Source organism: Prionailurus bengalensis, chromosome C2, assembly GCF_016509475.1.
Source record: "Prionailurus bengalensis isolate Pbe53 chromosome C2, Fcat_Pben_1.1_paternal_pri, whole genome shotgun sequence".
Lineage (NCBI taxonomy): Eukaryota > Metazoa > Chordata > Mammalia > Carnivora > Felidae > Prionailurus > Prionailurus bengalensis.
This window is the reverse complement of record NC_057350.1, coordinates 80923222-81067023: the sequence shown is the minus strand read 5'-3', so window position 1 is coordinate 81067023 and position 143802 is coordinate 80923222. Positions and strand designations below refer to the sequence as shown.

At 44.9% G+C, this 143802-nt stretch overlaps 2 protein-coding genes and 2 long non-coding RNA genes across 6 annotated transcripts in view; 2 read left to right on the top strand and 2 right to left on the bottom strand.

Moving 5' to 3' along the window:
- LOC122491625 overlaps nucleotides 1–15262 on the bottom strand; it is a 16694-nt gene extending 1432 nt beyond the window's left edge. The window contains exons 1-3 of the long non-coding RNA XR_006299398.1: nucleotides 15174–15262; nucleotides 2139–8572; nucleotides 1–1653 (exon numbers count right to left, since the gene is read on the bottom strand). The exon at nucleotides 1–1653 is cut by the window's left edge and continues 1432 nt beyond it. This is a non-coding gene — a long non-coding RNA (uncharacterized LOC122491625). The remainder of the gene's footprint in view (nucleotides 1654–2138; nucleotides 8573–15173) is intronic.
- Nucleotides 15263–57052: 41790 nt separating this feature from the next.
- On the top strand, nucleotides 57053–60987 carry RTP1 (receptor transporter protein 1). The gene is made up of 2 exons (XM_043594631.1): nucleotides 57053–57876; nucleotides 59078–60987. The coding sequence occupies exons 1-2, from the start codon at nucleotides 57605–57607 to the stop codon at nucleotides 59595–59597; spliced, it is 792 nt and encodes a 263-aa protein (XP_043450566.1). The 5' UTR covers nucleotides 57053–57604; the 3' UTR covers nucleotides 59598–60987.
- Nucleotides 60988–72298: 11311 nt separating this feature from the next.
- Nucleotides 72299–133199, bottom strand: MASP1 (MBL associated serine protease 1). Of its 3 annotated transcripts, XM_043594628.1 has the most exons (16): nucleotides 132787–132970; nucleotides 125945–126176; nucleotides 106121–106298; nucleotides 104151–104282; nucleotides 101781–101977; nucleotides 100146–100293; nucleotides 98700–98818; nucleotides 97643–97721; nucleotides 91288–91425; nucleotides 90406–90480; nucleotides 79984–80121; nucleotides 78460–78573; nucleotides 77390–77575; nucleotides 75553–75620; nucleotides 73508–73607; nucleotides 72299–73078 (listed from the first exon to the last, which is right to left on the bottom strand). In XM_043594628.1, exons 1-16 carry the CDS (start codon nucleotides 132789–132791, stop codon nucleotides 72888–72890), a joined length of 2100 nt encoding a protein of 699 aa, XP_043450563.1. In that variant the 5' UTR covers nucleotides 132792–132970; the 3' UTR covers nucleotides 72299–72887. The 3 variants fall into 3 exon arrangements, with proteins under 3 accessions (XP_043450563.1, XP_043450562.1, XP_043450564.1); XM_043594627.1 differs by lacking the exons at nucleotides 72299–73078; nucleotides 73508–73607; nucleotides 75553–75620; ... (1 more) ...; nucleotides 78460–78573; nucleotides 79984–80121 and adding an exon at nucleotides 83968–86455 and having other exon boundaries at nucleotides 132787–133199; XM_043594629.1 differs by lacking the exons at nucleotides 72299–73078; nucleotides 73508–73607; nucleotides 75553–75620; ... (3 more) ...; nucleotides 90406–90480; nucleotides 91288–91425 and adding an exon at nucleotides 94441–95180 and having other exon boundaries at nucleotides 132787–132963.
- LOC122491623 lies at nucleotides 133107–135543 on the top strand. Its single transcript, XR_006299397.1, has 2 exons — nucleotides 133107–133223; nucleotides 133392–135543. It is a non-coding gene; the product is annotated as an uncharacterized LOC122491623 (long non-coding RNA).
- The last annotated feature ends 8259 nt before the right edge of the window (nucleotides 135544–143802 follow it).

Genomic DNA, 143802 nt, shown 5'->3' with positions numbered 1-143802 from the left:
CAGACAATGTAGTTTTTTTTTTTTTTTCTGTTCATAAGAAGAATGACTAGAGTGGTAGGTAACTAGCAGTCTCTATGCATAATTTTGGAAAAGATGGCTTAGGAAGACTTCTGGGAATTTCAGCTCCCCAAATAACCAAAAGAAAATGGGTGGGGGGATATAAAAAAGAGAAAAAAAGAGGTTCTCCGTGGAAAGACCGGTTGGTCTGGCTATTAAAAGACAGGCCAAAAGAGGCCCAAATTGATGGGCAACCTTTACTGTCATGGTAAGGAAATACCAAGAGAAATAATAAGATTGTTAACCATACTGTCTGCCCTTCAACCCTGTGTTCAAAATTCAGACAGTTCCAAGACAACTGCCCCTAGAGGGAAGCCAGTGACCCCAAATTAGGCCACCTCCTCCACTGGGAACATTTGGGAACAGAGGCTTTATGTGCAAGTAACAGACGCGCGGCTATGGAAGGTGGGGTCTAGTGTGGGGTGTGGTTGAGACGCAAATGTTTCAGGAACAGCAAGTCACAAGTACCCTTGCAGGAGTCTACAGGCTAACAGAGAGAACAGGCCTGAAAACACTGAATAGGTAATACAAATAGGGAAGAGACAATACTATCTCTGCCCCATCCTCTCCTTTTCTCCCCACACAGAAAAGAACCTTTAGCTGCCTATCACAGTTCATCCTAGTTTGACTAAATGATGTTTAGCTACCTATAGAAAGCATCTAGCTGACCCCATTCTGCTCTTTGTATTTGACTTCACCATTCCTTCTATAACAAAGTCTACGAGTGGTTATTTGGCTCCAACCACTACAGAAACAAGCTTGGAAAGTTGCAGGGGAAAAACTGGCCTGGGCTGCTGCCAAACCAATGAGTCTGCCATCTCCTCCCTTGAGAACACTGGTTGTCCTGGCCATGTTCTTAAAGTCATCCTCACTGAAGAGTCTTCTTAAAGAAAACTTTATTTTAGTAAGACAAAGAAGCTCAGTATGACAAAGATGTGTATGGTACTATTCCAGGTATTAGTTCCCAGTGAGGAAGGTGAGTAGAGTGCTCTCTTCGGGGGACTCTTTGGCTTGGAGCTCTGACCAGTCATTGCCCCAAAGTTCAATGCCTATGACATATTGCTGTAGCTGGAGCTAACTCTGCATGGAAACTTTCTGAAAGAAACACAAAGAGGATTCTGCTACCTGCACTGAAGACAGTGAAGATTAATTATGGAAGGGCTAGCTATAATACCAATTTAAATAAGGTTACAGCCAGCAAGCAAATAGTCCTCATTCTAGTGTGTGTGTGTGTGTGTGTGTGTGTGTGTGTGTGTGTGTGTACATTTAAAAAAAAACACTGATTATATGAGTTTTACCTTGAATGATCACAGTCATTGCCCTAGACATCTCAGGTGATTCAGAGCACCTGTAGTAATTGAATTTCCTCAAGAAGATACTAAATCACTTGTTTGGCTATATACCAAGTTATCTAATTAGCCTAGAGGCTGCAGATACAGAATAATACATAGCCCAACTGCTGGAGATACATACTTTATTCTATAACAATTGAGGGATGGTAAATCATGGTACTGAATAAAAAACCAGGCAAAGTCCAGAAGCTGGATAGCCTACACAAAGGCTACGTTTAAAAGGGATGATAAATGGAAGGCTCTCCTGCAGTTAAGAGAGAAAATATATGTGGGGATAGGGCATATTAGACTTACCAAATCTCTATCAGCTGGAACAGGGCTGATTGTACCTAGTCATTTAACTGGACCCATGAGAGGGAAGATCTATTCCCCAACCCCTGACATTCCCGGCTCCTGCCATCCTAAGGCATAGTCCCAACCCTATATAAATATGCTTTCTCTGAGTCTGAGATAAAGGGACTAGGCACCAGCATTTGTAACATCAAGGATGCTCATAAAAGTCCTATATTATAACATCCATATTAAGTACCAAAAATTGGGACTCTGGGTTTTGTCAATAACTGTAGGTCTACTCCCAATTCTCCCACTTACTGGATATGAGGACCCCATGTATACCCATGACTGCCTGAGGAATATAGAGGGAGATGCTATTTGGAACTAAGTAGACCAGCACTGGGAGCCACTAAATGGTTCCCCCCAATCCCTGCTGGGCTCAGGAACAGAACTTACTATATAATTTCCAAAGTTCAGATTGATAGGGCTACTTCAGAGATCAGTGATAGAGCTATAGATGACCAGCTATGCAACAGTAATGCTGAAGAAATGGTAACCATAAGATATATGGTGGTCTATATCCACATGTCCTTAAGATTATATTTTAGCTGGGGAGGGAGAAGGGGCATGTATTATTAAACAGGGAAAATGCCTACATCCCAGACCACTGCCCAAACACTTGGGATTCAATAAAATACGTCCATAAGTAAATGGTTAAACTGAGCGGACTTCCATGTGGTCCTAGTTCTCCATACCATTTAGTAAAGTAGGGAATTTATAATAAGGAAGTTTATTATTTGTGAAAGCAATATTTCTATTTTAAGGGACGAGTTATGTGAAAATAATGAATGATGGCATCATGTTGGTCTGTAGATCAATGTGCTGGTCCACACAAAAGTCATGAGCTAAGGGGTGGATTGTGGCGGGTCATGACTTTTTTTTAAGTATTGTAACTTAAGAAATCCCCTGGTTGGAAAGCCCCGTGTTATATACAAAGCACCCTTTCCCCAACCATTATTTGTACCTCTGAACTATAAAGTTCCTGCATCCTATGGTATAGTTTGAAAGTCTGTACTCAAAACATGAACTTTAGGTTCAGCAACAAGGTAGCTAGAACATCATCTTCTATGAACTGATAAAGAAAAACACAGATTCAGGAGACTCAGTGTCCCTCTGACCTGGTGGGACACCCATCCTGCACTCGTGCCATAAGCCCATAGATTTTGGGCACATCTTAGGGAAGGAAAAGAAAGGCACTGGGGAGCAGCATGTGCTCTACTGCCTTAAGGCATTCTCTGCTCTAACTAGTTGCGTTATAGCCTTTATCTGAGATGAGCTAATGCTTGCTACCATGAAGATTAAAATCTGGCATTTATCCTGACCCACAACTTACAGGGGTCATGGGCTCCACTGCAAGCAAGCCTTACCACCTTCAGGGGATCCTGACGCTCATCAAATGACCGTCAAGTATCTTTAAAGGACTCTACAAATAGCTCTCAGAGTTTGTTGATTCCTACCTCAAGCCTAGCCTACACAGATTGCTACACATCCTAATTGTCAACCCCAGTGAGAGTGTTCAAAATAAAGTATCTCACCAAATTCCCAACAATCTCTTGACATCTGGAAAGCCTGCCAGTTTCCTTCCCAAATTAGTGTATTTCCATCTCCAATCCCCTTCAAAATATATCTAAAGATAACTATAAAAGATTCAGCTCTACCCAGAAAGAATGTATTCTGATTCATCAGCAATGGGTTGAGATGGGGTACTTTCTCCATGAGAATCTTGCCTATCTTAAGGGATCAACATGACATTGGAGTCAATCAGGGGGGAAAAAGATGATATAACCTACTTTTTGTGGGGGAGAGAGAGGTGGTTAAAATTCATCAAGTGCTTAGAACTTGCCGATAAAAATTTGGGGCATTCCACATGCTATCCCAGACAGAAACTGTCATAGGGATAAATGTGTAAGCCATCTATGTTTCCTAAATTTGGTGTGTCCAGACTGGTTAAAGCTAAGGGTAAAATTAAACCTCCTAGAAAGTGCCATAAACTGCAAAATGGAGCCTGCACTAGGCACATCTCTGCATTTTGGAAGGCTCTGCATTTGTGGGAAGCATTCCTCGGAACCCACCAGAAATATCAGAGCCTTTAGGAGTGGTTAAAAGTTGTAAATATGCAAGTTTTCATATTGAAAGTTTTGTACCCAAACCATCTTGTGTGTCCCATGTCTGGGTGAAGTTGTCAGCTAAAGATAAAAGTTTTTTTTAAGGATATAAGTACCCATAGATTCTTAATGTTTTGAAAAACCACAGTATTTTGAAAAAATACTGTGTATTAATAATGTATTTTCCAGATTTACCTTCTGGTAAAGGTTTGGTTCAGGTTGTTCACATCAGTCCTACAGCTGAATACAACTAAAAAGGCTGGATAAAATATATTTAAATAATCTTTTCAAAGGCATCAAAGAGATTATAAAATAGCAAGGAATCATCAGGCTGAAAGTAAAGAGAAGTCAAGGATCTAGAGAAGGGCTGAAGCCACTTTTGTCCTGATAGCACTAGCTAATCCCAGAAAACTAGAACCTCCCATTTTATGGCCTTTCAGGGTAAAGAAGAGGACTAACTCTAGATCCATACAAGTTGGGGGACCTGACAGGAGGCCTTCCCCTACAACCTGGGTTCCAGGATCTCAGAATGAAGGGACCAAGAATTGGAATAATCTAAAGAGAATTAAAACATGGTAAATATCCCTTGCATTGTCCAGGATATATCAAACTCTGAACAGGCGATCCCAGATTGATGGCGCCCCCAGGTGCCTGGCAGAAGCAAATGCAAATACTCTTTGGGGTAAAGTACCTTCTTTATAGGCCTCACAGTTAGTTATTCCTGCAAAATAACACGTCAAGTGCAATGACTAGCACAGAGTCAAAGATACCCAGCACATAAGAAAATTAGAATCAGGGAATAAAACCACCATAAAGAGATCATCAAAAACTGTCGGTGTAGGCCCCAGCATCTCTGTTTTAATGGGCCATCCAAGTCATTCTGATACATGCTAAAGCTTGAGAATTACTGCTTTATACTTTAATTCACATAAATATGCATCCTACACACAAAAATGTGTACATGTGTTAGGTCTAGGGGAGGGCCCAAGAATTTGCATTTCTAACAAGTTCCCAGATGATGCTTATGCCAGACCATGCTTTGAGGAACATGGGTATAAAAAAAAGGAATTACTCTGCAGGTCACAATAGTGGTTACCTGTGGGGATAAGGGCCATAACTTGGAACCAACATGTTGAAGGCTGGCAGTCTTTTCTTTCTTGACCTCAGTGGTGGTTACACAGTGCCATCATTAAATTATATGCTTATATTTTAATGCATAATGAGATCAGTGGTCCCTTTTCCATTCCCTTTTCCATTCGGTCATATAAGTCAAATACTACTGCACTGGTCCTGCCCACCATCATCCACCACCCTCATTTATAACCAACTACCAAAGTAGAAAGTGTAAAAGGTTGTGAAGTTCCAAGACATAATTTCCTTTGCGTTAGTTCCTAATGTAATTAGCTCACAAAATAGCTGTAAAACTCAAGACAAGAAAAGTTTAGTCTAAGTTTCTAAAAACCCTGTTAAAAAGTTGCTTAAAACCCAGAGATAGGATACTGTTTATAGTCTTAACTCTTTGTCCCCAGCGTAAAAATACCTGCAAAAATAAGCAACAGCTATCTTAAAATTTTGCCAAGAAAACATTCCCAATGTAAAAAGGTACTTTATTTTTTTCTCCCAAGTTAAAAGAAAGGAGGGGAAATCCTAACTTTTACCAGTCTGAACTTTCTACTCCAAAGAGACAAAGCTGCTTGCTTCTCTCCCAACTGCAAAATGAAAATAAAATACCTAGTACTGGCTGCAGTAACAGTAAAATCCTACACTCTTCATTAATCCTTACCTATGGGGAAAAGCAATATTCATCAACTGGCCATAAATCTGTGAACACTTTAAGAGAAAATTTAGAAAGTCTCTTTGTGGGAAGGGGAACAACAAAAAAAGGCTGAAAAGCACCATATTAAATTGATCAGTGCAGATTGTACTTTTAAGTTCCCACTCATAAACCCTCAAACAGCGTTAGTGAAATCTGGGATGGGGACACAAGTTTCTTATATTTATACAAAACACTTTTTCTGGAGGCCACATTCTTCCGTAAACATCAACAAAGAGTTAATATTTGCCATGTCTGCTTCTAAACCAACATATCCTATGACACAAACGCTGGCTATTACTCTGTGAGTAAACCATTGTAACAATTACCACTGGTTCTGACTCTGGCAGCTAGTCAGTAGCTGCCTATGCCTTGTGATGTCCCAGACAGATATCTGAACAACCAAATGGTTTCCACAGCCAGGTCTGGGCGTAATAATTTATCTTTGGCAAAAACATATGCGGTTGGGTTTTGTTATGCCCATAAGCACCATGAGTGTGGTCACAAACACCTTCAACACCCAGACATACCTTCCCATATATGTGGTAGGAACTGACTGCAGTGCTTTGCTTAGCTCCCACTATACCTTTGACCATTGCAGACCTGAATTCTTATGCCCCTCACAGCTTCTTCTTTCTTTACAACATCACAATATGACTGTGTAAGATGCCTAATCATTATTTGTATCAACTATAGGCAATGTAGCAAGACGGTGTTGGTCGCTTAGCAAGGATCATTCCTGGATCCTGAAGGTTAGATCCAGACGACCTGGCTTGTGAAAGGCAGTTTTTGTCTAGAATTTCAGACTAATGTAATTGGGGATATAAGAGCCTTATAAAGCTCCTCCATCCTGGGCAGGCAGAACCTGAGTATCACCAGCCTAAACACCTGTCTTAGGAGGAGTTGGAGAGACCGGAGAAGCCACATTCATCAAACACTCCAGTCCAATGCCCTCTGTGTCCATTAGGTACAAGGTTATTCTTCACCAAGCTTCAAGCCAAGTCTTTTGTGAGATCATTTCAATTTAGAAAGTAATACTTAAAAAAAAAAAAAAGGCATAGCCATAGTTTCGGAGTAGAGCTGATCCTAGCAGAGGAATGCTCCCTTTCCTACTCATTGTTGACAATGCCTTAAATACTGAACTGGCCCTTCAAAAGTACATCCTCATTCAATTCTTTTGAGTAGAAAACTCCAGATTATCATAATGTAGCTGAGCTGGTTATATTAAATTCTTTCACTTATCTTGAGTATAAGTATTATGGTAATGCAAATATAGCATCCATTTATTATGGGCTACAAGCTATACTAGATTACCAGCACTCCGGACATTTTAGACCATGGTCAAAATTAACGTTAAGAAAACATCTACAGAGCTTCTGCATTATTATACCTTTCAGCACAATCTGAGTACTCTCTCTCCTTGCTCACAGTTTGTTGTAGCCTTTGTGAGAATATCAGATTCATATGCAGATGAGCACCACTTATGAGCTGTATGAAGTCATGCAGCTCATCCAGTAGGTGCAGAGAGGACTTCAGTGATTACTCTCAGGTTAGGTTAAAGATTTCACCCCATCTACAGTTATATACAATACTCTCTTATAACCACTTGACTTGAAAAACCAATCACAAGCCCACAAAGCGTCCCACTCTTTCAAGAAAGCCAGAATCCCTGCCAACAACACACTCAACCCAAGTTGTGGGTACACCTATTGATTGTCCTGCTCCCCTATGAGTCCTCTGGATTACAAGGATTGGTCTGGAGGATTGTGGAATCTTCCAGTCATTTGTAAATCTCACTGTGCTTCATGTGAGTTAATAATGTTCATGTTGTCACCTTTAAACCAAAGTTCTTTTACATACCATTCATTGGTTTTATTCTCAATTGGTTAATAATAAATGGAACTGATAAAACTTTTCAGCCTCTATTTCTTCTATGTGGCAAGTAGTATCTAAGTAATTTTCCATTTTGAAACTGAAAGTATTCAAGTATTTCATGTAGAGAAGTGGAGGTCTTCCTGCAAGTTGGTTTTGCAGCATTTCTGCCATTACCGGGTTATCTGTATTACATGAAGTTTACATGAAATATATGAGCATACTCATCAGTGTAATTCACACTTTCTGTTTACTTGCAGTGAGTACAAAACATAACTTGATCATTTTTTGAATCTTATTCCTTAGCATGTCTTTGTCTAGCTTTCTGTACATCTCTATTTGGTATACAACCTAAAATCAGTGTTATTTGAAAGTCTTTTTCTTTTCCCCACAGATACACAGCTCCCACTACTATATACCCTCCTGAAAGTTGAAATCTTTATCTCTTCTTTGTCTTTGATCATTTTCAGTGGTTAAAAGAACTCTGGAAACAGACCACATGGGCTTAAGTCATCATTTGTTCATTGTGATCTTGAACACATTACCAAACCTCTTTGTTCCTCTTTTCCTAATACGTAATATGTGGATAATAATACCTAAAGTCATAGGATTGTTATGAAGTTTCTACATGTGATGACACAATATGTTTATAGATGTAAACCTCTATGACAACGCTTGACACATGATAAACACTGTACATCGCAGCTATTATCATATCTACAGCCATATAAACCCCACAGCTGTTGAGGTTACACATGCTCCTAGTCTTACGATTTCTGTGCTGTGTTTATTATGTCTTATGGTTTCTGTGCTGTTTTTATTATACTAATCAAACTATTGACATATTAAGATATCCTATATACAGCCTACAAGTTTATCTAGTGGCCATAAATATTTCTCTTGGATACTCAGAGGAGTAACTGAGCAAATGACAGAGCCTTCACCATCACACAAAATATAGAGCATGGCTTTGAGGTTCCCTACCATAATCATTAGTGCTGGCTGTAGGGGTCACACACACTCCTGGGCTCCCATGATATCTGAAATAAAAACCACAAGACGAGATGTACCACCAATGGCAACATAAATCAGGTATGTTCCCAGACAGTTGATAGCAAGATTATACACACATGTATACATATACATACACATTTACCCAGAGGTGGTTAACATTCTTGATAAAAGCCTATTCAGCCTTCTTCCTGCTCCTCCACAAAAGGGCATAAAGATTTTTTTTTTATAGTGTCACTAAAATATCTATGGGAGATACTCACCTGCTGGAAGTAAAGTTCAAATCTGGTGCTAGCTGAATGTTGAGTAGAGTTATAAAGAAAAATAGTATGTGTGAATCTACCTCTTCAGCTAGAGTTTATTTAGGTTATCAGATAATTTGTTGTCAACAGACAAAATAATGACAGAGACTAAACTAATTTTGTTTATTCTCTATTTTAGGGAAGATTTCACAAAAACCCTTCTGCCTTAGTAAGAAACAGATGTTTACCCATATGGCTTTTTACTATCTCAAGAACCATTTTTGTTCAGATTCAACATGCATAAGCATTTCACTAATTCGTCTTCTACCTAGGATGTAGAAATCTAGAAAGAAGGGAGCGCTTGGGTGGCTTAGTCAGTTAAGCATCCAACTCTTGAATTTGGCTCAGGTCATGATCTTAGGGTCATGGGATTGATGGGATCCATGCTGGGTGTGGAGCCTGCTTAAGATTCTCTCGCTCTCTCTCTCTGCCCTTCCCACTGCTCTCATGCATAGGCATGCACATTCTGTCTAAAATAAATCCAGAAAGAACATCATTCTTACCTAAACACCTAGAAAAACTATAGAAAAGCTTTTCTTGAACCTGTTGGGAAGCTGAAGTTAGGGTGACCAACTGGACTTTTCCTGGTTTTAGTACTGTAAGTCCTATTCTTGGAAAACTCTCAGTACCACACAAATTGGGATGATGTGACACCCTAGCAAGTGTTGCAGACCAAGCAAGTAGCCTGAGAGCCAAGAAAAGACTGGCCTCACCAAAGAGAGATAGGATGTGAGCACTGAAGAAGAGATATCAACTACTATACAGGGTGGTAAGAATTCAGCTAAAATTGTTAACACATTGCTAAAGGCCAAGTGAGGACAAGCAATAATGTTTAGAAACCCCTCAGACAAAAAGGAGCTTGTTTGCATTTCCACTTAAAGCCTCTTGTCACTGGATGCTGATGAGAAAAACTGGGGACAAGGCAGGAGACCATATACAGCCTCCCTTGGAGGTGAAGGCCTTGCTGGAGCAGAGTAAGCTCCCACTATGGGAAGGACAAAAGTCCTGCCATACCCTTCCTATGAATGATAGCTGCAAGCCGCTGGGAAAGGGGAAGCAAACTGTTGTCTCTGGGCTCAGGTAGAGGACCCTTGATATTGGGTAAGGGCAAGAGTAAGAGAAGACAAAGAGCTTCTATACCTGGATAAGGAGGGATAGGAAATGGTCTTGGGCTCAAGATCTCATGCCAATACAATTACAGGAATCAGGAGACTCTTAAGACTCATCAAAGATGTAGGGGTGCCTGGGTGGCTCAGTTGGTTGTGCGTCCGACTTGGGCTCAGGTCATGATCTCGCAGTTTGTGGGTTCAAACCCTGCGTCGGACTCTGTGCTGACAACTCGGAGCCTGGAGCCTGCTTCAGATTCTGTGTCTCCCTCTCTCTCTGCCCCTCCCCCGCTTGTGCTCTGTCTTTCTCTGTCTCTCAAAAATGAATAAATGTACAAAAAAAAAAAAAGACTCATCAAAGATGCAAAGTAGAATTCTGTCTGCCATGGGGAGACTGAGGAGTTGAGGAAGCCCCACCTGCAAGGCCTAAACATATAAGACTTGCCTAAGAGAGGCTGGACCAGGATGATTGGTCCTCTGGCTCCCACTACCAAGCTATCAAGCAGCAGGTTACAAGAAGGCAGAAAGGCAAAAGCATGGAGGCAGGCCTTTTTTTTTTTTTTTTTTTTTTTTGCAGGTTAAAAGGAAGGCTAGAAGCTGAGAGTGGAAAAGGAATGTTGAGAAACTCCCTTTAGCCTTCCATCCCACATCTTAAGTATAAGGTAACACTAGAGGAAATTGAAACCAATGGTGCACTGAAGGTACAACAAGAAAACCCAAACCCAGGTCAACCACTGACTGATTCAACACCCCACATGACTGATTGAGCAGAAGAAGAAACATACTTACTTGAGTCATCACTATCTTAATTTCTACTGTTCTATACAAGATGCCTACCATTGGATAGAAAATTATGAGACACATAAGGAAAACAACCCATTGTCAAGAGAGAAGAGTCAACAGAATAAGGCTCAGAGATAACCTAAGTGTTGGAACTATGAGAGGGATTTGACATAACTTAAATATATTAATCATATATATTGAAGAGTCTAGTGGATAAAGTAGATAACAGGAATGATCATACAGAAAATTTCAGTAGAGATAAAAACTATGTATGTCAAATGGTAATGCTAATAGAAAACACAGTAACAGAGATGAAAAATACCTTCAAAAGCCCATCAGTACACTTGATACAACATGAACTTGGAAAGCATGAACTTGAAGCTGTGTAATAGAAATTACCCAAACTAAAATACAAAGAGAAAAAAGTGTGAAGAAAACACAAAAGAGTGTTCAAGTGTTGTAGGGTAATACCAAACAGTCTAATAAAAGTATATTTGGAATTCCAGGAGAGAGAGAGAGCAGAAGAAACATTTGAAGAAAGAATGGCTGAATCTTCCAAAAATAATAAAATATACCAAACCACAGATACAAAAAGCTCACTGAGTCCCAAGTAGGATAAATACCAAAAAATACACACCCCGATACATTTTTTTCAAACTGCTGAAAAGTCAAGAGAAAATCTTGAAGGTAGCCAGAGAAAAAGACACATTACAGAGAAACAAAGAATTACAGCTGGCTTAGAAACTATGCAACTCAGAATATAGTGGAGTTAATACCTGTAAAACATTAATGAAAAATACTGTTAGTCCAGAATACTGTGCCCAGGGAAAATATCTTTCAGATACGATGGAAAAATAGACTTTAAAAGGCAGACAGAACAACAAAACAAACAAACAAAAAAACAACAAGAAAATTTATTATCAATAGACCTGCACTAAAATAAAGGTCAAAACAACCTTCTCCAGGGGCACCTGGATGGCTCAGTCTGTTAAGCCTCCAACTCTTGATTTTGGCTCAGGTCATGATCTCATAGTTCATGGGTTTAAGCCTCTCATCACAGTGGAGAGCCTGCTTGGGATTCTCTCTCCTCTCTGTCCCTTCCCCACACCCCTCCCCTGCTTCTAAGCTCTCTCAAAATAAACTTAAAAAAAAAAAAAAGAAAGAAAACAAAACAAAAAAAACCTCCAACAGAAAGAATATGATACCAAACAGAACTTGCATCTACACAGATGAAGATCTCCAGAAATAGTTAAAATTAAAGTAAAATATAAAAGATACATTTTATCATATTTTTAATTGTTCCAAAAGATAATTGGTAGCCTAAAGCAGTGGTTCTCAACCTCAGGCAATTTTGCCTCTCAGGAGACATTGGGCAATGCTGAGACTTTTTTTTTTATATAAATTTTTTTTTAATGTTTATTTATTTTTGAGACAGAGAGAGACAGAGCATGAATGGGGGAGAGCCAGAGAGAGAGGGAGACACAGAATCCGAAGCAGGCTCCAGGCTCTGAGCTGTCGGCACAGAGCCCGACGTGGGGCTCAAACTCACAGACCGTGAGATCATGACCTGAGCCGAAGTCGGACGCTTAACCGACTGAGCCACCCAGGCGCCCAAGACATTTTTGATTGTTACAATGGGGGTGGGGGTAGGGACGGGGATGTAGTGCTACTACTGGCATCTAGGGGGTATAGAGGCCAGGAATGTTGCTAGACATCCTACATCCTTAAAAGGTGTCCTCAAAATGTCAACAGTACCAGACTGAGAGATTGTTGTAGCCTGACTGATAAAAAGACATAAAGTACCAGTGCGTGAAATGAAAAAGGGGCCATCACTATAGGTCTTGAACATTAAAAGAATACTACAGTATCACAAACAACCATATGCCCCCAAACTTGGCTGAAATAGACCAATTCTTTATAAGACACAAATGACTAAGACTCACTTAAGTACATCGTCTGAATAGTCCTATGTCTATGAAAGATATTGAATTTGTAGTTAAAACACTTCCACCAGGGAAGCCTACAGGCCAAGATGCCCCTCTGCCAAAAGTGAAGATCAGGACAAGACCAAGCTAGCTCTCGGTGTACATCTATTGGACATATGTCTTGTTAGGTGTCAGGAGAAACACTTGCGCTTCAACCTACTGGAAACTGCAGAAAGTCCAGAATTCCAAGTTATTTCCTCCAAGAAACCAGTCCTCCCCTCTCCCACCAACTCCCACACTAGGACCACTTTTCAGAAAACTAGAGGCTCTAGGAGCACTGGGTCAGGACTAGTATCCAACACACACTGAGTTAGAACTAACCTCTTCACTTACCACATTGCTTTCAAGAGACATTCAAAACACTGGATTAAGATATTGGAGTCCACCCATTGTATTTTCCGTAACTAAAGGAGGATGCCCAAGTGAGAGCCTGCATATGCAGATAATTTTCTGCTCCTTTTTATATTTCAGATCAATGCATGAGGCAATTTCATCACTAAAGCTAATTACTTTTTAAGGTAGCATGGCTGACAAAAAGGAGTCAGGTGCTGCTGTAATCCCATAATTTGTAGCAATATAATAATTTAGAGCAAAGATTGGTGAGGTGAGCTTCCCTTGCTTATTTCTTCCTTCCCTTCTTTGCATACTCTATCATTTATTTTGCAAAACTAGACAAATAGCCAAATCAGTAGAAACAGCTGCCAGCATCTGAATTGGTTCCAGGGGCAAGAACTGACACAAGTTTGAGACTCTCCTGTACAAGTGATGGTAATTCTGCAGTTCTAGACCACACAGGGGTACTTTCTGGAAGAGGAAGGGCAATGTGAGTTTTTTGGGGAGAGGCAGTTTTTCTGAACATTTTAAGTTCCTAAGTTTCATAAAGTTTGCAGTACTCTGAAATCTTTAGAACAGTGCTCTCCAAAAGAAATATGTGAACGTGTAGTTCAAAATTTTCTAGTAGTTATATTAAAGAGTAAAAATAGGTGAATTTTAATATATTTTATTTAACCCAATATATCCAAAATATCATTTCAATATGCCGTCATAATAAAAATAGAAAATTTTATATTAAAAAGTGAGACATTGAAATCTGGTGTGCATTTTACACTTATAGCACATCTTATTTTATTTTTATTTATTTTTTTAAGTTTATTCATTTTGAGAGGGAGAGTGTGAGCAGGGGAGGGGGAGGGGGGAGGGAGGGAGGGAGTGGGGGGAGAGAGAGAGAGAGAGAGAGAGAGAGAGAGAGAGAGAGAATCCTAAGCAAGCTCCATGCTGTCAGTGCAGAGCCCTATGTGGGGCACGAACCCACAAACTGTGAGATCATGACCTGAGCCAAAATCAAGAGTCGGATGCTTAACAAACTGAGCCACCCTGGTGCCCCTATTTTCTTTTCTTTTTAAGATGCCTACTAACATCTATTTTTAAAGTTTTTATTTAAATTCCAGTTAGTTAATATACAGTGTAGTATTAGTTTCGGGTGTACAATCTCATGATTCCACACTCCATACATCACCTAGTACTCATCATAAGTGCACTCCTTACTCTCCTTCATCTGTGTCACCCATCTGCCCACCCACATCCCCTCTGGTGACCATCACCTTGTTCTCTAAGTCTAGAGTTAAGAGTCTGTTTCTTGTTTTGCCTCTCTTTTTCCCCCCTTTGCTCATTTGTTTTGTTTTTTAAATTTCACATGTAAGTGAAATCATGATTTTGTTTTTCTCTGACTTTGGTTTAACATAACACTGTCTAGCTCCATCCATGTTGCTGCAAATGGCAAAATTTCATTCTTTTTTATGGTTAATGTTCCATTATATATATATGCCATATCTTCTTTATCCATTCATCAGTCGATGGACACCTGGGCTGTTTCCATAATTTAGCTACTGTAGATAATGCTGTTGTAAACATCGGGATGCAGGTATCCCTCTGAATTAATATTTTTGTATTCTTTGGGTAAATACTTACTAGTGCAGTTGCTGGATCATAGGGAAATTCTATTTTTAACTTTGTAAGGAACCTCCATACCGTTTTCCAGAGTGGCTGCACCAGTTTGCCTCCCCAGCAGCAGTGAGAGAAGCTTCCTCCTCCCCACATCCTCGCCAACACCTGTTGTTTCTTGTGTGTTGTTGATTTTAGCCATTCTGACAGGTGTGAGGTGATACCTCATTGTAGTTTTGATGTGCATTTCCCTGATGATGAATAAAGCGCATCTTGCTGTAGACGCCTCATTTTGAGTGCACGATAACCACTTGCAGGTTGTGGCTACAGTATTGGACAGCACAGCTGTCCAGCCTCTCAGCTTCCTTCTGGAAGCCTCTTAGTTCTTCCACATGGTGTCAAACAAGGCAGCCTCCTCTCTCTGCCCTCCCTGCCCCCTACACCTGCACCAGCACTTCTGGGGCATCTGTGAAAGTAGTCCCAGAACACCCATTAATAGAGCTGATTTCTCACCTGCCTCTATCCTTAGGCAAGGAGCCAAACATTGTTGCCTTCAAAAGTGTGGCACTTACACATTCTGCATATTCTCCGAAGGCCCTGAAATATAATGAGGGGTGGGGGTGAGCACTGGATCAGAAAGATCTCATGATTCCAACAACTGTGAGTTCAGGCAATAGAATCATCCCCCCCTCTGTCTCTTGATGCTCTTAGTAGCTACTGAGAGGTCTAGAGAAGACTCCCTTGTAACTATTTTTATATAATTGAATTTTATCAAAGAAGGCCTTCAGGAAAAGATGAGAGTTGGGACCAGTAACAGGTTCATAATTTGCTGGGTCCAGTGGAAAAGGGAAAATATGGAGCCCTCTGTTCAAAAATTAAGAATTTTTCATTGTTGAGGGCGGAGCATTAAAACAAGCAGGAGGCCCCCTTTCTGAGCGTGGAGCCCTGCGCCACTGCACAGGTTGGACCTCCGTGAAGCTGGGGCTAGGTGGGGCGTAGGTCTCTGGAAGAAGCAAGGAAGTGGTGAGATTACCTGGACGATCCTTGAGGAATGGAACCTTAAAGGACGCTCCAAAATCAAGTCTACTAGAATTCACTGAGGAAGAGGTTTTGAAGCCAGTGAGAACCATTTGGGAGGAAAGCAGTGAGGGGAAGAAGCAGGTGGGTAAGGCACTTGCCTTTGCTGATGAGACCACGGATTATCCCGGGTATTCATAGGGTCAAGCTTCTGTGGCCCCAAGTTGGGTAACGACAGACTGACACCCGCAACGGTGACTTGCAGGCCTGGGCAGGAGTGACTCCGAGGCTACTTCATAGTCAACTTTCCTCCTCTCCAAGCCACACACAGGCGCTGCCGGCGAGGGACCTCCGGGAGCTCCGGCGGGGGGAACGGGTGCGAGCTGCGGCCAGGCTTCCGGCCGCTGAACCTGCATGGGGCGACCGGGTCACGGCCCGGGAAGCGGACTTGGCTCACCCTCGCCCAGCAGCGGCCCCTCCCGCGCCCGCACTCCCGCCGCTCCCCCACTGGGGGACGCACGCCTCCAGGTGCAGGAGACTGGGGCAGGCAACGGCCGGCCGGACACCCGCACCCGAGACCTACCAGGGCGGATCGCGAACCCGAACCCTGTCTCCTGTCGCAAGGGGCGGCCACTGCCCCCCGTCTGGCCTAGCCGCGGCCGCCGAGTCGCAGGGGCCTCGGTACCCCAGTCTCAGAGGCCCCTCTACCCGCAACTGGCGGCCGGCGGTGGCAACGGTTCAGGGCGTCTAACAGCCTCCGCTCAACCGAAACCCGGGGCTGGCGTCGCGCATTGGCCCGAGGGTGGTTTCCCGGGAAACAGGCCCCGCCCCCGGCCGCGCGCCCGGCCAAGCCGTTGTGGGTGCTGCAGGCCGGCTGGCGGATTCCAGGGTGGCTTGTGCCTGGGCCCGCTTTGGGGTCCCCGTCCATCCTTCGTTCTCCGTCTTGCTGCAGTGCGTGATCTGGCGCTGGGCACACGGCGTGGTGTCATCCTCATTTTGGATAAACAAGAAAAAGATTTGCTAGCTCTGGCGGCTTGCGGGCCAACACCCATAGCTTGGGCTCCAGTGGGCCAACGAGCGAGGAACGGCCAAGACCTCCAGGGGGCGCCCTCTCCACGAACAACCGCCGGGCTCTCCGGGAGCTTGGCAACTCTCTTGAGCTGTTTTTTCCGGGCTCCCAACTTACTTAACCTCCCAGCCCAGTGAAGATCTCATATCTCCTATCGCAGATTTCTTACGCAACTAAACGTTAAATAACTTACTTTATTTAAAAATAATATTAACAAAGTATAAGATTCCTGTTAATGCAACATCTGTGCTAATTTAGTTCTAAATTGAAAGGAAAGTCAAATCTCCCACGCAGTTTACCTCTTGTTCACCTTTGCAGTAACTGCGATTGAAACCTGTTTCAAAACAAGCATGTAGTTGGAGATACTATTATAAAAGTATCTTCTTTCCAAATAAGTGGCTATAAAAGTTTGAATTAGATCTAAAACGTTTCCTATTTACACCGATTAAATCATGCAACAGTGAAACGTGTATCTTACCTACCTACATTATCCTGTGAATATCTTACCTACCTGTTTTCCTGATGCTATTTTACAGTCACACAGATCTTTAAATCTAATCATCATAATCAATGTCAGTATATATTCAAATCTATCTTTAAGCCTATGTTATTTAACACGCAAAGATGGACATTTTGAAAGGTGTTGGTAAATGGGGTTAACAATATAAATTTGTTGATAAATAGCATCGTAATTTCCTTCATTTTAGGGAGATTGATTTTATTTTCTTGCAGTTTAAGAAGGACTTAAACTTTCAAAGGTATTTGAAATATATGTCAATTTCACCGTAGTTACACTTTTTACTTCCTTGATGGAAACAAAGCATTCCCTAGTCATTTCAAATAGTGAACATATTCAAATAGTGAATATTTTAAAAACATTTTTCTTTATAGACCTATATGATTTCTGTGTGCAGGCTAAAACATCCAAACTTTACTTGTTAGTGTAAGATTTACAAATATCATTTACGGAAATTCATATTACTGGATTCTATGAGGCTCATTAGTTATGATTTTTCAAGTCTTGGTTACTTAGTGTTGTTGAAGAATAATGCAACCGATTGATGGTACACATTACTACCCCAAAGCAGCTCACACTCCAATAATGGTATCGCAATAGGGTTTTTAAAATTGTTTTCTTGAAATAATGTGTGCATCAAACATGAACAACCCCACTATATCCATTGTCAGTAGTTATCAAGGGGAAAAACACTCTATCAGATTTTTAAAAATTAAGTTTTGGATTTTGAGATAATTGTACATTCACGAGCATTTATAAGAAATAATACAGAGAGATCTGTGCCCTTTACCCAGTTTTTCCCAAAGGTAACATTTTACAAAACTATACTACAATATTAAGACATGGATAGTGAGATTGATACAGTCAAGATGACAGAACATTCTATTGCCAGAAGAACCTCACGTTGCCCCTTAGTATATACCCACTTTCTACCTTTCCCCACCCCATCCTTAATCCATGATAACTATTCATCTGTTCTCTATTTCTATCATCTTGAAATTCTCATTTCAGGTTTGTAACATAAGTGGAAGCACTCAGTAAGTAACCTTTAAAACTGGCATTTTTCTACTCTGCGTAATTCTCTGAAGATTCATTCCAGTTGTTTCCTACATCAGTAGCTTGTGTCTTTTTGTTGCTCAGTAGTATTTCATGATGGATATTTCACCGTTGAACTATTCACCCATTGAAGGAATCTGGGCAGATTCCAGTTTTTGGCTTTTATGAATGAAACTGCTGTAGACTTTTGTGAATAGGTTCATGTGTGATCACAAATCTTCATTTCGCTGGGATAAATGCCCAGAGATGTAATTTGCTGGATTGCATGGCAGTTGCATGTTCAGTTTTTCAGGAACTGCTCAACTGGTTCCTAGTGGCCGTACCACTTTTTATGCCCATCAGCAAGTAAGGAGTGAACCGATCTCTCCAAATCCTCATCAGCATTTGGTGTTGTCACTATTTTTTATTTTAGTTATTCTGATAGGTATGTACTGATATCTCATTGTGGTTCTAATTTGCATTTCCCAGTTGACTGATGATGTTGAACATCTTTTCATGTGCTGATTTTCAATCTACATATCCGCTTCAGTGAAATGTCTCTTCATTGAGCGACGCTTTTTCTGGGCTCCCAATTTACTTACCTCCCAGCTGGTAACTATTGGATTGTGTGGGGTTTTTAACTGTTTTGTACTGCCACACCCTGCTTTACTGTGTTATAATTGACAAATAAAATTGTAAGATAAAGTGTACAGTGTGATGATTTAATATATGTTTACACTGTGAAAGATTCCCACCCCCCCCTCCAGTTAGCACATTCCTCACATACTTACCTTTTGTGTGTGTGAGAACATCTAAGTTCTGCTCTCTTAGCAAATGTCAATGATACAACATACAACACAGGGTTATCAACTAGAGATACATGTTATACATGAGATTCTCAGACCTTATATGTACTTGGAGTTTGTATCCTTTTACCGAACTCTCCCTGTTTTACTGTGTTGGTGTTTGTTTATACATTCTAAATACTAGCTCTTTGCCAGGTATGTGCTTTGTAAATATTTTCTCCCATTCTGTAGCTTGTCTTTTCCTCTTCTTAACAGTCTTCCAGAGAGCAAAGGTTTTTAACTTTGTTAATGTCCAATTTATCAATTTTTCCTTTTATGGTGATGTTTTGTGTTAAGTCTAAGAACTTTTTGCCCAGCCTAGATCTTGAAGATTTTCTCCTATTTTTTTCTAAAAGTCTTACGGTTTCATTTAAGTTTTTGACCTGTTTGAGTTTTATTTTTTGTTTAAGGTGTGAGACTTAGGCCAGGATTCATTTTTGTTTGTTTGTTTATGGATGTGCGATTACTCCAGCAGCAATTAAACTTCTATCATCTTTTTTAAAAAACTTGTTTAAAACGAAAAACTGTAAGTTTGGAAAAACTACAAAATTAGTGGAAAATTTGGAAATTAAATTTTATTAAGAATACAGTATGTTAGCTATGGAAGAAGCAATACTCCTTTTGCATTAAGTATGACCATAGAAAAAGAGGTATTTTCTTCAATAAAAATCAAGATATCTTCTGAGCCACTTACAAAGTATCCTATGTAAATAATCCAAAAGGAGGAGAATGTTCTTTCTAGCATTATTTATACTAATGAATCTATATATTCTTATTCTTATCCCCAAAGTGTAACATTTTAGGTATCTTCTCTGAATGCTATTTTATGCAGTAATCAAAAAGGGATGTATATGGAATTATTATAGCAACATGAGTCAGATAATCTATCATCTTTTAACCCCTTAAATGCTTAAATAGGTGAACAGCAAAGCTTCATTATCGTGCATTGTCATTCAGGATGCATTCATGCATAGTAATGAAAATTAGTTTGACTACAGTTTATTTTCGGACATCTCTCACCCTGTCATTGGTTCTTTTCAAAAAATAGAATTACTCAAGACAATACAATAAAATACCTGTATTTCTTTCCATTGTTATTCTAATATACTGTTGTACAGTTTGTAAGATGAAGTTTCATCCGGTACTATGGAATTTACATTTATATCTTATTGATTTTAATGGTGATGATCTTGATCTATCTTCTTTTAGCATAAATATTGGTTTGGAGACAGATAAATACGTTTCATCATGTTAAGGATGTATCTTCTGCTTACAGTCTAAACATTTTTGTCCAGAACAGGTATTGAATTTAATCTAACACTTCTTAGTGTCTAAGGGAATGATCATGTATTTATATATTGAAATCTGACATGGCAATTTATTTAAACAAATTTTCTGATATGGCAATTTATTTAAATGAACCAGTCTTTTATTCCTAGAATAAACCACGTTTGATCATGTTGTATTAGCCTCTTAATATGCTACTTTGTTTTCTACCATTTTATTTAGAATTTATGTCTGTATTCATGCGTGAGATTATTCTATAGTTTTTTTTTCTCTATGGTGTCTTTTTTTGGGGGGGGGAATAGTTCCAAAATGGAAACCCCCTCTTTTTTTTTTTTTAATACTCTAGAACAGTACAAATAACATTGGGATCACCTGCTTTTTCAAGTTATAGAGTCCTATGTGAAACTGTCTGGACATAGTGTTTTTGGGAATATAGGTCTTTGACAAATTTTAAGCATATAGTTAGTAACTGATCTATTTAAGACCAATTTTGGTGAGTTATGTTTTAATAAAATTAATTTTATTAGAACATTATCGATTTCATCCAGGTTTTCAAATTTAGTTGCCCACAATTTATCAAAGTAGTCTCTTATGTGTCAGGTTCACAATGTCTGCAATGATTTCCTCTTTTATATCTCGTATAATTGCATTTTTCCTTTTTTAAAAGTTTTCATTTTAATTCCAGTTAATTAACATACAGTGTTATATTAGTTTCAGGTGTACAATATAGTAATTCAACACTTCCATACATCACCTGGTGCTCATCACAACAGGTGCCTTCCTAAATCCCCATCACTCACCTCCCCCCCTCGCTCTGATAACCATGAGTGTGTTCTCTATAGTTAAGAGTCTGAGGGCACCCAGTCAGGTAAGCGTCTGACTTTGGCTCAGGCCATGATCTCATGGTTCATGAGCTGGGTTCCAGCCCCTCATTGGGCTCTGCATTGGCAGTGCAGATCCTGCTTGGGATTCTCTACCTGTCTCTGCCCCTCCATAGCTCATGCATTCTCCTCTCTCTCAAAATACACAAATTAACTTAAAAAAAAGGTCTGTTTCTTGCTTCCTCTCTCTTTTATTGTTTTCCCTTTGCTTGTTCATTTTTTTTTTTAATTCCACATATGAATGAAATGTGGTATTTTATTGCTTCCTATTTGCCCTGCAGAAACCAGCTCTGGTACCTTTAAAAAATATTATGACTTAAAAAAAATTTTTTTTAAATGTTAGTTTGTTTATTTATTTATTTATTTATTTATTTAAATGTTTGTTTATTTTTGAGAAAGAGAGAGAGAGAGAGACAGAGTGCGAGTGGGGGTGGGGCAGAGAGAGAGAGAGAGAGGAAGACACAGAATCGGAAACAGGCTCTAGGCTCTGAGCTGTCAGCAGGGAGTCCGACGTGGGGCTTGAACTCAGTAGCAGTGAGATCATGACCTGACCTGAAGTCAAATGCTTAACCAAGTCACCCAGGTGACTTTTTTTTTTTCTGATCTTGAATTTATAATTCATAATTCAAAATATTTACCTTTTCTTTTATTAATTGTTATGTCTTTTATTATTTCCTTCCTCTACCTTCCTTCTATTTACTTTTATTCTTTTTCTAGCTTCTAAAGTTGGATGATTACTTCAACTATTTTAATTCTTTTTTGTTTGTTAATGTAATAATATAGTGTGTACAATTTCTTCTGAACACTGCCATAGTTATATACAGTGGATTCTGAATATGAAATGTGATAATTATTATTTGTCTTAATACATTCTGCAAGTTCAGTTTTGAGTTCCTGCTTGACTCAAGAATTGTTTAAAAATTATAAAAATAATATTCCCAGATATAAGAGAATTTTGTTTTTAAATTTGGTTATAAATATATGGTTTTTAAACTTTGTCATCAAAGAACTTGTCTGCAGTATTAAAAATTTTTCTTGATGTTTTCTTGTGGCCTAATATGTAATCAATTTTAATGACTCCTTTTGTGGTTTCTTGGAAAGAAGGTGAGGTGTATTTTTTTCCAAGAACTTGAATTTGATAAAAAATATACCAATACATTATTATGCTAATAAGTCTTGTGCATCCTTCTTTTTATTCACTTGGAATTTCTAGGCTGGGAATAATAATGTGTCTTTTTACTAATGCATTTTTAAATCTGTTTCCTCACATAATTCCTGTAGTTTTTATTTATTGATATTGATGTAATGTTAGTGCCAATGTTTATAGTTATTATCTTTTCATTGTTATCTGTATGCCTTGTCATTATAAATCACTCTTTGAGACATCATTTGATACTATTTTCTTTATTTAAAAAATGTTTGTTTATTTATTTTGAGTGGGGTAGGGGCAGAGAGAGAGACAGAGGGAGAGAGAGAAACCCAAGCAGGCTCCGTGCTGTCAGTGCAGAGCTCGATGCAGGGCTGGATCTTACAAACTGTGTGATCATCACCTGAGCTAAAATCAAGAGTTGGATGCCACCCAGGCATTCTGATACTGTTTTCTTTAAATTTATTTTATATAAGATCGGGATCTCTCTCCTCATCATTTCTTTTTTTGTCTCTGCCTAGAATACAGTTCCCATTATTTTATTTTCAGTTTTAAACCCCTTTGTTTTTAAGATGTCTTGTATACAGTATTAAGTTGGTGCTGCTTTGTAATCCAAAATGAAAGTTTTCTCCTTAGCTGATTTAAATTTATCACTGTCAGCCACGGTGTGCTGGAGCCTCTCATAAGTTCTCAGTCCCCATTTAGTGATATCAGATCCGTAGCTTGAAATTGGCCAAGGTAGAGTTAGGTAGAACCTAGAAGTGAGCAGTGCAGTGGAAGGACCGCCCTGAGGCAGAGTCCCAAATCCTTGAAGGGGAATGATAAGAGACTTGAGCTGGAGGCAAGGGCAGTGTTAAATAGGTTACACAATAGAAGCCCAGGGCACAACATCCTGACCTTGTGGCTTCCAAAACTCTGGGGACAACAGCTCCAGAGCCACAGGTGCTGAGCCTGCACTTTCCTCCTCCACCTCTTCCCCAGGGTAACCCCTAGATTCATTACACTGTATTTGCCCTGCAGGTATGATATACCCCCTCCCTCCATGGAGAAAGACTGCCATGATGGTTCTGGTAACAAACCTTGTAGAGTCAAAAACTCTCCCTCTGAACCTGTGGGAAGAGTCCCCCACATGATTGGAAGCAACCTCCATTAGAGACCACCCCAGTGAATGTCACAGCTCCTCTCAGCCCAGAGAGAAGCAACAAATACCCAATCCCAAAACAACCTAGGGGCCATTCTACCTCTGGGAACCTGCCTGCTCTCCCACCTTGAGAGTGTACTTTTCACTATAATAAACTTTGCTTGCTACTCTCCTTCTGTCTGTCTTTATTTGAGTGTGGATCCCCAGTAAGTCTCCTCATGAGAGGAATCCAAGGAAGGAGACCTCCATTCACACAAGCCAGACTCTCCCACTGGTAACAGTAGGGGTATGGGCAACACGGAAATCAGCAAAAGCTACAAGTTAACGTGTTTTGTTATGTTTTCCCAAGGACGGTTGTTAAACATTTGCTAGCACACCACTGGCTATCAGTGATATGTTTAGCTTAATTCTGTCATACTGTTTTATCTTACGTTTTTGTGTTTTAGTATCTATTATGCAATATGTTTTGCACTTTTTTTGAGCTTGCGTATTTATTCTAATACTTTGTAAAGTATTTCTTTGATCTAGAGATTACTGTTATAAACATAATTTAGGATAAAACCTTTAATCCGCTGTTTATTCGGAATCTATTAACTCCCCACTGTGAGCAGCCACAAATTAATATATTTCCTTTTTCTTTCCTTTCACCCCTCCATTCAATTTTAATTGCTATTGTTCTTAGCATTTATCTTTGTATTGCTAAATAAATCTCCATTATTTCCACTTGATTTCTCAGCTTCCAATGATATCTTTTGGCCCCGTATCATAGAGGATGAGTGAATTCAGTATTCACTACTAGCTACTTACTCTCCAAATTCTTTCTCAAATCTGTTAGATATGTCTGTTCCATATGGTAAGAATTATTGGATGGAAATTTAGAGGGACGCATTAGTGCTTCAGCAAGGCTTGATTTCCAACTGAATACATTTTTATCTTCCTCATTCTTGAGGTCTCCCCTTCCCCTTCACTTGTTTTTCTGTAGAATCTTTTGTCCAGGGACTCGTTATGGATATTGATCTCACTGACCTCAGTGCATACTTGGTGAATGGGCACCAGTGCTAGTCATGAGACCGCCTTGAAGACAGGAGGGACTCGGCTGGCAGCATGTACCAGATTCCAATGGAAACTACTCAGATCCTGCATTTTCCTTTAAAACCCCACAGGTTTTTACCCCAGGTGGCCTTGCAGTCTTGGTGGCCTGCTGCAGTCTCCTTTGCCTGGCAAAGCAATAAGTGATCTTCCTTTTTATACCCAGACTCTGTCTTTACATTATGTATTTCAGCTCCAGAGAACAGAGATCAGCTTTTGATATTACTACGTTTTCTTTCTTCATCGCTACCATAATCCCTACATTTGCTTTAATCTTTATTTTACAGCAAAGTAGATTCAATCTCAATGCCAAGCCTGCGGTTTTTTCATTTATCTCTTGGCTGAGTGAACTTCATCTTCTAGTGTTTTCTACAAGAAGGGCTCATCAGATATTCAAAATGTTCATTTCTTGCCTTTATACTTGAATGAAATTTTGAGTGAGTAAAATAGTCCTTGGTCTTATCTTGTTGAGATTATAAACATTGGTCTACTATTTCCTGCTATGGGAATTCGCTCTGGGGGAATCGGAGGTCAGCCTTATTTTTTTTCCGCTGTAAATGAATTAATATTTTTGCATGGCTCCCCAAAGGACTCTTTGTCTTTGAAGTTTAGTAGCTTTGTGACAGTATGTCTTTGTGTTACTTTGTCCTGGGTCACTGTGTGTCCTTCCAATTTTGCAAATCAAATATTCTTTTATTTTTAAAAATTACATAATTTTCAAGTTGTTCAAAGCAACTTTTTTGCTTGAAAATTGTTTTTTATATTCTGTTTATTTTTCTTTTCCTCATTTGTTTTTATGGGAACTTTGCACAGATCTTTTGCAGTTCCTATTTGTGACCTCATTTTTGAGTCAGTGGGGAGTTTTTCCTGTGTCAGATATTTGCAGAAGGTTCACATGGAGGTGGGGCCACACCTGTGTTTTAAGTGTGCAGAAATTTCCTTTTGAATCTGAGTTTTATTTTTATTTTTAATTACTTGTTAAAGATTTTCTTTTTAGATAGAAAGAGAGCGAGTGTGAGTGGGGGAGCGGCATAGCGGGAGGGAGAGAGAGAGGGAAAGAGAGAGAACCCCAGGCAGGCTCCATGCTCAGCACAGAGCCCCACTTGGGGCTCGATCCCACGACTTTGAGATCAAGACCTGAGCAGAAATCAAGAGTTTGGACGCTTAACTGACTGAGCCACCCAGGGAGCCCCTAAGATTTTAGTTTTAAGTGACCTATACACCCAATGTGGAGCTCAAACTCACTACTCTAAGAGTTGAATGCCCCAATGACTGAGCCAGCCAGGTACCCCTTGAATCTGAGTTTTAGATATGGGTTTTGACAGCCTGTCATTCATCTCAGTGATGGAAAAAGGCTGCTACGGTGCTTGTTGCTGTGCAAGTGTCTCTTCTCCCCCAACCACATGGGTAGACTCTTGCCTGAAATTATGTCTTGTCTGTGTAATTCAACCTTGCCTGCTCCACTCTTCACATCAAAGCCAAGGCCAGGGAACCTGCCATTTTGTGACCGCTATATCCCTCAGTCACAAACAAAAGATTTTGGTATTGCACTCAGAGTGTGCTCCTGTCCTTAGACAATGTACTCTATGATCTCTTTCTGAACTCTGTAGTCTCCTTTCCACTTCCTTCCATACTCTTCATGCACTTCCAGCACCTGTCCTACCCTTCGTGCTTCTTCCAGTTTTGTGCCTAGAGGTTTCAGCAATCTTGTTTCTTTGAAGGAAGACTTCGCATTTCTGCTTCTCATTCTGCTGGTGGCTTTAGGATGATTGCCAAGAAAAGGAAGAAATGGAAACCTCGAGCCTCACCTTCATTGTATTGTAGTGTATTGTATTCTTTGTATTTGTTTGTTTGTTTGTTTATTTATTTATTTAGAGAGACTGAAATAGCGTGAGCTGGGGAGGGGCAGAGAGAGAAAGAGAGGGAGAGAAAAAGAGAGGGAATCCCAAACAGGCTCTGCTGCACTGTCAGCACAGAGCCCGATGTGGGGCTCGAACTCATGAAACTGTGAGATCATGAGCTGAGCAGAAATCAAGAGTCGGGCGCTTAACCGACTGAACCACCCAGGTGCCCCTCAAGCACCATCTTCAAAAGAGAGATCCTGTAACTGAATTCTGACCTCACTGGAGTTTTGTCAATTGCAGTTTCCAACTTCCCACCATGAGAACTTGCTGGAGCCTCTTTTTGATGCATGTGGAGACAGGAGTATGTGGGAGAAATGTGGCCAGTGAGAATTTCCAGTGGTGGATTTATTTATCTCACTCCTTTTGAATATTTAGTATGGTAACTCTTCCTTGACCTTTGTCCTAGTAATGAGCCCTTCTAGCCAGATAAATGGTCCCAGTTTGTAGCCTAAATAGATAAAGGATGATGTTTTCCCAGGTCCCCGTTTCCTGTGTGATACATGTTATCCCAACCTTTGTTGTCTCCCTAGTTCCCATCTCCTTTGTGAGCCCCCTAAATATTCCTCGTTCTCAGAAATGAACTTGATGCACCCCAAATCTCCTTCCAATAATGGACTTCAACATTTCCTACCTCCTGAAACACCTGAAATGAAATGACACAAAGACACTTTAGATCGTGGCAGGGGAAGCAAAGCCCAGCAATGTGCTTGTCGTGAAGAGATGTCTCCTCTTCAGCATCCATCCTCAGCTGCTTTTTAGGGCAACGGATTTGCCTGCATCATCAAACTAAGAATTCTCTTCCTCTTTCTCCTGTGTCAGGTCCTCTGTTTACTATGTGCACAGACCTTCCTCTTTCATTTCTTCTTATTTATTTCTTCTTGATTTATTCTCTTCTTTCGGGGTAACCCCACCTCCTCTAGTGGCTTGCTAAGAATGTGTGCAGAAGAGGAAAATATTTTGAGACATCTTATGTCTGAAAACATCTCTGTTCATCCCTCATTTTAATCAGAATATTGGCTGAGTATAGACTTCTAGGTTGGAAATCACGTGATCTCAGAATATTGACGGTCTTACTCCATGTGCTAGCTTTGAGAAATTCAATGCCTATCTGATTCTTGAACTTGCATCCATAACCTTACTTTCCCCATGGCTGGGAAGTCTTATTACCTTTTATTTATTATGGCTATTCTGAAATTTCACAATAATGTCTATTGTGGTTCCTTTTATAAATAAACGAGCCACAATTTGGTGGGTCGCTTAAATTAAGAAATTCATGTTTTTCAGTTCTGGGAAACTCTTTTTATAGCTTTCTCTTTCTGGAACAGCTACTAATTGAATATTTAATATCTTAGATTGAATTTATTTTACTGTGGTAAGAACACTTAACATCAGAACACTAGAGATTATTCATCTTGCTTAACTGAAACTTTATGCCTGTTGATTAGTAACTCCCTACTTCCTCCTCCCCAGCTCCTGGTAAACACCATTGCAGTCTTTGATTCCATGAATTTAACTACTTGAGATACCTCAGGTAAGTAGAACCATGCACTATTTGTTTTTCTGTAACTGGTTTATTTCACTCGGCACAATGTTCTCAAGGTTCATCCGTGTTGTCCCATATTGCATATTTTCCATCTTTTTAAGCCCAAGTGGTATTTCATTGTGCGTGTATACCACATTTTCTTTACTCATTCATCCATCAGTGGACCGTAAGGTTGTTTTCACTTCTTGGCTATTGTGAGTAGTGTGGCAGTGAACGTAGGGGTGCTAATATGCCTTTGAGATCCTGATTTCAATTCTTTTGGATAAATACTCAGCAGTGGAACTGGTGGATCATATGGTGGTTAAGAGGTTAATAATATTCAAAATATATAAGGAACGCCTATAGCCCAGTTAGCATAATGCCCCTAATAATCTGATTAAAAATAGGCTGAGGGCTTGAACAGATATTTTGCCAAGGAAGACATAAGTTGGCCAACAAATACATTTTTTTTAAAAAAAACTTAACATCATTAATCTCCAGGGAAATGCAAATTAAAATTACAGTGTGATATCATCTTAAACCTGTCACGATGGCTGTTATTAAAAGCAAAACACAAAAGGCAATAAGCGTTGGTGAGAAATTAGAGCCCTTGCATACTGTTGGTGGAAATGCAAAATGGTAGAGCCAGTGTGAAAAGCAGTGTTGAGGTTCCTCAAGAAATTGAATCTTTGTGGGGCACCTGGGTGGCTCAGTCGGTTAAGTATCCGGCTTTGGCTCAGGTCATGATCTTGTGGTCTGTGGGTTCCAGCCCAGCCTTGGGGTGGACAGCTCAGAGCCTGGAGCCTGCTTCAGATTCTGTATCTCCCTCTCTGTCTCTCTGCCCCTCCCTCACTTGTTCTCTCTCTCTCAAAAATTGGTAAATGTTAAAGAATATATATTAAAAAAAAGAAATTGAATCTTTTGGATTTGTCCTCTGATTTCTTGGTCTTTTCTCTTCTATGTTCTCTTTGCCTTTTTGTTGTTGTTGTGATTTCATAGCATTCTCCTCAACTTTACCATTCAATTCTTTTCTCGCAATTTTAATTTCTCCTAAGGACTCTTACAATTTCTAAGACCTCTTCTCTTTCTGCTGGGTACTCTTTTCTACAGTTTTCTTGTTACATGTATGCTCTTAGCTTTCAGAGAGCATTGACTGTGGGGTGGAAGCCGGTGGCACGGGAGGTGAAAGAATTCACCCAAGGCAGGACAAAGGAGAGAGAGGTTTGTTGAATACACTGCAAGGGGGCAGCGGGCAGGACAGCAAAGGAGAGACTGTCTACCACGAGGTGGTGGTGGTGGTGGGGGGGGCTGCTATGGTTAAGTGAGGGAGTGAGGAGGTATGGGGATGTATGGCATTTTCCTTTTTTGGTACCTGTGCCCGGATGTAAGTAGCCCATTGATCAGCTAAGGCTGGCTATTTCGAGGTGGGTGGCCTAATGAGCCTGTTGGCATTCAGGTCGGTGGTCACTGTGGGCCCTTTTGTCTTCTTCAGGTTTCCATTGCTCAAGCCTGTTGCCTAAAAGGGGCCTGTACATTAATTATAGTTTCCTGTTTCCTGCATAATCTCTCTTTCCTTAGAGTTCCTTTTTTTTTTTTTTTTTTGGTCTGCTTTTGTGTCTTTTGCATTATGTCCCTCCACCTTTTTAAAATGTTTTTATTTGGTTTTGAGACAATGCAAGAGACAGAGTGCAAGCGGTACAAGGACAGACAGAGGGAGACACAGAATCCGAAGCAGGCTCCGGGCTCTGAGCTGTCAGCAGAGAGCCTGATGCGGGGCTTGAACTCACGAATCGTGAGATCATGACCTGAGCCGAAGTTGGACGCTTAACCTACTGAGCCACTCAAGTGCCCGCCCCCCCCCCCCTTTTTTAAATTGAAGCGTAGTTGACATACAATGTTACATTATCATTATAGTCTTTCTCCGGATGTCCTGTGGTCTTTGGCTGCCTCTTCACATTTAAGAGAGCACTACAATAGCAATTGTAAGTGCATCTGTGGGGCTCGTAGGGTGGTGGGCTTCACTGCAGGGTAGATGGGCAGCAAGAGACACAGCCATTTTTAAGGGGAGGGGGTTACCCCGTCATGTCACTGTCTGTAGGCTACTCCGTCCACCTACATAGGAATTCTCCCATTTCCTGCGTGGGCAGGGAGATCATGATAATCTCGATGCCCAACAGTTTGGAAGCCAAGAGGCCGAAGAAGTCACAAGTAGGTTTTGCTACAACCTCCCTGTTTTGTGTATATGGACTCTTTCTTACTCCCCGCCATTTCTGGTCCATCTGCTTCGAGTCTACCCCCAACATCGTCTTCGGAAAGCACATCTCTTGTTCGTACAGTCATCTGGCTGCTCGAACCGAAAAGAAGGTATCTGGGGTTCTCACCTCTCTTCAAGCAAATTTTGAGGTAGTTCTGTTGAGGGTTAGCCTCTCAACCCTTATCCTCAGAGAGAGCAGATGCTTGCAGTTCCTCAGACTCTGGGTCTTAACGCCCTACGTACTGCAGTGCTTTTAAGACTCAGCGTGTATACAAGTTACCTGAAAAACTTGGTGAATCCCAGGGATCTGGGTCCCACCTCCAGAGACTCTTAGGTGGGGCCAAAGCATCTGCGTTTCCGAACACTTCCAGGCGGCGTTGATGCCGCAGGTGAGTGACTCATTCTTTTTACCTGCAGGCATTTTACCTCAGGTTTTCTGACTAGTGACAATTTAATTTCTTTTAAGATTTATCCCACTAATTCCATTTCCCAAGATTGTATTAAATTCTCCTGACATCCTCAGTCTCACTTCCCGTTCCGTCCGTCTTTATGGATTTACATATTTCAAAAAGTTGTTTTGTCTTGTCTTTATGTGGTGTGGGAAGGGACTGGAAATAAAAGCAAGTATTCAGACTGCTGCCATTTCTAACCAGAAGTCTAATTTGATTATCCGTAAGCTTGGGGCAAATCCTGTTGGTGGCCTCCTCACCCTTTCAAACAGCTACTCCTCCCTTCCCGACAAAGGTCTTTCCAAACATCATTACTTCACCCCAAATCTCCGTCCTACCTTTTTGTGCACAAGTCCCACTCAGTAGAACCTTCGCTTCCACTTGACCTCTTTAATGTCCTGCCCGCATATCTGAAACTTTATTTAGTGATCACCTCCCTTTTTTTCTGGGAAAAAGAACTTGTTCTCCTGTTCAAAAAGAAAAAAAAAATCCCTTTATCTTACACCATCATTCACTGTCTTGGAATTCTGTATTTTCAACTGCTCCCTCTCTATGGCTGGTGGAAATTTGTGCATGTCTCTCAAATAAATTAAAAAATCCTGGGGCGCCTGGCTGGCTCCATCGGTTACGCATCCGACTTTGGCTCAGGTCATGATCTCACAGTTCATGAGTTCAAGGCTCTGTGCTGACAGCTCAGAGCTTGGAGCCTGCTTCGGATTTTGTGTTTCCCTCTTTCCCTGCCCCTCTCCCATTCATGCTCGGTCTCCCTCTCTCTCAAAAATAAATGTAAAATAAACATGTAAAAATTCATAAGGTAAATTAAAAACCTAGTATCCCCCTCTCCTACCCCAAACAAATGGTCCCTGGAATGTAGGTCTACTTCTCTTTTATTTTAGCTCTTTCTCTCACAGGTCTAAACGCTAAGGAGTCTTATGCTTAAGGTATTTTGGGGGTAATGGATAATAGATGGCTACTGGCACCAATAATTTCAGTAGCTGACAGAGGACCCAGTAAAAAGAAGCATGGGGGGGGGGCACCTGGGTGGTTCAGTCAGTTAAGTGTCCGACTCTTGATTTTGGCTCAGGTCATGATGTCAGGGTTCGTGAGTTGGAGCCCCACGTGGAGCTCTGTGCTGACATTGTGGAGCCTGCTTGGGATTCTCTCCCTCTCTCTGTGCCCCTCCCTTGCTTGCTTCCTATCTCTCTCAAAATAAATACAAATAAATTAAAAAAAAAAAGAAGCATGGAAATGGGTTGGGGTGTGTGGGCTCTGAGAGGGGGTACATATAGTAGTTATATGTTCCAAAGTATAAACCAGTTATTTTCAAGGGTGCGAATAGCATGCTTTTAATTGTGACATTAACTAGTCTGGCACTGGCTTAAAGAAGCCGGAGTTAATACTCTCATGTAAGTCTGGAAGGAAGCCATGACTCAGTCATGTCAGGGGAAGCAGCCTTTCCCTCATGGTTGCAAGTTGCCTGCCAGTTCCTGGTCAACACAGTGGGTGGAGAACCATAGATAGAATCTGCTATGTCTCCCAACTAGCAGAGTCCCTTCCCACCCCTGGCAGTTTTGGGGATCGCAGCAGTGTCTTAATAAAGGAACCACTTCCCGACAACCATCTCTAGGAGTTGTCAGGGCAGCTGTGTTTTCCTACTTCTGTCCTGGTTTTCTACTGCGGGACGTTGCTCCGTCTGCTGACCGCAAGCTCTGCTGACACTCACTCTAGTTGTGTTCATTTCATTAAATTTGTGATTCCGCATTGCCACTTTTTGGCTGCACACTATCCTCATTTCTGGATACCTTTGCTACTTACTTTCTTCTGAATTCTACTACCTTCTCTCAGGAACCATCATCTGCCATTAGGTACCACTTTGACCCACTGGGCGTTGCTGCTGTTCTCCTGGGTACCGTAACTCCCACTGGGACTGGTGATTAGGATGCAGTGGAGATCTCACGTGCCAAAGTTCTGTGGCGTTCCATGGGGAAGAACGTCCCCCCCTCTTTCTTATATTTGGTCATTTGCCACCATGACTGTGGTGCCGTGCCTCAGTATTGCACATGACGATTAGTGAAGGCATGTTCTTATTTTCATGCCACCTTTCTCTCTACCCCATTCCCCAGGACACATGACGAGCAGTTGTACTCAGCAACTGTTGAGTCGCTCCCCATCTCCTGTCACTAGGTCATCAAGTTGTTTTCCATGCTCACTGCTTTTAATGGGATAGTTTAGTCAATTCATCATGTGCCCGAATACCTACTAATCCAAGGTATAGGTTCTGACATCAAGCCGCATGTTTAGTTGTTCATCAAGGCAGTGGGCTCCCAAGGCTTCCCTTGGTGTGGCCAGGTGTGTAGCAGGCAGGGTATGAAAGGGACTGGTTGGTTGATATATCAATTAATCCATCCTACCTGCTTACACTGTACCTTGAGGCGAACTTCTTTATCCAATGGGATGGTTACTGAGCCTTCACTAACCTTGTATTTCATAATCTGCTGAAGGGAGCCAGGGGCTGAGATCTCTGGTGCCCTAGCAGTATGATGGTGTGGTGGTGGCAGCAGAGTTTATTGCCCAGGAATAAGATGCTGAAATTAGATAAAGCTCAAAGGAGTTAGGCTGGGCTCTGGAGGGTTTCTATTAAGTCCCCAAAGGTGATCGATGGTCACGAGCTCTTCAGATCACAAAGTTGGCTCCTGCCCCATCACTCACTGTAGCACCATGTCTCAGCCAGGAGCATCCGCCTGGCAGCTTACGCCTTCTGAGCTGGAACTCAGAACTGCTGGGCCTACTGCTGGGTGGCAGCTTCTGGCCTGAGCTGCCTGGTTGTCACCAGTGTAAGTTTGCTTTCTCTTTCTCCTTCCTCCACATTGATCTTCTTCCTCCATTTAAAAAAAAAATTAATGTTTATTTTTGAGAGAGAGAGAGAGAGAGAGAATGAATGGAGGAGGGGCAGAGAGAGAGGGAGACACAGAATCCAAAGCAGGCTCCAGGCTCTGAGCTGTCAGCACAGAGCCCAATGCGGGGCTGGAACTCATGAACCGTGAGATCATGGCCTGAGCTGAAGTTGGACGCTCAACCGACTGAGCCCCCCAGGCGCCCCTCCATTTTTTCTTTGTAGTTTCATTTCCTTACTTTTGTTTCTTTCTTGTCTCCATTTCTGTTTTCCTATGTCTGTCTTCTTTGCTTCAAAGAATTAATTCCATATCTTCCTTTCTCTGACCGTTTGTTCAGTTCATTCGAACACACACGACAAGTGTGTTATGTGCTAGGGCATGTGTTAGGTGACAAAGGTATAAAGGTGAATAAAAGAAAGCAAGTTTTTCTGACACTTAGTTCATTGTCAGCATCGGAACTGTGATCCACAAAACAAAAGAAAATCATTAAGTGACTACAGTATTTCAGGCGCTTTACCCACATCACTGTATTTAATTCTCATAAAAATTAGTGAAGTAAGCATTCCATTTTACAGTTGAGAAAACTGGGACAGTTTCTGTCCTGTTTCTGACCCAACCTTTTCTTTTTGCGTCTGTCTTTCTTCTATTTATGTTACCCCATTCACTTCCTTCTTCTGCTTCTCGCCCTCTTAGCTGTACTTTGCCTCCCTCCCCAACTCTTTCTCTCTGTGCTATTGCTCTCCCTCAGCCTTTTCTCTTCCTGGTCCAATTTCCCTCTTCCCAGTTTATGCTCCCTAATCTCCCGCCCTTATCCCTTTCTCCCTGCCTGCTTTCTGGCCGTTCTGATGCAGTCTCCCTCACTCTAGGCTTCCTTCATCTCATCTCAGCATCTCAGGCCCTCCCCCTTCCTCTTGCCTCTCTGTCTGTCAGTCTCTGTCTCTGTGTGCTTTTCTTACCTCTGCTACCCTAGTTTCCTTCTCCTTGTTGTTCTGCCTCTTCGCCTTTCTTGCCTCGTCTCTGTGTTCTTTTTGTTCTCTCTCCTGTGATTTCTCCTGTTGTTCTTGTGTATGACTCTGTTCCCTTGCTTCTCTTCCTCATCTTCTATGTTTATTGCTATCCCATCTTCTATCTTTCCCTCTAGTCTCTGCTTAACTCTTTCTAAAGATTCTTTTTTCTCTCCTACTTTCTTTGTCCTCCCTCTCTCTGCTCTCCCTCATCCATCCCTCTTCCTTCCTCCCTGCTGCCCATTTATCCCCACTACATTTTTTCTTCCTCTCTGTCCACTCTTGGCTCTTCATTTTCTTTTCTTACTCTCTCCCCTGCTATGGCCCCTTTTCTCCCCCAGTCGTCCTAGCCCAGGAGGAGAGGGAAGCTCTGTGGCTGATCCCTCCCTCTCTCTGGCTGTGGGTTGGTGAATCTGGGTCTTCTTCCTGCCCTGGAACCTCTCATTCCTGCTGCTCCCTCTGAGCAGTGTTGAGAGGTCTCTGGCCAGCAGAGGCGTGACCTTGGCCACCACATACACAATGCTAAGAGAGGCCAAAGAAGTCAGAATGCCATCCCTGGGGAGATCAGTTGTTTTTCTGAGCATCTAGAGTAGGGCCTGCATGCTGTGTGAGCTCACAGTGTTAGCATGGAGCAGAAAGCCACTTTTCCTTGACCGCTCCCCCCTTGTCCTGTCCATGTGTTCAGGACCCTCATGAGCAGTGACATCCTGGGGCATGTCCTTTGAGGGGCAGCTGCCCTGGTCATGTCCTTTGAGGGCTCTGGAACTTTGGGTTACCTGGGACTGGCATAGATAGGGCAGCCTCTAAGCACCCTGTAGTCTGGTTTTATGAAGGCAACAAGATTTGAGCCTGCCTGCCAGCCTGCAGTGGTCCCCGAATACCCTTGTTTGCACCTCCATCTGGAGAATGGACCACGCATGTGGCCAGGGGGTGTCCCACATTCAGAATGCACCCTCAGCTGAGGCTGAGCAGAGGCTCTGCGCTGGGTGGGTCCTCTTCTGTGCGTCCCACATGGCCCATGTCTCAGCTGAGAGGTCTCCCTGGGATATTCTGCTTCTTGGGTCAGGTGCACACAACGAGCCAGGGAACATGTGTTATGATAATTAATGTGAGCCCATTAGGGTGGGCACAGCGGCGAGGTCTGGGCCAGAGGAATTGACACACCAAGGGCTGAGCCTGTACCTAGATCCAGCTTTCCCCAGTAGGCTCTGTGCATGCTGCTGGTATCATGGGATGCTGTGCCTCTCACTATCAATGAGGGCTACAGGAGAAAAGCGTGAAGTGACCGTTGGGGTCACAGGAGAGAGAAATTGTGACTGGGAGAATCAAGGAAAGCTTCCAGAGAAGGTGGCATTTGAGGTAGGCCCTGCGGGATGGATTTGTTTTGGAAGATGAAGATAGACAAAGTAGCAGTTCTTTCAGAGATAACTTTAAAGCTCCTCAGGAGACTCTAGGCTTTGGAATCAAGTGTGTCCGTGAGTAGAAGAATCCAGATCCCTGAGATGAAGCAGGTGTGCAGAATGAGGTGGGAATGAAGTACCAGCGGGTTCTCAGGGCTTACCTGTGACTTGGCTTGAGCAGTTTGTAGGGTTTGGGGCTCACTGGTGAGGCTGTGTCTTGTCCATAAGCCTCTGAGCCGCCAGCTGCCTCCTAGCCTCGAGCACACAGCCCTGGGGCTGGCCTGGGGCACTCTGAGGACCGTGCCAGTCCTGGGGTGGAGAGCTGCCAGTCACCTGACTTGTCACCTGACTCTCATCATATCCCTGCCTCTTCCCTTTGACTGAGACACCAGGGAGATACCACCACAGAGCTGGACCTTTATCTGGAACTGTCAAATATGGGAGTAAATGTACTTGTGTCCTGGCCCTGAAAGGCCCAGAATGGAAAACACCGAAGCGAGAATTATCTGTGGCCAGGACCTCACGGCACTTTCTCATTTGCCGTCATCCATCAAACGCGAACTTTTGAAAAAGCAACCAAGCAAAACAAAACCCCGCAGTATCACTCCTGAAAGCGTCTCCAGGGGGGTCAGCTTCACAAATCGTTTGAGCTGGAAGGGATTTTAAAGAACGTGTGCTCTAACCACACTACGTTTTCATGTGGGAAAACCAAGAACATCACGCGGTGCGTTTGAGTCAGGGCAGTTTATAAAACACAGGTTTCACAGCATGTAGCTCTGCCCATGTCATGTGCTCTTGAGTTTTGTTGGGATTGCATGAGAAGAAATATTCTGTAGTTACTTACAGCCGGGGCTTCAGGGTCAGACCAGCCCGAGTAACATTTTGGTGCCGTCTAGTTTTAGTCAAGTTCTCTTTGAGCCTTGTTTTTTGTTTTTGTTTTTTTTAAATCTTTTAAATGGATAGAAGTATGGGATCCGCTATATTGGAATTATATCAGGATTGAATGAGATGATTCACGTACTACACCTGGTGTAGTACTGAACATGGCTACTCACTAAAGCTCATCTAGCACCGTTAAGTTATACAGGTTATTCATGCTGAGAGAGACAGAGACAGCTCTGGTGGGGAAGGGGCAGAGAGAGAGAGAGAGAGGGAGAGAATCCCAAGCAGGCTCCGTGCTCACAGCCCAGAGCCCGACAGGGGACTCCAACTCTGGAAACCGTGAGATCGTGATGCAAGCGGAAACCAAGAGTCAGACATTTAACCCACTGCGCCATTTAGGTGCCCCCATTTTTTTTGCATGGTGTAGCGTATCTCTCAAGAATTATTGTAGAATCTTACAGTGTGTAATAACTGCATCTGCAGTGAGTAGTTTATTGCTTGCCACGGACTTCCTTTCTATTTCGTCTTTTCTTGCCAGACCCCCAGCTGTCCGGGGCCTGCCCTTGCCCCCAGCTGTTCCGCTCTACTTGGTGGCTTTGCAGGTGCTAGCAGGGCTCCTACTCACTCAGTTGTCTCTGGCGTTTACATACCAGCCCTCTTTTCACATATGACTAGTTGGTCAGGATGTTGGTCAACCTCATCCTATCCATGTCATTCCCTGAAAAACTGTCTTCAAATTTCTGCTCCACTAATGACACCATTCCTTGTGGCCCAGGGCTGTTACAGATGAAGACTCTCTCTCTCTCTCTCTCTCTCTCTCACTCACTCTCACTCTCTCTCCTGTGTACACACACACACACACACACACACACACATACACACACCTTTCTGTGTTTCTATGAAGTCTGATTGGAAAGGGTGATACAAGTGTGGACTCCAAGGAGCATCTCAGCCAGGTGCAGGCCCCAGCGGGTTCAAGTAGGGTTCAAGTTTCTCACAATCCTGTTCCCAGCAGAAGCCCCACTTCGTGCTCAGGACAGCACATCCTCCTGTGGCACCTCACAAAGCTTCAGATGGCCCCAGAGAGCACGTCAGCTGTCTCCTTCTGGGAGCACTTAGGCTCTCACTCCTTGGCCAATCTGTTCTTTCATGACTGAAGCCAAGGTTTGAATTTAAGCTAGATTTATGATTAGATTCCTCCAGGAGAAAGGCCTCTCAACACAAGTCAGAGTTGGGATTTGGGTCCCCAGAGTTGTGCCTCTAGACAAATTCCCTGTGTGGGGAAAGCACGGTTTGGCTAAGAGGAGGAGGCAGGGCTAGATAACAAGTACAAGTGGCATTTTTAGACTCCAATTCCTGAAAACACTGGGAATTTTTTTCAAACCATAGACGTCTTTGTTGCTGAGAAAGCAAGTCGTGATAAGGTGCTGAGCAGGGGAGCTGAAGCTCCTGTTTAACTCATCGATTTACCTACTCATGGTATAATTTTGAGTGCACATCTTTCTCTGAGCTGTAGGATGGAATGTGGCCTGACCTGTCCCACCTGTTTCCCCAACATGGAGGCCATGGGTGTCTCTAGGGTATCCAGAATATCTTCAACATGTTAGAGTACCAGCAGAAATTCCCCGGCAAGAAGGGCACTTGTGAAGTCTTGAGTCTGTACTTTTGATGGCTGTTGGGGATCATCATCCCTGCTTGGGCCCCGGTCCCACCTTTCACAGCCCTGTATCAGACAGATGAAAACCCTTCCTGAGACCCTCCGTGTTAGGGTCTCCTGGCATCTTTCTTGGCCTTCATCCTATCCTAGTTGCTGTCTACTGCAAGATGGAGCCTCCCTGAGGTCCTGGGTTGACTGCCAAGCCCTGACCTTGCCATATTGCGTGTCCCCTATCCTTCTGGATTTTCTGTTTGAATTATCCTCCCGATAGCTGTTTCTGCATCTTTCCCTTTTTTTTTTCTGTCTGTAACCCTCTTCACCATCTCTGTTGCTCTCTCATCTTTGATCTCTTCTTTTTCTTTATTTTTCTCTCTCCTCCTGATTTTTGTTACTCTCCCTCACACTGTTTTCCTTTAAACATTTCTTTCTGGGCTCTCTTGGTCCTTTCTCTTTCTTCTCACCTGTCCCCCCCTCTCTCTTTTACTCCCTTCTCAGTATATCTCTTCTCTTCTTATCTAACCAAGTGTCTCTTTGCTACTTTATCTCTTTATATCCCTGACCCATCTCTGTGCATCTGTCTGTTCTCCCTCACTTTCCTTCCCTTTCCTTTTCCTGAAAATACCTTAAAAAATTTTTTTTAATGTTTTATTTTATTTTTGAGACAGAGAGAGACCGAGCATGAACAGGGGAAGGTCAGAGAGAGAGAGAGGGAGAGAGAGGGAGAGAGAGAGAGAGAGAGAGAGAGAGAGAGAATCCGAAGCACGCTCCAGGCTCCAAGCTCCGAGCTGTCAGCACAGAACCCGATACAGGGCTCAAACTCACAGACCCTGAGATCATGACCTGAGCCAAAGTCGGACACCCAACCAACCGACTGAGCCACCCAGGCGCCCCTGAAAATACCTTTAATGTAAAATATAAGCATACATATGAGGAAGGCACAAAACATGAATATAAAGCTTAGCAAATAATTATGAACTGGACACCTATGTAACTCCTGCAAAGGTGAAAATAGATCATCTCTAGGATCCATGGCCTCTGTTATGTGCTGTTCTGACCACAGGCACATATGTCCTTGGAGTCTCACTTTTGTGACTATCATTTCCTTGTTTTATTTATAGCTGGACCACCCATGTACTCTTCTGAAACAATATAGTGTAGTTTTGCCTATTTTTGAACGTTAAGTACATGGAATCACACCATATATATTCTTCTGAGTCTTGCTTCTTTCACTGAGTATCACGTGTGTCAGATTCCCCCGTGTTACTGCTTGTAGTTATAGTTCATTCATTGCCAGTGCTTCCTAGTACTCATCATAGGGACGTACTTAACCATGGACGTACTTAACCATTTATCCTATTCGTTAAACAAGTTGTGGTTTTCAGAACACCTGTTCCACCTTTAAAAATAGCTGGTTTTGCTGCCCCCTGGTGTCTTACTGTCACCATAACAACATCACTGGGTGTATCTTTTCTTACTCCTTACAAGCCAAAGAAGGGCTCCAAAAACCAGCTGGAGTTTCATCAGTCCAGCTTGCTTAAATTACACCTGGCGGCCGAGGAGACCACACCTCTCAGCTGCAAAGGGCTCTGAAGAGGGAGAGGGTTTTCTTACCTGCACCAGGGTGAGCTCTGACTTGAGGTTTGAGTCACCAGGACAGAAAGGAATTCTGTGTGAATAGATTCGTCAGGATAGAGTTGGGAGGGTCTCAGAAGCCTAAAAGACTGTTTTTAAAAAGAATATCTTTTACAATATTATTATTCAGACATCAAGTCCTCCTGTAAAAGCAGGCTGGAGTAATTCATTTCAGTGCGTATTTCTTTTATCCACCCGATGTTTACTGAGTCCGAGATTGTTCGAGGCACTAGATGACACAACTAAGCAAATCTAATACACAAAGAGTGAAAGAACTATTATAATAATCTGCCAGTTAAAGTACTAAAAAGAAGATGGTAAGGAAATAGAGGGTAATGGGCTGGTCCACGGAAAGCCACTCAGAGCTGGCGACAGGCAAAAATATGCATGAAATAATGGAGCAAGCCATGTGAAGGTCCAGGGGAAGAGCACAGTTAAAAGAAACAGTAAGGGAAGAATTGTTGAGGTGGGAAAGATCTTGGTGTGTTTGAAGCACAGTGAGGAGGTGGGTGTGGTAAGAGCAGAAGAGACAGAGCAGCAGGAAGAGGGATGGAGAGATAAGGGAGGACACTGTAGGTGTGGTAAGAAAATCGCACTTTCCTCGGAATGGGGTAGCTTTGGACTGGATGAAATGGTGGAGATTGTAGGAAGTGGTCATATTCAGGCTGTATTTTGATGACACAGCCTCCAGGACAGGCAGATGGGGAATGGGGGAAACAGGAGTCCTGGACGACACCCGGTTTGGGCTTAGCTGGTAGTGGAGGGATGGAGGTCAGAGTAGGCAGGGAAGGGGCCCATCTCAAGTTCTACTGGGGTGCACTGACCTTGAGATGCTTATTGCACATCCAAGTGGACACATCCAGTGGACAGTGGTATGTAAGTCTGGGAGTGAGATTGGGGCTGGAGGTATCCATGTAGGAGTCATCATGGAAGAAATGGAACTGAATGAGACTGCCTAAGGAGTGAGTAGGAGAAGAGAGGGCTGAGGACTGGATTCTGGGACACTCAACATTTAGACAGCCGGAAGAGGAGGTAGGGCCGGCAAAGGAAGCAGCAGGAATGGCCTGTGTGATGGAAGGGAAGCCAAGAGAGTTTAGCATCTCAGAATACTTTTATTTTTTAATGTTTGTTTGTTTGTTTATTTATTTATTTATTTATTTATTTATTTATTTATTGAGAGAGTGTGTGTGTGCACATGCTTGCAAGTCAGGAAGGACAGGGGGCAGAGAGAGAGAGGGAGAGAGAGAATGCTAAGCATGGAGCCTGCTGCCGGGCTCAATTCCATGAACTGTGAGATCATGACCTGAGCCGAAATCAACAGTCAGATGCTTAACCGACTGAGCCACCCAGGCACCCCTCAGAAGACTATTTTTAAAAATATTTAAAGAAGGAAAGCAATAAACTGCCAAAAAAAAATGCTATTGAGAAGTCAAGTAAGAGGGGCGCCTGGGTGGCGCAGTCGGTTAAGTGTCCGACTTCAGCCAGGTCATGATCTCGCGGTCCGTGAGTTCGAGCCCCGCGTCGGGCTCTGGGCTGATGGCTCGGAGCCTGGAGCCTGTTTCCGATTCTGTGTCTCCCTCTCTCTCTGCCCCTCCCCCGTTCATGCTCTGTCTCTCTCTGTCCCAAAAATAAATAAAAACGTTGAAAAAAAAATTAGAGAAGTCAAGTAAGATGAGAATTGAGAATTGACCACTGCATTTTTCCGGGATGGAAGTCATTGATGACCTTGGCAAGACTGATCTTAGGAGAGGATGGGCTGGAGGTTTGGTTGGGAAAGATTGCCTTAAGACCAGGGAGGGGAGATGTAGAAATCATGACTAAAGACAATCAGGAAGTTTTCAAGAAATGTAATCTACACTCACAGGTAGTTGAGCTCATTAAAGATTGATCAATATTTTAGGTGGCTTCTGTGGCTTTTGAATTTATATCTGCCAACACGAAAGGCAGGCCAAAAAAGAAAAAGTTTAAAAAATGCCTCTCTGGTGTGCTGGGAAGAAAATCATTGAAAAATTTTAAAGAAACTTATTTTTGCATCTAAATGGCTTAAAAGTTAAGGAGAACCCCCCCCCCCCCTTCCCCACCCCCGGTTATGCACCATTAGAAGGCAGAGTACTAACCAAGCTTTTGCAATTGCATCCAAAGTGCTGGCTTGGCTCGGTAGAGTCAGATGGCTGCAACTGTGTGGAAAATTTCCTCTTAAAAAATTTTTTTTATGTTTATTTATTTTTGAGAGAGAGAGAGAGAGAGACAGAGCACCAGTGGGGAAGGGGCAGAGAGAGAGAGAGAGGGAGACACAGAATCCAAAGCAGGCTCCAGGCTCTGAGCTGTCAGCACAGAACCCGCTGAGGGGCTCAAACTCATGAACCACGGGATCATGACCTGAGCCCAAGTCGGACACCCAACCAACTGAGCCACCCAGCACCCAAATGATCTCCTTTTTTAAGTACAAATTGAATAACCTTACAGATCTGTTTCACCTTACTTTTTTTTATTCTTGATTTCTCTTTGACCACATTTTCTCACCTATTTGATGTAAATTTTTTACCATTTGATCATTGAATTATTTATTCTTAAACACTGCTTTAATGTTTTTTTGGAATAAGACAAGTAATAATGTCTTAGCTGACCAGTGTAGTTATTTAAATATTTGTAGGTTTTCATCCAAATGGCCTTTCATAGATACCTGATATATATAAAATGTTATTACACATCCTTATGGATTCCAGCATTATACATAAGCTTCATACTTATATGGATGTTTATAGCTTCATATTATAAAGCTATGAATACATATTCTTTAGTTATAGACTATGTTAGTCACATACTCCAGGGGAACAGAAACTATATATCTATATCTACATATAGATATATTAATTAATTAATTAATTACAATGAATTGGATCATATAGTTATGGAGGCCAGCAAATCCCAAGATCTTTAGGGTGAGTCAGAAAGCTGGAGACCCAGGAAAGCCGCTGGTTTAGTTCTAGCCTGGAGGCCAGTAGGCCTGAGATTCAAGAAGGGTTGATGTTTCCGTTGGAGTCTGGAGGCATGAAAAGGCCTATCTTAGTTTGGCCTGCCTTAGAAGGCTATTCGGCAGGAAGAATTTTCTGTTACTCAGGGGAGGGTCAGTCCTTTTGTTTCTTTCAGGCCTTCAACTAGTTGGACGAGGCCCACCAACATTAGGGAGAGCAATTTGCTTTACTCAGTCTACTGATTTAAATGTCAGTTTCATCCAAAAGCACCTTCACAGAAACCACCAGAATAATGTTTGAACAAATACTGGGAAATTCAGTTAACCATTGGGGTAAGGTAATTTTCACTCAAACAATTAACAAAAAATTAATTGTCACATAAATAGATACTGTTTTATTTTTAGGTGTTGAGGTTGAGGATGACCAAACAGTATTTAATTGACGTAAGGTCATGATATACGAGTAGCTCCTTGTAATATTGGAGTCTTTTGACTCTAATGGTGTCCAATTCCCTAAGTAAATACAACAGGTAGGGATTTCTAAGTGCATGCTTGAATTACACCTGTGAAATAGCATCTAAAATCTGATCAGAGTGAGGATGGCCTGGGATCTCATGCAGGGACTCTGGCAGAGACTGCTGATTATCCCCTGACACTCTCCCTCCTAATATACACCATCTGGAACCCTCAGTCTACTATAGAGGATGGGAATGCTGTGGATGGATTCTATGGTGGCAGATACATCCAAGTGTCAAACCCTCAGCTGCATCAGCCTATTCCAGCAGAATGCCCGTGACAGGTGGACTCAGGGACTGATACGGGAAAAAGTGGACAAAGTAGGTGACATCATTAGATCTAACTTAGGGAGTTGGAGTAGCCTTGTGCTACTCTTCTCTCCGGTCCTTTTCTGACCCCCTCAGGAAGCATCGCTGACCCTGATCCACAGGGAATGCTGCTGAGGCTTTTTCATAGCTTGGGACTTGGCAAAGTATGGGATGCCCTTCAGCCTCTTCTGCCTTATATAGCGTTTCTTCCCCTCCTGACTTTTATTTCTTCTCACGCCCTCTCTTTCCAGCTCTGTCTTGGTTACATGCAGAGTGTTGTGCTTAGAGGTGGGGGGACCGGGGTCTGAATCCCAGTTCTGCCTTATAGAGGCTCCTTAACAATGCAATCCTCAGACATTCTTTCAGAGAGTATCGCAGAGGACCAACCACAGGCTCAGCAAAGACTCCCCAGTGGGAAAGAGCAGAGAGCAGTCCTCGGTCCAGAGCATTTCAGAGAAAATGGAAGGAAATGAGGGGGTGTTATGTCTACACTGAGTGGGTGACATGTCTACACTGCTTCCCTCCTCTGACCTATCTGCATTTCTGAGGGTCACAGTCTCACACAACTAAGAGAGCTAGATGGTGAACTTCAGGCCCGGGAGGTCAGTCACAACCCCAGGGAAGCCTTCCCGGGTTTGTTTTGAATGTGTTGTTGAGGACGGTGCCTTTCAGGGCACCTCTCAGTGGCTCTCTAATGAAGACCCATAGGAGAGGTTTTGCTTAGGACTCAGCATTGGGAACAGTGCTGTACCTGAAAGTCTTGTTTGCTTCTGCCGTATAGACGCTGAATGCCTTCTCACGACTCCTGTTTCCTTTTTCACATTGGCAGCTACCAATTTTGTGGCCATTCCTGTAACACGTGTATAGGAGTCCCTGGAACTCATTTGTGCACGGACTCCGGTTCTGGATCCATCTTATTTACAGTTCTATTCTTGTTTACCCTCTGCTTTTGTTTTTACTGATTTACAATGTTTTGGATGAAATTTCTAACATACTTAAAAGCAGAGAGAATAATACAATTAGCCTCCATGGATCTAGCCTCCGGACTAAAGTTATCGAGATGTGCCACATTGGCATCATTGATTGATTCCTTTTATGTTTTTGTTCATGGCTGGGGAATTTTGAAACAAGTCTTAAATTCCATGCCGTTTTATCCTTACGTACTTCATTCAGCATGTCTAAAAAATGTGGACAGGTTATTTTTTTTTTTTTATTTATTGCGTTTTTAATTTTAATTCCGGGATAGTCACCAGTTAAATTAGTTTCAGGCACACAATACAGTGATTCAGCAATTCTGTACATTACCCAGTGCTCGTCGTGATAAGTGTGCTCTTTAATCCCCATCGCCTATTTTACCCATCCTCCCACCCACCTCCCCTCTGGTTGGACAAATTCTTAAAAATCCATAATGACATTGTCACACCCAATGAAATAATTAACAATTCCTCAGAATTAGCTAACTCAGTCTGCAATCAGATTTCTCAAGTCATCCTAAATATGTCTTTCTGTTTGATTCATTCAGTATCCAAAGAAGGTCCATCTATCACATTTGGTTGTAGATCTCAATTCTCTTTTAATTTATAATAGTTCCCCCCTCTCTTGTTTTTCCTTTGCCATTTATTTATTATTTGTGCCGTGCCACAAAACCATGTGTCTTGTGGTTTGCATTTTCAAAATGTCCATGTTTTGGACTTTGCTGATAGCATTCTTGAGGTGCTGTTCGTGATATCCCCTCCTTATCCTGTGTTTCCTCTAGACAATCTTGAAGCCTGAGCAGATTCAGATTAATTTTTTTGATATGAATACTCTACGGTTAGTGTTGTACAATTCCTGTAATGTTCCATCAGGAGGCGTGTTGTGTCCTGTTGCTTTTCTTTTCATGATTGATCCATCCTGTTCCCTCCTTCTCTGATAGGCAGGAAATCTCTTTGGTTTTTTATTTATCCTTCCATTTATTTTAATATATGCAAATATTTACTTCTCACACTTAGGTCAAAAACAGCAATCTCTATATGCGCCTGACCTTGTTTTTAATTTCTTCCTGGTTTTTTCTTAATTAAAAAAATTTTTTTTTGAGAGAGAGAGAGAAAGAGAGGGCAAGCATGGCAGGGGAGGGGCAGTGAGAGAGAGGGAGACACAGAATCTGAAGCAGGCTCCAGGCTCTGAGCTGTCAGCACAGAGCCCGACATGGGGCTCGAACCCATGAACCATGAGCCCCTGTCCGAGCCAAAGTTGGACACTTAACAGCTGAGCCACCTAGATGCCCCTCCTTCCTGCTTTGAAAGATAAGAGTATATACTGGAAATGATTGCATAACTTATGGAGATAATCTTCCTTCCTTTGTTCAACATCTACCATTGGGTAATGTTACATATTTTATTCATCTATCCTATGAATAAGGATTTAGGTTGTTTTCAGTCTTTGGCTGCTACAAATAACGTTGCAATAAATGGTTTTTGTGCACATCATTTTCAAATTTTGCCAGTATATGTAAGGCATAGATTTATAAACATGGAATTGCTGGGTCAAAGAGAAATGCATATATTATTTTGTCACGTATTTTTGGTTATGTTAAAATGTAGAACATACTGTATTTTGTGTATATCTGAAAGCTACTCTGAACTCTTTTTCAAGAAAGTTGGGCATGAATTAATTGTTATTTTCATTATTATAATAATGCTTTAGAAGGCACTGAATAAAATACATTTGATTGTATATCTATCATTTACAGGCATGAGTCTCTATCGTGAAAATGAATATTAATCAGGGATTATCCATATACTTCCCTCTTGCCCCATGAAAGCAAACGCCGTCATTGCCAGATCAACCTTTCCCTCCTCTCCCCCCATGCTTTTTCCACCCTTCACACTCTAAACTTGTCACTGCTGGGCCAGTGTCTAGCCTTTTGTGAGAATGGGTCAAGAAGGATTTTAGGGCAGTGAAGAAGCTACCCAGGGAGAAAGGTAGAGGGATGGGAGGTGAGCAAGCCGAGGCCACAGAGGCTGGAGGTGGGCAATGTGGTGGGAAGGTAGAGGTAGCAAGTGAGGGGTGCCAGGGGACTTGGAAGGGGGGAAGTGGGGGGAAGAAACATAGGAATGTGAGAAATCTGCTGTAGCTTGTGACTTTGATCACTTTTGTCTCCTTTTGGAAAAGTAAGTGAATACGATTCTTCTATAGTTACTTATTTGGCTCTTGCAGCATGCATCTTGAACATAATGCCGTGTAGAGATGGACCTGTGTGGACCAAAGCGTCGAGTCTTCGTGATTCAAACGCCTAATGCGTTTGCAGAGAATACTGGGTTGAGATTTAAGTTGGCTGTCAGTGTGAAATCCCTTATGTGAGGATTAATATATGTGAACCAACCTAGGTAGCATTGGAAGCCCATCCACGTACCCACCACGTAGGTATATCTTTTTCTAATTATAAGCAGACCTAAAGGCAAGGCTGAGTCATCCCAGGCATCTGCTTACATCCTAATGCTTGAATCCAGATCTTCTGAAATGAAACTATATGAATCACTGGCAACATCTCCAAAAGAGAAGAAAAAACATGGCAACAGAAAATAAACCCTGACTCCAAGCACTGCCAATGCATCAGCTGCACAGAATAGGCCAGGTTGTCAAAATGTTGGTGGGTGTGGCTGCCATCTAAGGAGAAACTGAGGTCAGTTGCCCATGATCAGAGCCCAGGGAGCAGCTACATATGCCCTTCACAGGATTCTTTCGTAGGAGAGCAGCCTTCTGGCCTGGTCCCTGATGGCCTTGAGGGCTAAACTGGGAACCCGCTCCCTGAGGGCACTGAGGGCAGTGCTTGGCAATCCTCTCTTCAGTCCATCTCCATCTGTGGAAAACTGGGGCTTGAATTCACAGTTCTTTCTTCCAGAGAGGATCGAGACTTCCATTTGCAGGAGTCTGGGGGAAGTAACAGATACAGAGTTGTTTGCTCAGCCTTAATCTGGGAACCTGGGTCGATTCTGCTTTCTCTCTGCCCAAAGTTTAGAACCGGATTATTATTGTACTGATATTGACATTTACCCTGAAGACAACTCTCCCTTTTTCTACCCACTACTGGTTTCGGCTCAACATTTTATTTCTTTTCCTTCCTCCCTTCCACCCTTCCACGCTTCCTTCCCTCCTGACTCAGGACTTGATCCCATGATCCTGGAATCATGACCTAAGCCAAATTTAAGAGTCAGACGCTTAACAGACTGAGACACCCGGATGCCCCTCAGCTCAACATTTTTAAAGTAAATGTAAAACTTCCATATACAGTGGATCCTTCCATATACAGTGGACCCTTGGGTAACCTTTGAACTGCATGGTCGGTCCACTTATACACAGATTTTTAAAAAATAAATACAGTATAGTACTATAGATAGATGTTTTTTCTCTTCCTTATGATTTTCTTTTTTCTACCTTACTTTATTGTCAGGATACAGTATATAATACAGTAACATATCAACTATGTGTTAATTGACTGTTTATGTTATCACTAAGACTTTCAATTGATAGTAGGCTATTAGTAGTTAAGCTTTTGCAGAGTCAAACGTTGTATGTGTGGATTTTTGACTGCATAGGCCTTGGTGCTTCTAACCCCCACATTGTTCAAGAGTCAGATGCACTCATCTCATTTACACTCACCGATACCCTATGAGGTAGGAACCATTATTCCCCTTGGCCCCACCCCAGATCAGCCAAATGAGGAAACAAGGCTTTCAAGAATACAAATTTCTCCAAAGTTACACTCCCAGTTAAGTGGTAGAGCCTTGAGTTCAGCCTTGAATCTTTGATTCCAAAGAGCATGTTCTTAACCACTGTGCTTCCTGTTGTGTCCTAACTGGAGTGGACTATGGCCATGGCCTTGAGATGGCCACTTGGCTGTTTTGCATTTCAGTCTGCCCTTCATGCTGCCAGCTGACTGCCCCTCGCAAAATATGGCTGTCTAAGAGCATCAGTCTGACCATCCCTGATATATGCCATCTCCCTACTTCCTACCGAAATGTGCCGAGACATACAAAGGACACAACTGCCACAGCACCGGGAATTCAGGATGGTGATGCACCATTTGCCGATGTCTGGGAAATTTCCCACTAAGTGAGATGTCCTGGAGGGGCTTAACATGACAAACTTTTCACTTTGACCTGTGACACAGTAGCGAGGCAGTCATAGTGATACCAGGGAGCCAATTTGGCACTCCTCACCCCAATTCCTTTCTCCAGGCCATGCAAACTCCCCATCTCCAAGTCACCACAGCCATGGCTATGCAATTCCTTGTGGGGGAGGAAAATAGAGGAAGAGTCTGTGTTAGTTTCTTCCTGGTGCAAGATATAAAATCAGCCAGGCAGAAAATCAGAGCCTGGGGACAGTGCACGCAAGGGCTTGGTTTCCTGAGACAGCTCTGCCCAGCCCCTCCCTCTTACCATTTACCTTCGTCGTGCCAACAGAAGTAAGAGATAGGGGGAACTAGTAAGTCAATAGGTTTTATTGGGGAGATACTTAGGAAAGCCTGCAGGAGATGGGTTTCTCTGTGGTTTTGCAGAGAGAAAAAGAAAACGTTTTAAAGGACTATCTGCTACGGTAAGTCAGAAGTGGATGGTGGCAAGGAAGTTTAGGGTACTCCGTTTTGTGTTACACTATGTAATTCCCCATCTGGCATCTCTCGGAAAGATGTCAATAAAAATGTAAATTAATTTTCAATGCCTTTTTGGACTGTGCTGCTTTTTATTGTGTCTCTGTTTTTTTTTTAATTTTTTTAACGTTTTATTTATTTTTGAGAGAGAGACAGAGAGAGCGCACATGGGGGAGGGGCAGAGAGAGAGGGAGACACAGAATCCGAAGCAGGCTCCAGGCTCCGAGCTGTTGGCACAGAACCTGATTCGGGGCTCGAACTTACGAACCCCGAGATCATGATCTGAGCTGAAGTCCGAGGCTCAACTGACTGAGCCACCCAGGCACCCCTTTATTGTGTCTCTGTTTAATGAATGATGTCATGGTGGTTCAAATTCATCTCCTCTTCACAAGGAGGCAGTGGAAGAAATGGAAGGATTCCTTCTTAGTCTGGGTGAGTCAATCCTGATGTAGGTCTACCTCCATCTAGGGTGTTATCTGAGTGAGGGGAATCCATGCTACCTGCCTGCTGGAAGATATCGAACCTGCATGCATTTCTTTCAAATTTGAGCAAATAGGGAAACAAACCAAATCAAGCCAAAGAAAAATATAAGCCCACTCCAAATGGAATCCATAACAAGAAGCCACAAAACACAATAACACTCTAAAGATGTAAAAAAAAAATACAAGTTTAGAAGAAGTTACTATAGGAATCAAAAGCATGCTTTAGAAGAATCTGCTTTCCTTCTTTTTTCTCCAACTCTCTTTCTTTCTTCCTGTGACTCACTTGCTTCTCTCCTCAGTCCTTCAGTATTCCAGACTCTCTTCTCTTTCTTCCCCTCCACCTGCCCTCCCTCCTTCTGAAGCTTACTCTTCCTATTTCCCCTTATCCCTTTCGGTTTACGTAGTCCTTGCTAACAAGGACATGGTGGGCATCTTTAAATCTTCCCCTTGTTCTCCATCCCATGTCACAGAGGGACTGTTGGGGACTGAAGTTTCAGGTCCTCTCAGTCCTGAGCCTCCCGGGGGAAATCTCTTCCTGTAGCTTCTTTGCAGCGTTTGACATCATGTCTTACATCAGAGTCCCTTGGATCCATGTTCCCTTGTTGAGGCTTGTTAAAGAAGGCAAGATGCACCAGGTGTGGGGCAGCAGTGACCCTGTGTAGAGTCTAAGGGTGCCTCAGATTGAATTTTCTGGAAACAGGTGCAGAGATGGAGAGCCGCATGCAGCGTTTACTGGGAAGTGCTCTTGGGAGTTACACCCGTGGAGAGGTGTGGAAGGGAGGGTTAGATAGACAAGATACTGTCACACCATATGGTTGCAAATGAGACTCAGCTGATCCTAAGGGGAACTCAGAAACTGAGATAGCCTTTCAGAGTTGTCCCAAATCAGGCAAGGGGGGCAGGCCTTTGGATCCTTGAATCAGTCAGTCATTGGCCTTGGGGAGTCTACTGTAAAGGACAATTCTCAGTGAGCCATCAGCATTAATATTCCCAGCTGAGGGATAGGAGCAGCTACAGAAAGGAGAGAATCTGGGTGGGCGATCTGGAGTCCTATCTAGGGATGTACATAATATAGGTGTTTTAGAACCATCTACCCGATACACTCCTTCATTCATTGTCACAGTGATGAATGAGACAGAGTGTCAGATACGGATTCGGTCTTCATACAAGGTACAAAGTGATAATGACCCAAAAAATAAAGGATCAAGAAAAAGATTAAGAAGGGAGATACCAACCTCAGAGGAAGATCTGGGTCTCTCTGGGGGAAGTAGCTTTGAACTGGCCCTGAGAGAAACTAGATTTGATAGGTAGATGTGAGGTGTAGGGCAACTAAAATGTAGACAGAAGGAGTCATTTTGAAGTAAAGTTCATCCTTGGACAACATGGTGATTAATGGTGCTTATCCCCTGCCCAGTCAAAAGTTCATGTACAACTTTTGACTCCCCCAGAACTTAACTGCTAATAGATTACTATTGACCGGAAGTATTACTGATAACGTTGTCAATTAACACATATTTTGTATATTATAGGCATTATATGCTGTATTCTTACAATAAAGTAAACTAGGGAAGAGAAAATGTTTTAAGAAAATCACAAGAGAAGATACATTTATAGTATTTACATTTATAAAAATTTTTTTTTTGCATGTAAGTGGACCCATGCAGTTGAAACCTGTGTTGTTCAGGGGTCACCTATACTCTAAAGTCTGTGCAGGTCTTCAAGCCCCAGATTATTTTGAATAAGGAAGTGCTGATTTCTCAACGTAAGCATCTTTAAAAACTTGTGATAAAGCATAGAATGGAGTGGAAAGAAAACCCAAGAGGCCTTTCCCTGGAGATGTTTTGCATGAATTAAAACCTCGAAGATGGCAGGAAGCTACAGGTATGGAGGTGTTCCCTGGAGACCCCATAACTTTAGCATCCTATATTTAATGGAAGTTTAGTCACAAAGCCATTTCTGAGGCTGGTGCCTTGAGATGAGGTTGAGAACTTTAAGGATTGTAATAGCTGCTGCCTTCAGGGATCTGAAGGGTGCCATGGAGTGGGGTGGGGTGGGGTCTAGCACTTAGTTAATATGGATCCAGAAGGCAAATCTGAGATTACTATATGCATGAAACAGGAAAGAGATGGCTTACCTCATTGAAAGGAAAAGTTTAATGAAAGACATTGCTTTGTCAAAACCAAGTAGGTTAGGAAGTAATAAGTTGACTACAGAAGACATTTCAGCAGAAGCTGTAAATGCAGACAAGGTTAGAGAGAAGACTCTTTCTTTGGGATTCACAGTTGATCTAGATGATCTTTAAAGCCCATTTCAAGTCAGAGATGATATAACAATGACTAACATTTATTCAGCATTTACTATTACATGTCATAGTGCTTAGGAGAGCAGGAATTGCCATCAGACTACCCAGGTTCAAATCCCTCCCGTACCACCTGCTGCCCAAGTGACCCAGGGCAAATTCTTGAACCATTTCAAGGTTTATTTGACTCACCCATAAAAAGCAGAAAAACAAAAGCCTACTTTATAGATTTGATGTGAGGATAAAATGTAAACCTTTAACAGGGTGCCTGCTTGGCCTATAGTAAGCACTCAATAAACGGTAGCCATCCTTATAAATGCTGTTGTATGGAAATGTGGGCTGCTATAGAGAACATAGGAACTCCCTGCCTCGGCCCCAGTATAGGGGAGTAAGCATACCAGGCTGAGTAAAGTGGTGCTCTATGAAGACAGGATTCAGGCATTTCAGGGGGAAGAGACATCAAGGACAAAGGAAGAGGTGGGATTCCAGAACCTGTTCTGGGAGTAGAGAGGCATCGGTCAGGTGGGTTGAGAAAGGGTAAGGTAGTGGAAGCTCTGCTTGGTGAATTAGATTGAGACCCAGTCATGGGGGAGCTTGAGAACCACACTAAGCAATTAACTCAGGGGGGTTAAAGTGGCCTTAAAGTATGAAAACGGGTTGCTTTCCACATTTATGCATCCTTCTTTTGTAGACCCTGCTGAGTCTAGTTGGAGTCAGAAAAAACTTGGAACACTCATTGCCAGGCAAAGATATAACCTACAGCTGTCTGGATGAGAGGGTGGTTATTTTATAACTTTGGTCATTTAACAATTTGAGAAGGATTCTAGACAGCCAGCCGCCCTTATTTATTCATAAAATCTTTAGTAAGGAAAAATTATGGGCATGGTATCATGTCCTCATTGGGAAAATAGAGAGTTGTTCCTTGCATGTTTCTGAGGCTCTAGGGGGGTTTTGGAGAGGGAAAGCCTGTCTTTACCAGAGCTACAGGTGGGTTATTAATTGGGGGCCCACAAATTATTAGGGCAAGGATGAAACTTACAGACACATGCTACAATTCTACCAATTTTCCGGACAGAGAAATGGAAGACCAGAGAGCCCAAGTCACATAGCAAGTCAGTGACATAACGGCAGACCTACCATTTCTCTTTCTCGTTCCCATTCTTTCTGCACAGTTCTCGCTAACACTATTTCTCTCCTGTAGTTTCTGAGAGTTTCTATACGTAGATATGTACTGAGTATCATATTTACAACTAAGATGTGGATGTATGTGCAGAGGTGTGTTCCACATCATACCAGATGTTGGTTGCTTCCAGAAGCAAGGGTCCCAGATGTCTGAAATGCAATTCAGTCAAACGATGGGGAAGAGTCTACAGGAAATAGCAAAGGTTTTGCATAAAATGAAAAGGCTATGGACACCAAAGTCCTAAGGCTAGCCAGGTGTGGGTGGCTGCACTGTAAAAGGAAGCATAAGTCACTATGACCCATGAGTTCCCTCTGGTGCAGACTTGGCCAGTCTGGGCTGGAGTGTTCATGTCCTTGCGCCTTCTGCACCTGTTCCCCATGGGCACTCAGATATGGGGCTTCGGGCCCCTCGACCTTCTACCTGGTGTGAAATCTGTCTCTCTTCTGGTGGGGCTTGTCAGACACCCTGAGCAGGGGTTTCGCTCCTGGAGACTGAGAAATGCAGAGTAGAAATGCAGCTTCTGGTACTGGTGCCCCAGAAAGCCTGCAGGCTGACCTTCAGTGAGGTCATTTGATAAAGAGTAAGTTGGAATACCATAGGCTTATTTATCTTGATAGAAGTACTATTTTATTGGAGAAAACATCCTGCTATACAGAAGGAGGTATTACATTGGCCTCTGCATAGCAAGCTCAAGTTCTAAATTAAACTTAATTTGTGCCAATGGGGATTGCATCAGCTGGTTACATACACACTTGGGTGCGTGTGTGTGTGTGCATGCACACACACACACACATATACACACACAATTCTGGTGATTCTTACCTTCTATGTTCTTGTTTTTCATCATAATGTTTACTGTAGCAACAACTGCAAAATGCTTCTAGAGAATTCATTCCTGGTATTGGGTGATATGCTTTGACTCCAGGGCGAGGTTTACAAGCTTCCCTCAACCTCACATATTTTCTGGGAATGTCCTCAGCCTCTGTTCTCACCTTGGCTTATGGCTACAACCTGAGACAGCTCCCAACACACCTCTGAGGCTGGTTAAGTCAGTTCACTTCCCTGGGCATTGATTGCCTTAATTCAGAGACAAGAATACTGACTTGAAGGAAAAAAAAGTTTAATAGATTAAAAAGAAATCCTTTCCAGTGTTAAGGTTCAGTGGCTACGATTTAAATTCTGCCTTTCTTACCGTGTCCAGTATAAAACTGGTAGAGTGACACCTCCCCAGAGCTCTTCAGTTATGTAGTGGCCCCTGAGGAGACAGACCCTGAGTCCAGGCATTACCCACAATGCCTCATTAAGAGCTTCCTTCCTCCATCCAGTGGTCTCTATCTTCCCTCCTGTACTTGAAGGATTGCAATTTATAAGTATAAAGCTCTTTGAAACTGTACATGGTATCGTCACAGGGGACCTTAGTGTTGCCATATACTTTAATTCCCTATTGAACAAATGGACAAACAGAGGCCAAGAGACGTGACGTGTCCGAGGAACCAAAGCCAGCCAGTTGCAGAACTGGGATATACATTTATATCTCCTAACTTCAGGTTCAGTGCTCTTTCCACTGCACCTGGGTGCCTGTCATCAATTGGTTACAGTCTTCACAGGAATGGTATTCACACAGATGGCTTTATGCACTAGATCTTCTTTGGTAAGATTTCAAGATGAATTTCTATTTCAGCTCTAAAATATTTACATTGGGCATCAGGGGGTCCATGGACCCCTACAGCAGTAACAGGGAGCCTGACGGGTCAAATACGCCTCACCCCTCTTCCCCAGAGTTGTGGCCTCGGTAGGTTCTAGTGAACCACTTGCTGGAAAGACATGAACTTCAATCCTCAGAGTCTGGAATGGCCATATTGAGTGATGAGAAGGTAGAAAGACGTTTATTTTGTGAATATTTTGTTCTAGATCCCATGCTGGACAAAGCTGATCAAAGCTGGGACTTTGGGGACAGTCATATAGGATCCCATCCCGGTTCCATTAATGATTAGCTGTTGAATTTTGGGCTTCTCTGCTTTAGCTTCCACATTTGCAAAATGGATCTGCTGCTGCTGTTACCTACCTATGGAGGTTGTTATTAGGATGAAATAAATTAATATGTATAAAGCACTTAGGATAATGTCTGATACCTAGTAAGTGCTATATAGTGATTGCTGTTTCTATGCAAATTAAAAAAATATGTTCACATGAAAACACATGTTTTGCCAGAACAAAATGACACACATTAATATATTAGAATAGCTACCTATGAGAGAGAATTGCTACCTATAAAAGAGAATTGCAAATCAGACAAACAAGAACAACAACCAAAGCAAGTGATTGCAGAGCCCTTGCTTTTCATCTCTACAGATATTGCTTCCTTGTTATCCCATTGTCAAGGTGAATAAACTGAGGCTAAGATAAAATATGTCAAGGCATCAAGCATTCATGCAGGGGCAGGAGGAACACTTGGAAGGTGGTCTCCTGTACCAGATGGGAATTTTAGGCCTTTCTTTTTCATCTGCAAACTTCAGGATCTGCAGGCTGTCCATAAGTCATACTGTTTGAAGAACCTGTTCAGATTCTGAGCTTCTGCAGAGAGTAGAGTCAAGAGATGTGTTTTCCAGCTGCAGGAGGCACTGTCTGTGAGATCTAGAATGCAGGACCATGAACTTAATCAATAAGTTGTATACAAATAGGTAGCAAAAATGAAATTATAAAAGATTAGAAAAAAAAAACACTTTAGTACCCCCAAATAGAGGAGTAGCTAAATAAATTATGCTCCACTAGATCACAGAATATAGGCAGACCACAAGATGGAATAATATTAATTACTTAGAAAAATATTCACTATATATCGTTATTTAAAACATAGATCACAGTGGGGCATGTAGAATGTGTGTGTATGTGTGTATATATATACAGACACACATATACACACACACATGCACAGATAAGTGGCAGTCAGGATGCATATATCGTAATATTAACAGTGATTATTTTGAACACGAGTTTTAGTGAGAGTTTTACTTTTGCTTTTATCTATATTTTCCAACTTTTCTAAATAAAACTGGGACTTTTATAAAGGAAAATAGTTTATTAAAAAATATCAGGAGAGGCACCAGGAATAAAGGCTGTTTTCCCCCATGTATATTGCTCTCGTCTTCTATCATCAGGTTGAAAATCATCTTTTCTCCTCCTACCAGGCTGATGCAATGGTACCCACCTTTGTGCAAAGGTAGTTGCTCTTGCACAAAGCTGTCCAAGTACAGATCTGTAGCGTTCTGGCTATTGGGTACATACACAGTTACCACCTGGCATAGAGCCTGGTACAGGGGTATGTTTGAAATGAATGACTTAAATGAATGCGTATGGGCTCAATAACTTGGATTTGAATATGAGCTCTCTGCCATTTATAAGCTAGATGAATCCCGCCTCCTGATCTGTAGAGTGACAATAACGATTGTGGGTCAAAGGACCGCCAATAGTTTTTGTAAATGGCCCAATGCCAGTCACAAATGGGTGGGAGTGCAGAGAGTTTATTATTATTGCTGCGTCTATTAACAGGTCCACAGCGTCCCATCCCTAAGGTCTCTTTGGCTCCCTAAGGCATCATGGTTACCATAGCAGCCAGATGCTGATGATGCCTCCAGGGGCAGCGAGGTGAGGCTGAGCCAGCTCCCGGGTCTTCGCCTTTGCACGCCCTTCACAGGCCAGAGTGAGATGGCCTGAAGCTCAGCCTCCTTTCAGGCCCCCCACCTGCCTCAGGTCACTTAGACCCACAAACCCTGCCTCCGCAGCCTCAGTTCGGGGCCTTCCAACACCCCTTTGGAGAGTCCCTCCTCCCCAAGCTCTGTCTCTTGGCGCCCTGCCTGGTTGCTGTGGAAACAGGTTCCACTGCGGACAAAGGAGGGAGCTGGGTCCTGCTTCCTCCCGGTCCTGTCGATGAGGATTTTTAGACCGTGGAAACTGCGCTGCCCTGCCCTACACCTGCCCTCGCTCTCCGTGTTCTCGCTCAAGTGGAGCCTGCCCTCCTTTGCCACTGACGAGACCATGTGTAAAAGCGTGACTACAGGTGAATGGAAGAAAGTCTTCTATGAGAAGATGGAGGAGGCCAAGCCGGCCGACAGCTGGGACCTCATCATAGATCCCAACCTCAAGCACAACGTGCTGGCCCCTGGCTGGAAGCAGTACCTGGAATTGCATGCCTCGGGCAGGTGAGTGGCCCGGGCAGTAGGAGCCTGGCAGGCTGGGGGCACCTTCCAAGAAGAAACAGAGATATAGAGAACCCAGATGCTTAGGGTCAGTCTCGCTGGGCCGGTTTAGACTGGGAGGCAGAGAAAGAGTCCCTCACTGGGAAGTGGGATACTGGAGTTTCATTCCAGCTCTTCCTCTGCACTCCTATGTAACTTTCCCTCTCTGAGTCCTGGCTACTGCTTCTGACGAAGAGGTGGGACATACTTACTAATTCTAACCTCCGACATTTTACATATTTTCGGATTTTAATCCTCTAACTGCGTTGAAAACCAAGAGACGGGGGGCTCAAGGTCTATGGAGGTTGAGTTCTGTGCTCTGGTCCTGGGACAGTTCAATTTCAATCTATTTAATTCGGCCTGACTTAATATAAAATACTGAACACATGAGGTGTTCTAGAAACTGGCTCTACTATGAGCTCCACGGCCCTTGAGCAATTCATTTTCCTTCTTGGACCTCACTTTCCCCATTTGTGAAAGGAGAGGTTAGACTAGATCCCTACCTTGTGGGTCGTGGACCAGCAGCACCAGCATCATCTAGAACTCGTTAAAGATGCAGAATCTCCAGTCCTGTTCTAGACCTACTGAATCAGAACCTGCATGTCAGCAAGGTCTCTCAGCGATTCAGATGTACAGCAATATCTGAGATGACTTTCCAGCACTCTTGTCCATGGGTCTATTATGCAGGACTTCCCTTTGGGACAGAAGATGGGGAGGCTCCATGGTGCAGCGTGGGGGTCAGAAGCAAGGCCTTACTTCCTGCCCTGGTTCAGTCCATCCAATTCAATTCAAGAAAAATCTATTGAGCGCTTGTTACGTGCTGGCTACTGGCTCTGACTCTGGCTGTGTGCACGTGGAGGCCCAGCAGCAGTAACGGTGTCATTTTTCTCCTGATTTGGGTCTAGCCTGTTCACAGTCAGTGTTAACAGGTAAGACTGTGCGGACGGATGGTGCGTTTCCCAGCTGGTCCGGGCCATCCCCGCCGTGAGACTTAAAAGAGGTGTGAGCAGGAAGGACTCATCTGGTGCCCCCTGAACATTTTGCAGATGAGGAAATATCCCCAGAGCCAAAGCCCCAAGGGCAAGGCCTGAGGGCACTGGGATGCAGGAGGCAGGGGCCTCTGCAGCACACAGTCCTTTCCCCCTGCCTCAACCCCTCCCCGCAGGTTCCACTGCTCCTGGTGCTGGCACACCTGGCAGTCGCCACACGTGGTCATCCTCTTCCACATGTACCTAGACCGCGAGCAGCGGGCGGGCTCGGTGCGCATGCGCGTCTTCAAGCAGCTGTGCTACGAGTGCGGCACGGCGCGGCTGGACGAGTCGAGCATGCTGGAGGAGAACATCGAGAGCCTGGTGGACAACCTCATCACCAGCCTGCGCGAGCAGTGCTACGGGGAGCCCGGTGGCCAGTACCGCATCCATGTGGCCAGCCGCCAGGACACCCGGCGGCACCGCGGCGAGTTCTGCGAGGCCTGCCAGGAGGGCATCGTGCACTGGAAGCCCAGCGAGAAGCTGCTGGAGGAAGAGGCCACCACCTACACCTTCTCGCGGGCGCCCAGCCCCACCAAGCCACAGGCGGAGGCGGGTTCTGGCTGCAACTTCTGCTCGATACCCTGGTGCTTGTTTTGGGCCACGGTCCTGCTGCTGATCATCTACCTGCAGTTCTCCTTCCGCAGCTCTGTCTAAGATTCCCTTAGTGGGCGTAGGGGAACTCTTCGCGGCCCAAGGCCCGTGGGGGCCAGCCAGCTGGAGGGAGGGGGCAAAGAGAGACCTGGGGTGGGAGTGGGTTAAATTCTAGTGCTGGTGCCGCCACGGACTCCATGGGGACCCTAGGCAAATCACACGTCTTTACCATCCATAAAATCAAGGGTTTCTGAAGTGAAACCCAGGACCCCGAAGTTCTGCATAGCTGTTGCTCAGGGACTTTTGGATTTGGAAGGTAGGCCGGGTGAGTAGGGTTCCCATCCTGGTCACACTGTCCATTCCTGGCTCCTACTTCCTCATCTCGCCTTGATCAGAACATCTTGGAGTGGCATTTAAGAGTTATGGATGCAAATAGGTTCAACTACTTCAAAAGAAAAAAAAAAAAAGCTTGACCATCACAGGGCTTGGTGATCTCAAAAGGCCTTTCCACAGTGATGAGCTCATTCTTGTGCTCTCTCGTCAACCCCCGGCCCCTATGGAGAAGCCTCCTCCACAACTCTGCCTCCCTGCACACAGCAGAACTTTCTCTTGAAGAGAAGAGGTGGAAGCATTAGGCTGTCTCTTTGCTGCTGGATGCACAGGGTTCCTTGGTTCTGTTCCCCAGACCCCCAGCTTCCAGCAGCCTCTCTCCACTCAGGATGGATTCTGAGGCCTGCCTGTCTCAGAGATGGTGGTTGGGGTAGAGTTTCATAGACGAGGCTTCCCACCCATGGCTTATGAACTGACAGAGAATTTAGGGGAGGTTCGGAAGGTAGAGTGTTAGACGCAAGGCACAAAATCCCTAGGAAACAAATATATGACGCTCTGTTATAATGAAGAGTATGTAGAGTTCAGGGACCCAGCCTCACCGATTCTTCAGCAGTTCTGATGGTCATGACACCAGTGTAGGGGTCTGGCCTCCTGGGCGCCTTGCTGATATGCTAGTTGAGAGGCTTCCCTACTTTGGCCATGCATAGGCCCTCTCACCAACCATTAGCTGTCCACCTAGAACCACAGGGATGGGGTGTCATTAGCAAGAGAGGGAACATTAAAGACATGAAGTGCTTTACCCATAGAGAAGTGCATAGATATGTGAGAGAACCTTATATCACTTTAAACTGGGATGCGTATGGTTTGGGGTGGGAGGAGAGACTTTCTGAGGGTACGGGTATGGATGGGGCTTGGGGGGAGGCAGAAGGCAGGAGATGGGATGCCACCCTGCACTTTCGAGGGTCCTCATTCACCTCGCCTCTGTTAACAACTTGATTCTTCCTGTGTCCCCTACCGATCCCCTTTTTAATGGAAAGTCACCACCATCTGTAGTGGTGGAGGGAGTAGGGCCACTTATATAAAGATGGGATACTTTAATAAAGACTGTATATCTTCAATCAGGCTTAGTAGTCATGAATGTGTGCTTGAGACTCACTACAACGTCCCTGATATGTGGTCCCTGATATGTTAGACGCCCCCTGTCTCCTTCTTTCGCCTTTCTTGGGCTCCCATATAAGGCTAATCTAGCTCCAGCTTCAAGGTCTGGGCTGATCATGAAGGTCAGGAAGAATGCAGGCAGTGCTCAGTCAGTCATCCAGGGGACTCAGCCTAAGGCCGGTCGTACCCTTGCCCTTGCTGTAATTCTAGCACCTGGCTGCCGACGTCCTTTGCTTTATTCACACAGTGCTCATCCCTTTATCCAGGCTAAGTACCCCAAACACCCTCTGTCTGACAAGCCCTGATTTGGGTGCTGGGATCCAGTGGGCACTAAGACAGGCCTTGTCTCCCAGAGAGCCCTGCTTATTATTGAGGAAGTTCCTGGCCTTGGCTGTGCTTTCGAAATCCTGGGGAGCTTTTTAAGGAAATGTCTGTTCCCAGCCTCCACTTCAGTGCAACAGAATCAAAATTTCTGGGCATGAAGCCTGAGCATCTGAATTGGAATAAGACTCCCAGGTGGTCCACCTGCACTGCCTGGTATAAGGCCTTCTCGCTGAGGAACAGACTTCCTTTTGCACCCAGTCTTATTATGATGAGCCCTGAGGTCTCCCTTGATGGCTCCGCCTTGGATTCTCTAGGACTAGGACTCAGCTTCCCTCTTACCTCCCTACTCTCTGTCCTGGGAACTTGACTTTCCCTCAAAACTCCTGGTTCCTGCCTGTCCTCTGCTATGATGGCTTTGTCCTGCTCTGAGAGTCTCCATCATTGAGCTCGACCACTCTTGCCAGATGCTTATCAAATTTTGTTACAAGGACTTGCTTATGGCTGTATTCCTTCCTGGAACGTGACCACAGTGTGGAAGTGGCTTACCTCAAGTTCCCTTGCCAGCTAGTGGCAGAGCAAGAAGTCCAACCCTCACCTAGTTTTAGTTCAGGCCTCTTTTTTAAAGCATTAGGCTTCTTCCTCCTCTGTGGGAAGATGTCTGCAACCCTCGGAGGCTTCCACTGTTTCCTTTATTGTTGTTGCTACAGATTGGGGGGCGGGGGTGGGTCTAGGTTTGCTCACTGGCTTATGCCTCATCTTGGCAAAGACTTCTCTGGGACAGTCCTTCCTTTGTACACATTGCCCTGTGCCACATGATGAACTTGTTAGATGTGCCCTAGGCATTATAAATAAACTTCTCGGAGACATTTCAAGATCCCAGCCTCTCCCACTGGAGCTTCCGGGTACTAGTCTTGATGTTCAAGCCAGGAGAAGACCTACAGGCTCTGAATTGTGGCTCCAGAGGCTGAACTCCTCAGTATGGTATCAGCATGAAGTGCAGCCTGGATCATTTCCAGGGCTGGGACAGGGCCATCTCCATGGGAGAACACTTCCTGGGGGTCAGGAGCCCTAAGAACAAAGGAAATCACCAATCAGGACAATTTCCAACATAGTGAATCCATAGACCATCAGAGCTGTAAGGCAGATTCGATCTAGGGCCTTTATGTCATAGGTAAGGAACTTAAGCCTAGAGAAAGTAAGAAATTTGACCAGCATTATATGCACAGAGTCAGGGAAGATGATTAATTCAAACTTCAGAAACAGGTTCTGCTACTTATGAGCTGTACAGCCTTAGGCAAATTACTTAAACTCCTTGAGCCCCCTTTCCCTTCTCATCAAAATGGGAATAACACTCTTGCCTTGCGGAGCTATTGTGAGAAATAAATGAGGCACTGTCAGTAACTTTGCCTGATACAGAGCATAGGCTCACCCTCTTCCTTCTTCCCCTTTGCCTTTCATCTGGCAGCCTCCCCTGTGACTCCCTGAGGGGCTCTTTCTCTTTGTGATTTCAGCTCTGCTGGTAAATGTTTTGGGGGGGGGGAGCAAAGAAATAAAAAAGAAAAAGGAAGGTAAGGGTTAACTCCTCCAGCCCAAGGCTGAGACCTGGTTTATTTAAATGTAATGTAGAGTCATTTCTTTTCTTCGTCTCAAATATATTTCAAAGCAGTGACTTCATTTTTCCAGTGGCATGGTAGCCACTCTTCATTCTTCAAAGAGAGCTATATAAAAATCACCCCAAACAGAAAACACCAGTGATTTCTGGGCTCTATTCCCATTGGCTGAAATACCGCAAAAGGAATTTCGTTCCATTCCAAGTCCCATTCTGGTTCTCTGTAGGACTCCCAGCTAAGGAAATTCCTTTGGAATCGTTTTTTGGCAGGGCGTGGGTACTGCCACATGCACCAGGGAAATGAAATCCGCCTGTTGTATGGCTATTTTGTGACGAATCTTGTGAGGGTAGGTGGGTGGTGGTTGTGCTACAGAAAACTCATTGGCCTGGGATTTGGGCAACATGGGTCCCAGCTCTGGGTTAGATGTTACCGAGAGATCTAGGCTGCTGACCTTGGGTGCCTTAGTCTTTCCCCTCTCCTGGGTCTCAGTTTCCTCATTTGAGAAGCAAAGAAGTAAGGTGATCTGAAGGGCCCCTACTAGCCTTGACCTTGCTCATACACTGCAGCTTGGCCTTATTTGTCCTCACTCATTTGGGGTGGCGCCTGACCCTGACCCATCTGGTGGGTCATGTAGTTCAGCACTTCAGTCTGACCAGGTGGGTTTGGAGTTTGATCCTTTTCCCCTTTCCTTTCTGGAGGCAAACTTTGAGACATCATACCCTAACTAGACCTCTCTACAGTGATATTTGCATTTGAAAAGGCAGTTACCTTGAGAGGTGCTGCCTTATACAGGGACTTGCGTGGTAGCCATGGAATTTCAGTCTGTGTTGTTGTCCCCTCACTTCTAAAATAAGCTCAATCATTCTTCACTTCATCATAGTGGGGTTACAGTAACATTTTGAAGACGTAATAAGATTTCCCCTGTTTCCAGGATTATTCATTCATTCAACAAATGTTTATTGGGTACATATTATACGTTGCGCATTGTTCTAGGCACTGTGGATAGAGCGGAAAGCAAAGCCACCAAGTAGTTTACCGTATGCTTAGTTGAGGAACTAGGCAATAAACAGTCTGAGTAAGATGTGTGATATATTAGGGGGTGTTAAGTACTAAGGAGAGGAATAAAGTAGGCAAGGGGGATAGAAAAGCAAGGACTGGAGTTACCATTTTAGATTGGGTAACTAGGGAGAGTCTCGCTAAAGAGGTGAACTGAGGAAGGGGGGGATGGCATGTGCAAAGGCCCTGAGGTAGGAGCAGCCTGGAATGTTCAACTGTGAGGAGACCAAAGTGGCTGGGGTGCAGTTCAGGCTTAGTAGTCATTACTAATAGGGTAACAAAGATTAGAGTAGTAATGGGGGTCAGACCATATGTGTCACAGGGTATTGTCAAAATGTTGGTTTTTAATCTGAATGAGACAAGAAGTCAGTAGAGGGTTTGAGCAGTGGAGTAATGTCATCTAATTTATCATCACCATGTTGAGAAGACCATAGAGGAGTAAGCATAAAAGAGGGAGGATTACCTGGGAGGCTCCTGCAGTAATCTAGGAAAAGAGGTGATTATGGCCTGTTCCAGTGAGGTGGAAAGTTGGATTGAGTCTGGGTATATTTTAAAAGTAGAGCTGAGAGGATTTGCTGATGACTCAGACATGAGAGAAAGAGGAGCCAAAGAGGCCCCAAGGTTTTTGGCCTGGCCAACCCCCTTCGGCAACGAGGAAAGCTATGTGAGGAATAGATTTGGGGGCGATGTCAGGAGCTTGGTTATGGACATGTAAAGCTTGATATGTGTTGTAGGCATTCTGTTAGACATTAAATGTAAGAAATGCAAGGTGGCAGTGGAATGTTCATAACAGCAGTTCAGAGGAAAGACCCAAGCTGGAGAGAAAATTGGAGCAGTCAGCATCTACGTGATATGAAATGTCATGAGATTCGCTGAGATTTTTCGGGGAGTGAGGCTAGATAGAAAAGAGGCCAAGGACTGAGTCTGGGGCTCTCTAAGTAGAGAGGTTGAAAAGAAGGAGCAATCCACCAGGGGCTGTGGAAACTGAGGCACAGAGAACGTGATTTGCTTGAGCTTTCAGAGCCATCAAGCTGCAGGGCTTGGACTGGAGCCCAGGTCTTCAGCGTCAAGGTGCAGAGCTCTTACCCCTGGCCCAAAGCACCTTCTCTGTCATGGCTCCAGCTTGCTCTCTGGATGGGAGTCCTGCCCCTCTCCCTTGCGCGGGAAGTGTTTCGTCAAGTCTGAGCAGGACAGGGATTTTTGTTTCTGTTCTTCTCAGTGTGTTTGAAGTGTTTCATAATTTTAAGATGCACTCAAATTAAAAAGGCTTTGTGGGAGGCCTAGACAGCCAGGATGGGTTTGGGCATTGGACACACAAACTCAGACCAAAGGAAGATGTTGTCGGAGTTGTTTAAAGGAAGGATTCTGTTGTCTTGGATCCCGTTGGCAGGCCTGGGCCATGTGTGAGCACTTAAACTTGGGCATGGATGAAATCAACCAGATCATGTCAGGAGATGGGCTAGATGGAATAATGTCACAGGATAAACAGCTCAGGGGGAAGTGTAGGTCTTCTCTTTCAAAATAGGTCAGCATCTTCTGAAACTTGGGTCTGGACCACATCTATACGGTGTCCTCCAGATTCCCAGGGCTTGCTCTGTTTGATTCTGGCCTGTGGTATGGCTTGGGGTCATAACCTGTTCATTTGCAGAAGCTTCCACTGGGGCTGGCAGATGTTGGTGGGGGAGATGCGTTCCCACACACGCTGATCTGTTCATTCAGCACGCTTGCCCTGCGGCACTATCCGGGCTTGACACACCTTCCTCTTGTCATAATACTGTCTTGTCCTAATACCCCATTCTTCAGAGGGGACCCCCTTGGAGCCTTTGTGATCTGCCTAGGTGTTGAAAGGGTCTTGGCTCTTTTTCCTGCATCAGAAGCTCATTGCTGGGAATTGAGCCCGTGTTTTTACATGCAAACAATTTTTCTTAACGTCTCCAAAGAGAGGCCAGCACACATCAGATGCAGGAGACGGTTGAAAAAACCGTGTTTGTGTCCTTCCCTCAAATTTAGAGACACCCATGGCTTTCTTTCTGGAGATAAACACTCATGCCTGCAGCTCACAGAAAGACCAGGGGCCTGGAAAACCATTACTGCCCTTGGGTTTTGGTCTATGCCCTGTTTTCTCTCTGCTTCTCTGCTAATTCATCCTGAAGTATTATCAGAAGCTGGGAATCTCTTAACGGTGTCTCTTTTGGACTTAGCCCTAGGTTCTCAGACCTCTGAAAAGCAGATTCCTGTCCTCCCTCCATACAGGCCTGCACTCATTCAGGACAAGAAGGTCCCTTGCCTGATGTCAGAAGCCATCTTGAATCCCCTACCTTTGGTGTCTTCTCCTTTAGTTACTTCTCTGCATTAAGGCCTCATTGGAAAAGTCAAGTGATCATATCTCCCTTTGATTCAAAAAACTCAAATGTTTCCCTATTCCCGAAACCAAGCTGAGCATACAAGGTCTGCACTTCATATCTGCCTGATGGTGTTCTCTTTTCTCCTAGTTCTTCTGGTTTTCCAGGGACACCAAGTCATTCAGATTCCCCCAAACATCCACTGCCCTTTCATATTCTTTGTTTTGCATATGCTGTTCCCCCATGCCTGGAATACTTTCCCCTTCTTCAGTTTACCATTGCAAAGTAAAAAAGACTGTTCTTTCCCGGAAAATACTCATGCAGAGATATCATAGTGATGGTTTTGTGGCTGAGAGAACATTCTGGATTGTGGGCTAGAGCAGCAGGGTGCCTACCTCACCTCTGCTTCCCAAAAGCTGCATGGCCTAAGTCAAAGACCCAAGTTGGGGTAAAAGAGGCTCCCAACATTCTTCAGGAGGCACACACTGGCAGGATAGCTTAGAAATGTGGTTCTCAAACTGTATGCACATTAGAGTTACCTGGGGAACTTTTAATCCCACCCACCAATGCTCAAGACTTACTCCTGGTTATATTCGAGTCTCTGGGGGCTGAGACTCAGACATTGGTGTTTCTGGTGCCTCCTGTGTGCAGCCTACCTTGAGAACCATTGGGGTAGAGCCAGTGGGACCCAGAGTCCATCAGAACTGGTTTCAAATCCCAGTTTCCCCATCTCCTGACTGAGATACCTTGGGTCACATTTTAAAATAGAAACTTTTAATTTTAAAATAGTTCTTTTTTCAAGTTTACTTATCTTCAGAGAAAGCAAGGGAGTAGCAGGGGCAGAAAGAGAGGGAGAGAGAATCCCAAGCAGGCTCCAAACTGTCAGCACAGAGCCTGACTCGGGGTTTGATCTCATGACCCTGCAATCATGAGTTAACCCAAAATTAAGAGTCAGACACTTAACAAACTGAGCCACCTAGGTCCCTAAAATAGTTTTAATTACAGAAAAATTGTACAGATGGTACAGAAAGCTCCCATAAACCCTTCCCCAGTGTCTCCTATTATTAACACCTTATGTTAGTATATGGTTCAATTGTCACAATTAATAAACCAGTATTGATGTGTTATTCTTAACAGAAGTCCATCCTTGATTCAGATTTCCTTCATTTTTACCTAATTTCCTTTCTCTATTCCAGGGGGCCATCTAGGGTCCTATGTCACACATTTAGTTTCAAGTATCCTTAGGCTCTGTGTTAGTTTCCTCAGACTACCATGACAAAGCACCCCAAACTGCATGGCTTAAAACAACAGACATCTATTGTCTCATAGTTCTGGAGGCTAGAGGTCTGAAATCAAGAATTGGTGGGGCCATGCTCCCTCTGAAACCTTGGGAATGGGGTTGGGGGGTGAGAATCCTTCCTTGCCTATTCCCAGCGTGTGGTTGCTAGTGACCCTTGGCCTTCCTTGGCTTCTATCCACGTCCATCATACATGGCGTTCTCCTTCATAAGTCTCTGTCTCTGTGTCTCATCTTCTCTTCCTATAAGGTCACCAGTCATATTGGGTGAAAGGCCCACCCTACTCCAGTATGACCTTGTCTTAACTAGATGGATCTGCAAGGACCCGGTTTTCAAATAAGGTCACATTTGGAGGTCCTGAGGATGAGAACTTCAATGTATCTTTTTTAAGGATACAGTTCAGCATATTATAAACTCCTCTTGGCTGAGACAGTTTCTCAGACTTCCAGTAGTTTTGATCACCTTAACAATTCCAAGGAGTATTGGTCAAGTGTTCTGTAGACTATCCCTCAATTGGGATTTTTCTGATTTCTTTCTCATGATTTTAGGCTGGGGTTATGAGATGAATGGAGGAAGAGTGCAGAGATACAGTGCTATTTTCATTAGGACATATCAAGGTCATATAGTATCAACATGACTTATCATTGTTAATATTAACTGTGATCACCCGGCTGGGGTAGTGTTTTTGTTAGGTTTCTCCACTCTAAAGTTATTTTGCCACCCCCCCCAGCTCCCCCATTTCCATACTGTACACTTTGGAAGGAAATCACTATTTGCACCCCACACTTAAGGGAGGGAGAATTATGCTCCATCTCCTTTAGAGCAAATTATTTATATGAACCATTTGGCATTCTTCATGGGAGATTTATCTATTCTCCCCCTTTTATTTATTCATTCAATAACTTACACATGTAAGTATACACTATGGATATGTATTTTATACTTTGGGTTGCAATCCAATTCTGTTTTGCTTTGTTGCTCAAAGTGTTCTTACTTTGGTCATTAGAGCGCTTCTAGTTGGCTCCTGTGTCCCTTTGACATACCCCCCATCACTGTGTGTGACTACCTTACTCTCTGGAACAACATACTCCAGGCTCATCTTGTATATTTTCTGTGCTAGTCCTGGAATCAGCCATTTCTTTAAGGAGCCCTCGTTCCTTTTATTGAAGAATAGTGTTAGAAACCAAAATCTGGACATTAGGTGTGCTTGTTGCTACTGGGGTGTTGGTGTTTGTAGGTTGGTCCACATTTTTAACCTCACTGTTTTAGTTTTCTTGCCTGTAAAAAGGGGAGAAGAGAGTAATAGTACTTTGTGAGGATAGATGAGAGAATTATGTAAGAGCTTAGTGTGGTCTCAATCAGATAGTGAATGTTCAGAAATGTTAGTGATTATCTCCCACAGAACTTTTTATGTTTGAGCTACATTTAGTTTCCAGCGTTCTTTCCTATATGGTAATTCATCTTATTCTACAACCCTCAGACAGGTAGAGCAAAGATTTTTCTGCCAGTTAATGGATGGAGAAATTAAGTGGATAAGAGAGTCAACCTATGCTGCACTAGAACCTAAGTCTCTTGGTTTCAAGACCTATTCTAGACCCAAATTGGCCACCATCTCTGCCACATGATCAGTATAGATTTCTCTAATTTTACCTAATCCTACCTATCATTGCTAGAAGGGCTTCTTGTTGGTGCTAATTCTCTGATTCTTGCCATCGGAACAAGATTAACTCATAGCAAAAGGAAAGTACACACTACAATTCAAAAGAGTGCACTCATAGACATGGTGCCATATTTTCTGAACCAAACAATTGAACACATGATGAAAAAAATTTTTTTTCTATTCTGGGAGTGGATGACAATCAAGAAATGTAATTTCCTGACTTCAGCCAGGTCACGATCTCGCGGTCCGTGAGTTCGAGCCCCGCATCAGGCTCTGGGCTGATGGCTCAGAGCCTGGAGCCTGTTTCCGATTCTGTGTCTCCCTCTCTCTCTGCCCCTCCCCCGTTCATGCTCTGTCTCTCTCTGTCCCAAAAATAAATAAATGTTGAAAAAAAAATTAAAAAAAAAAAGAAATGTAATTTGGATGCTCAAAGATAAGCATCCTGGAATATTTTGATAATTTATAGGAATAATAGGACAAGGTGTTTAATCAGAACTGACCTGAAAAACCTAAGACCTGCTATTGTATTGACAATATGATCTCCCCCACTATCTCTCTTCATAGTACAGTGATACTAATCAGATTCAGAGAAGTGTTGATAAATGAAAATACAACTTACCAGAATCATTAGAGCATGAAAAACATACAAGCCAAACAGGATTCTTTGACTCAACGCAGATGTTTATTGGAACAAATGTGTAGCTACTCACAAAAACAATAGCATTTGTTGCTAATGAAGTTGGCATGTCATTATTGCAAAGAACATTCATGGTATGGAATCACAGCTACAAACTCTATTCTAGGGAGGTGGAGTTTTGTTGCATAGAAAAGGGAACCTAAGAGGCAGCACATTTTGAATTTGGAATGGGCTGCATTTGGAGGTAATGAGTTTCCCACCTCTAGATAAGATGGTCCTAATAGACACTCCCACCCTCTGCTTCTTTTTTTTTTTTTAATTTTTTAATGTTTATTTATTTTTTGAGAGAGAGAGAGAGAGAGCGAGCACAAGCAGGGGAGGGGCAAGAGAGAGAGGGAGACACAGAATCCGAAGCAGGCTCCGGGTTCCGAACCGTCAGCACAGAGCCTGACGCGGGGCTTGAACCCACAAACCATGAGATCATGACCTGAACTGAAGTCTGGCGCTCAACTGACTGAGCCACCCAGGCACTCCCCAACCCTCTGCTTCTATAACTCTGTGAGAAGTTTGGGTTTCTTGAAACTCAGCAGCAGTGCAGGGGCTGATAAATGCTTGTTGATCAAGGGTAAGCTGGAGTTCCAGAGCACATTTAGACATTTCCTCAGAGTAAGGATAAAGGGGAAATAACAGGATGAACTGGGTCCAGCAAGAAGCCAGTATTTATGCACAAATCCTGAGGCTATTTCAACCGCTATAGTTGCCTGAATTTTAGAAGAAAGGCTATTTCAGATGGTGATTCTGATCCCAAAATCAGAACAATGTCCTTTCTCTGTTCCAGGCCTAGTAAACCCACCATTTTTGTGGGAGAAGCTAGTGTAATATGAGGAAAACCCGAGTGGACATTTACTCTTGTGATCCTTCCACCTGGAATGCCTCCCTCTGTTTTACCTGTGGGAATGCCCACCCTCCTCAAGGGTCAGTGCCAACATCATCTCCTCTAGGATTCCTTCCTGATGTCCCCTCTTCTTTCGCATGCCTCCATATCAGAGTGGCTATTCTTTTGCTTCCATGCTGCTCCCAAACATAGCACTTGGCTGGGTTCCTTCTGTTCATGGTAGTCACTTGTGGACGTGTCAGTTCCACCTGTAGGAGCTCCTGGAAGGCATGAGCCATGCTTCCCTCAACTTGGTATTCTCCATAGCCCCGTCGGCACGGCCTAGCACATGGGGACACCTGGGTAGTGCTGTGAGGTAGGAAGGTATGGGGTTTTGGAATGTCTTCCAGCAACTCCAAAACTTTGCATTGCAATTCTTTGGTGTCTGAGATAGAGCTCCAGCTTGTCTGACATATATCTGATGAAGTTGGGTACCCATTGCCATCTTCCCTTTACAGCATGGACCGCAAGGCCCAGAGAGGTAGAATGACTTGCTCCTGGAACCAGCGGCAGGCTGTGAATTGATGTCCCTGAGCACTCAGCCTAGTGCTTAGTTTTTGTGAGTTCTCACCCCTCAGTATCTTCATCTTCCAACAAGAGGTTCTGACTGAGTCCACCAACCGCAGTGCAGGTTAAGAACTAGAATCTCCCACGAAGACCAATTTTGATAAAATAGAAGACAGGAACCTGGGGCTTCTGACCCTTGAAGAGCTTAAATCTCAGAGCTCTGGAGGGGATGAGGTCTCCCCAGAGAGGAGGTGGTTCTTGGAGGGGAGAGGCATTCTGCCTGGGAAACACTTGTGATCTTGCAGTGCCAGGGCATCCAGGGTGAGGGACGGGGTGTGAAATCAGTGGCACTGCTGCTTGGGGTTAGCTGGGGACATAAGAAGGAAGAGTTCAGGGGTCTGAGTCTAGCCTACCAGGGCTGACCTTGTGCAGCTCAGGTTCCCAGGAAGGGTAGGAGCAGATGCTCTGCTTTGGAATGTGGAAAGTTCCCTTGGCTAGCACTTTGCTAGGTGACATTCTTGGAAACCAGGGCATGGTAGACGGGGTGGGGATGGGGAGAGCAGTGGATGCAGTATTGGGTCTGCATCAAAGCTCTGTTGAACCTTAAAGTAATTTTTGCCTTTTGGTTACTTCAGCTTCAACTCATCTCATTAGAGAAACATGTCTTCGTTGGATCTTAGACTGTCAGAGCTGGGAGGGTCCTTTCAAATGAGGGGAAGGGACTGGCATAGAGCCACACAGGAGCTGGGGGAAGAGCTATTTGTAAAACCTGGCATCTGACTTCCCAGTCCACTGCTCCTGGTCTGCCCCCCTCCTCCTGTCCTGCTTCTCTCGGGCACTCTCTCAGTCTCATGTCCAGCTCACATTCACAAGTGCACTGCTATGGGACATGCTATTGGACTAAGAAACTTGTCACTTTTTCTTTTTTTAATGGGGAACATGGATTGGGACTGAGAAAAGTGCATGGTAGCAAAGAATCATGGAACATTTGCAGGCAGATGAAGGAGATGGTCAAGGTTGAGGAAAAGGGTACACACTGAGCAGCCCTAAGACCCGACGGGATTTGTGGGAGAACTTCATTTGCCTGGTAAACACAATGACTTTTGCTAAGTCATGTTTATTGAGGACTTATGTCTGCACTGTGCTAAGTGCTATGTATATATTAATTAATTTTATCTTCATCAGACTCTTCTGAGGTAGGTAAGGTATGCCATTTTTATAATATGGACAAAGAAACTGCCATTCAGAGGTAAAGCCACCTGCCCAATGATGCAATGTCAGTAAGTGATAGGGCCTGGGTTCAGCCTTGTGTTCTGATCACTCAGCTACTCTACTCCTTTACAGAGTGTGGAGAGGGGGCTGAGATACCTCTTTATTGGCCAGTAATGGGTGGGCTGAACGAAATGGGTGAAAGGTGAGGGGTGGCCATCTTGCATCAGATAATTCTCCTGTGCTGCTGAGTGACCCGGGGCAGGCGGTTGGGGGTGAGGAACAGAATTCAATTCCTTATCTTGGTGACCCTCTGGATCCAGTCTGTGTTGTAGTAGATGTAGGAATACACTCCATAGCGGTCCTTCTTTCCACAGTCGTCGCCCCAGGACACCGTGCCCACCAGGTACCACTGGCCTGTCGCGTTATCCAGGGTCACCATGGGGCCTCCGGAGTCACCTGAGCAAGCGTCCTTTCCCCCTAAATGAAAAGGAGATGCATGTTAAAGCTTTCCCCTTCCTAGCCCCAAATAAATCCAAAGGAGCCTCCTTTTCCCTACATCTGACTTGCAGTTCAGAGAATTGAACACGAGGGGGCGCAACAGACCATGTGACCCAAACCTGGACTCTGCAGTTCTGTCCGGCCTCCCGAGAGCTCAGTGATTTCAGTTATTGCAGGCAGGTTCGGGACTCTCCTTTCATAGGGGAATCCTTGGGCTTGGAGATGGGAATGATGGGAATTTCTTAGCACTCGTTTCTCTGACGCAGTGTAATTCTCCAGTGGAATCCTTCCTCTCGTGACCTCCCCCATTCCTCTCTGAGTCTTCCTCTGTTCAGCCTTAAAGACTGGACGATCTCCAGTCCTTCCATTGCTGGTGGTGCCCTGTTGTATGCCATCCTCTTGACTTACCTTCCTTCTCCCCAGCACAGATCATGTCCCTGGTCACTTTCTTCTTCAGAGGGGCATAGGCCTCTTGGCATGTGCGGTGGTCAACAATTGGGATTTCAATCTGCAACATAAGGCCATTGTTGGCTCTACCCCTGGCTGAGGAGTTCTTGCTGTTCTGATACCCCTAGAGCTGGCTCCTCCCCATCTCCTTCCTGGATGAGCTTAGGTCGAACCTTAGACCTGGTCTCAGAGACTATCCTATTGTGCAGGTGAAGGAACACTGAAGAATGGGGAGATCATGTTCTGCCACAGTCTTAGTCATGAACTTGCTGTGCGACCTTGAGCAAGTCTTTTGCCCTCCCTGGGCCTCATTTTTCTCATCTGTAATAATACTTGCCTAGCACATTCATTATTTCAACTATGGGAATGTATACAAAACATGGCCAATCTTCTCCCCCTGCCCCCATCCCTACAACTGCTGGCTGTGAGACCTGCGGCATATAGTTTGCTTACTGCTTTTCAGACCTCTGAGATCGCTTCCTCATCTGAGAAGTGGAAGTCACACTACTTGCCATACGAATCACATGGAATGGTCCAAAGAGGAGATGAATAAGCAGATACTTTGTAAATTACAAACACCGGATAAATGTTAAGTCCATAGGGGTTACCACTGCTTGCCTTACAGCAGGCATCACAGTAGTATGAGCTTCTGGACACTGGGTTTGTATTTTGTCCACTTCTACTTACATAGCTTGGGACAGAGTCAATACTCAGGGAATAGTCTTTTTAACTGAAGCAATAAATTGATACGTAAAAGTAAGATATTGTGATTATTATTGCCCTGGATTCAGCTTGGGGGTAAATGTTGGAGCAGATGTCTGGAATAAAATGAAGAAACATATGAGTCTCATTTACCCACACCAAGAACTGAATGGGTCATGGGACCCCAAAGTATAGTTCTTATTGACCTTTGTCATTTAGGTCCCTCTTGGGCCATGGTCTTCCCAGATCACTGGGAAGAGAAACTTAGGGCAGAGTGGTCACAAGCACATATCTTCAGCAGACCATCAAGTGCCTGACTGACCTCTATTCATTGTTCAGGTATTAAAGTGTTATTTTCTCTGGAGAGCCCTTCTGTACCCTTAAGACGAGGTTGGATTTCCTGTTATACATTCTGGAGCCTCCTGCACTTCTTCCTCATCACATTTATCATGTTGGTGACTACTTTCTGTCCCCCTCACTTGACTAAAAGGGCAGATCCAGTCCCTATAAGATTCAGGGACAGGATTTGTCCTTTTACCCCCCTGCATACCTAGTAACTAGTACAATGTCCGGAACATGGGAGGCACCAAATAAGTACCTGGAAGTTAATGAAGGAAAGGATGAATGGCTGTTGCAAATCTGAAATTTCGAAGTGTGTTAAAATAACATATGTTGAAAGGTCAAAAATTAGCTGTGGCAGTCACTAACCCCAGTCATGTCAGAGTCAGGCAGATCTTGGGGGGGGGGGCGTCTAGCATTGCCCCTAACTTTACAGCTCGAGATACTATACAATGGTCTAGAGAGGCAAATGACTTGTTTAAGATCACCCAGCAAGTTAGTAGGAACCAGTACTTGGAGCTATGGCTCCTTACTTCTGGTTCAGTGTTCTTTTATGAAATGATATAAATGTGAACTCCTAAATGCAACTGTCAAGTTTATTACTACAAGAACTGCAGCTCTCAAGAGCTCATTCTTTAGCCCATTCTCTGGTATGTGAATCTTTATGGTATACTGATGGGTCACCTTTTGGGGTGTCCAAGCCTGCTGTTTTCTGGAAGAATTTCCATAAGCTGAGTCTTTAATATGTTACGGAAATACTGAACAATGTTTAGAGACTAGTGCCCCATGTAGAACAAACAGACCAAACTTGTTGGGGTTCAAAGTCCCAGTGAACTTTGGAGGTGGGTCTGGGCCCCTTTTGTCTCTCTCACCCAAAACTCTAAATCCCTGAGGGGAACATGGAGCAGAAAGGGTCAATGCAGGGCAGAGGCATCATTCTCTATGGGGCATAAATTGAACCTCACCTCCATCAGTGTCTCTGGGAACCTTTGCAAGAACTGTTTTCCCCAGCCACTGACGATGACCATGGCGCCTGGAGGAAGGAAGACACAGTGAGAGAAGAGAGGCTGTCTGTGGGGTTCTCAGAGGGTTGAGTCTTGCTGTCCCATCATTCCCTGCATGGGAAGGAAGGGCTGAATTTGTCCCCTTGGAGAACGGCAGCATGCTGGAGAGGAGAACTGCTGGGTTGGAGCTTACCTGCAATAGAGGTTCGGACATTTGTTTCTAGGACTCATTAGGTGGCTAATTTGTTGTCCAGTTTCTCCTGCTCCCAACTAGCATGGAACTTAGGCTCCATTAAGTTAGTAGACTCAGCTTTCTCTCTCTTCCCTGCTATATCCCCATGCCTCCAGCAGTGCTGGTGCATAGTAGGTGTTCAATCAATAATGGTGAGAAATTAAAAAGTTCAGCCTAGTCCACAATGTGCTCTGCTGCCTTCGGGGAGCCCCCTCACCTCCCTCCCTTGCTGAGGCTTGGCTTCCTTGTCCATAAAACAAAATGAATTGGCTGGACTTGGTATTCTCTAACACCTCTCCTAGCCCTGATATTCTAGAAGTCTATATGAAGTTGGCAAATATTGGGACAGTGTGGAAATGGGTTGGGCTCTGATAGAGCAATCATTTCTTCATTTGAAAAAGAGTCTGGACACTGGAAACAGCATTGGGTGTTAAGAGGGAAAACCTGGCTTCTGGTCCCAGCTACGCCTCTTACAAACCGTATCTTGGGTAAAGTCACTTCACCTTGTGAGGACTCATTTTCTCATCTGGAAAATAGGACTACAATACCACTTCACCAGGCTTTTAGAAGTAATAAATAAATTAACGAAAGCAAAGCAACTGGTACGTGTTAGGCACATGACATCTGATAAAGCAGAGTCATCGCTGTGCCTTTCCTGTTGGCTCAGCTCTATTCAGCCATGTTTTATAACTTGATCAAACCGAAGAAGGATAGCTACGATGCGGCACTACTGGGTTTAGACCAAGATGAAAAGAAAGCCAGTGTGTTTGAGTGTATTATTGAACTTAAATATCACAGCCACCCTATAGGGTATTATCCTCTGTGTAGAGGTAAGGGCCTTGAGGGTCTAACACTGTCTCAAGGTCACCCAATTGGGAAACGGCAGGGTGGGGTTTTGAATCTATGTGGTGATGAAACCATCGTCTCTCGGGCCCAAGTTTCCTCTTTACTCTGCTTTGTGATGCTGCAGATGAGGCTCTAAAATGGGAGTTGTGCTTTGTTGAGGAGGAGGGGTCCCAGAAATAGGGGGCGTTTCCAGGAAGCCTTGCTGTTACTGTTGGCATTGCCCTAGCCCTGGGGGCTGGCCCTGGCTATTTCCCCAGCACCTCAGCACAGGGCTTTCTCCTCGGGCTTCTGAATCCCCTTTCCAAGTTTCTAGGTCCTGTGACTGCCCCCTCCCCCCTTTGTTCCCCCAGCCCCAGGAGGGGTGGGTTCTTCCTGTGGGTACTACCTGTGTTACATTAGCATTAGTATCCCCCTTTACTGTCCTAGTCCTCCAATGCCCTGTATTAAATTCTCTCTCTTGTGATAACTAGTCTGGTTTCTGTTTTCTCATCTGGATCCTGACTGACATAGTATTTACAGTACTGGTCAAGCCTGCCTATTTACTCTGTCCTGCCATGGAGCCGGTTCTGACTTAGCTGTTTTAGGGGAGGCAGTGGAGGGATCACGCAGACATGGTCAGCAGGCTCGGCTGGCACCAGAACCTCCCCAGGGCTGGAGAAGAAGTCCCTGTGAAGGCACCTGCTGCTCTGCAGAGGCGGGAGCAGGGGTGCGGCAGAGTACCTTCCTGTGGGGGCCCCTCGGGCAGACAGATGGGCATCACATAGTCGTTCAGCACCGGGCTCTCCAACAGCTCCACCAGAGCCACGTCATTCTCAAATGTGTTGGGGTCATACAGGGGATGGAGGAAGAAGCGTTTGACTCTGAGATGCTGTTCATTCTCATCTGACCGGCGCCTCCAATGCTTACCTGGGCAAGAGAAGGCCCATGAGGCATGCAGGTAATGGAGACATGGAGGGTAAGATCACACCTTGTCTCCTGTCACCCCCTGTCCCATCCAGCCTGTTTTCAGCCTTAACCCTTTTCTGCCTCTCACTGCTCTTTTCCCAGCCATCCCCTACTTGACTTCTGCAAAGTCATGGGCTCCTACCTCTGGCTTTCTTCTTGAACTGATCCCATTGCCTTATAATCCTCATTCTGATGATCATTGCCACATGTCCAAACTACATAATCGCACCTCAGTGCCTCAGTCAGGTGTTCCCTCCTCCATGAAGCTTCCCTGATTCTTGCGTTAGATTCTTCAGTTAGAAGTCTCTTTCTTGTGAATTCCAATGGTACCTCATCTGTTCCCCTCCTATAGGACTCTCTGCTTCCTATCTTATACTAGAGGTCTCTGTGTTCATATTCATAGTAGGCTGTAAGTTCCTTGGGGTGCAGGAACTGGCTCTTAATTACACTGTGTTCTTAGATCCCGGCATAATGTCAGTAGGTAAGTATGTGCTGAACCGAACTGAATCAGCTGATGGTCTAGATTTTATAAAAGAGAGGGTCAGCTTGGATCATCTGTGTGTGACTTACCTGAAACCATGGATTCATAGAAGCCTGAAGTGTCTTTAGAAAATATCTAGACTGGGATCCTTATTTTACTTATACAAACTGAGGGCTGGACTTCAACGACTTGCTCATGGTCTCACTACCTGCAAATCATAGCCTTGGGCTAGGACTGAGGCCTCTGGACTCCAGTTCTAGCTCATTCTTCGTCCCAGGTGTCCTGCCCTGATGAGTGAGTGAGTGGACACAGTCTATGCCTGGAAGCACTGTTGGCTTCAGGAGTCAGCCTGCCCCTCACTCACCCAGGATGATTTTGAAGTCAGAAGGTCTGATCAGGTCTGAGTCCTGTAGGGCTGGGTATTCTGGATTGAGTAACTGGTGGAGGCAGTGAGCCGCGGTCACAATCCAGCTGGAGCCTGAGAACAGAATTGTACATATGTACTGCCCTAGACTGCCCCCTCCTGCCTTTTGTTGCCTTGAGCTGAGAGCCTTTAGACTACTTCAGGCTTTCCCCTTTCCATTGTGTTTCACAGCCCAAATTCAGACACTCATTTGACCCTAATCTGAAGATGAGGATTTAAATCTGTGATTTCATCTATCTATTCTAACCAAGAGGCCAAGACTGAACATCTTCAATGGGATTTTAGGGCTCCCTTAAACCTATGGGCTTGGTGAACTCCACACAGCCCAAGATGGGTCCGCAAAAAGCCTTGTGCTTACTGGCTACCCTTTAGGCATCAGCCTCAACTGGGAACTTCTTAGAAATGCAGACTCTCAGGCTCTGCCTCAGATTTACTGAAATACAATCTTTATTAATTCTATAATAAAATCTGGGGATTTTAACAAGACCCTCAAGTAATTCCTATTCATATTACAGTTTGAAAAGCACTGATCTAGCACGGACATGTCCTTACCTGACTGTACTGTCAGGAAGGTGAGTCAGTGAGAGACGAGGCTGGCAGCCTGGGAGCTGCCCAGGCAGATGTGGACCCATTCAGGCCTTCTGATCTCTCAGAGATCAGACCAGGAACTGGCCAGGGATTCTAGGTTGCTATTCATTTTTCCTATGATGTCAGAGCTGGAATGGATCTTTGATCATCTGGACCAAACTGCAGTGGGAAGAGCCGCCAGCCATTTCTTTCCCACCCTTACTCCCTTTCCCACCCACGTTCACTCCTTGCAAAATCCTGACAGTCCTATTTCCTAATACTTTCGAGTCTGCCTTATTTCTTTCCCTTGTCCCATGTCCTTATGCTGAGGCTAATGACTTCCCTCCCTACAATTGCAATGGCTACCTCACTGAATTCCTGGCTTCTGGATTCACTCTTCCTTCAATCCGTGTTACCCCGGCAAGAACTTTCCAGAATATGTTTATAAATCTGCAGCAGCCTTCAGGATAGATCTAAATTCCTAAATATGGCACTCAGGGCCTTTGTAAATCTCCCTTCCCTGACTTCTCCAGGGTGAGTTTCCTGGTTCTCTCCAGTCCCACAGCCCTAGTCACCATGCCTTTGAGCTGCACATAAGTGCCTTGTAATTCATGTTTGAGGGTCTGACTCCTTGACTTATTCCTTCCCAGTGCCAGAGACTGACCAGGACTTCATAGGTGTTTGTTGATTGAAGGAGCAACCTAGAGCAGGAACACATGTCTCCTAGCTCCAGTTAAGGACTCTTCCTACCACACTGTCCTTCTGGGTCCTGCTACTAGTATGGACAGTGATTCTCAATGAAGAAATCTTGATCAGTCTCTAGAATGAAGGTTGGTTCCCTTCACTTTCACCCAGTCCCCGAATCCTGGGTCCCCCACCCTTTCCACATCTCCTTACCTAGAAGGGAGCCCCCACAGAAGGGCTGCTCACTCCAGTGTGACAGCATGGCAATCCAGGGGGTGGTGCCCTTCTGGGCTGGGCGTCCATTGAAGATCCTGGCCATCAGCTTCCGGGACAACTTGGGGAGCCCACACACTGCAGCCAAAGGAGGGAGGGACAGATCACACTCTGGGCTTCATCTTGCTCTTTGCTAGAGGTATGAGCTCATCATCGTCTTTTAGGAACATCTATTATTTTTGATTTCCCAGCATTCACTGCACTTTAAGTAACAGCACCCCAGTTTTCCTCTGGGGTCTACTCTTCCCTCATTCTTAGTCCATTATGTCCTGAGTTGGAATGATCTTACATCTGTTTCCAGACATAGGAATGTGACCCAGACTTAATGAATTAAATCCTGTCATCCTCTGGGGACAACAATTGCTCAGAAATGGGAATGTAACCCTGGCTAGCCCAATGAAAGCTGGCCTTGGGAATTTTGCTAAACGTATTAGAAAAAGAGAAGGCCTTTCTCTATTGGGGTTGCTAAGCTGCTGGTTATAATCCAAGATCTATCAATGATCACTTCATTGAGAGTCTTCAGAGAATGATGCTACTAGTGGAAAAAAGTGGGTCTAGATGATGAAGGATGAAGCAAGAGAAAGATTGTATCCTGATTTTTGGGTTCCTTGATCTAACCATACCTGAAGTCTTGTGATTTGGACTTTTTAACTATGTGAGCCTATAACACAAACTCTCTCTCCCTCCCTCCCCTGCCCTCTCTCTCTTCCCTAAGCTATTTGTATTGGGTTTCTTTTACATGAATGAAAGAGTCCTGACTAATAAAGAATTTTCATGCTCTATCCAGGGGGATCTCTTCTCAGAGAAGCCCTTCCTCAGGCCCTTGAGGGGTTGAAGACCCCTCCAAGGGTCTCCCTGATCCATATTGTTTCCACTGACTTGGATTCACAGACACAGACACACAGCATCTTACAGCTGAACAGCCTTGGAGACCATCTAGTCTATCCATCTCATCATACACCTAAGGAAACTGAGGCTTTAAGAAGGGAATTAACTTGCAAAGAGCTACTCTATGAGTTAGTGGCAAAATTCTAATCTAGGTCTCCTGACTTCAGGAATTTTCCCACCATATCCAGCACCACTAACTCTTACTATGTGACTTCCTAGAGCACTCATACCCTAAGCCCCTGGATCCAGGTAGCCATTTGCCTTCTTGGTAGCTGTCACCAGGCTGCTGAGTAGGGCTGGAGAAATCCCAGATGGATGTGCTTTAACCTTGACTGCATCTTCAGTATCTTCCAGTAGCTTCATTCTACATGCCCTTGGCTAATGTCCCAGGCTAATGTCCTGTCCCCACTCCCAGCAGAATATCAGAGCCCACTGGGTGGGAACTCTCCCAAGCATTCTCTCTCCATCTTCCCCTGTCTATAAACCTTTTTCTCTTCAGACCTAATTCTGGACTCTGGATCTTCTCACTTCCACACTCTTGGGGACCTGGCTTGGGAGATTCTCATCCCTCTCTGATATCTTGAATCTTTCCTTTGCCCACACCTCCAAAACATGGCCAATTTCTCATCCTAAAATCGCACTTCCACTTTCCTGGCTTCTCATTCATTCTACAGTCTCTCCTTCTCCTCCCTTCCATAGCCAAACTTATGGAAAGAGGAATTGACAGTCTCCACATCCTCTCCTCTCCTTTGGAGGTGGATTTGGAAGAAGAAAGTGCCAGACTGTGCATACACTTGGAAATAAAGTGGCTATTTGGACATTTAGTAGATCCACAACAATATATGGAGGTAGAATGACTCTGGGCCCATACATAGGACTTCAAAAGGCATGTTTTCATGTGTAGGAAAACAGTATTTGAAATTTTCTGTCATATATTCTCTATCTCCAGGAATTCCCCTTGCCCTCTGGCTCCTTATTATTAAAGCTGAGCATCCATTGTTTTAGGTGAGGCTGGATACAATTCTGACTTTTGAAAGAGCAAAGTAGAAAGCAAAGTTGGAAATTTAAACTTTCATTTGAAGAGTCAAGGATTGTGGTAAAAGATTTGTAGGTTTCAAGGAACCCAAACCCAGAGAACTAAGCATATAATCATATAATTTTTACTATAAGTCATAGAGAAAAGTGGATGTAAGGATAGTTGCCTGCCTCAAGAGAGAGAGATAAAACCTAGGAAAAGTCTGGAGACAGAGGGGGGAAAAGAGGGAGGGAGAGAGGAAGGAAAGAAAGAGAGAGAGAGAGAAGAGAGGAGGAGGAGGAGGAGGAGGAGGATGAGGTGGAGGAGGAGGAGGAGGGAGAGTTGGAGATTTAAACACAGCAGGCGCCCTGCTTCCTAGAGCCTCTGAGTGGACAGTAGAGGCTGGGTCCTTGTCCCTGGGGAGTGTCCTGCCTGGAGGTTAGCTTCAGACTGTCCTGTGGCATTGGCACTGTTGACTACTGTACCCTTCCTGATAATGCCTCCTTGGCTTCTGAAGCACTTCTCTTCCTGTGTTTCTGACCCCTCTTTTTGGTCTCTTTCTTGGAGTTTCTCTTCTCTCCATGCCTTCCATGCTGCGGCACCCTTGATCAGTCCTTGGCCCATTCTTCTGGACACTTCCAGTAGATAATAGCAGTCTCCTGTGCCATCCTACTGTCTATACTGTACCCTGATGGATTCCAAATCAGTATCTCTGACCTGGCTTCACTTCTCAGTGATTCCCTTCTTGCTTATTCATTCCTTACATCTCCAGCTGGATTGCTCGTGACCTTCTCCCCTCTGATATTCCAGATGTCTGTTAAGGTCTGCATAGATTGCATCCTAAAGCTGGTAAAAAAAAAAATCACCAGGGGAAGTAGAGAGTAATGTGACTCCTCCCTGCCATGTCACAAGGTGGTTTCCATGTAACCTCATGATACCTCAGTGTCTCGATATGTCACAACATAAAGTCCTAATATTTAGAGGATAGTAAAAATCTGACACACATTAGAACGCAAGACAGGATAGTGCTCGAGACCAGCTACATATACAATGTCAAGCATAATTTAGGATTCTTTTAGTTCTCAATAGTGTAAAAAACATGATATTTTCATTTTGATACGAACCCCAAACAAAGGCAAACCATGAGCACATCCATGGAGAGCCCTCATGAGCAGGTTAGCTGTGCCCCCCCTCCCCACCAGCTCCGTGCCTGCACTATTTCACACCAGGCCTATACACTGAGCCCTGCTGAATACATCATTTGGAGGTTTTAAACTCCCCCAGCTCCCACCTCTGCACTGGCTTAGCCATAGGTCTGGTGGGTTTGCACCTTTTTCTCCAGCACCTTCCCCCTCCCCCCACTTCCCACACTGTGCTGCCCACCCTCAGAATCCTCTGCCGGTGAGACCCAGGAATCTGCGTTTCTAAGGAGCACTCCAGGTGATTCTAATATACTCCCAATTAGAGAGTCACTGGTTACAGGACATAGTGCAAACATTGTATGGCCTTTAAGACTCCTTCCACCTTCCCTGATTCCCTGATGCACCTCTCCACTCAGGCATGCTTCCCTGCTTGATCTTCATCCACACTGGCCCTTCTCTCCTGTCTCCTGGTGTGTTCTCTGCAGCCTGTTTATAAAGCTCCCCAAATCCTCTTCAGCCCTGTGACTCTCCCACCTTCAAGTGCCCACAGTGCTGTGATCTCTACTCTTCTTACGACACTTCGCTGCTTTCACCTGTGTGAGACAAGGATGCACGTGACCCTGTCTTGCATGCTAGTTTGGCCTCTTTGAAGTCAAGGACTTAAATGACAGGTGCTTCAGTGAAGGCACACACAGCCTGGGGGACACATGTCCATAACTGACTCCATTCCTCATTTTACCCTTTCTTGGATGATGTCCAAATGACAAAAGTTGTACCTTTTCTGTAATGGGAGAGAGAGTAGCTTAATGAGGGGCCAGTCTCCTTCAAAGGGTCAAAATACACAAACATCAACAATAACCAAACCTCAGAATGAAGGCCGTTTGTTATCCACAGAGGGTTTATTTCCACTTTAGACCCCTGACAGGAGAAACAGAGCACAGAGGCACCTTGCAGAGTAGTGAAGCTTGTGGTATGAAATATACAAAATACAGCATTCTCTATGTGCACTGTTCATAGACATAGGAGTGTGTTTCATGAACTGATTGGACAAGCGGACACTTCCCAATGTTCTCTTGGAATTCTTCTCAAGAGACTTCTCTGGCTGCCTTTCTCTGATGGAGAATCCCCAGAAAAGCAAGCTCTGGGGAGGAGGAACACAGTCAGCCCTGTGAGAGGCAGGGAAAGGCTCTGGCAGTCAGAAGACTGAATGCTAGCACTAGAAGAACACTGAGAGGGATCTGATGTCTTCCTTTTCTAGATGAGGAAACTGAGGCCCAGAAAGGGAAAGTGATTTGTGAGAAGTTATACAGCCAGTTAGGGGACTGGAACCCAACACTCTTGGCTGTCTCTCTCTCTTCCCTGCAAGAGAAGTCTTCATGGGCAAGTCTCTGCTTCCCATGACTCGGGCTCCTGGAAACCGGAGGGGTGGATCTCTCTGAACATCCATGCCAGGTGGGTTCTCTGAAGAGCTCAGACTACGGGCACGCTGGGCAGTCTGGTGAGATCGGGTTACTCCTAATGTCCTGAGCCCACCCTTCTTCCATTTTCTTGCCCAGAAGCCCAACAGGACACAGTGTGGGCCTTCTCTTTTTCTAAACAATCCAGTTGTGTCTCCACGCCTAGGGCTGGGGCTCAGGTCGCCCTTTCAGATGATACACTTCAAAGCTGGAAGTTTGCTTCATGCTTGTCTGGAGCGGCAGGTGTGGACGCCCATGTTGTCAGCTGATATTGGAGAGTAACATATGGGTCTAAATGATGTGTTCAGAATTGACAATAGGAATTTATTAGGGATGGGGGGCCTCCCACTAATATTCTTCTCCTTCTGGTCACCACAACACCTTCCCAGCTTTCTCGTTGTCCTTTGAAATTCCTTTAATAGAGAACACAGGCATATGGCTTGGACTACAAGAAGATTTTGGGAGAGAAACCTAAGGAACAAAAGTATGCCAAGGCATCACCCTAGGAGACAGGGCCTCGGGGTTCTGATCCCTGTCTTCTAAAACCCTAGAAGAGACTAGACTTGTCTGTGCCAGGGCTGATCAGGGAAAACATACGGACTCAGCATTCAGCTCAACATAAGGAAAGATTTTCTAACAATCAGGTCCCAGCTCGGGCACACCAACAGTGTGAGGAGCGGGTTTGGTAAGTGACTAGGAGTGCATAAGACCACCAGGGTCAAGCGCTCCCAAAGAGGAGTGTTGGGATTGGCCAGAGGTCTAGTCTCCCTCACTGTGCTGCCGGGGAGAGTGAGGCCTACAGAGGGGCAGGGGCTTGCTCAGGGCCATACACCCAGGTCTCTTACACAGCCTTTTCCTATACCACACTGCTGGCTCTCAGGGCCCCTGGGCTGTCTTGGGAGGATGAGAACAGCGCGTTCCATTCCATCTGGTCTGGTGAGTAACGTGGAGTGTGCCGTCGGAAGTGCGTGTGCAGACTCACTCGGGCTGGGGTGGGGCAGGCAGGCCCTGAGGAAGTCAGTCAGCTCACCGTTCCACCTGGAGCGCCCCCAGGCCTTGTGGGGAGCCCATCTGCTCCCACAACCAGTCCACGTAGTTGGAGACCTTTGTGTAGACCCCATAGACCTGCTTGCTGCCGCATTCTTCAGGGCCCCCCCATGACACCAGGCCTTGGGCCACCCAGCGCTGGGTCAAGTCATCCAGAATGACAAAGGCTCCACCGCTGTCTCCAAGGCACGTGTCCTTGCCACCCTCATAATAGCCGGCACAGAACATGTTCTCCGTGACACTGTAGTTACCCGATCGAGACTCATAGCTGGTTTTGCACTCAGCGTGTGGCACCACAGGTAACTTGACGTACTGCAGGACATCGGACAAGGTCCGTGTGCCACTGCTGATGATTTCATCCACTGTCACGTTAGGATTGGAGATGCCCCACCCAGCTACCAGGCCCAGCATGTGGGGCTCCGGGCCTTCGGGCTCAGGACTTGGTAGGCAGATGGGCATGACGTGGGGTCCCAGGGGCACAGGTTCCTGAAGCTGCACCAGAGCTATGTCATGGTTGTAGTTCTGGATGTTGAAGTCTGGGTGGAGCACCACTTGTGCAGCTGAGCTGTTGACAGCGCCTGATTTGTCCCGCACATCGTGCAGGCCCAGGTAGACGGTGACATGCTCCTTGGAGACCGGTGTCACTGTGTTGTCTCTTCGCTGGGAGCGCAGCACGTGGGCTGCTGTGAGGATCCAGGACTCGGAGAGCAGAGCCCCACTCCCAAACCACTTGTCATTTGGCACCCTTGAGGTGTCCTCCACCACTATCAGGGCCTGCCACGGAAAGAGGCCGGGCTCGGCATTCCGACCCCCAATGATTCTCTTGACCAGGTTGGGCAGAGAGCGGGAGGGCTGACCACACACTGTAAGGAGAAGGAGAGAATGGGGACAAGAGACAGAGACTGGTCAGGTCAGACATATGGAAAGAGCTGCTGAAAGAAATTCACATCATTCACTGTAGATTATGCCACACGGGACCCTACTCTACATCACAGGGCCACACTAGCCTGGGAGAGTTCTACACAGGTGTCATCTTCGACTTAGGTCTTTCTGATCTGGCCTGTGTATGGTCTGGCCCTTCTGTAGCCAGTGCCATCGACAGACCAGACCATTTCATGTGTGGGGGCTTCACCATCCTGAATCATTTCCAGCCAACATCACTTTCGGCTTTGACCAGCTCATATTCCAGAAGAGGCCCATGCTGTGGGTACTTAGAAAAGTTCTGAAAACCATAGGTCATGGGCTTTAAGCGATGGAAGGAAACTAAAAGACTGTCCAGCGGGTCACAGCAAACACTGGGCTGGGAGTCAAGATACCTGGGGACTTGACCCAGCTTCTCTCTCCTATGTCCTGTGTGACTCTAAGTAAATTTGTCTCTTAATTTTTGATCTGCTAAATGAAGCAGTTGGCCAATATGATCTCCACAGATCCTTCAAATTCCAAATTCCCCTCAATTTTTATTTCATTTTCCATGGCCATCCCCATTTTGTGGGAGTAAAACTCTCCAGAGGTTAAGCAATTAGCCCAAGACATATGACTATTAAGTTAGTAGGAGAATTAACTAGATTCTAAGGTCAATGTCTTGTCCCATATCCCACAGTACCTCATTACGTATACAGATCATGGTCATGGGCTCTGTAACTTTTTCTTCTTTGGCCTAAAGGACTCATGCTATGAATGCATGCCCAGGGCATCCAAGGTTAGGGGAAAGTGGCATAATCTACAAGCAATGATGCATGGGCTCTGCTCTGAGCCACCCATCATTGCACCCAGGAACCATGTAGTACCTTCAGGGGAAGAAGAAAGGTCTGATCAAACTTCGTTCCACTGAGTTGTACCCTGAGCATGCACATGCACCACCAGCCTCCTGCAGCCAAATGTCTTTGGCCCATGAGCAGAGAGGGTCTTCAGTACCAGTCCCCTGCTGGTCAAGAACAAGCTCACATGGGCCTTCCCAGCAGGGCTCTTAGGCTTGGGAGGTGAGCCTGGTGTGAGTGTGGGCTTCCTCCTGGTTGCAAATGGCCAGGCTACATTCTTTGGTTCTGGATACTTTCAACAATTCTTTAAAGACCAAGGAATATTTGTGTTTTCTTGGCAACTTTGGGAGGTCAGGCCTTCAGCGACCTAATGTTTTTCAGATGCTCTTCTTCTTGATGCCAAAAGCTTCTGACATGATCCTTAGGCACTCTGTCCTTCACATCAGGCCAGATGTGAGCTGGCCTTTGCTAATTCTCTGTGGCCTGGTCTTTCAGAGTTGAAGGCCAGACTCCCAATTACAAGCAGCAGCCTACAAGGTGACATCTCAAGGCAATCTGTGACTGGCCCTGCACAACAACTCACTTAGTGCTGAAAGGGCCTCATCTGGTAAGGGACATGCCTGTGGTTGAGTTCATGCTTACAACAAAGCCAGCTCTGAATGGTGCCTTTCTTCAATGTCAGAGCTGGGGAAGCTTGGAGCACCACTAATTGACAGATGGAGAAATCGAGGTTCAGAGAAGGCAAGTGACATACTCAAAGTCATTAGTGACAGAGCCAGAAGTAGAGCCTGTTTCTTCTAACTCTTGTTTTATTTTCTGCACTAACGTCTGCTTTTCATCTTGATGTGCTTTTGTCCTTTCAAGAGGTTGAATGATGCAACAAGCCTTGAGCAAGCTCATTGAAATGGGACCTTCTTTTTGGCTGCTACCCTTTTCCATCAAATCTTTCCTGGAATAAAGGAATCTTCTTGAAAAACTAGAGCTTCAGCTGCAATGAAGCCAAATTCAGACTCTAGAGCACTGGAGGTACTGAGGGAGGGCCCTTAAAACAAAAATATAATATTCTAGAATTCTGGGTCCATGAGGATGCCATGAAACATAGAGTCAAGAATGGCTCAACATTGCTTGTGTTGACAGCAAAATTCTTGGCTTCATCTTCCAGCTCTGCCCCTAACTTTGTGGATAGCTTTGGATAAATCAGTGCTCCTCACCGATCCTCAGTTTTCTCACATGTAAAATGAAGGGCAGAGAGTATTTGCTTAATAAGATTCTTTGGAAAGGTGGATGTTATGATGCTAAATAAAATGGCTTTCTCCTTTCTGGTTTGCTTTTGGGTTCAATTTTTGTGTTTTAGGAGGAAAGGATTTAGAAATCTCTGGCATGGTCCAATGGTGAACCACAGTTCTTCCCAATACCAGGTGTTAAAAGAATTTCATGACTCACTGTATCCAAGATGCTTTGTGTAAATATAGAGGATGATAACCATTGAAGGTTATAGAATGTTATGGATCACTTGGTCCTACTCCCTCACTTCTGAGGTATGGAATCTTAGCCCCAGAGATTACTTACCAAAGATCACAATAAGAAAATGACAGCACCAGGACTAGGACCCAAGCCCCTGACTCCCAGCTCAATGCCTCTTCCCCTTCCAGAGGTTGCAATATGGCTGCCCAGGATGGAATCCACCTGCAATGTTTTTGCCTTTGGCCCACATAGTATTTTAGCAAAATGGGGATTTGGCTTTCCAGTTTTCCACAGCTCCACCATTCCCCATCTTCTCTGAGGGTTCATATTGGGTGTGCTCTGTGCCCTTGGGTGTGCTCCTGGCTAAGCCTGAATGAGATGATGGGGATCACCAGAGTATGAGTGGGTTGACCTTTCCTCCGCTTCACCTCCTCCAAGTTCTTTCTTAAGTATAAAACCCTCCCAAGTGATGTCTTCCTAACAAGTCCTGACTCCTCCACTCCCAGACTACCACACGCAGTGAATTCGTCCTTCTGTAGGATCTCATAGCAACTGTGATGGCCAACATAGAATGCTAACATTTTCTTTGGTTCTTACAGATAATGGTAGACAACCCTATAGTCTTTCTATTTTAACATCTATATCTAACATATAGAAGCCTACTGAGTGGATATTGAGGATTACTAAAAGGTACCGTTCAGATAATACACTGTCTCAGTTTACCCCACACTCTAATTCAGTAAAATACAAATGCCACACAACATTTAACTATACTGCAAAGCTCCTGCTGTTCCAGCAAATATGTAGGTGGGGTCAACATCACTCCTCAGTGCTGTCCTGAATGGTTGTATCTTTTAATGAATTCTGCTTGATTAATTAAGTCAATTCTGCTATTTTTGCTTTTATTAAGAGTGTATATTTCTGTGCCATGACTATTAATTTTCTTTTTGGTGTGGATTATTTGTTTCACCCTACAGAGTATGTTTGAGGCTACGGTTTTCTAGAAAGTTGATTTGAATATATGTGTGCACTATGATTGCAATGCAAATCACCTATACTTTTAATGCTAACACAAATATCCACAAAATATCTCCCAAATCTCTATACACAGTGACACTTTCTGTTACCACAAAGTTCTTTTTTCATCTTAGAGTGGGGTGAGTAGGTGAGCCATGGGGCTGCAGTGGTCAGTAAGACTTGAATACATTGCTCTTTGGAGGAACTTCTTATTCTGTCCTATAGTTGTCTGTTATTTGTCCTATGTTGCTCATCTCTACAACACAGTGAGCACTTGAGGACAGAGTGCCCACTTTCTTGATTTCCCTGGTGCACAGGAGGTGCACACACAAACTGTTGGAGGGAAAGCCTGGTGGGAATGGAGCAGAACTGCAGAGAGAAGAGATAGGAAGGCTCTTGGCGTGATAACAGAGGCTGAATGTAGAGGCTGGATGGTTTGCCAAGACCTGATATTGGGCTCTCTGAGGTAGCCCTTAACAAAGGACCAAAGCATCATGTTCCCCATCCACTCTCCATCAATAGCCAGAGCACCTTGGATGGGAGACCTGGAGGCAGAGGACTTGAGGGTCAGGTACCTGGCAGACATGTGGGTTGGCTTCTCCCCAGTACTTCATTCATCCAGACTCCTTGGGCAGAACAGGTATATATACCTGGGAGAGTGAAAATAGATGGGAGAAAAGGGAGAGAATGGTTGATTTGTAGCACATGGAAAATAGATCTGGGTTCTTGATTCTTTTATAGTAGGCCATTGCAAGGGGTCTCTCTGATGCCATTCTCTTTAGGCCAGTCCTCTCTGCACCCTGAAGGACCTTTCTAAAATTAGAATCTATGCCTTCCCTCTGCTCACAATCACCAAGAGCTCCCCATTGCCCTCACAAACAAACAGCACACTCTTCAGCATGGTGTCCAAAGCTCTGTACAATCTGACTCCTGTCTGTCTGGGGCTGCCCCCTTCCTTTGATCCAGCCCAGCCCCTGGAAGGCACTTCCTCCTTCTCAGTCACCAGCCCTTTGCTCCTGAAGTTCCCTGTGGTGCACTTGTCTGCCCTCCTTTCCCCACTTAATAAACTCGTGTCCACACTCGTGTCCGCCATCTCATCTGAGTCTCACATTAGCTCTATGAGTTCCCCTTTTGAAAAGTGAGGGCTTTGAAGCTTAGAGAATTTTCTTAGTACCAGTCTGTGGCAGAGGCAAAACTGATTGGCTTTACCATCTCCCTGAGGGTTCCTTCTCTGCCAGGGGCTCTGAGTGTGCATGTGAGGGTTTTGGGGGTGCCATGTGGCCTAACCCATGGGATGTCAGCTTGAGGCAGGGAGAGGTAAGACATGCCCTCAGGTGTTTCTCCTTCCAATTCCTCCCAAACTTCGGCCAGTAGACTAGCTGCCTCATCCCCCAGTCCAACCCTGAGGCCCAAATGGTACAAGGTGGGAGTGGGCTGGTTTAGCATGGAGGGCTCACCTGTGATATTGTGGAGCATCTTGTAGTAGGGCTGCTGGCAGGAGTATCGGATCTCAGATTTGTATGTGGTAAGTTTGTTCCTGGTGGAGAAGGTGATTTGCCCATGTTTCAGCTCTGCTGGGGCTCCACAGTCTGCAACTGAGAGAAGAGAGTAACACCTCTTAATTACCCTGTGCTCTTCTCCTTGGGGCCATATGAAGGATCTGTCTCATATAGATGTGCAGGTTGTGCACTGCACACAAGTTCAGAGAGCAGTGCTCTAGTCTATGAGAATGGTACCCTAGAGATTTTACAGGGCCTTTGCCACCATGAGTAGCTCTGCTTTTGGGGTCTCTTCCATCTACTGTGGCACTACTGTGTGGCCAACTCACCTGGCCTTGTGTCAACTCCAGGGCAGGGGCAGGGCTGCTGAGATTTAAGCAGACCCCAGTCTCTTCCCCACATAGTCCTTTCTTTGACTTCCAGTTCTATTGTGCAATCCTCTTAGTCTCTCCTGCCCAAGCATGAAGCCTGTAGCTCATTGAAAAAACTCTGGCTGACACGAACCAAGGAATCATCAGTTCTTCCAGACCCGACCACATGCTGAGCAAGAGCAGTTAATGTGCTCACATTGGTGCCTGGCATAAAAATACCAAAAACAAACAGAAAGACAGCAGCTCCTGCATGAACACACAGCCCCACCCTGCTGGCTTTCTGTGGGCATCCTGGCCACAGAAGGTGGGAGGTGGGGCCCAGGGTGGGCTAAGTTTGAATCGTTCACCTGCTTATGTTCTCCAATTGTTGGGGCTGGATGTTGGGCTTGGCTGTAGGATGCCTGCTCCTCAGAGGTGGTCTTAGGGGGTTGCCAGCACAAAGTCCAGTACAAGTCTGTCAGAAGCCCAAGTCATGGGCTGAGGACCCAATTTATCAAACGGTCTCTTCAGGGACTTCTTTTAGGGGGCAGTGCTCATTTCTAAGGGCATCTTCATTTTAGGGCTAACAGCCTATGTCAGAGTTGAAGAATCACAAAAAAGTCGTAGATAGAACTTTGTAGTTCATAAGGAAGCCCAAAGGCGGACAATCCAGAATACCTTTACTTTACAGATGAGCCCAGAGAGAAGACTTGACTGGCCTAAGGTCACACAATGAGGTACAATCAGAAAACTGGACCTGATTTTGAATTCAGGTTTCTTTTGAGAAAACCAACTAACAATTCCTAAGGATCTGTTTTCTAGGTAAAATGGCTTAAAATCAGTATTAGCTGGGTAATGATGGACATTAACTATTAATCTTCTGATAATTTCAGAGGACAGCACTCCACAAAGAAGAACTTCCAGAATTCTCCCTCCTTGGGAAGCAGAGAGAGGGCAATTTCCTCCTGAGATGCTACCCAGAATTTGTGATTTTTAAGTTTAGAACTCTAAATTTATCATTTTGATCGAATAAAGAGTTACCTAATTTAAAACATAGATGGCTCCAAGGCCCTTCGATGTGGAGGAGAGCGGTGACAGCTGAGGGTAACAGCAGGTGTCTCCTATCCACAAGGAAGGCAAAAGCCAAGAGAACTGGCTAATGTTTTGTCTTGACCTCTAGTCTCCCTAGACAAATCGTTCCCATTCATTTTGATAACCCAAAACTAGAGACACTGTTCTACTCTGTATGATGAAGGTCAGCACTAGGGTCACCAGAGGTGATAACATCTATTATTTAAAGATATAAAACAGTTTGAAATGTGCTTTCCTGCTGAGTCTCAAAGCAGATCTTTCTTCCTTTTTTAGGAAATACCATTCACTGGTGCCTGGATATTGGTATTACTGTTGTGTCTCTGAGCTTTGGTTCATTTTACCTATCCTTTGGACCTAATACCTAGTTCCAGGGGGAGGAATTGCAGGGTTGGGCTTAGATCCTAGAAGCCCTGGCTAGAAGTTCAGTCTATTGAGAGACTGTTACTTGGCCAGCAATGGTGAGGAGATATTTCTTGAGTACCTGCTTTCTCATCACTCTAGAGAAGGAACTTTGCTGGCCCTCTAGGCAGATGGAGGTGATAAATAGTATATAATAGAGGGTCGCTTCAGCTTGGGACTTCTCCCAAGTCTATAGTATCAGGTGAAGAGCCATGCCTCTCTGGGACCTGGAGACAACTTCCCTTTCCCGGGGGCCTTGAGCCCCACCTGGTGCAATCAAAGATGCTATACCCAGAGCCTCCTTCCTCAGCTAGCCTAGCCTCTTTGCTTTGGAAGGGGTCTCATCCTTTCTCTAACACTCCCTCTGGCCACTTCCCCACTCTGGAATCAAAACGCTCTTCCTTTTTTCCATTCCCTTGGATGCCCTTTCTCATCATTCCCTGGGATGGGACGCAGCCCATACCCTGTCTCTGCTGTCACTACTGGCTGCCATTTATTTTCCTTCAGACACATCTTTCTTGACCTGTCATCCTGAGTGTGCTTTGCCACAATCTGGGGCTTCCTGCAGAACAATGCACCATGGGCTCTCCTGGCACTCACCCCAGCATCTCTTGGTCCCCACCCTCGGTGCACCTGTGCTCCAGCATCACACACCCTCACTGTGCCGCTCACTCGCCTGCTTTCCCCACACGGGAAACCATGTGGTCCACGCTCTGGCCACCCTTGAGGCCTTGATCAAGCGCTGCTTCTTCTTGAAAGCCTTTTCTCCATCTTCTACTTGGAGAGGGCTGCTTCCCTATTTCCCCTTGCTGAGGCCTCTGTTCATCTCTCTGATGTGTGCATCTTATGTTGCCCAGTGTTGCAATTATTTGGGTCCATATCGGATCTTCTGACTAAGTTAGGATCCCCTCTATCACACTGAGTAAAATATCTGTTACACATTGTGGGCTTAAACGTATTGACTTAACTGATGCCCATCTTGACTGCCCACCTCATCTCCGCTCTCGGGGGCACCCCTGCCCTAGGCTGGCACTGCCATCTCCAGACCTGCCATTATCCACCTGCACAGGATTCTGCCCTCGTCGAAAGCCCTCATTAATCACCACATAGACTGACTGACTGGTCACAGTAATGAAGGGTTTATCAGATGCGTCTATTCTGATTTTGTTCAGGCTGAGGCAGAGATTCCTGCTGCCACTAACAGAGCCCTTTATCGTGACCCATTGATGGCCCATGGTGCGAGAGCTGAGGACTGTGCTTTCAAGCGTGATACCTATCTTTTGAAACCTTTAATCAGGGAGTTTTCAGAGATGCAAAATTTATAAGCCCTGGTCCAGAGGAAAGAATACTAATAATGATAATGATAACGGGCTTTCAGTCCCGTGTTAGGTCTAGGTGGAAGCAAAACTTCTGTGGATGAGAATAGGTCTAGATTTCCTAAAAAGCCATGCTCTAGGAGTTATGGTTAGTTTCACACCTACTCATGGTTAGAAAGTAGCAACAGATAAATATACTAAAGTCATAAAGTCACAGGCCTTCTGGCCCAGTTCAACTTGAAGTGTGGAGTGGATGAGGAACCAGGGCTCACTTTGACCTGGTCAGCCTAGGGCCATGTGATTGTATATGAAATCTTGTGTCTCTGGAACCAAAGTCATTTTTCCTTTGAGAATTGTATGGTCCGCTTGGAGGGTGCTAAAAAAAAATCCCCCTTGGCTTTTCATTATTTTCCAGAGTAATGTTTGAATGATGGGTGGGCCCTCCAGGAGGGAACCGTTCTCCATTACACAGCAGTTTCGACTGCTTGACGCTGTGTTGCCTTGTTCAACATCCACACTAATCCGCACAGAAATTGGAAATGGAGCGTTGGCGGGGTAGGAAGGGGTGGAGTAGCTCTGGGGCCCCAGGGTCTTGGGTATGGTCCATTCCTGGATGTCTGCACTCTGAGGGGTCCCGTCATTCACTCTGTCTCTTGCTCTGACCCGAGTTCGTTCTCCTCATCCATTTCGGTTTCTGCCACCGTGGTGAAGATCAAAGAGGGGTCAGGAGGTGCAGAGAAAGAAAGCAGAGAGAGGAAGAGAGGGAGAGAGAGAGAGAAAGGAGAGAAAGAGAAAAATTAGCAAGCAAAGCAGAAACAGTTCATGCAGGAAATACAGAAATCGCTCCACCAGATTGATTAAGAATGCAGTTTAGGTACAGCCAGTGTGGATGACAGTTTGGGATTGTGGAATTTGTACCATTCTGAGAATTTGCATGGTCATAAGTCCTGGCTCACAAGGATTCCAGCATTCTGCCCCTGAAGCGAGCTTTGTTTTCATCTGGTTTGAACCTTCATTTGACATATGCATTCAGCATGGAGAATACTTGTGTTGGGTGGCCATGGCAAGGTGGAGGCAGGGTCAGGACAACCCTCCATCATTTCCACTTCCTGTTCCAGTGCAAGTTTCTTCACTACACATGCACACTTCCTGTCTGTTCCCAAACTCTTGCCCCACAATCCCTAGGGACTTGAAATTTCTTAGTCCTACTCATCTTTGCACCTAGGACCCAGCATATGTCTGGGACGCAGAGATGCTCGGTGAAAACCTATTCAGTGAATGAGTACAGGTGCCAGGTATGCCTGAATTGGGATTCTAATAACCCTAATCTGGGCTATGTTGGGAGAACCAGGCCATACTCAGGAGAAAAAAAAAATATTCCTCTTCTTTAGTACAAAATGACGGCCATTCTTTTGTATACTAACGTAAGTCACTTAAAATAGTACCATCAAATGAAGTACTTCTGTTGTAATCGAAGTGTGCATGCTTCATTGGGGAAAAATTACTATTAAACTTTTCTACCTTCCAAAAGCATGAACGAGAAAAACCAAACCTCTGCCTAGTGAGGAGTTTGGATGTGGGGGGTGGGAGGGAAGAAAGAAGCTTTTATGAACTTTCACTTACTCCTGGTGCTCCACTGGCACAGTAGGTACATTAGCCCAATTGGTCTTGAGAAGACTCGAGTGTAGGAAACTGAGGCCGGAAGTCTGAGTAAATTGCTTAGGGACACTCAACTGGTCAAGTCTGGATTTGATCTAGAACTTTCTGACTTTACAAACATCCTGTCTTCTCCACACCACATTCTCTTTTGCTTCCTCCTTCACAATGCGCCCTTGCTTTGCCTTGTACAGTATTCACACAGAACTTAGTCGCAGCACTACATGTGAGCCAGGCATTGGAGAAGGTGGTGGACATGTCTGCTGGCCTTTGAGTTCCTCAGTTTCTGGACCTTTCTTTTCTACCTGAATTTCCTGTTTCCTATAGGCATCCAACTAGTGAAAGCCATAAAATGCCCCCCCCCCCACCCGCCTTTTCCCACCCTGGACTCTGACTCCAGCCACGTTGTCATATAAAAAAGAAAGATTTGAAAAGCAAGTGTATTTTCTAAAGTTCTGTCTGGGATTTGCCTCAAGAGAGCTCCTACTGACAGAGTCCCCCCCTGGGGCTTTGGGAGTGGATCTGCCTGCCTAGAGAATTTGAGCCATTTAGTTCTCCTAACTACAGGGAAGTGGGATACTACTCCACTGTTTATGGCAAGCTATGAAACGGCGGTGGGCAGGACCGACTCTTGCCTTTTCACCTCTCCATCCTAAAGCCAACCCTCTCTTTGCCCCTTCCCTTTCTTCCCTTCCCACCCTCCCGTCACCACACCTCCCTTCCCCCATGCTGCCATAATGAGTTTCCTAAGACTGTGGTCTTCGCAAGTCTCTAACTGGAGCGACCTGGGTAGGGGACAGGGTGGTGGCTGGTAATCTATACTTTTACAGTGCACACTAGGTGATTTATGTGGAATATATTATTTGAGAAATGCCCCAATGTATTCTAAAGTATGAAAGTTAGTTCAACTTTTTATTGCACGTTTGAGGTGAAGGATCTTGTCCATGATCATGGGGTGGGTTAGGAGCAGAGTCAATGCAAAATCTCAGGGTCTCAAGAGCCAGTACAGAGCTGTGCCCCTGGCCCCTGCTTCGCACAGATCTACTGACCTCACAGCCTTTCCTGACGGGCCCTAAATCATGAGCTGTTGCAGAAACCTTAGTGGGTATGGCTGATGACCACATACAGATTGGCAAGGTCATTTGGCTCTGGGCACCGGTGCTAAAATAGTTTCCTGAATTAGTAATTGCCAGAGCTAGTTTCAGAGCAGGGGACAAGCTACTTCTTTAGCAAGTTTGGCAACTTGCCTGCAGGCAGAGGTAAAGTTAGCATTTGGGAAGTAAACTGGGACCAACAAGAAGTTTCTTTTGGAATCCTAATGTTGTATTGCCTAAACAAACAATAGTCTTTCGGTCCAGCCCTCACGTGTCTGCTGAGTTACTGGCTCTACCCCTCGTTGAGCACACCCATCAGGTTTTCACCCTTGTGTGGTCTCTGATTGGAACCCACCAATGCTGGGGAGCTCATTATCCTTATCATAGACCAGTTTTGTTCTCTTACTTTTACAGGTGGGAATCTTGTTACTCCATGTCCCATCCTTCAGACACTCGATCTGGAATGTGTCCATCTCCACATTATCCTAGGAAGAAACAGGAAGAAGATGTGGCAACAGGGAGGAGGGGTGGGGTTGGTGGTTGTTCCCCAGTACAACCGGCTCAAATTCCATACCCAGTTGTCCTCGACTAACATTTTCCAACCACTGGCTTCCAAGGGCAAGCTTGACTTCATGGAAAAGACAGACTCTGAATTCATAGTGCCCATTCCTACCGTGGAAAGGGGCAAGGGCTGTGTATGAGGAAGGGCTGGGGCAACTGTCCTGGAGGGGAAACCTGTACCCTTGACTCTCTTTCCAGAGCAGGGCCTCTCAAACGTGCGTAAGCATCCGTATGCCTAAAGGCTTTTGCACAAACTGCTTGGCCCCACCCCTGGAGTTTCTGATTCAGTGGGCCTGGCTTGGAGACTGCCGTTTGCATTTCTAACGAGTGACATGATGCTGTGGTGGGGACCCCACGTGGAGACCCATCCGGTGAGAGCTCCTCCAGCTTGGCTCGCGCTGGACTCACCTGGGTGACATAACAGAAAAACCAACCACTGGCCCTGCCCCAGAGATCCCGCTTTAATTCATCTCAGGTGAGGCCTAGGAGGTGCTTTTGTTTCTATTTTCCAAGGTAGCCAGGAGGCTCCTGGGAAGAGTGAGCCATGTGCCGCCTCTCAAATCTCTGCTTCCCATCCCAGTTTCCCCCAATCGGCCTGATGAACTCCGTTAAGGTTGTTTGTCCTGATTGTAGGGCTGAACGGATCTTGATTTGTTTTTGCAATTCAAACCAGCCCAAGCTCTGATAAATGACTTTTGTGCCATTTCTAGAAGTGAGAGTCTGGGATGCATGCTTTGGATTTTCAGAGGGCTGGCATTTCTGGAACATGCTGGAGGTTTATGGGGAAGTTGGTAAATAAAGTGGAGGGGTCATGGCAAGCTCCGGGAAGCCCGTCTGCCCTGGGAGGCACAGGAGCATCTCTCTGGCCTGGTGGCCCTTCCTCCCTCAGCAGGACCCTGTACCTTTAGCACTTTGTAGCCTGTGTCACAGCTGATGAGCACCTGATCTTTGAAGGAATACTTGGCTTGCAAGGGCTCGATTTTCCCGTGGACAGGAGGTTGTAGGTCCGGGCACTCATTCCCTGGTGGGGAGCAATGAAAGAGCGGTGGGTGAGAAAACAACGAAAAGGCTGCAGCAGGTGGCCAGCCCCTGCAGTGCAAGGTATGGTGCAGGGGAGACCCACAGAACTAGGTGTTGGGGGTCTGTACCTACTAGGTTCTGAAGACTTATTCTGGAACCTTGAGCAGGTCACTTTCCAACTTGGACCTCTATTTCCTCATCGGTAAAATGAGCTGGTTGGCCAAATGATTTAATCACAACACACGGTAGGAAGGATATTAAATGTCACTGAGTGCGACCCTTGTCTGAGGCCTCCTTTACAACATCTTCCGTGGTAGACGTCAAACATCTATTTGCATTCCTACAGTGACAGGGAGCTTAATACCTCCCAAACCTGTACCTTTCCTACTGGACTCCTCTGATGAAAGGAACAGTGTTTTCCTATTTCACTGAAATTTATATCCTTGTCATTGGCACTCACTGGGCAAAGTTTATTCTCTTGGGCAGCTCAGTATGACTTAATCGCTCTTTCTCCCCAAGACCGTTCTTCAGAGTGTTAGAGAGAGACCGTGACCATATGCTTCTGAGTCCGCCCTTCTGAAGCCTAAATTGGACAGGATTCCCAGGCCTGGCTCCACCCCTGACATTTTTTTCTGGACAAACTCTCTGTTAATACACTCTCCATTCCCCTCCCCAGAACCAGGCATTGATGTGATAATGCAGGCAAGGCCAGGATATCAGATCTATGAGATCAGCCACAACCAGTACCCTCTTTTTCCTCGGCTTACTGCAGACCCCTGGGGCACATGGCTCTATCAGGCTTTGGGCCAGGACTGGCTGCCTTGGGGTACTAGGGAATGAGGCCTATGGAGGCTGCCAGTCTGGGGGCCACAGGAGGCAAACCGCCATGAGGAAACGTTTTGAGCTATAAGGCCCGCACTCAAATTCCTGCCCCAGACTTGGAGAGGGCTGAGCTGGGAGGGTTCTCTCCAGGCCCAATGAATCGGTGTGAAAGAGTAGTGTTCAGGAAATAAGGGGTTTTTTGTTAGTTTCTTTGTTTATTATTGTTCTTGTTTAAATCTCTTTATGTGATTCTGAAGTGCGGCAAGTTTGAAAACTATGTCTAGTCTAATCCCACCATTATTGCTGCCCTTGCCCCCATTTTCTGGATGGTAAACTGAGTCAGGAGACAGAATGTACTTGGCCCCAACCACCTTTATAGCAGAGCTGAGGGTCCTGTCACGTCCCCAGAGGAGTCCCAGGCCTGCATCCCTCATCCCTCAGCTACTGTCCCATGAGGGCTGAGCATGGTGACTAAGTGTGACCCATGGGGGAAGAGGCTGTATTACCTGTTGCCCTGTACGAGAGCCTCCAGCCCCGGTTCTCGCCAGAGTTGTCGCTGCGGAACAGGATCTGGACACTGTGGCTCTGGGTATTGATGGGTTCTGGGGCTCTCTCTCCACAGAAGGGCCCCCAAACTTTTGGGTCAGCTTTAATCTGTGAGGGGCAAGATAGAGAAAAAGGTCACATCTGAGCTGTGGTGGCAGCTGCTGGGACCATCTCTGTACTGAACCCCGGCTTTCTGGAAGCTTCCATGTGCACCCATAGTATTCACTCATGTTTTTAGCGGGCATTAGCATTCACCAAACAGTTCCATCTCTACTCTCTCACTTACAGATTACAATGGACTTGGAAGTGGACAAGGCAGTCCTCTGCTCCAAGATGAACATACTATGTCTCAGAATGGGACAGAGTCCTGTCTAGGTGCATAGGATAGAAAAGGCTTCTGCTCTCAAAGAAACTGCAGTCTAGTCGAGGATGGAGGCGAGGGGGGGACTAACAATAAATAAGCAAAATAATTATAAAAAATAATCATGATGGTGTGTGTGTATATATATATATAATACAAGTATATGCTATATATTTCTAATGTATGTAGTAAAATCTATGTAACCTATATAATTCATCATTTATATAATAGATAAAATATTTATTTGTTTATTTGTAGACAAAACTTTAAATAGATGGTCAGGGAAAGTTTCTTCAAAGAGGTGACACTGGATTTGAGACATGGAGAATGAGTAGAAGATTGTCACTTGAGGAAGAGAGAAGAATACTTTCCAGGCAGAGAAAACAGTATATGTAAAGGTCAAGGCCAAAGGTGGGAAAGAGCCCAGCATTAAGAGCAGGAAGGAAGCCAGAGTGGCTGGAACAGAAGGAGTGCCATAGCATGAGGTTGGAAAGGCAGGTAAGCACCACATGGTATTGAGGGGTTTATGTTTACTTCCAAGAGCAGTCCTAATCGGATCTGGATTTTATAAAGATCAGCCTTGATGTCATGGAGAACAGACTGTGTAGGGCAAGGCTAGTAGCAAGAAACACAGCTAGAAGCCTTGCCACGGACCAGGAGATAAGAGGGATTTTCCTGGAACGGAGTCAGTGGGGATGGAGAGAAAGAAGTAGGCACTATTAGCTGATCTAGATTTCCTGACTACCAGGTATGGGTCCTTCCTGTGCCTCTAACTCGTGTTTTCTTCCATCTCCGAGGACCAGGCCTCCTGACCCTTCATCTGGTGACTTCCACAATCTTGGGTGATATCTCCATCTTGTCATCTTATTGTGAATGGGGGAAAAGTGAAGCCCCATGAGGTTAAGTGCCTGGAGAAGGTTTACAGCGTAGCTCCTGGGATACTATACGCGGCAGGCAGAAGTCTAAGATGGTCCTCATGACCTTCACCTCTGGTGTTCCTGCATGGTGATGTCACATGACATGGCAAAAGGGATTTTACAGGTGGCCAAGGAGCTAGTGTTGGATCAGGGAAGATCCCTAGGCTGGAGCTGATGGAGCTGGTAGACACTATTTTAAGTAATTTTTGGTCTTGGTCTTCTATCCTGGGAGAAACTGGAGGACCAAGAATATCGATTTTCCCAATTCAGCCAAGATCTCCCAGCATGGCCAGGGCAAATGTCCATTGTAGGCTTACCTTGATGTAGTCATAGGGGCAGGGCACCTCAGGGTGATCCTCAATGTCGAAAATGTCCTCAAACTGGAGGCTGACCATGAAACCCTCCTCTAGCTCTATCGTGTAGAAACATTCCGAGCTCTTAGGATAAGGGTTGGGGAAGTCGGGGCTGGTGATCACGCCGGTCCTCTGGGTAAAGAGGTTATCACTGCACTCCACTGTGGGAAACATACCAGAGCAAAGTGGCACACCACAGCCATGGCCACAGCAACCCCTTTCTCATCGGTTACTGTATGACTTTCCCACTGGTCCTGAGAGGCAATGGGAAGGCATCATTAGCCCCATGTTATGGATGGGTAGACTGAAGTTCAGGGAGAAGTGATGTATCCAAGGTCACACACCTCATAATGTTCAGAGTCAAGACTCAAAGGCAGTGAGTGTGATAAACCTTCTCATCAGCCTCTCTGGTATTGGTGTGGGGCAGAGGGGGTCTGAGAAGGAAAAGTTTTGAGATAGACTGGTAGGGGGAAACCTCTAGACCTCCTTTGTCTGCTCTCCCCTCAGCCCAGAACTCCATTAGGTCTCTGTTCAAAGCCTTCCTGATCCCTCATCCAACACGGGACACTCACACATATCCGTACTCTCTGGCCCTGACCTCGTTCTGTTTCTCCTCATGCGGCTGACCACTGCTTGACATTGTGCAATATATTTGTTGGGGGATTTTCTTGCCCCCAGTAGACTGTAAGTTCCCTGAGCTCAGGGATTCTGCTTTGTTCGCCACTGTAGCTGCAACCAAGGATCCAGTGTCCTGGGACCCTGGCCATGGCTTAGCCCTGCCAAGGCCCTTTATCTTCCACTGAACCTTTGTCCTTGGGCTGACCCCTCCCAGATCTGGGATGTCAATCCTTTCTAAGCCCTTGTTTATCCTGCTCATTTGAATATGAGAAAATTGTGGCTTAGAGAGGGGGCATGGCTAACCTAAAGTCCTATAACTGTGAGCTGCAGAGTATGGTTAGGATGAGGCCTCTTGAATTCCCACCTCTTTTCATTTCTTACCCCAAGCACTCTCTGGGGGGTGGCATTTAGCCCATGGAGGCTATTTTTTCTTTCTTTCTTTCTTTTTTTTTTTTTTAGGCAAGGTTACTCTTTTTATGCATAATACACAGACAGGACATACAGTATATAAACATACATACAGTATTATCTGTGGTATTAAAATTTCATGGGTAGGGGAAATTAGGAAGATAATGTTTTAAAAGGCTCCTGGAGGCAGAGGAGAAAATGAAAACAAAGACTGAGAAGCCTTGCTCATTCTTAGAGCCCACCGGACTTAGTATGTAGTAGATACTCAATAAATACCTACTGAATAAAAACCAAGGAAAATACAGCCCTCTTGAAGAAAACTCCTGTATGTGCCTCCTTTATACTGATGGATCACATGGGGGTTTTATTCAGAAGAAAATAAAAGTTTTTTAAGGAGGAAGGAAAAGAAGTCTTGTTTCCAGCCTTTCTCTCCTCCAATGATCCCCCACTCAGCTTCCAAGTGACCCTCCTAAAACACAGATCTTTACCCTGCAGCCATACTGATCTGATGGCAATGCCCCAAACATGCCAAGTTCTACCAGGACTCTGAACGTTTGTTCTCTCTGCCTGGAGCACTCTCCTTTTCCTTCTTCTTCCCACTCTGCCAAGGGCCACCATCTCTGGGACATGTCTGCTCACAGTGCTGTGCAGACTTAGGTCACTTGTGCTGAGCCCACAGCATGTGCTACATTTCACCACTTGCTTCTGTGCTGATAACCCCACCAGTCAGGGAGGCCCTCATGGAAAGTGGCTGAAGTCTTCCATTTCTCCATCCTCGCCCTGCCCGGAGGTGGCAGCAGGGTGAGCGTGTTGATTAAGACAGGAAACCAGAGATGGAAGGAATGGGGCATATTCCTCACTGTCTCTGTCTTTGCCTCTCTCCTTCCTCATCTGTTCTCTGGACTGAGGTTCTCTCGATCACAGAGGAACTTGAGAGGCTAGGGGAGTGAAGAGGTAAAGGAACGGCTGGGTGAGGCCGGGTGCATGGCTGAGAAAGGACTGGGAACCCAGCTTTTCCCATAACTGGGGCCAGGCCAGTTACCTACAGTAGGAGAGCAGAAGTTCCTGCTGTCCAGGAAGAAAGATGGCCTAGAGGCTTCACAAATGTGGTCCTTTGAGAACCTGAACGCAGACTTCCCGGCTGGCGGGCATTTCAGCATCTTCAAGCATAGGGTATCTGAGGCAGAGCTCTCTGGCTTCATTTTTACTTGTTTCTACTCCATATCTGTTCCGCCTCTGAGCCTCCCCTAATCTTATTGAGAAACATGGCACAAAGTGGTGATATACGGAGTCATCCTTGGGCCCCACCTCGGCAGGTCCTGTTGTCCGTGTGGAGGAGGTAGCCAAAGCGGCAGGAGCAGTAGTAGCCGCCGATGTAGTTGTGGCAGTAGTGGTCGCAGGACAGCTCCTCGTCCTCCCGCTCAGTGCACTCGTCTACATCTGCAGGGCAGGTAGAGCCTTTTGGTCAGTCAGTCCATGTGGGACGATGAAGACAACAGCCATGTACAGAGCACACAGTATGGGCCACTCCCTGTGTTAGCCTCACATAAAGCCCCAAAGTAGTCATTGTCTCCATTTACAAATGAGGCAACTGGAACTCAGAGAACGGAGGCAACTTATCCAAGACCGTCAAAAGCCAGGTTCGAGGCCAGGCGAGCTGCCTCTCACGGGTGCCACTACCCCGTAAGAGTTGTGATACTAGCAGGTAGAACTCTTACCATCCCCTTTCCACAGATGATGAAACAGACAGTTGGGGCCTTTAAAGAACTTACTCCAAGTCATAGAGATGATAAAAGGTGGAGTCAGTATTCACACCCAGGTAGGGTAGCTCCAGAACCCATTCTTTCTTTCTAGTCCATGCAGCCCCTCTCTCTCTATATATATCCCACTTCCCTGGGCAGTGGGAACGTAGACATTAAAGAAAGGCATGTTCTCAACCCAATTTAAAAATTTGATCATGCAAGGGCACCTGGGTTGCTCAGTCGGTTAAGCACCCAACTCTTCATTTCAGCTCAGGTCACAATCTCATGGTCATGAGATCAAGCCCCACATTGGGCTCCATGCTGTCAGCTTGGAAGCCTACTTCGGATTCTCTCTCTCCTCTCTCTCTGTCCCTACACCACTCCCACACTCCTTCTCTTTCAAAACAAATAGATACACATCAAAAAAATTTTGATCATACGTTTCCCCCTAAAAGCTAAAAGAATGGCCAACAGGCACATGAAAGGATGCTGAACATCACTAGTCATCAGGGAAATGTAAATCAAAACCATAATGAGGTACTGCTACATACCTCATCAGAATTTTAAATTTTAGAAATTAAAAAATTGACATCAAACTCTTGTACATTGGTGAAAGAATATAAAATAGTACAAAAAAACTTTGGGAAAGGCCTGGTAATTTCTTATGAAATTAAATATACACCTGCCCTATGACCCAACAATGTTGCTCCTACCTATTTACCCAACAGAAGTGAAAAATATGTTTACAAAAAAAGTTGTACAAGAGTGCATAGAAACTTTATTAGTGAGAGTCAAAAAAAAGATAGAGTGCAGGTGTCTACCAATGAAAGAATGGATAAACAAGACAGTATTATATTCATACAATGGAAAATTACTCTGCCAGGAAAGGAGCAAGTTAGCGATGCATTGCAACATGATTGAAACTCAAAAACTTTATTCTGAGTAAAGAATCCTCACTTCCAAAATATATTTTGTGTACGTTCATTTATATGGAGTTTAAGAAGAGGCAAAACTCATCTATAGTGGAAAAAAAAAAATCAGAACAGTTGTCATCTCTAAGGTAGATGGGACCAGACTGTGACTGAGAAGGAGCATAAAGGAACTTTCTGGGTTAACGGTAAAGCTCAACACCTTGTTAGGGGCTTGGGTTACATACAATATAAAATTTTTGAAACTCAACAAATGTACTGAAGGCTTATGCATTTCACTGAATGTACATTTTACTTTAAAAGAAGGAAAATTGTGAATAGATATTGAACTTCAGCAAAATGAAATGCACGGGTAAGTATTTAGGAAAAAGTGTACCACTGTCTGTCTGCAACTTACTTTGAAATTCATCAAAAAGAGGGGATTAATAGCTAGATTGAGGATGGATAGATGGGTAGATATGTGATAAAGCAAATGCAGGAAGATATTAATGGCAGAATCTCTATGGTGAGTATGTAGGTGTTCATTGTAAAGAAACGAGCATGAGGTACTTTTAATCTTTAGAGAGAAGGGGAGACCTGGGGTGAGCCACCCATTTCTCCAACTTACCTACAGCCATGTAGTGGGCATCAAAACCCGTGAATCGCTCCTCATTGGAGAAATCTGACCGGAAAGTGATGGACATGAAGGAGCCGGGGGAGAACACTACTTCCTGGCCAGGGGTCTGCTCCGTGTCTGTGGTCTCCCTGCCACAGAAGGTTGCCAGCACCTGCTCTTCGGTTTCTACCTTTGGGATCAAAGAGGAAGGGAACAAGATGAGTAGCTTCCAAAATTAGCTTGGTCTCTAAACGAAAAGAGGGAGGGGCTGCCCATGAACAGACCAGGCAGCCTGGGAAACCCAGAGAAAGAGGATTTAGGACTCTGGGACTTGAGGAAAGACACAGTGCGGGTTAAGTCCATGTGGCTGCATAGTCACTGCCTCATTCCTTTGTTTAGGTCCATCAGTAGTAGCTTGACATTTGTCATCCTATGGACAAAAAAATGACTCATCTGTCAAAACTAACTCACTATTAGAACTCAGACTTAGATAACCTCACAGATGGATTCCATATGCAACAGAAACTGACCACATTTCCAAAGACGAGAAACGAACTCGGAGGCATTCACTGAGCATTCAGTGTGTGCCTGCCACTGAGTAAAGCATGGGAGCTGTGCCTGGGGAGCCAAAATTCAGACTGATGAAAACACAGACAGAGCTGTTGTACGGTGCGACAAGTGTTTTAACGGGAACACAGTCACTGGGAACGCACTGGCACTCAGAAGATGAAAGATCCCATCAGAATGGAAACTACAGGAGAACGAGACTTTGTTTTCTTTGTAGATGTGTTTTTAGTTCATGGAGCAGGACCTGGCACCTAGCAATTACCCAACAAATGTTTGTTACCAAGAACTAAAGTGTAAGGCTCTTTCTGAGAACAAGAAGCCAGGGAGTCTGTGGGAACATAAAGTTGTAGGAAAGGTTGAAACGAGATTATGACTGACTTTGAATACCATAAGAACACTATGTGACTCTTAATTCTGAGTAAAGAAAAGACACTGGAAACTTTTGAACAGGGAAATTATATAATTAGAACTATACTTAGTAGGTAGTCTTAATAATTCAGAAATGGCTGGAATCATCCCTGAAACATTTGTGTTTGTGTTAAGACTCAGATGCAAAAATTACCTGTTTGCTAAAAGAATTCCCTTCCTTGGAGGAGCCAGAGACCCTGTGTAAATTCAGAGAACCCAGCGGAGAGCCTACATTGGGTGCCTAAGCTGATTTTGTGTGAGTTTGGTTTGGGAAGTACAATACGGTAGCTGGTTGGTATGTTTATTTGACTATGAATACTTGGCCTACCTACCACTCTATCATTTACACTGACTGGATTCTTTTGAGGCTGTATTTGTGTTTGCGACCTCTAGATTGACATTTTAGCCAAGATGCGTGAGAAAATCTCTTACCAAGAATGATTCTGATGCCTTTTAAAGTCATTAAGGGAAAGTTCTCAAAGGCTCTGCGTACCTCTAGTAGCTTCTAATGCATTCATTGTTTTGTTCATTAGCCTAGTATGTCAGAAGTATCTTGACATTTGACACTTCTGTTTTGAAACTAATGATTTATTTATTTAAGATAAGTGGGAGTTTTAAAGAAAAACAATTTGCCCTGGCAACAAAACACAAGGACAATTAATCACTAACTTTGGGAATTGAAGTGTAAACAGAAGATGAGATCATGGCTTTGCTGTTTATTCCTCTTCTCTGCAGATACTAGCCAAACTCACACCAGCCTTGTTACTGTAGAATGTACCTATCTGTACACAGTCACTTCCTTGACCACCATGGCTTGTTTGTTATTTTGGTTATCTGAGTTTTCCAGATAGCCGAAGTTTTACCTGACCATAATTAATAATAATAACCATCATCAGCATCATCATCATTATTATTATTTAGTGTAATGCTTTTTAAAGTGCTTTATACAAATCCCTGCTTTTGTAGGTGAAACATGCTAACCCTTTCTTGGTGACCAAGGACATTATTATGAATGTCAGTCATCTTGGGGATATTGAGTTGTTTAATGTTGCATGCCCTGCATCGAACATTCCTGGACCATAATGCCTTTGCAATTCTTAGGTCTCCTTTATGTAGTGTTTTATTTTGTGTATTTTTAAAAATCAGTTTATTAACTGAAATATGTTGTAAAATGGAAACCAGAGTGAAGGCCTAGGAAAGGCGTGAACTGGAGGACCCTATCTTGGTGACCTCTAACTCTGAGTTCTAATATTGATAATATAAGATATCCTGACCTGGCAGTTGAAGGTCCTGAGCTCTATTCCTGACTCTACCACAAACGGTCACAGGGCTGCCTCCTCTCTACTCTCAGTTATCCACCTGATAAAACAGGGGTTTGAACTAGCTGAGGTATATGTTCTCTTCTAATTGTGATATACTAGTATTCTAACAAGTCGTTACACCCACACATTCAATAGGCCAACTGGAGGATGGTGAGCAGCATTTTCAAGACACCAATTGTTTTCTGCTGAAGAACTTGGTGAACTTGAACTTGTTTGTGGTCTATACCATGCCATACAAAGTCAGTCAGTTAACGAATAGTCATATGACTTGAGCATTAACACTTCCAGACTCAGCAGCTTCCTGCTTATATTTTGGTATCCCCCAAAGTCTCTTGGATCCTATAGTGCCTGGGGCATGGACACTTTCAAGTGAAATCAACCAGGGATAACTTGGATCACGGGGAGACATAATGAGGGTCTGTGATAACAAACTCCCTCATAACTTGCAGGATAAAAGACATTTTCATGATGGTAGATAAACAGTCATCATGTGCAGAGCCACACTATTCCAGACAACAGGTAAGCATGTTCTGGCTGAGGCCCATGGGAAAATCTCAGCCATCTATATCTTTAGGAACAGGGGATAGAAGGCTCTGGAAGCCTGGGAATTCAGCCTGCCGCTCAGAATAGAGTCCTGGAATATCAGAGCTGGGAGAGAAGGACCTGTAAGAGCTATTTCAATCCCCCTCCTTCTAAAGGAACCTGAGGTCCAGAGTGGGCCAGTGACTTGCTCAGGAGTAGACAGATAACCATGAGCATTTCCTGATAGCACTTTTGCTTTTGGAACTATTCTGACTCTGGAGAAAGGAACCCACCAGCCCAGAGAGTACATGACAAAAGACATAGGCACTTTGCCAAACAACTTTTCTGGCTCAAGGGCCTCTTGAAACTTTATCTTGGGGGCATGGACTGTCTCCCAGAGAGGATGTGGCTCAGTGACAGCTCCAGTCATAACCTAAACAGAAGGGTCACTGACCTTGGTTAATATTTGCAGCCCCTGCTAAGAATTGTAAAATTCTACAAAAATCATTTACCTCTGAGCACAAGCAAAAGATTGAACCCTGGCTTCTGTTTGGACTGTCCCATTTCTAGGGTCATCATGTTTACATGATGGTGGGAAGTACATTATCAAATGAAGACACAAAATTCATAATAATAGAGAACCATCTGGCCAGGGATCACAGACTCTTCATTTTTCTATTTCTTATTATGGCAACCATATCCTTTCAGGCTATTGTTATTTAGGGCCCCAACACATGGATGCATGTCCTCAATTTGTTTTCTTTCAACTCAATTCAAAAAATATTTATGTACCAAATTCTGTCTGGACTGTAATGTGGAGGATGCCAAAAATTACTTATTTGTTGCATGAGCTTAATGAGCAAGTCCCCTGCCTCTGGGAATGTGAAATTTAGTAGGAAAGTAAGATAAGTAACTCAAATGGGTATGTGTTCAGGAACTGTCAGGGCATAGTTATAGCAATGAAAGATAGGAAGCCCCAGGGGTTTAAAGAAGGAAACAAATTCCATCCAGCTGAGGGGAATCATAAAACATTTAGGAAGAACAGAATGTTCTTTGAACTGAGGCCTGAAAGATGAATAGGAATTAGGGAGGTAGAAATAGTAGGTAGAGTTGGGGAAAGCAGGAGGAGCTTCTAGGCTAAGGGAATAGTGAAGTCCCGGGGGTATTCAGAGTCTCCACCATCCCTCCTTTCCCATCACCACCTGCCATGGGAAAGGTGTTGATGACAGGGAGCTGGGAAGAGAGATCTAAGGAAGAGAAGCCAGGGTCTGTTTTCTATGAATTTTCAACTTAGTAGAAACAGCACAAACCTTGGCAAAACTAAGACAGGCCAGCAGATATTTTAATTAGACAGATATTCAGGAAATGTGCTGGATTATTCTGCGGTCAATTTAGTTAATCTGGGAACGATATTCCTCAGAATCTCCCTTTCTGTATAGCTCCAGGGTAGAGGGGGCCAAAAGAGAGGCTTGTGTGAGTTTAGAGCACAACAGTCCTTACTCTCTGAAGGCTGTTTTGTGATCAGCTACGGAGAATGAACAGACATAGATGCGCCCAGTGGGTTCCCACTTGTCCTCACTCTCCTCCACTCTGCAGTCAGCGCTTCTTTCCAACTACTGGCTCTGCTGACCAACAGTGGCTCAGACCCACCACCCACTCTGAACAGCTTCCACCTCTGGGGGTGGTTCAGAGGTGTTCAGAGTCAACAGCTTCTCGCAGACCTCTCCCCGTGGGCCCCCCTTCATGGGCCTACTTTGGCTTCCGAGAAGGTCTTGGATTCTCACATTCCCCTGCAGGTGCCAACATCTCCACCCACGTCCAGTTTTCAGGAGCACTGATTAGTGCCCGTGGTCCTCCGGCTCCCCAGTCCTGCTTTCACTTTCCCAGCTTCTCCTCTAGTCATGTGATTTCTGAGGCCCCAAATAGCTCTTACGTCTCATTGCTCACAGAGCAATTTCTCACTCTGCTTTCCTCACTGAACTCTGGCTGATGCAGGTAGCGGCTTCAGAAGTATGGGGCTGTGGCAAACAGGACCCTTGGCTTGGGTTTTGGGACTGGCTAGCAAGTAGAGGTTAGAAGAGCAATGAGCAAACAGCCACGGGGGGAGCTTGACAAAGACAACCTGTGTCACGTAGTGGTGAGACAATTGGTACAACCTGCCCGTGGCAATGTAGCTGGCAGAAAAGTGTACACAGTGCACTTGTGGATCTGCTAAGGAGATCTCTGGACAGTGTTGAAAGCGTCAGTATGTGTTTCTAGCTGTGCGTGGCAAGGCACTTCTGGAAGGAGTAGTCCTTCAGTGTGCAAGCCTTGTGACTTGCCTTGACAAAAGGCATGTGACATGTGGAGCTGGTGTGCCACTTCCAAGGGGCCCTGTGGCTCTTGCAGGCATCAGGGGGCCTTGTAGCTCTTTCCCTGTGTGCCTCCATGTGAGGAAGCCCTGTCACGCCTGCTGGAGAAGCAAAGGTCACACAGGCCAGAGAGGAATTATCCCAATCGAGGTCTCTTGACCAGCCAGCTGACAGCTACCACCATCTGGAAGGTCATCTTGGACCTTCCAGCTTCAGTTAAGCTTCTAAATGACTAGAGCTCCTCAAATGACCTCAGGCAAATCCAGCCAAAGACCATCCTGTGAGCCTAGCCCAGACTTCTGACCAAAGGATCTGAGCAAGTAAAGTGGATGTTGTTTTAGCTACTAAGTTTTACAGTGGTTTGTTGCACAGGAATAGATATGCTATGGGGAGTAGGAAGCAATTTGGGACAAAGGGAAAGAGTGACATTTATGAAGTGATACTTGGAGAATTACCATCTCATAGGTTCTTGGGGTCTTGGAAGCTACTTGGCCTGACTCCTTATCTCCCTATCACACCCCTATCAAAAAATCATGCCGCCTTCTTGAGATCAATTGCAAAGATGAGAAACTCACTACCTTCTAAGACAGATCAGGCTGTTTGGATTATCCTCCACCTACAAAGTTCTTGCTTGGCCTCCTATCTGGGAATAAAACTTAGGGGAAGATATCCTAAATGTGGAAAAACCTTTTGTGACAAAGATGTTTATAGCAGTCATGTATAATAATAGAAAACTAAAAAAAAAAATGGTAAATATCCAATTCTAGGGGAAACAGTCTAAATGAGCCTTAACTTAATAAATATTAGGCATTAATTATCACATTAATGAAGAATTTGCAATGACCTGGAAACTTTCTTAGTAGGTTATATTACGCATATTAAACATATACATGGCGTAATTACCACAATGCATTATGTCGAAGAAACGCATTGAAAGTAAAAAGGAGAAAGAATTAGAGCAAACTGTTAACAATGGCTAGTTGAACTGCAGGTGATTTTTCTTTCTTCTGTTTCTATATTTAGAAGTATTTTAAAAAGAAACCTGGGCCCAAAGCTACTTCCTTCCTTCTCATTCTACCAGTGGCATAAAATTGGTCAGTTTAGGTCAACAAACACGGAACACACAAGAGCAGCAACTAACCCAGCCTGGAAGTTGAGGGTTGGTTTGCAGTCCCTCTGTCTCTCATAAACACCTGAATCTCTGGTATGGTGACTCCTCCCCACTCTGTCACCTCCTAATGTTTTCTTCTAGCCCTTGGGTCCCAACAGAGCTGAAAAAGAGGTGAGGCTCTTTGCTTTAATTCCACACAGATAATATGGTAAGAGGTAGAACTCTGATAAAACAATCAAGAAACTCAGAATAACTAAAATTCACATATGGCAGTGCATGAATGGTTTTTGTGATCATGAAGTCCAAGGGGGAGTCAGTGGATGGTGTGTAAGTGGATGGAGGAGGGGAGACAGAAGAGTTCTTTGGTGTGGAGTTCTTGGAGACTGGGGGAATAAATAGAAGGGGGAGAGAGAGACAGATTGAGAGAGAGAAAGTGAGGTGGGGGCATATAAGAGTATAGTAAAAGCATCTCTGTTTGGGTTTGGTTTCTCAAGAAAGTGAGTTGAGTTGTGAATTGCTTTCAATTTTTAAATTTCTCTCTCTCTTTCTCTCTCTCTCTCTCTCTCTCTCTCTCTATATATATATACACTTATATATATAGAAGTGTATATATAAGTGTATATATACTTACACTTAAGTGTATATATACACTTAAGTGTATATATAAGTGTGTATATATATATGTATATATATATATATATATATATATATATATATATATATAATGTATATATATATATATATATATATATATATATATATATATATAAAGTGTTTGTTTACTTAGAGAGGGAGAGAGTGAGCTCTAGCAGGGGAGGGGCAGAGAGGGGGGGACAGAGAATCCCAAGCAGGCTCTGTGCTATCAGTGCAGAGCCCAATGTGGGGCTCAATCCCATGAATCATGAGATCATGACCCGAGCCGAAATCAAGAGTTGGGTGCTTAACCAATTGAGCCACCCAGATACCACCAAAATTTTTCCTTTTTCTTCTTCTTCTTTTTTTTTTAGTGTAATCCCTTACTGACACTGGATCATGTGGGACCTCATTTTTATATGAGTTGCACATGAGTCTTCACCAGTTATTAGATGCTGGGAAAATCATTCAAACTCTCTGTGTTGTAGGTGACTTGTGGCCCCCCTCCCCCATAAGATATATTCAAGTCTTAACCCTTGGATTTGATTCAACCTTATCCGGAAGTAGGTCTTTGCAGATGTAGTCAAGGTAAGATGACCTCATACTGGCTTAGGGTAGACCCATGATTCAAAGACTGGTGTCCTTATAAGGGGGACGTTTGTTCACAGAGACACACGGAGTCAAGTGTGAAGGCAGAGGCCGAGATTGGAGACATTCTGCCACACAGAGGGAGTGCCGGGGATTGCAGTCAACCACCAAAAAGCCAGAAGGGGCAAGGAAGGATTCTTCCCTAGAGCGTTCAGAGGAAGAGTGGCTTTGCTAACACCTTGATTTCAGACTTGAAGTCTCCAGAGCTGTGAGACAATACATTCCTGTTATAAGCCACCTAGTTTGTGGTGCTTTGTGATGGCAGCCCTAGGAAACGGCTACGCTCCGTATACAGGTTTCCTCATCTGGGAAATGGTGACAGCGATAGCGTTAATATCACAGGACTGTTGTGAAAGTGACATGAGTTCATACGCGTGGAACACTTAGAAGGGCACCTGGAATCTAGTCAGCTCTCAGGACGTCAGTGAGAAGAACAAGACTGCTGAGATCCGGTCATCCAAGATGACCCCCTTCTGCACTCCCTGCTGGGTGGGCATGGGTAATTTCACTGTTTGAAGAAGAGGGAGAGACTGGAACTGTCCCCGTATCCCCTCTGGTTTCCAATTTCACACCTTCATTCCCGATCTCACTGAAGCCATCAGCACAGACTTCTCATCCTGTGAGGACCCCAGATCCCAGGCCGATGGAGAGGGAGGGAAACCTTGAGACCCCTCACAGCCCGGCCACTTCATGTGGCAGGTGGCATCTATCTTAAGTTCCTTTGGCCCTCTGCACTCGAGGCATCTCCTGGCAATCCCGGGAGGTGGGTGACAGACAGAGGATATTACACTGATTTCACAGAGGAATGTGAGGGAGCTCTCAAAGTTTCCATCCCGCAAGGGAATGTAAGTCCAGGAATCTCCTCACTTCCCTGTGTTTCAAAGGATTCTTCTATTCCATGGGGGGAAGGGAAGGGGAATAAATAGTTTCAAACAGAGAGGGAGGGAGTCAACCCACAAAAGACTCTTAAATACAGAGAACAAACTGAGGGTGGATGGGGGGTGGGGAGAGGGAAAATGGCTGATGGGCATTGAGGAGGTCACTTGTTGGGTTGAGCATTGGGTGTTGTATGTAAGCGATGAACCACGGAAATCTACCCCAAAGACCAAGAGCACACTTTACACACTGTATGGTAGCCAATTTGATGATAAATTATATTTAAAAAACAACAACAAAAACAAAAAACAAAGGATTGCTCTAGATGTGGGAATTTAGGTCGGGGATTCACGTGCAGCCCTGGGCTAGGACTTCTGACTCGCAAGAGAGTGCTCTGTGCTCCGGAAGCCACCCTCTCAGTAAGTCTATTACCTCCAGGGACCGGGCCAGGGCTCGACAGCTCAATCTTCTACTTTACACACTTGCCCAGATTTCCGCTAAAGATCACGAGAAGGAGCAAATTACAGGTACTGGATTCCAGACAAGAGCCTGGGACTAGAGAAGAAAGGAGGTGTGTGTGTCCGTATGAGTGCGTTTTGTGTATTGCATTCTGGAAGCTCTTGAAAGCCATGGAAGTAAAATAGCACAGCTGGTGGGTCTAAGGCTCAAGTTGGCTTGCCCGAGAGGGGCTGGAGGTTGATGCCTGGGTTTCAGCCAAGTCATTGGCTGGTAATAATAATAATAATAATAATAGCGCTGGTAACAGTCATTTCCCTCCTCTGTGTGGAACTTTCCAGCTGACAGGTATTTTCACCTTCTTTATTATATTTGCTTCTGCTGGCTCTCTTGCAAGGAATGCACTTCAGGCACACATTGTGATTCTGAGCCCAGAGAGGTGACATGAGTCCCCAAGGGAACACAGCCTAGGAGTAGCAGACCTGAGACAAAATCCTGATATCCTGACTTCCAGCCCTGGTCCAGTCACTGGAATCAGAGAACTACAGAAGTTCAGAGATAGAAAGGATATGAAAGGCTACCAAGTTTATCTCTTCTCTTTCTTACGTGGGGAAAGTGAGGCTCAGGGACACGGAGTAACCCCTTCAAAGCCACATGGCCTGATAATGGCAGAGGTGTGTCCCATAGTCCCAGTACGGTGTTCTTACTTATGTGTTCATCACAGTAAAAAGCTCCTAACAGACCTGGGTAAGCCCCTAAGAAGGTATTGTGTCCATGGAAATGGCAGGCACCATTAACGGCGTGGGGGCCTGAGCCATGGCTGGCGGGTCCTCGGAGTCCAAGACTCCCACTGCTCCCGGGAAGGATTGCCTTTTTGCAAGAAGGGCTCTGGACAGAAAAGGGGATGGTCTCCAGGCAGCAGGAGCATGGGGAGAAAAAGAGGGCTGGCAGGGAGGGGCTCTAAGAGCCTGGGAAGCGGGGCGTCCCGCAGGTGGGAAACTGGCAATGCCCACTGTCCCAGCAGGAGCGGGGTAGAGAGGGGGTAGGCGGGAGAGTCTGGGAACTGGGGCTGGGCAGGAGGGCCAGGAAGGATTCACTCTCTCCAGCTTGTGAAAGACTCCCCACCCCGTGCCTTCTGGAACTTCAGAGCCAGGCTCATTCACATGCAAATCCCCTCAGAGACAAGGGGTGGGGGGTGGGGGGTGGGGCTGGGCCTCAAACTGTTTGGAGCCCGAAAACAGTCCAAGGGCAAGAAAACACAGCAGGGTTGTGTTCTGCAGCAGAGGCAGCCTGGCTCAAGGTATGTCACAGTCAGGCTGGGGGTGTAAGCCGTGATTGAGTAAGGGCTGAGTGCAGCGAAGGGGCCTGCCACAGACCAGGGTCCCCAGGCAGAGTTCCCAGGAATGTGTGAGCTGGCATATTCTTCTGCTCCTGCCAAGGACCCTGTCCAGCCCCGGCCGTCATGAACATCCTCAGATCTTCACGGGAAAACTCCTGCAGAGCACAGGAACAAGGACCAAAGGACCTGGGTGCCCGCCCTGCCTCTCATGGCATGTGTCACCCTAACCTCCCCAGACAGTAGGGTGGCAGAGCTGGCTGCCACCAGTTTATAAGTGCAAAGGGTCAACTTTTTGGAGATTTTGCAGCCAGTTGTTAAAACACAGCCATCGTTAACAATTCCGTTTCGGAAAGTTGCAATTAATTAAATTCTATTGGAGACAACCTATACAGAAGGTCATCACCTCCCATTGTCAGTATTTAACTGGTTACCTATGCCCTGGAGATAATGAGTGTCTAGGGTACCTGAATGGTGAACGGTGTGTGAATTCTGAGCATCTCTTCTCCCCGCCCTCCCCGCCTACCCCCAAGTCCAGAGCCACTTGTTAATCATTGACAAGCACACCTCTGTCATCAGGCCTCAGTGTTCACAAGCATCTAAGGTGGGGGCAGGATGTTAATAGTGTCCTCTAGGAGTTGAGAGGTCATGAAACACTGGCATGAAAACAGCTTGTAAAGTCTGTCATTGCTGTGGGCGCTGAGCAGGGACCCTATTTCCCAGCCGCCTGGTGATCTGGCCGTCCTTCCTGGCTCCCTTCCTGCACCTGTCTGTCTCCATTTCTCATCCCTGTACCTCCTGCTCCGGTCACACTGCTTTCCTTGCTGTTCTTTAGACAGACCGGCCACGTGCCCCCTTCAGGGTCTGCGCCCTGGCTGTTCCCTCTGGGTGGAAGGCTTTTCCCCAGCAAGCCACATGGCTAACTTCCTCAACTTCTCCAAGTCTTTGCTCAAGAGTCACCCTGTCAATGAGGACTACCCTGACCGACGTGTTTATTTATTTTAATTTTGTATTTTTAAAAAGTGTGTATTTATTTATTTTTGAGAGAGAGTGTGTGTGAGGGAGTGGGGGAGGGGCAGGGAGAGAGGGGGACAGAGATCCCAAGCAGGCTCTACGCTGTGAACCCAACGCGGGGCTCGAACTCACGAACCATGAGATCATGACCTGAGCCGAAATCCACAGTGATGCTTAACCAACTGAGCCGCCCAGGCGCCCCCTGACCAACGCGTTTAAATCACAACCCTTGCCCTGCCTCACCGTGACCCCTCTTTATCCTGCTGCATTGCGTGTCTCTGCCTATCGCCTTACTACGCCCTGTATAATTTATCTATGGATTATGTTTGGTGTGTCTTATCTGTCTCCCTCAGGGCAATATAAGCACCCTGCGGGCAGGGATTCCTGTATGTTTTATTGCTGTACCCCAAGCTCTAGTAACTAGTTTTCCCTCTTTGAGCACACCAAAGTAGATTCAAGCTCTGCTGTTCACCGAGGTGGAGCAGAGATCGGTCTGCGCACACACAGGCATGCAGATTCGTGCACCAGGTGCCCCGGCACCCCAGAGCACCCCCGCGCCACACCCATCTGAGTATGCCTGTGTGCCCTGCCCCGGCATCGGGACCTTCCTTCTGTTTTCCATCCCCCAGAGCCTACGCTGTTTGCCCTTCCTGCATATGATGAGCGTTTGTCACACTTTTCTGAAGCTCATTTCCACTTCCTGGGTTCTGTGTCCCTAGCATTAGAACCCACTATCTCAGGAGTGGAAGAATACCCCCAGGGACTACAACCAAGATTCATGAGAAACATCTCCCCTCCTCTCGTTTCCTTCAGAGGCCAAGGCCGCCTGTCCACTCCCAGAGAATTAGCAGAGCTGCTGCGGTAGCTGGGGTCAGTCACAGCCTGAAGGTCGAGGGCATGTTCTGAGTAAACACAGAGCACTGCACAGAAATTAGGAGCCCGGGGGTCAGGGGATTCGGGCTTGGAGCAGGGCCATGGGAGGGACTTATCTCGCCATTCCACAGCAGGATGCAGACTGACCCTATGAGGCCTGGAGAAGGGAGCACTGGACTGAGAGCTGTAGGCTGTCAGAACTGGGAGGGCTTGGAGACACCCACAAGTCCTCTTCCCTCACTGGGCAGATGGGGAAACTGAGGCCCAGAGCAGGGATCTCACTCGTCCAGCATCTCAGCAGGAGTCAGTGGCTGCCTTCTAGGCCACGGCCCTTTCCTTATACTCACTAATGGGACACATAGGCCTTTTCCTGCTCTGCCTGAGACCGTGCTCGCTGCTGGAAACAAACCTAGACGTGGGCCCTAAGGTGCCAGCACTGACGGTCTAGTGAAACGACCTGGAGTTCACTGTTAGGGCTTGTGTACCACACACAGATAAATCAAGCCCTCATCCCTCACAGCTCAGTCTCCATTTCCTGATAGCTTTGTAAAATAGATGTCGTCTCCAAGTGAGGATAAAAGAGAAAGTTCTTTAACAGATTTTAGACAATACGAGGACCCTCAAAGTCCTTCTGTTTTACCAAATTTTACTAAATTACCCTGACGGGCAGGGTTGCCTTAGGACTAATACATAGCCAGGAAGCATACCAAAAGGTCTCTTCTAGGACAAAGCCTGTTCTAACAGAATGACTAAATGGAGAGACAAAATTATGACTTGGGGGTAAGCAGACCAGGGCCTGAGAAACTGGCTTTCTGTAAAGACTTGACAAGTCCACCTGGGTTCTTTGCACGATTTCTTTTTCTGTAAAGTAAGTGTAATGATCCCCGCTCTTCCCCCAAGAATCAAATGCGGCCATACACGGGGAACAAATGTGTGTTACTGAAAGGTAATTGAAAGGTAACACACAAATGTGTGTGACTGAAAGGTAAACGCACAGGAGAAATGACCTCTCGCATCTGACCAGTCCTTTCGAAATATTTCCCCATAAGTTGCCTGAAGAAACCGAGGGGCACGAGCAAGATCATGGGTAGCCAGTTACTGGTACGGTCAGAGTGGATGAGAAACGCGATGCTCATGCAGCACCTGGCGATACCAGCAGGCACTTTATTATGCACACGGTTGCCATCGTTACCCCTATGACAACATTACTGAGTGAATTCCATACGTGTTGGACAGATGTCATTAAAAATTCTGCCTCGTTTGGCATTTGCGATAAGCCCATGAGGTAGGCATCATATTATCCCCCATTGTGCAGTAAGAGGTGGGTGGAGGCAGGACTCCCTCCCCCCCCCCCCCCCCCCCGCCCCTGCCCCCGCCGTCTGACTGGCTCTAAAGCCTGATCTCGGAACCACTGAGCATGCTTGCCCCTTGCGCTATGAATTCTACTTCCAGCCAACATTTCGTTTAAACCCTCCCACCACCTTCCAGGAAGGTACCATGTCATGATAAACTTCTTTTGGTTGTTGTTGTACTAGCGGTAAAACCAGTGCTTAGGGAGATCGAGAAGCTTAGGGAGTTGCGCTGTGAATTCCTATTTATTGTTATTTAGTATTATTCCTATTCCCCAGCCTTTCCTGAACACCCGGAAATGACTGCTCCCCGACTTGTATACTGCCTCACTCCCTTTGTGTTACTTGCACAGCTTTGATGTATTAATTAGATATTTGTCTCATGACACACTATGAAACTGCCGATTCCTGGAGGGCAGATACATGCGCCCTGTCTTTGCACAGGTGCAGTGTCCTGCTTACAGTAGGTTTTCAATGGGATTCTTGGACTGTATTCCATAGGCCATGGGGTGTCACTGAAAGATTAGAGAGTGTCACAGTCAAAAAGGTGTTTTAAGAAGATCTCTCTGAGGGCGTCTGGGTGGCTCAGTCAGTTGAGCGTCCAGCTTGGGCTCGGGTCATGATCTCCTGGTTTGTGAGTTCGAGCCCTGTGTCAGTCTCTGTGCGGACAGCTCGGAGCCCGGAGCCTGCTTCAGATTCTGTGTCTCCCTCTTTCTCTGCCCCTCCCCCACTCGCATTCTGTCTCTGTCTCTCTCAAAAACAAATAAACACTAAACAAATTGTTTTAAAAAAAAGATACCTCTGGACACAGGCAGAGGGTGGACTGGATGGGGAACGACTGACAGCTGGTAGACGTTTAGGAAGCAATTGCAGTAGACGTGATGAGAGGAATAAGAATTGGAATGGAGGTGCCAACAGTGGGAAGAAGGGAGGAAACGCTGAGCGCGTCGAGGACAGAGGGTTAACAGGAGAACACTGGTGAGACGTCATAGGAGCATCTGGCAGATGCCAACTGAGCTATATGTACTCAGTGAGAAAGAGAGAGAGAATAGAAACCAAATGTAGGTTGTTATTGTCTCTTTTTCCAGTGAACAGATGTTGCGAAGTGAACTTGAAGATAGGGTGTGTGACTTTGGTGTTCCCTTGGGGGTTCTGGTTTCTCAGGACCTTTTTCAGTGACCATGGCTCCGGGGACCTTCTCTAGGCACAAGTCACCACTTCATCTGATGCCCAACCAAAGGACCTAATTTGCTGTATTCCTGGGACAAAAGGTTCTTCTGTGCTCTATTGTACTGAAGAGACCAAATAGGATTGACTAGAGACAATGTTGGCCTTCGTGGCACTTACTTACATTTACATTATGTTAAAAACCTAAGCACCCACCCGGTGGGACTTCACTGTTAATTTTTTTTTTTTAACGTTTATTTTTTGAGACAGAGACAGAGCATGAACGTGGGAGGGTCAGAGAGAGGGAGACACAGAATCTGAAACAGGCTCCAGGCTCTGAGCTGTCAGCACAGAGCCCGACGCGGGGCTCAAACTCACGACCCGTGAGATCATGACCTGAGCCGAAGTTGGACGCTTAACCGACCGAGTCACCCAGGTGCCCCCAATTTTTTTTTTTTTTTTAAAGAAGAAAAGACTGAGAGTCTTGAGATACAAATTCTCAGTGTGGCCCTGGCCAACGAATGGCCCCTTCCCTAGGCTTCGGTCATGCTGGTCTGGTCGTGGAGTTGAACCATGATTTCTGAGGTCTTAGATGCATAGAATATCCAGGCCGGGGTGGCTTTGGAGACCGTCTGTTTCAACTTCCCTTGTATGAGAGAAGAGGAAGTTGAATCCCCTCTAGAAATACTCACTTGCTCAAGGCTAGTGAGTGGAGAATGACCCCAAGAGTCCAACCCTTCTGACTCCACCACAGCCAGCGTCCGTGCTGTCCCGTGCCTGCAGTGCTAACCAGCTGTGACTCATCTGCCTCATCTGTGCGCTGCAGGAATCCACACATTGCAGCCACATTCCAAGGAAGCAGATGCTGTCGTGCAGATGTGCACACGCCTCGAAGACCAAGGACTGCGGGAAATCAGGCCAGAGAGGAATTTTCATAAAATGAGAGCATCCGGACCACAGCCTTGGGGTCCTGCTCTTCTTCAAGCCTCTGAACTATGGAGTCAGCAGTTCCATTATTGTTACCCTGATGGGCCTGGGTGGGAAGGACAGTTTGTGTCTGTGAGTTTAGGCTGGGCCAGCAAGGGTCCCTGTGAGCTCGAGGGTGCTTTAAATCTACTCCTAGGCCTGCCAGGGGAATTCAGTCACAGAGTGTAAAAGCCTCAAAATAGGGGATAATGTCCCACCAAAGGGACATCAGGGATATTTAAAGTTGCTTGGGAAAGGACAGTGGTGGCATGGCGTGTTTACAAGTTTTCTCTAAATGACATCCCCCGCGGACGGTAGGCTCTCATTGGAATGCTTATGGCCACAGAACTTGGAGAAGTGGATGTTGTAACACATTATTACTATTTTCTGGCATTATCCTAACTAGGACAGTGAGGGTTTGGTGGGGTCATCTGGAAAGTTCTGGTGAGGAGCATTAGGGTTAGAGTCTAGGAATTTAAGAGACTTTAGGGATCATCTCATGTCACCCCATCGTGGAACAGATGAGAAAATAGAACTTTGGAGAGGAATGTTGACTTACCCAGGAGTGACATGGCATGTTCCTGCTTTATTCAGATGGAAGGGAAGGAGCTTCCCTCTCATTCATAGCCAGGAAAGGCACCTTTTCTGGAGGGCAGAGGGAGGGGGCAGTTAGAAGTGAATGGATTTCAACTGTATGTGGAAGGCTTCTGGGTTTGGAAGTTCAGAGGCCAGAGTACTAGCCTTGTGCCAGAATTTGGAGCTCCCAGGCTCCTCTTCTGTCTGGTGGGGACTAAAGCAGTATTCAAGTCATAAATGCTGACCTTCAGGGTGCCCCAGGAGGATGAGTGAGCTTCAGAGCCACCTTCCACCCGCCGGCCACTCTTCTGTTTTCTCTATTGCGCCTCCCAGAAATTTGTTAGACGAAAACTTTCACGGGGCAGAAATGTTTGAAAAACAATAATAACAACAACAGTGGGGGATTAACTGAGTCTCCTGAGGGCCGAGGCAACTTGACGTTCTGGGAGTTCATGACTCCAGACAGGAACTCCGCCAGGTGCCTGTGGGCAGGGGCACAGAGCGTGTTGCTATGTTAGCATGAGTTACCAGCCAACGACGGTGCAACGTCCTGCGAGGGGAGGCCTGCTCAGCTCCCGTGGCCGTTGGAACCTCTGTAGGGAGGCTAATGCTGATGCCCGGGATAACATTCTGGAAGGCAGTCAGCACAAGGAGAGAGATACATCTTGCCCTCCCTGCCCACTACATGAATCCCTTTTTGAATTGGGAAAAGGTGTCTGAACCAGAGATGCAAGGACTGTGGGGCACTTCAGGTAGCAGACTGCTTCCTTGCTATGCCCAGGGGTCACAGTCTTATTCTGGAGTGGAGAGAGTGCTATAACGTTTCCTTCATTCAGGAGTCGGTGGCAGACTGGGGACTAGACCAGGCGTTTCCTGGATCCCAGGCAAGCGTCCAGGACCATGCTGCCCTTCCAGAGGACCTACCTCCATCTGCCTGGACTTTCTTGAAGGTGTCTCACAGTCCCTGATAGAAACTATCAATTAGTTTCCCAAGTATTCTTCAGCTAGAAAGGTCAAGCTTTGGGTAGAATACTCCAGGGTCCTTAATTCAGTGTCAGAAGAGGTCTTTGGGTTCTATTGTTGGACTGGAAAAGTGCCTTGTCGTTTTTTTCCCATTACAAAATGCAGCTGATGTCAGCTCCTTAATCTGCCTTGCCAGGAGACTCCATTTATTTGGGACAAAGGAATGAGTTAAATCCTCTGCTGTGTGTTTATTATCTCTATAAAGGAGTCCTAACAAGGTCAAGCTTGGCATCTGTCTGAACAAGAGGAAAACTGGTGAGAAATGATTGCTCAGTGTATATGAATTGAGAGTCAATTCTCCGGGTGGCGAAGGGGGGTGGATAATGAAAGTAAGTCATTGTTACAGCTAACGAAAAAAATTCTGTGATTTCCACAGTCTTAAGGCCTCAGCTACTAGCAAAAGCAAGTTTTTTTTTTTTTTTGCAGTGGAACTGCAAAAAAAATTCTAGATGGTTGACGTGTTTGAAAATAAGAAGAAAGCAGTTAGGAAGTTCACATCTAACCTTGTTTAAACCTATGGAACCTACTGTTGTATTAAGCCAATGTTTCGTCATTTTCCTTCTGGTTAAGACCACTTTCTAATCCAGATATTTGAGGATGCCATGGTTTTATGATCAGCATTAGTTGGGGGAATGGCCTGGAAGAGCCTGCCAACCTAATGTCCCCTACCCATAATGCATCTTCTCCTGGAGTCTGGCTATGGCAGAGGCTAGATTACATCCTGGAAGACATAACTAATGTATTTGTCAGAAATTTCAATTTAGGATGATGAACACTTCAAGTCTTGCTCAATACCGCTTGCTGGATCCCTGTGACTCTGACCAGTTGGCTCCATTTTTAATTAATTTAGGGAAACTATATGTCAGTCTAGATTGCCAGCCCACATCATCTCCTAGAGCATCCAGATCTACCTCTTCTCATTCTTGATCTGTCAGTCTTTTATTGTCATTATTCTTTTCCATCTTATGCAATGGCCACTCTTCTAGGCTCACGTCTCCCTGTGAGGGACCAGATCTTTTGTATCTTTAAATTCTCATAGTCCCTAGCATAGGACATTCACAGAGGGGCGGCATCACAATGAGCAGTGGTTCTCAAACTAGGAGATGCTGTCCCTCTGGAGATATAGGCAACTTCCGGAGGTGTTTTTGGTTGTCACAACTGGAGGGGGAGTGCTATTGGCATCTAGTGAGTAGAAACCAGGGATGCTGCTAACAATCCTATAATTCGCAAAACGGTTTTCCTCAGCAAAGAATGATCTGGCTCAAAATATCCACAGCGCTGAAGCTAAGACACTCTGTCGTAGACCACCAATTTGGGAAAGTTTTTAATCTTAGAAACCTTGCCGTAAATGAGATAGTTGGTGGAGACCCAATGTATAAAATAAGCAATACACAACATTTAAAATAAATTTAAACAGGTTGGGGATTCATAGTCCCACTTATCAGCCTCCTCTACCCCCACAGTGGTCTTATAAGCCCCTGCAGTATCCTGGGGCCCAGTGGAGTGTGACCTGAGAGCCGTTCGTTTGGTGTAGCCAAAAGAACATGGAAATGAAAGTCACAAGACATGGGTTTGTAAATTGACCCACCGCTTCACCTTCTTGGGTTTGTTTCTTTGCCTGTGAAGTGCCTGTCTTATAGAATTTTTTTAAAGATTGAATGAGATTTCAAGTATCAATGTACATTGTAAACTCACTGCTTTGCTGTTGTCAAACATTCTGGTTAATACAAGGTTAACTCTTGTTGAATTCCTGGCTGTAGAAAACAGAGACTACGATAAAACTGAAAATATATAAAATCTACTCTGGAATGATTTGGTGAGAACTTTTCCAGAAAGCCAGAGAGAGCTTAGAAAGTAGATTAGTAGGTCTCCACATCTTTTTGAGCCAGATAGAACCTTAATAAACTTGATCTCCCAGACGTACTCCAACCTTTCTCAGCCCTACTTTCAGAGAACAGCTTCCCATCCATGGAATTGTTTGTGGGGTCCCTCTAAAGTTGAGGCAATATTGCTTGGATGCTGTAATCATTTCCTGTTCCTCTTCCACATGATCTTTACATGCACTTCTGATTCTGACCCCCCAACCTTGCCCACACCCTTTGCAGAGAAAACCTAAACTTCTCAGCATCACATTCAAGACCCTTCAGAATCTCACCCCAATCCAACCTGACCTCACCGCCCACTGTCTGCTACTGTATACCCAGCCTTCCCAAGTACCTGATCATTACTTAGGGAAGTAGGCAAGGCTTTCAAATGCCTCAGCTTTGGACATGATTATGGCTGTGTGTCAGTCTGGTTATGCTTACTCTGGGGTCTCTGCCCTTTTCTCGCTGCTTGTAAAGGTGACCTTGGAGCAGAGGTTAGTGGAAACATTAAGGACTTCGAGAACAGAAAGAAAACAGGGGAGGTTACGTTTGGCTGAGTTACACCTTGCCAGCCTCAGTTTCCCTTGTGGTCCTTTCTAGATCTCCCACTCAGCCTGCACCTAGCATATCACCCCAACCTTCATTCATCATGTTGTAACTTTGTGTGCCTTCCTCACTGGACTGCTACCCTGGGAGGGAAAACACAGTGTTTAATTCTTCTCTGACTCCCAGTAGAGAACCTGGCGCAGTGAGGGAATATCAGGGGGTCTCACCTTCACATAGTCATATTCACAAAGGTAGGAGGACTCCAAGTTGAAGTGCATGAAGTAAAGCTTGATCCGAAATCCCTCTGGGACAGTGATATTCCAAGTCACCTCTGAATCACTCGGATAGGAGTCTGGATAGCCAGGTGACTGGATCTGACCAAACATATTGTTAAGCTCCACGGTGTGGGCCGAAGCTTTCAACAAGGAGAGGCACAGAGCGTGACAGAGAAGGAGCCACCTGAAAGACATGAATGGATCTACTTACGTTCATGGACACAGGTCCTCACCACTTAACTAAGTCCGCAGCCAGGAGACCACGTTGTTGGCAGATCTCTGCCGCTGACGTGTTGTGGGTACTCCTCCCCGCTCTGGGCTTGCCTACCCAGTCTATTCGACAGGGAGATGGTAACTCCATGATTCCCAAGGTTTCTTCTAGCTGTGCTCTTCTGAAGGTTTGTTAACAGTATCCAGCTCTCCTAGAAAGTCCCCTAGTCGCGACTCTGACACGTATCATGTTACTGTTGAAAACTTAAGTTTCATGATTAGGTAAAAGTGGATGTCCTTCCTTCAACTCAGCTTCCTTTAAGGATCTTGGACTCTGGACTCAGTTTTGTCAAAAGTGAGTAACAGTGACGTGGTAATGTTGGGAGGAGACTTATGCTCCAGGATGGGATCTTGCAGGACCTCGAACAGATTCGACAAAATCGGTCAAGGTACGCAAAGTTTGGAATTAAGAAAGAGTAAGCAAAACATGTTCCCCCCTTGGGTAAGTGCTCCGATGAAAGGATCAAAACCCTGCAACTTATTTCCAGCTGTAGGAATCAGAGATAACGGACTGTTAAAAAAATTGCTTCGGGGGCAAGGAAAACCCAGTAAAACTCACAGAACACACCCCAAGTGGCGGAGGCAATGGCGAGGCAGAATGTCCACGGCTAGTCAAAACCCGAATGGTCAATATGCACCACAGCAGGCCTCTAATAGATTGTTCCTCTGCAAGACCCGAGGACCTTGAGCTCAAACACCCCAAACCCAGCTCATGAACGTCTTGCCCAAGTCCTCTTTATTCTGCTTCATATGTCAGGTCATCCGCTTCTCTTCTGTCAATTACGTTACACGTTCTTATCTGGCCTATTGTTATTGCACCCTAAGTAATCTCCCTGTCCCCCACTTGATACCATTCAGCCCTTTGCTGCTGAAGCTGATTTTCCAAAACACACACGACCATGCGGCTTCACTGTGGCTGTGGGATCAGGCCTCTGTCCCTGGGATCGTGGACGAGCCCATTCTGATCTAGGGCTGATCTGCGGGTCCAGCCTCAGCTCGGGGCCAGCTGTGCCCTGACATGTCATTCTGAAAGCATGCCATGCCTGTCCACGCCTCGGCCCCCTTGCGCGTACCATGCCCATTCTTCGTCTGCTTGTCTTACTTATCTTCCACCACCCAGCTCACAGCTTCCCAGGCTATGGTGCGCTCATCACACCTCCAGATCCCACAGCTCCCCGTACATGCTTCCTTTCTGCCTGCATCACCCTGGGCTGCTTCAGATGCAGCCCCTGGAGCAACGGATATTTGGGTTCAAATCCCAACTCTTCTACTCACTGGCTGTGAAATACCAGATAAGTCTCTCTGAGCCCCAGTTTCCTCATCTGTTACGTGGGGAGTATGATCTCTAATTATAGGACTCCCATGAGCATTAGAGATGATGTATATAAAGGACCTAGTATACAGCCTGGTATAAAATAGGTGATGGGCGAATAAAATGAATGAATGAATGAATGAATGGATGGATGAAAGTGTGCCCGAGTCTTCTACAGCCGAAGTCAATACTGGGAAATTATACCAGCATCTTTGGATGACAGTAATCCCGCTTTATCTACGACCTCATTTTTTGTGGTTTCAGTTACCCCTGGTCAGACCCAGTTCAGAAGCAAGATGATCCTCCTCCTGACATATTGTCCAAAGGTCAGCAATAACCTAATGCTACATCACAGTGCCTACATCATTTTCCTCATTTCATCTCATCACATAGGCATTTTATCATCTCTGTATCCTAAGAAGGATGAGTACAGTACAGTTAAGATATTTTGAGAAAGACTTATATCGGGGCGCCTGGGTGACTCAGTCGGTTGGGCGTCCAGCTTCAGCTCAGGTCATGATCTCACAGCTTGTGAGTTCGAGCCCCGCGTCGGGCTCCGTGCTGGCAGCCCGGAGCCTGGAGCCTGCTCTGGATTCTGTCTCCCTCTCTCTCTTGCTCCTCCCCTGTTCACTCTCTCTCTCTTTCTCTCTCTCAAAAATTAATAAATATTAAAAAAATTTTAAAGATACTTTGAGAAAGAGAGACCACATGCAGGTGATTTTATTGCAGTATAAGTGTTCTATTTTATTATTAGTTACTATTGTTAATCTCTTCTTGTGTCTAATTTTTAAAGTTTATTTATTTTGAGAAAGAGAGAGAGAGAACAGGAGAGGAGCAGGGAGAGAGAAATCCAAGCAGACTCCCCATTGTCAGCACAGAGCTGGACTAGGTGGATGGAACTCACTAACTGTGAGGTCAGGACCTGAGCTGAAATCAAGAGTCGATCGCTTAACTGACTGAACCATCCAGGGCCCCTCTTACTGTGCCCAATTTATAAATTAAACCTGATCCTAGGTATGTATATAGAGGAAATACATTGTATTTGCCAGCAGGGTTCCCTGCTATCTGTGGTTTCAGGTATCCAGGGAGGGTCTAGGAACCTATCCTCCAGGCATAAACAGGTACTATTGTAATGATTCCATCATTGCTAATCAGAAAGTTGTTTCTACCAACTCTCCCTCCACAGCACACAGATGCATATATACACATATATGGATTTTTGAAGATGTAACACAAGCTAACTGTAAATATAGATTATCTAGCTGTCTCAATATTGTATTTACATAAAAGGTAAATAGGTAAATGCAAAAGGCCTAGAAAGATATTAACAGGATATTAACAGTGGTTATCTCTAAAATGGGAATATAAATATTTTAAATGTCATCTTTGTGTATATGAAATGTTCACACTTGTCAGGAAGGACCCTGTACTGTTTTTTCTTTCTTTTAAAAAAAATTTTTTTTAATGTTTATTTATGTTTGAGAGACAGAGAGAGACAGAGTGTGAGTGGGGGACGGGCAGAGAGGGAGACACAGAATCTGAAGCAGGCTCCAGGCTCCGAGCTGTCAGCACAAGCCCCATGCAGGGCTCGAACCCACGAACTGTGAGATCATGACCTGAGCGAAGTCGGACGCTTAACCGACTGAGCCACCCAGGCGCCCCGCTGTACTGTTTTTTCAAGAAAAAGAAAATAATGAAGTTATTTAAATTTTTTCCAAGGTCCCTACAATAGTAACATGTAAGATTTCAACAAAGGAAACAAAATGTTTTAATCCAGTTGCCAGTGTCAATATTTTCTAAAAACCAATCTGGGAGGGAGGGCCTCCAAGGCAGACAGAAGGGAAGGCCTAAGTCCAAGCTCTCCAGTGCACTCACAGGAAAGAGGAGTCCAGAAACTCTATCTTTCAGGCCCCAGGCAGCCCCACATTCAAGCGAGGAAATGTACCGATGCTACCAGGGCGGGGAGTTCTGGTTCAGTTCCGCCTGGGGAGGGGAGGGCACTGGTCTTGGGTCAGAAGAGCTAGATTCAAGTCCAGCCTTTGACTTGATTTCTCTGCCCCATCTTGGGGAAGCCAGGTAATGCCTCGGTTTCCTCATCCAGTAAGTGGTGATAATGACTTCCCTTAGGGCTGCTATCAGAGCAAAGGAGGATTAGAAAGTGCTTTGTTAACCGTCCAGCCCTCAGCAAATGTTAGTGATAATTACTCCCATCATGCTGCTTCCCGAAAAGCAGCGGTTAGGAAAGAGCTTTGGCTCCCAAGCTGGACTTTCCTGCAATAGCGACACCCAGATTATGCAAGGCTGAAAGGTCAACTTTCTCCATGCCTGCTTTTTCCAGACCGCATGGAGGAGACTCGGAGCCTCCTAATGCTGGTTTTGTCAAGAGTTGACGGCTGACAGCCCCATTCAGCCTCAAAGGCCCACATGTGGTAGGTAACCAGCCAGTGTGGGAGGAAGGCCTGCAAAGCTTTCTGTTCTATTTTGTTTGCATCTCAAGACAGTTTCAAACATAGGAAACAAATACCTCCTTGCACATAATGGGCTTGAGCATATGCTTGCTTGCTTTAGGGGCTGCTGATCGAAGAATACAAGTGGCCGCTTTTGTTTCCCGTGACACTCTCTGAATGTTTTTTGCTTCTTACACACCAGGCACTGGCTGTACAATTCCCCACACCTGCGACCTATTCTTGAGCTAATCAAAAAGTTTAGCTACATTTGCTTGAGATGTCAAACATAATACATAAAGCTGGGACTTGATGGACCCCCCTGCACGAGGAGGCTCTCCGGAGTGCACAAAATGCCTGTGTGTGTGTGTGTGTCAATGATCGCGGAAGAAATAGCACTTTCTATCCTCTTCATTCCCTCCCCTCACTTCAACCTACACTGCACCAAAACTTTTTTAAGTAGAAGAGTTGAAAGCCACTGTATAGATAGATCCCTTGGACAATGCCCTTATTTGACGGATGATGAAAAGGATATCCCAAGAAGTGGTACGTAATGCCCAACAGCAGATGGTGAATTAGCTTCCACAGAAGAAGGGAATCACAAAAGCTAACAGAGGAACCTGCTGGGTCCATGCCCATATCATGCCCAGGCATTTGGCCAAAGCAATTAATCCTGTGAAAAATAATTAAAACACTCATGGCTTTACGTAGAAATTAAAAAAAAAAGATACTAATAACAAAGCCCCTCCCCAACAAATTCTAGTTTAATTGGTCTGGAGTGAGGTCTGGTCATCAGCCCTTTTGAAAGCATCACAGATGATCCTAATGTACAGCTAGAATCAAGAGCTCTTGGTATAGGATAATACACTTGGTTGAGAGTCTGGTGGAATGTAGCAGAAAAAAATCTTGGACTGGGAGTCCAAAGACCCAAGTATGAGTCGGAGCCTTTTCAAGATCATCAGGGTGGCCTCGGGCAAGTTGCTTAACTGCTTTTATCCCCACTTCTCCGTGAATCCTCATCTCATCTAAAATCTGAAGACCAGATGAGACAGGCCTATAAAAGTGCTTCTCAAACTCTGAAGTGCTGTGTCCCCGAGAGGCAAGACCCTTTGGAGACTTGTAGCAGAGCACGTCTCCACTGGTCGCCAACTGAATTCTGTTCAGCTACTATTTTTTGAATGCCTAATAGGAAACAGACATTACGCTAGGGGCTGGGCACACTAAGATAAACAGACCTAGAGCCTATACCTTAAGGAGCATTCAGTCTTGGACGAGGAGATAGATAATTGAGCGGTGAAATATTACAAAGACGAAAAGAGATGTAGCTCCCAGGAACAGAGACCGCGCAAAGGACAGGATGCTTATGTTGGGGATGCTGGCCAGGGCAGAGGACATCATGTTTGAGCTGTGGCTTGAACAGTCGGGTGCTCCAGGTGGAAAATAGGGAGGAGAGAGGTTCTGCACTAAGGGATGATACAGGACTGTAAATCAGCCTGTATGTTGGCATGCTGGGGCATTGGCCGGTACAGCAGGATTTGAATAGTGACACATCAGTCAAATTGTCACTCCACGTAGATGAACAGAAATCCTATCTTTTTGCAGGATAAAGGAAAACGAAGTTCGATGGGAAGCTTAATGCTACAATGGATTTTAAAAGAACAGATCGAATGAATCGTAAACACCTGATTATTTCTCTGAACCACAGGTAATCTGAGCCCAAAGAGTTAACACAGTCTGAAGCCCCCCAGTGGCCCCAGACCCAGAAAAGTTGCTAGGTGACTTTGCAGAAGAGAAACAAATAGAAACTCTTTTTCCAATTGAGAAGAAAATCAATGGGAAAAGAGGTGCTCGGGGACTTAACACATCTGCAGGGTGTTTTTCTTTTTCTGTCTTTTCCCCCCTGTATTTTTAACAGCATTAACGCTTAGAAATAGTAAAAATAATTGCACTGGCTGGGTTTTGAGACTCGCAGAGGAAAACTTAGAAGAAATGCCTGGTAAGAAGGATCAAGTAACTCTTAAGTATAAGCTGAGGAATAGGAAATCTTGAAGAGTTTAAAAACCATTAGAATTTAGAGTCCTAGATTTAGAACGCCAAAGACTCCTTTTTTTTTTCTTTTCTTTTCTTTTTTTTTTTTTTTTTAATTTGTGGTATCCCTTTAAGAGCCATTCGGTGCAATTCATAGCCTGATTCATGCCACCAGCTGCCTCTGATTTCAGTGAGAAATGCAGAAATTTATAAGGAACTGTAAAATGGGACAGGTTTTTCGTCTTCTAAATTGAGGTTTTGACTGGCAAACTTCTGAAGGTTTAAGAAACCACAGAGCTGAGCTGTGGGAAGCTGGTTTCTTTTCCGGTCCGAACAAATAAACACACAAACACATACCTAACTCACAAAGTGTTGGAAGAGATAAATCAGTGCTCTTTGCAGAGGAGGAAAACAAAAAATCAGCCTTGCGGGCACCGGAGGAAAGTCACATCTGCCAGCAGACAGCACCCTGTGCTGGCAGAGGGGGAAACTGAGCTTCGGCAGTGTCCCGGCAGGATTTGCACAAAGTCTCCTGTTTCGAGCTGGGGTGTCCCCGCCGTCCCAGGGCAGCGCCCAGCCCGCATCTCCCTTCTTAAAGCCCCAAGGATTGACAAGAACCCCCTGCAACACCCCCAGGACACCCAGGTGAGTCTGCCTAGAGACAAGGTCAAACTCTCCAGGGCTGCTTGACACCTGGTTCCTGAAAGGGCACCCGTGCCCACTCCTGCCCTGGCACTCACCTCATTTTCCAGCCTTGGGTGCTCCTAGCTGCCTGGCCTTGGTCCCCCCGGTCTGACTTTCCTGTGAGCTTGTCCCCGGTGTGGTGTCAGCGATGCCTTATCTTTGTTCTGAGGTCCCTGTGTGTCTCTGGAATTGGCTGGCATTCTCCATTCAGGTCACGCCTTCCCCTGCCTGCAACAGATCCCCTCTCCCCCTCTCTCCCTCTGCCTTTTCCTCTCTCTCCTCTCTGTCTCTCCCTCTCTCTCTCTCTCTCTCCCTCCTCTCTCTCCCTCCTCTCTCTCCCTCTCTCCTCTGACTCGCACTTACACACACTCATAGGAACCTGACAGAACAGAATCTGTCTTCTTCCTGAAAAGATCTGCTCTCCCAGTTCCTTCCTTTATCCTGTGTGGCTGGCCCCAGCTCTTCAGAGAAAATAACTGGGAAGCTCAAAAAGGTATTTGTATCTGTGTGTGTGTGTGTGTGTGTGTGTGTGAGAGAGAGAGAGAGAGAGAGAGACAGAGGGACAGAGAGAGAGAGAATGTGTGTGTGTGTGTGTGTGTGTTTGTGTGTGTGAACGGTGGAGAGGGACAAAGTCTAATTTCTCTTTAGTCTCCCCTGCCAGATGGCTATAGTTTTCTGCTCGTCTTCAGGACACCGGCAAAAAGACACCAGTGAAGCAGAAACAACCCACTAAGAAGGCAATTCTGACATCTACACTAGGAAAGAAAAAAGGTCCAAATCCCAAAGCCTCAGACAGCCTGCAAACAGCAACAGATTTTCCTGCGAACAGAGCCACTGGCCAGGAATGGGAGGGAGCCCCAAGTCCCACAGTTGGCTAGTGGTTCTCCTCCACTTAAAAGCAAAACTTGTGCTGTTTACCAGCTCAGAGTGTGCAGAGATCTAATTCAGCCCAGTGCGGGTCCATCAACAGCAGGAGAGCCCGCACGCTATGGGTATAGAAACACCTGGGCCTGTGTACCAGCCTACACCCTGAGATTGTGGAGAAATGCAGCACCAGATCTAAGTCGAGCCGAATAATAAGACAGTTACTTCCCCACGACAATGATAACCGATACTCAATATCAGAGAGAGAGACGTCTGGGCGTGAAAAATAGATTTTGCGGAGAAGCTTTTCTGTGTTAGGCACAGCGCTAAGCATAAGCATGGTCTCAAGTACTCCCGAGGATTTGTAAGGGTCACCCTATTGTACCATTTTACAGATGAGAAAACTGAGGCTCAGAGAGGTTCTACACCTTGCCAAGATCATCCAGCTCTTTTTTCCTCCTTTGCTACTACCGCCAAGAGTTGACATTTTTTGAGCCCTCTGTGTCGGGAACTGTTCTAGTAGTGTGTTAATTTCCTTCAATCATCTTTATATCTCGTAGAGTTGGGTAGTAGGCTTAGCCCCATTTTACAGATGAGGAAACCGCCCAGAGAGATTAAGTAGTATACCCAAGATCACACAGTTAGAAAGCGACAGGGGACAAATTTGAGACCTTACCCACGGTCTGGCACTGCTCCTCACTCATATATGATAATGTGTCTGGCATTTCAAATACAGCATCCACAGGGAAGCTCGACTCGAGGCATTCTGGAAAGAGCAGTAGGCTCGGAGTCCGAATTTAGCTGTAATCTTTCCTTTCTGTGCGAGCTGACTGTGCACCGTTGGGCCCAATACTTTATTAACATCTCTGATCCTGCTTTGCGTCGGGGAAAGGAGGCTTGCTATGAGGCTTCAGGGTGATTATGTTTGTGGAAGTACTTTGCTAGCTGCCCGGTGGTGTGTATCTGAGAGAGGGCCCCCCGCCCAGTCTAACCCAGGTCGCGGACAAAGGTACTCTCCACGCTCGGGTACTGCTGCCTTGGCAGATTTGGGGGAACAGGGGTTTGAATCCCTCCCCCCCCCCAGAATTCTTCTTGCCTCCGTTTTCTCTCCAGTTTCTCTATTTTAACACTTTCAAATGTCAGTCTTGCCAGGCCTGGCATTAGTGAGAGGCTGTGGTCGATAATGTGGGTGCAAATATATGAGATGAGAGAATATGTTTGAACTCAGGCACTGTTTTAGCAAAATGTTGCTTTCTGTTTCAGGCAGGGTAGGGGAAAAAAAACGTTTAAAAGTCCCATTAAGAAGCCTCATAGGCTCCTCAGACATCAAATAACTCTCGCAAAACAACATTTTAATGATTTAAGTGTAAATGAATCAGAAACACATGGATTGCATTTCTCTTGGAATACCCCAGGGTTTTTAAACCGAAGGAGAAAGAACTTGGCTCAAAGCACAGTGTGCTATGCAGAGGGCCCTGCCCGTCACAGACATTCCCTCTATTCATGTGGCAGCAGGACTGGCCCTCTCCTAATTTAGGGCACATACAGGAATATGCAATCATTTGTTCTGGGCACAGAGGGAAGAGCTTGGGAGAGAAAGCCATCAGCGTCTCCTTGTAAGTGTCATAGAGCACTTGAGCTTCCCAGAATAATTTCCTGGCCAGATTTTTTCAAGGCTGCCAATGTTCAATGGGAGGCATTTGAAATACGTTCTAAGCCAAAGTTCTGCCAATAGACAGCAGATCTGATATGTGTTTCCCTGGGAGTTCGCCAAGGCTCAGATGGAATCTGCATGAAAACAGGAACTGTGTGTGGCTGGCTCAGTGAATGATCTGGGTGAGATTCAGGGAAGTTTCCCATTAGACTAGAAGACATTGGTGATGTTGTCCTGACCTTTTGATTAAAAAAAAAAAAAAAAAACTCTCTGAAGTATCATTAACAGACCATGAGAAGTAGGAGGAACACAAGGGAGATTGGTCTGGGAGTAGGCTCGGTGTCAGTAGGCTAACTTGTATGTGACCTTGGGCAGCGACTTTCCCGGCTCGGGGGAGGGAGGGGAGCGTCATCTGTTTGCTCCACTATAAACTCAGGGATTGGACCCCGTTGAGATGATGGAACACATATGAATGTGGATGCGAGAACTGTGGAATAACCCTGCAGTGAAGGTAGTTGTGGGGGTTGCTCTCATGACCTATGAAGAGAGTCGAGTCTAGAGCGGCCAACTCATCTCGACACTTGCTTTATCTGCGATCATCGCATATGACATTGCTCAGGATTCCGTCGTGGGTATTCAGAAAAATAATTTTTAAGAAGATTCACCTAGGTTTTTAAAAGTTTGACAAAAGGCTTAAAATATACATCCAATCAACTAACAGTACCTCATTTAGAATCCTAAAATGTAGAACAACAGAGGTGGGCTCAACAGCCCCAGGTTAGAGTGCAAGACAGGGGTCAGAAATACAGCACTAAGAGGGTAAATGTGACAGCATTCCTACCACTAGGACCGGGCTTGGTTTATATGTTGTACCGAGTATTTATTATATACGACTCCTGAGCCGAGACTTTCTGGAATCCCATGAATGTGCTAGAAAATGTCAAGTATTTGGGCAATGGGATTTTGTTGGCAAAGTCGGAAATCCAGGCTTCCTATAGAATATCTAAGAAACTGGTAAATAGCCCCAAGGATGGCACCTTAGAATTATATTTTGGGTTATACAATACATTGACTATGTTGAAAGCCATTGCTTCAGAGCCTATCATATTTTCAGAATAATATGGGGGGGGGGGTTAAAGAAATACCAATCCCTAAACTTCATCCCAGGAGATTCAAATTCAGTGAATTTGGGGTGGAGAGCCTGAATCTCTAATTTTGAAAGCTCTCCTAGGGGCACCTGGGTGGCTCAGTCGGTTCAGCGGTTGAGCGGCCGACTTCAGCTCAGGTCATGATCTCATGGTTCCTGGGCCCAAGCCCACATGGGGCTCGCTGCTGTCAGCGCAGAGCCCGCTTTGGATTATCTGTCCCCCTCTCTCTCTGCCCCTCCCCGGCTCGTGTTCTCTCTCAACAATAAATTTTAAAAAAAAAACATTAAAAAATAAAAGTCGTCATGGCATGTTTTTGCCTATCTGGGTACATACACCATAATGGTACATCTTATCATTGATGGCATTTTATTTTAGCTTTTACTTATCTATATATATTTTTTAACAATTGTAAATATTTATGCACCCAACATGGGAGGACCCAAACATAAAGCAACTATTAACATAGAGGAAGAAATTGATGACAATACACTATTGGTAGGGGACTTAAACACCCTACTTACAACAATGGATGGATCATCCAAACAGAAGTTGATGGCATTTTAGATTTGATGAAGTATCCTTAGCATGTGCCAGATGCTTCCATATACATTATTACATGTAGTAGTCACATATTTTTACAGAGGAAGACACTGAGGCTCAGAGAGACCGTGCCAGTAAGAGGACAACTGACATGTGGAGCCTAGGCCCCCCTGACCCCGGATCCAGGACTCTTTCCCTTCATCTGCAGCTCCCAATCCTGCCTGTGGACTTTGAACACCCATGAGCCATGCTATCACGTGTCTGCAAGAGTTCAGGGAAGGCAAAAAGCGTATCTGTTGAAAAATAAACTATTAGGCTCTATTATGAGCTGAAGTGTGTCCTTCCTAAATTCGTACGTTGAAGCCCTAACCCCCAGGACCTTGGAATGCGACAATTTGGAGATAGAGACTTGAAGAGGTGATTAAGCTCAAATGGGACCATTGTGGGGGGGGGGGGCGATCTTACCGGTAACTGGCGTCCTTATGATAAGAGGAGATTAGGACACAGACACCACAGAGGAAAAGACCATGTGAGGACACAGGAAGTGGCTATCTGCAAGCCAAGGAGAGGTGCCTCAAAAGAACACCTCGAGCTTTCACTGGAAAACACCTGCCCACACCTCGGCTTTGAAGTGCTGGTCTCCAAAACTATAAGGAAATAAATTTATGCTGTTTAAGCCACCAAATATGTGGTACTTTGTCACGGCAGCCCTAGCCCATGTTCTCTTACACAAGGGTCTCGAAAAGCAGGAAGCACATGCCAGCAGGGTGTCAGGCCGATTTCAGATGCCACGGACATGGGATTCAAAAGTGCCGGGGAAACTGATATTCTGTTTGGTAGATAATAAGAGAAACCTCGACTAATATTCAAAGAGAAGTTATTTTCCTCACATAGCAAGAAGTGAGGAGGGACATAGGTCTGGGGCAGCTGCTGGGCATTGTTTTCTTTCTTTTTTGCTCTGCCAGCCTTAGGATATGGGCTTTTAGTCTCATGCTTACCACCTCATGGTCACAAAAAGGCTGCTGTAACTCTACATGTCACGTCCACATTCTAAACAGAAAAAAAGGAAGAAGAGGGAAAGGGAATTGGTGGACTTCTCCTTATGTCCCACAGACCAGAGTTGGGTCACATGGCCACCACTAACTGCAAGGGATGCTGCAAGTCCAATTCTTAGTTTTACAGCTTACATAGCCGAGACAGGCAGCAAGGAAGACAGGGGTTGGAAACGGAAATTGCATGAGTCAACCTTCGGTGTCTGTCACCACCATATGCCAAGAAAGTCCTGCCTTCTTCATTTCCCTTTCACTCCTGATAGTATTGAGAAGAAAGTCTGAGGGTGATGCCATTATGCCATAAATGCTAATTACCCTTTTATCAAGGACAGGCGGGTCCCAAATTCATAGTCTTGCAGAGGCCATATTATTCTTCTAGAGTTTAGCAATGTTTTATTCATTATTTTTATTTTTATATTTAGAGTGGCAACATACTTTCACATATATGGATTTCAGTTAAAAAAGAAAACAAATGTGGAGTAGATTTAAATAAAAATATAAAATAAATAACAATAAACATGTTTTCATGTATATGAAAAAAATTATAAATGTGGCCCAATATTGGAAGCATTGCTCTGGAGGGAGGACACAATAGAAGCAGCCTGGCATGGCCTATGAGTCAGGATGCTGAGAACAGAGGTCACATTCTGCCCTAACCCACTGAGAAGTCTTGAGCTTTTTGTCTGTCCTCCTTGGGCTTTGGATTTCTAATTCGCAACAAGGATGTTGGATTAGCTGTCTTGTTTTCATTTTTGTTTTATTTTTTTTAAAGGGTATCCTTTCTTGAACACTTTAAGATCGCTTTGTTTCAGTGTGTGGAACCATACCCGATGCATTACTATCCATACTGGACTAATGTTTTAGATCTCAAAGTGGCTTTACAAAGAGGGTGTACTCTGGGATATAACAGAAGAAAGTATGTTCGAGAAGAACGCTTTCCTCTTGAAAATAACCATTAAAGGGCATGCCTTATTATCGGCATTTTACGTGTATGATTAATAATATTGAGGTGACGTAACAGAGGCCTAGAGAGAGAAATGTGTTGTCCAGGGTCACACTGAAATTAGGTGGTGAGCTGAGATATATGAGTCAGAGTTTCCTACTCCAGTGCTCTTTTATGTTAAGTTGTAGGCCACTCTATTTGAAACTGAGTACTTTAAAAAGAAACTTGCTTGTTTTTCGGAAGACCCCAAATGACCCTTGCCTGGCCAGCACAGCTGGCTCTCTATTGCACAGTTTTATTGAACAAAGAGGTATGCTGAGGTGTTTGGACCTCCCTTTAAGAGCAAAATCTTCATGCCTCATCAGTTGCCAGTAGGCTTATAGATTCTAGAATCTACTTTGGGCTCTGTATCAGAGAGGATACCCCTCCCCTTTTCCCACCTCTCAGCCCAACCTGATTCCCACCTTCTTCCTTATTCTTTAGGCTGGAGTCTAAGTTTATGAGTGGAAATGAGTCAACTGGTCATACACATCAGCTTCTCTTGCTTCCTGCCTTCTTTTATTCAGTGAAAAAAACCAAAAACTAGAAACTAGCCTTCTTTAGGTCTTCTGGCTCTCTCTTTACTCTTCTTTCTCTATGCTCCTTGCCAAAGAGGGATAAGGGGAGGATGTTAGGATTTAAACTCTGGCAGGGGGTGGGCGTGCTCTACTGAAACTTCTGACTCAAGGAAGCCCTGCCATCTAGCCCAGCTTTACTGGAGGGCTCAAGTCTGTGGAACCAGGAACTAGCCTCATCGGTAACACAGGGTACCTGGTTTTCTGTTTGATGACCTTGCAGGAGGACAGGTGACGTTTCAGGAATGATCCTGGGATTCTTAAGTGGTTGAGACATACACCATCTGTTTGGGCAGAGATCTTGCCCCTCCCAAATTCATTTGTTGAAGTCCCAACCCCCAATATCTCAGAATAGGATAACATTTAAAGATACGGCCTTTATTTATTTATTTAAAAAAAATTTTAACGTTTATTTGTTTTTGAGACAGAGAGAGACAGAGCATGAACAGGGGAGGGGCAGAGAGAGAGGGAGACACAGAATCTGAAACAGGCTCCAGGCTCTGAGCTGTCAGCACAGAGTCCGACGTGGGGCTCGAACTCCCGGACCACGAGATCATGACCTGAGCCGAAGTCGGACACGTAACTGACTGAGCCACCCAGGTGCCCCTAAAGATATGGCCTTTAAAAGGTAATTAAAGTTGGGGCACCTGGGTGGCTCAGTTGGCTAAGCATCTGGCTCTTGATTTTGGCTCCGGTCATGATCCCAGGGTGGGGAGATCAAGCCCCATGTTGAGCTCCAATGCTGAGTGTGGAGCCTGCTTAAGATTCTTTCTCTCCCTGTTTCCGATTCTGTGTCTCCCTCTCTCTCTGCCCCTCCCCCGTTCATGCTCTGTCTCTCTCTATCCCAAAAATAAATAAACGTTGAAAAAAAAAAATTAAAAAAAAAAATTAAAAAAAAGATTCTTTCTCTCCTTCTGCCCCTCCCCCCTGCTTGTGCTCACTCTCTCTCTCTTTCTCTTTCCCTCGAATTAAAAGAAAAAGGTAATTAAAGTTAAAAAAGTGCTGTTGGGTGGTCCCTAATCCAGCATGACTGGTGTCCTTTTAAGAAACGGAGATTAGGACACAGATGACACCTAGGGACAACCATGTGAGGACACAGTAAAAAGGTAACCATCTGCGAGCCGAGGAGAGAGGTCTCAAAAGAACCCAAACCTGCCAACGCATTGATCTTAGACTTCCAGCCTCCAGAACTGTGAGAAAATACATTTCTGCTGTGTAAGTAACCCAGTCTGTGGTATTTTGTTATGGAAGTCCTAGGAAACCAACAAGCCCTCCCAACCTCCCTTATCCTTGCTCACCTAAGTCCATTTTATATCAACAGTAGTTTCTATTCACTCATTATGTCTTCCCTCTCCCAGAGGTTCCCCAGATGCTAAGGCCACAGGGACCAAGCAGATCCAACCACAGGACAGAGTTGTTTAGACCATAAGAAGCAAATGGACAGTTGGGGTAAGACCGTGGGGTGCTGTTGGGGGGCAGACTCGGATCATGGATGAGTCAGGGTCCTTACTTCCCTAACTCTCTACTGCTATTTCATGACTATTACTTTTCCACCCTCCTTCCAAATTCCCCTGCCCTTCTATCACTCTGGCAAACTGCTCATCCCTGTTACTGCCACCTTCCAATCTCTTGTTCCCATCCTTTGCTCCTTTCTTTAAGAACTTAGGTGTGTGGCACCATTGCTTACCTTTCCTTCCGCGTTCCTCCTGACATCCTGAGTGACCCTAGGCCTTCATCCTTTAACATCCTCATCCTCAATGATGACTTCTTCCACCTGACCCTAACCACCTACTACATCCATAGTCACATCCACCTCTGAAGTCCTCAGCTCATAACAAACGCCCCATTTTCTGACCACCGTGTCCTATCTTTCTAGGTCGTTTGCTCCTTCCATCACCCTGCAGATTGCAGTAACAGTAGACTTCAATCTCATCAAGACATTCTGTTCTTTGACACCACTCTATTTTCAGTCTATCAGGTCCTCCTGCCTTTACATCTTTTCTGAATCCCACAACCAATCGCCAGCATTCTTTTGCAGATGATTCTATTCTTTTTTTTTTTATTTTCATTTTTTAACATTTATTTATTTTTGAGACAGCATGAACAGGGGAGGGTCAGAGAAAGAGGGAGACACAGAATCGGAAACAGGCTCCAGGCTCTGAGCCGTCAGCCCAGAGCCCGAGGCGGGGCTTGCACCCACGGACCGCGAGATCATGACCTGAGCCGAAGTCGGACGCTCAACCGACTGAGCCACCCAGGCGACCCCAGAGGATTCTATTCTTTCTCTCCCTGTGTTCTCAGCTCTCCTCTTGCTTCAGGGGAATCATTCTTTATCTTCCTAGTGAATCATTACGAATCTAATGAAAGCTAGGTCTCCTGTCCGGAATACCCCCCATAAAGCCCCATAGTTCCATCTCTCAGCTCCTTCAACTCTTTCTAAAAGTGTCACCTTCTTAGTGATACCCTTCCTGACCACTCTATTCTATCGCTTGTATTTCAACCCACACTCACACCCCCCAGACCTGGTTTCAGTTTTTTTCATGGCACTGATCACCAGCTAAGATACAATTTATTTTGATCATTATTTGTCTGTTGCTCCCTTGCCATCCCATTGGAATAGCGTCATCTCCAGGTGGACAAGTAGTTTTGTATTTTTTGTTTACTGCTCTGTTTCCAATTCCAGGCCAGTGCCTTTGATTTGTACTTAGTAGGACCTTAATAAACATTTGTGGAATGGTCTTTCCTCCCAGGGAAAAATTTAAATATGCACACACTCTTAAAACTTAGCATACGATGTCTGGGTCTTGATGGCCTTTCTGAGGCCCTGAAACTCAGAAGCTTAGGGTTAACCCTTCTTCCTGAATATTTCTAACGCACTTCATGACTACAATTTTAAATGCTGTTGTATACTGATTACTTACAAATCTATTTCTGTAGCCTATTATCTCCCCACAGTTCCTCGCCCACCGATCAAGTGTCTGTTCACACCTCCATCTGAGGTTTCTACTGGGCAGAGGTTACTATCTTTCCATTCTCAGTTTGCTCGTTCTCCTGCACCACCTATGTTTGTGAACCACCATTAGCTCAGAAACTCACGCCAGATATTTGAGAGTCAGCTCCGATGTATTTTTTTCCTTTCTCCTCATGTGCCATTAATCAATAAGTCCCATTATTTGCATGTAAGTCTCTTGCAAATCCAGCATCCCCACTGCAACTGCACTCGTGGAAGGCTTCATTAATTCACACTGGCTTGTCTCAATAACCTCCTAATTGGTTTTTCTCTCTACAGCACCATTCTTGAAAAAAAAAAATCTCATTAATTCTCTCCTTTGTTAAACCTTTTCCTAAACGCCCTCCTTTGCTTAAAGAGTCAAATAAGAGTGTCTCAAAATAACATTTGAACCCTGAAGCCTCATGTTGACATGAGGTGCCGTGAGATTGAAATAGTCTGCAGTGTTGAGAGAGCATGTGGAGGGCAGCTGCATTGGCAAGTCCGCTGGGTCCACAGCACACTTTGCATGAGTGAGAAAAAAAAAACAAAACTGTTGTATAAAGCCACAGAGCTTTTGGTTTTTGTTCGTTTCTGTAGATGATCTAGCCTAGCCCAACTCACACAATACTCTTACGTCGAATTGCTCTTTTCACTTCTATATTCTTCCTCTCACTTAGGCACACACACTTTAATGTCTAGAACTGGTACCAAACTCGTAGTTTATTCCAGGTTCCATCACGCTCTTTTATGCATGCGTGAACTTATATACTTGGTTCTCTTGGTCTTTACTGCTATTTTCTTCCTCATTTTCTTGTAGAACGTTCTCTAATTTATCCCTTGAAATCTTGCGTAAATGTCAGCTTTTCTGGGAGATCTTCTCTGATCACCCAGCGGAGAAGTAAATACTACCTTTGTTCCTTATACATACTTTAAATTATTGCATGTGTTACATTATAAAAGTGGTCAGCAAAGTCATGGTGATATGGCAGCTGAATAGAATGAGTACACGTCAGCTAATGAAGGGTTGGTGGGTTCAGAAGGGTGGGCTATATTACCTGGACATCAAGAGAAATAGAAATTGCCAATTTCTGTACCCAATCCATAGAAATACTAAGAAAGACTAGAAATGAGAGAAATAAATGAACGGCTGCACTCAGAAGCAAGAAAAGGAAAGATCTGTGGATGAGAAAATCTGTACAAAGAGGTCTGTAGATGAGAATTTGTAGCAGTGATCCGGGGAACCCATCCTGACCATGGGAACTCAT

Excerpts from the sequence above, each read along its gene's own strand:
- RTP1 (XM_043594631.1), top strand. The coding sequence starts at position 57,605 with ATGAGGATTTTTAGACCGTGGAAACTGCGCTGCCCTGCCCTACACCTG. Across the intron at positions 57,877-59,077 it reads GAATTGCATGCCTCGGGCAG|GTTCCACTGCTCCTGGTGCT; the intron begins GTGAGTGGCCCG and ends CCCTCCCCGCAG.
- MASP1 (XM_043594627.1), bottom strand. Across the intron at positions 104,283-106,120 it reads TGCCCACTACATGGCTGTAG|ATGTAGACGAGTGCACTGAG; the intron begins GTAAGTTGGAGA and ends CCTGCCCTGCAG. Across the intron at positions 91,426-97,642 it reads CAAGATTCCCACCTGTAAAA|TTGCAGACTGTGGAGCCCCA; the intron begins GTAAGAGAACAA and ends CTCTTCTCTCAG.